General features: G+C 38.3%; 2 protein-coding genes across 10 annotated transcripts; one reads left to right on the forward strand and one right to left on the reverse strand.

Annotated features, from left to right (window-relative positions):
• Positions 1 to 5168: 5168 nt before the first annotated feature.
• On the reverse strand, positions 5169 to 66675 carry mospd2 (motile sperm domain containing 2). 4 transcript variants are annotated; one of them, XM_052013959.1, is made up of 16 exons: positions 66567 to 66583; positions 66415 to 66472; positions 64510 to 64558; positions 57974 to 58129; positions 55861 to 55947; positions 52685 to 52839; positions 51121 to 51181; positions 49301 to 49339; positions 49093 to 49217; positions 35209 to 35385; positions 33707 to 33795; positions 30602 to 30698; positions 30175 to 30271; positions 22063 to 22195; positions 16423 to 16525; positions 9566 to 11923 (listed from the first exon to the last, which is right to left on the reverse strand). In XM_052013959.1, the coding sequence occupies exons 4-16, from the start codon at positions 58017 to 58019 to the stop codon at positions 11774 to 11776; spliced, it is 1359 nt and encodes a 452-aa protein (XP_051869919.1). In that variant the 5' UTR covers positions 58020 to 58129; positions 64510 to 64558; positions 66415 to 66472; positions 66567 to 66583; the 3' UTR covers positions 9566 to 11773. The 4 variants fall into 4 exon arrangements, with proteins under 4 accessions (XP_051869917.1, XP_051869919.1, XP_051869916.1 ...); XM_052013957.1 differs by lacking the exons at positions 9566 to 11923; positions 64510 to 64558 and adding an exon at positions 5169 to 5846 and having other exon boundaries at positions 16419 to 16525; positions 66567 to 66675; XM_052013956.1 differs by lacking the exon at positions 64510 to 64558 and having other exon boundaries at positions 66567 to 66675.
• fancb (FA complementation group B) lies at positions 66593 to 111647 on the forward strand. 6 transcript variants are annotated; one of them, XM_052013949.1, is made up of 9 exons: positions 66593 to 66713; positions 68135 to 69575; positions 71481 to 71636; positions 73337 to 73435; positions 83656 to 83784; positions 84123 to 84289; positions 85985 to 86442; positions 93532 to 93760; positions 94995 to 98075. In XM_052013949.1, exons 2-9 carry the CDS (start codon positions 68643 to 68645, stop codon positions 95431 to 95433), a joined length of 2610 nt encoding a protein of 869 aa, XP_051869909.1. In that variant the 5' UTR covers positions 66593 to 66713; positions 68135 to 68642; the 3' UTR covers positions 95434 to 98075. The 6 variants fall into 6 exon arrangements, with proteins under 6 accessions (XP_051869909.1, XP_051869915.1, XP_051869913.1 ...); XM_052013955.1 differs by lacking the exon at positions 94995 to 98075 and adding an exon at positions 111618 to 111647 and having other exon boundaries at positions 66650 to 66713; XM_052013953.1 differs by lacking the exon at positions 94995 to 98075 and adding an exon at positions 94794 to 94887 and having other exon boundaries at positions 66650 to 66713.
• Positions 111648 to 122236: the final 10589 nt, after the last annotated feature.

Consider the following 122236-nt stretch of genomic DNA (forward strand, 5'->3'; position numbering starts at 1 on the left):
ACCAGCCCTAGCTTTTCTGGACCATGAGATAAGATATCTTTATTAGTGACACGTACATTGCAACACACAGTGAAAGGTATCTCTTACGTAGAATGTTCTGGGGGCAGCCCGCAAGTGTCGCCACGCTTCTGGCGCCAACACCCTAACCCATATGTCTTTGGAATGTGGGAGGAAACTGGAGCACCTGGAGGAAACCGGAGCACCTGGAGGAAACCCACGCAGGGGGCAGGCTCCCACAGTATTACCCATAGCTCAGCCATTGCACATGAAACATGACCAGACCTGGGTGGTGGGGGAGAAGACGGAAGGATGTAATGGATGAGCGAGGTGGACTCTCTGTACCTGGCTCAGATGCTGGTTCCAGTCAGTGGGCCAAGTCCAGCATGGTCAGGCCTTGTGTGTTTGGTAGCATCATTACCCACCAATGCACAATAGCTCTATCACAGGTTGTTCCAGCTAAAGCCCTCAGAATATTTAAAATTCCATGTCTCAACCTCAGCTGCCCATATCCTAACACATGCGATCCCATTGAACATCAACACATCCTCAGCTATAATGGCTTCCGCAATCCTGGATTTTTAAATTTTCAATTATTGTTTTCAAACTCTTCCATGGTCTCTTCTTCTCTGTAGTCTTCTCCAGCCTTGCAACCCTCCAGGAATGTGCTCCAATTTTAGCCTCTTGCTCCCCCATGAATTTAATGAAAACCCTGCCTCCAGCTGGTAAGGTCCTAAGCTTTGGAATTCCCTCCCAACAGGTCAGTGCTTCTTTCTTCACCACTCCTGTATGGATGGAGAAGTCGAGATTGGAGCGAAGGACGTTGAAAGGAGGTGTATAAAGTTATGACAGGTTTGGATACAAAGAGGTGCTGGTGGTGCAGGGACTAGGGGACACAGATATAAGATCTTGGCAAGAGATATGGGGAGTGGAGGGTGGTTGAGAGAGAACTTTTACAAGCAGCAGATGGTAACAACTTGAAACTCCCAGTTTATGAGAGTGGTGGAAGCAAAAGCAAACAATCATTTCAAAAGGAAATTGGATGAGCAGTTAGGGTAAGTAATCTTACAAGGCTACAGGACACAATAGGAGAATGGGACTGGCTAGATTGCTCTACAAACAGCCATCGTGGACTCTGTGGGCTGGATAGTCTCCTTCTGTGCTGTGACATCTCAAGGTTCTATATGGCCTCTTACTGAGTCATAATGACCCTATCACTCCTTAAAACCTTCTTTAACCAAGCCTTTGGCTATCTGTCCTAGTATCTCTATATGCGATTCTGATTTTCTGCTTGATAACACTGCCATGAAGGCCCATGTCGTACTTTAAAGGTGCTATATAAATGTTTTTATAATTGGATTGGTGACACCAAGTATCTAACTTGCCAGTTCAGAATTATCAGTCTATTTAAAACAATTGCAATCAGATATTGAAGCCAAATCTAGCACTTGCTTCCCCAGAAGCTGTTGAGGCTGAAGGTTAACTAAAGTTTTCAAAACTAATTCTGACATGAACAGCGCTATCTATTAATGGTGGCAGACAGCTCAATTTCAAATGTAGATTGGCTATGGTCAAATTGAATGGCTGAACAAGTATAAGGAGTTTAGCACCTTTCCACTGTTTCAGCTTCAAATCTGTAGACACTGAAGTGCAAAACTGAATCTCCTTCTGCTTAACTGAAATGAGCCATGTGTTCTGAGCTAATGGACTCTGAAATTCGGAAGCATTGGTGCTCCCCAGCAGAGGGAAATAGATTGGGGGGGGGGGGGGGGGTGGGGGGTTGGTTGATGACTACCAAGATAAAGAGGACTGACTACTTTACAAATTCACGACTCCCTGCTGGTTATTCTGATGTCATCTAAACTGGCTTGAATCTGACCATGAAGGTATGAAAGGAAAAGAAAACAGCAACCGATTTAAAATTAACTTTCTCAACAGGTGTTTGAAACAAACACAAAGGGAGTAGTGGAGCTGAACAAGATTAAATCTAATTTCAAGACAAAGGCTTCTCCTGCAAGGATACAGCATCACCAGTTTGTGCTGCATATCTGCAATGTTCAAAATGTCACCAAAATAGCTCAACAGAAAAAGGACATTCCCTTTAAAAACATTCTCCATATTCAAACTATTTCAGATTTCATTACCCAGGGTAGTTCCACTATTGTGTTTTGCTAATGCCAGTGAGAAAAACTAAAGCTTATAACGGAGGTTCAACCTCTGAAGGACTGGTGTCTTCCCCTGCCTACCTACATTTACAATAGACTGGTAATTGGATTACTACCAGCTAAGGAAAGTCCCTGACTAGAGATCTTCAGTAAATGACAAAAAAAATCCCAGAATTTCTTATTCTGTAGTGAAATATCTTTACACAACATTGAGAGTTTCCAGCAATGTTAATATAACATTTGACACTAGGATACCCCTCCTTTGCATTTCCTAATGCTATGAGCTGGACCTTGCATACACTCACATCTGTCCTCACACCAATGTACTGTTGATCCAACAAAAAAATGCCTACAGAGCTCGTTAGACTGTGGATTGAATGCAAGTTGATGCATGCTTTGCTTCCCATCAATGCAATTTTGTTATCTAACAGCAATCATATTAAATCATTTCACACACTGAGTATAGATGGGAATTATAGTTTGCACTTTGTCTTTTAACTGGTCTTAACGTTGTCTTAATTGGTTTAATTCCATTGCAATTCAAATTGTTGGAACTTTTTTTAATGAAAGGTTACCAGCACTCTCTGTTACAACAGATTAAATCTGGCATCCACACCCATGCAGTTAATCAAACTTCCTTACTAGACTGAGTGAGTAGCAGAATGGTCCACAGCACCATAGAGGGGACAGTTTGTTAAGTGGCTCAGAAGGCAAAACCAACATTTTGGGGTACATCCAAAGATCCCCAGAAGTGACAGCACAGGTGGATAAAGTGGTGAAAAAGGCAATCAAGATACTTGCTTTCATTGGTCAGGGCATAGAATATAAGAGCTGGGACATCATGTTACAACTTTATAAAACATTGGTTAGACCACACCTAGAGTATTGTGTGCAGTTCTGATCGCCACATATATAAAGATTGCAGTGGAGCATTACAGTCATAAGAAGAAAGTGGATAGGCTGGGTTCGTTTTCACTAGAGCGGAAGAGACTGAAGAGTAACCTGATCGAGGTATATAAAATTATGAGAGGCAGATAGTAAAAATCCTTTCTCCCCCATGGTGGGGGTGTTTAAGACGGAGGTATAGGTTTAAGGAGAAAGGCAAGGGGTTTAGAGGGGATCTCAGGGGGAGTTTTATTTCCCCACAGAGGGTGATTGGAGTCTGGAAAGTGCTACCCAAAGCAGTGGTGGAGGAAGATACTCTCACAACATTTAAGCAGCATCTAGACAAGTACTTGAATGGCCAAGGCATAGAAAGTTACAGACCTAATGCAGGTAAATGGGACTTAGTGTAGATAAGTACATCAGGTGGCATGGACATGGTGGGCTGAAGGGCCTGCTTATATGCTGTAAGACTTTGACTCTATTTCATGCCTGCCCCCGATTTCTCCTGAGAAGGTGGTGGTAAGTTGCCTTCTTGAGTCACTGCAGAGTGAGATGAAGGTGTTCCCACACTGCTGGTGGGCAGGAGTGCTAGGATTTGGACCCAGTGATAATGAAGGTACAGCAATATTATGGCACTATAGTATGTGACTTGGAGGGAAATTTGCAGGTGACGGCATTCCTATGCACCTATACCCCTTTACCTTCTGGCTGGATTCATTAGTAATGGTTACAAACTTACCATACAAGATCAGAGCATTCACTGAATTACACATTTTGAGTTGGAAGGGTTTCCCGGCCAAGACTTGTGGAATTACAACATTCACCTTTTCATGCTTTCCTCTCACTGACTTTCAAAAAAAACAGGCACTGGATGTTCAAGGATGTAAAACAAAAGCTGCACATGCTAGACATCTCAAATAAAACAGAAAATGCTGGAGATACTCAATAGTCAGATACCATCTGTGGAGAATTTCAGTTTCTGATGGAAGGTCATCGACCTGAACCCCATCGGTTTTTCTCTCTCCACACATTCTGCCTTACCTACCAAGAACTTCCAACATTCTACTTTTATACTTGCCCAAGAATGCAACTCTGTGAAATTTAATTAACCCCTAATATACGGCAGTCAAACTTCACTTGCTGGAAGGCTACACTCGTGACTCTCTCTGCTTGGCACGGTAGCGTAGTGGTTAGCGCGACGCTATTACAGCGCCAGCGATCGGGGTTCGATTCCCGCTGTCTGTAAGGAGTTTGTATGTTCTCCCGTGTCTGCGTGGGTTTCCTCTGGGTGCTCTGGTTTCCTCCCACATTCTAAAGACATATGGGTAGGTTAATTTGGGGTTTAAAATGGGCGGCACAGACTTGTTGGGCCGGAAGGGCCACTGTAAATAAATTTAAAAGAAAATGCCAAAATTCCACCCAATTCCTTGATTTTTTACAGAAAGGTTTTACAGCCATCACCAACATTTTCAGATCAGTTGTAATTACTTTGCCAAATTTCTGATTTCAATTCAAGTCATTCCTTTTAGAACCTGCATTCTGGCCAGTTGATGATGTAGTACAAAGCATTACAATCACCAGCTGGCCAGAGTGCAGGTCCTAAAAGGAATGACTCCCCAAGTCTTCATCTTGACTGAATTGTCGATCAACCCTCAGAGCTGGAGAACAAATGCTCCCTTCAGTAGTCTTTGGAGATCTTACTGTACAATTTGTGGCTTCACCTCATGAACTATAATCTTGTCTGATTGGAATCCATATTACCAAATGAATGCTGGTGACAGAAACACCCCCCAATTAATTACTATTTCCTGCAAAACCAATCTCTTTCCTTATCTGCAGTGCTGTTTGACCTTCTGAGTGCTTCCAATGTCTTTTATCATTCCAGCAGCTCTGGGGTTTTACACATTACAAATCCACAGATATTGGCTGAAGACAAGCCTGAACATATCTTGTCAGTGGCTAGTGTTGAGAACTACAGATGGTGGTGATAAGTGAAAACAGAAAATAAAGGAACAACTCAATTATAAAACAGGTCAGGCAGCATCTATAGAAAGAGAAACAGAGTTAATATTTCCAGAATCTGCCATTCTTTTTATTTTCAATTTAATTGTTTACATGCAAATACAGTGTTAATACCAAAGGCCAATTAATATCTATTTTTGATTATTGGATCCTTTTGAGACTCACAGACCAATTATTATTCCATGGCAACTACTTAATTGTCTGTCAACGTCAATGTTCAATCAATACAAGGGACTAATTGCATTGAATCTAAGTAGATTTGGACCTGCAGTGTAAATAGATGGTTTTTTTAAATTCATTTCTCAAAACTGCACTCAAGAAATATTAGACCATGAGAAAAACAGCAGGGCTAGATGATTTTGAAAAATTTCTTCAAAAGAGATTTCTACTAGGAATTGTTCTGAGCGAGTGTTTTAAACATTCTCTGAATAAGCTCAGCTGGAGAAAAACAGCTTGATGAGTGAGTGAATGCTTAAAATGACAGGGAATTCTAGTATCAATTATTTTATTGCAGCATCATTTATTCAGTTAAATTTGTTAGTGGATAAAAACAAATCACAATCTATATAGCAAAAAGGTACCATGTCACACAGAGTGATTTCATTCCAAAAAGATAAAGTAATAAATGCAACAGAGAGGGGGAAATAACATCAAGCTTGAAATAACCCACTTGACATAGATTGCAGCTGGGGCACAAAAGTTTTGTTGCACCTGCTTGCCAGCAGATTGCTTTTCCGAATTAGATCCTCGGGGTCCAATCATCATCAAATGGTATAACTTGAAGGATTGAAAGAAAAAAAAGTTACGTTGGCTTTTGTTCTGGCAGAGTAGCACAGTAGGCAGAACTACTGCCTCACAGCTCCAGCAGCCTAGGTTCAATGCTCACTTAGGGTGCTGTGTGGAATCCGCATGTTCTCCTTGTGACTGCATGCTTGTTTCCTCCTACATCCCAAAGGAATCGTAGGTTAATTGGCCACTGTAAATTGCTCCTAGTGCATGGGTGAGTGATACAACTGCACAGTGTGCGTGTGGGGGGTGTAGGAAAGAGATGGGAACTTGAGAGGAATGTGGGGAGAGTCAAATGGGATTAGTGTAAATGGGTGTTTGATGGTTGGCATGAACAAGGTGGGCCATAGGTCCTGCATGACTTTATCAGCAATGATGTTAAACTTATGGGTGTTAAAATAACTCAATACAACCATTACTAGAACATCATTTAAATAAGTGGACTTTCCAAGACCCTTTAACTGACAGCATGTGAAAATAATCTTTGGATCAACTGATCTGTCACTGTTAATAAAGAATAAAGCTCCATGTGACTTTCCTCACAGATATGGTCAGGGATGGGAATCTAGCAGGAATATTAAACCCAATTCCTATTTTTCTTGTGAAGCTGTGGGGTTAGACTGCCTAAATTGTGATGATTACCCAACTTACCAAAAGGTTCCATTTCAAACAGTGTTAACCATAATTAGCACAGGCTTTTGGTTCATGGGGAAACTACCAACATCTGAAGTACTTTTGGAAGGGTTATGAGACTGCGATTATGATGAATAGTTTGGGAAGGAGTGGTGAAAGAAGAACTCGACCAAAGTAAGGGGTAGGACCTTGCTTTCTTCATGCCTTTTTTGGGACAGCAGACTTTTTTTTTTAAAAAAAGAGATAAAACGCTTTTGGGGATGCAAAAGTACAAAAGGAAATGAGGCAGTGGGCTACTTGGCCCTTTGTCCCTGCTCTGTCATTCAATAAGATAGCAGCCAATCTTCTACTTCACAACCACATTCCCGTGTTAACGTCACATCCCTTGATTGCTTAATAACTACAGTGTATTCAATCTGTTTGCATCTTCAATAATTCTTACTATGGAAAGATTTGAATTAGTTCCTTTAAAATATTTAAACAGCAAAAGACAGATTTGACTTAAAGTCTCAGCCAGCAAACCAGTAGATTACATTCAATAATTCATTGGTTCCCCTACTGATTACCCCAAATCTAATTTCAAGTTGGTCTGATGACCCTGGCCCTTCTAATTTTATTTTTTTTTTATTTGCATTTTCACCTATTAAGTACCCAACTGCAAATTTAAATAATATTTAAATTCTCTGTGCCACGTATTTGGATTTTTATTTTAAACATTGTTTTAGTTTGATGAGGTGTGTGCTTATTAAAGTGAAGAACGGCACAGTGCAAGGATTGATCTTCACTCTGGCTTAATAATGAGAAATGGTCCATGGATTCATAAAGTTATACAGCATGGAAATAGGCCATTCCAGCCCAACTTGTTCATGGCAGCCAAGATGCCTATGCCAATCCCATTTGTCTGCGCTTGGCTAACATTCCTTGAAACCTTTCCTATCCATGGTGCCGGTCCAAACGTCTTTCACTGTAATTGCACCTGCCTCTACCACCTCATTCCATATACCCACCACTCTGTGGAAAAATTTGCCCATCAGATTCCCTTCTCCCTCTCATCTTCAACCTATTCCCTTTAGGTTTTAGACTCCCCTAAACTGGGAAAAAGACTGAATATCTGTATCTCTCGTAATTTTATAAACCTCTAAGGTCAACCCTCAGCTTCCTTCACCCCAGGGAAAACAGTTCCAACCTATTAAATTTCTTACAAGTCAAGCCCTCCAGTCCAGGCAATATTTCTGTGAATCTTTTGAGCACACGCTCCCGCTTAAGTATATCCTTCTTTTATCATGGTGACCAGAATTGCACCTCACAATCCACCAAGTGGGAAGAGAACTTTATTATTAAAGTTTCATAGTGTGGACAGAGGAAAAGTGTTCCTGCCGACTGGGGTGACCAGATTTCAGGATCATAATATTTTGTCATTAAAGAATTCAGGAGAAATTTATTTAACAGAATGGTGAGAATATAGAATATAGAGTGTTTGAGACAAATGGCATATATGAATTTAAATAAATTAGAGGGGAATAAAAGAATAGTAGAGTACCCAGACAGGCTTTGAAGAAATAGGTAAGAGGCTTGTGTGTCTAGTTCAACTGAACAGTCTCTTTCTCCATTGTACATTCCACGTAATTAAAAATCTTTAGTCCACATAAAGCATCAGGCATTTTCAGAGAGAAACAGTTAGGTCGCTCAGGGAGAGAGGTGGATAAAGTATTCACCCTCTGCAGTTTGGCCAGTGCAGAGATCAAACTGAAAAAGGTTTATAGGGCTAAGCAACAAATCTAATGTCAATAATCAGATCAACATAATCTTGTTTTAAAAAAAGTTTACAAAGCCATCAAATGTTTATTCAATTCTGATTAATGGAATTGGCTTCATGAACTAATTATCTGCATGAAAGAAATGCTTTATAAATCAAAAGCATTCACATTTGAACATTACAGCAACAATCTAAAACTGAATTGACTTCCATGTTTCAATGCTGGCATTAATAAATGCATTGGAAGTAGATTAATAGAGAAACCTTTGGGAAATTCACTGTGATAATTTTCAATAGCTCTCCAAAATTGTTATTAATTATTTATCTTCAATTTTACAGAAGTCTAAGGTTATGTTAAGTGTTTAAAGGACCATTTAAAATAGTATTTTGAAAATTATCTAAGTATTTGCCAATGAGCTAGTCAGTAAATTCCACTGTTTTTATTACTGATCATTGTACAGCAAACCTTGCAGGAAATAGTGTATAAATATTGGGTACAAACAAGAAGGGGTTATTCAAGAGTGGCACAGCTTTCTCCTCTGCTAATCTACATAACATTGTTTTTAAACCTCAGATTAAAACAACTGGATTTGGAAAGTTCCACACAATTGAAATGTATTCCCCCCCACCCCCCAGTTCATCCCACGGTTCTAGGATACAGGGAGGCTTTACATCATTGTCAGTCGCCCAACAATTATCTCACTTATTTCTGTAAACTTCAGCAGTAAACATTACCCATCTGATTTTACAGTACATGCATGATACACAAGCCCAATTCAGAAATTTGCTGCTGTAGCAAAAACTAGCAACTGTTGTTCTCCCAACTGTTTGCAGACTGGAGATTAAAAGGAATTATTTTTGCTTTGTTTGGATTTGAAACATAGCCTGGAATTAGCATGGTGGTGTGGGCCATGGACTCCAGATAAACATGGATAACTTCTGAAGCTTTATAATTTTCTTAAACAATGTAGAGCATATAAATTCCTTTTCCTGATAAGCTTGTAGTAGTAAAAAAAGAAAGCAAAAATAATGTAAACATTGAAACTGTTCCTCAGGCCAGCAGGAATATTGGCTTCAGAGATAAATAGTTTAAAATAGTTTAAAAGCAGATTAAGGGAGAGACAAAATACTGAAGGAAGATTTTGACACAAAAGGTGCAAGGTAATCAACATCAATACAACACAATTAATGGAGTAAAGGTAATTATTGTTGTAGATGTTGCTCACAGATTTTTTTTTGAAGAGCAGCAATCACATGATGTTCTTCATTTGATCTTGCATTACAAAGGCCATATTTTTAGATTCAGATAGATACAGCATGGAAACAGGCCCTTTGGCCTATCCAGTCTGCGCCAACTATCAAGCAACATTTATACACTAATCCTACCATAATCATTGTGCTCTTATGTTAAAAACTAATTAGCCTCTAATATGGTAAGCAATTAAGAATAATACATGACTTTTGCAATTCATCCATGCATTTTTAATTTCTAAATTTTATTCACAATGCAATTCTGTAATAAGTTTATAATAAATATGCATGTTCTTGAAATCTGGTTATAAACAAAATGTTTATTTTCAAATAATATAAAACACTTGCAAACAATCTTTTTGCAGTGTTAAGACATGATCCACAATTTTATTATACCATAAAGTGCATTTTAATTTAGATTTCTAGCTCTGCAGTGATAATCAGTACACTAATGTATAATGCATTATAGCACAACTCTTAAATTAGGTACAACTTTGTAAATGATTCATCTTTTATATTTTTTGCTTCAAATATGAAGTCCCAAATAACTGAAATGCTTTCAGCTTCAATGATATACAACTATATTAGTTTTTAAACAAAAAGATTAGGAAAAAAAATACTACATAATGCAATCATCACAATCCAGCAAGTCTCTTGTACACTCACAGAAGTGATTTAACTTCATATTTTCTGCTTCTGTTACCATCAGATCTGCATTTTTGCTTGAAACTTATTTTCTGATGCTATTCTTTAACATTTTAATGAATCAAATTCAATAAGCATGCCAGTGACAATTTGGGTGCTGCTTCTATAAAGTCAGTAGATTTCCTAATCAAATGCTTGCAGTTTATGCATATTGATGTACAAGTATCATTTGCACTTGGCACTACATTACTTAATCTTTTCTCTTTAAAAAAATCTCTTGACATTATTTACCAGTCTCCACTGAATGCAAGAGAACCTATGGGGCAAAACTTTGCACAGAGTGAGTAAGTAGATTGCAGATAATAATTATAGACAGAATTAAGCTTCCTCAAGATGGGGTGCTTGTTTCTCCTTAAATGTCATAGGTCTTTGGGTAATTATAGTGTTCTCAGGAGTTGAGGGTTAATTTTCATTAAATCGATCCTTCGTTCTTGTTTTTGAAGTGAAGTTGGAACTAATCTAGGTGAGGCAGCAGCACTGACAAACTGGAGTTTGAGAAATATCATCAAAAATTCTAAAAGGCAAATAACTTTACACACAAGCAAGCACGAATTACTTTGAGATTTAAATGCAACACTGCCATTGCTCACTGGCATTGGTTTCCATCACTGTGCTTTTGTTCTTGTGCTAAGAAGTGGATTGGTGCTATTTAGAATTTGGGTACAGGATTTTCAGTTTTTTTAAAAAACAGTTAAATATAAAGCAAGATGAAAATTTAGATCAAAAGGAAAATTATCTTCCAAAATGGAACTGAAAACAAACCAAGATTATTTACAGCAATTCAAGTCATCTAGCATATTAGATCTCAATCAGTTTAAAAAAAATCAACGTCCATGTACTAAGCTAACTATAGTTAACATGATTTACCCAAAACACTCAGTGTAAACCCAGTAATCTTCATTACTTTTTATAACTACATTTACATTGATCAAACTCATTAGAAAGAAAATAATTTCAACATCATTTGTCTGGTAAATGACGTTATTTTCCAACCTTCTCTTTCTGATTATAAAAAAAGGTACATTCAATAGTCATCGCTATAGCACTTAAAAAGAATTATGAATGGCTAGTGATTTCCCCAGAACCCTCTTGCTAGATGATTCAACATGTTCTAGGAACCTCAGGACTGAGTTGATTAATTAAGGGACTATTAGAAACAAATCAGATATAGATTTTGCTTTGCTACATTTGACAAGCAGAGAGAGATCAAAGTGAATTATTACCTGTTTTTATTCATCTTATAGGCTTCAGGATTATACCCCAATAATCCTGGGGAGAGCAGTAGTTTAATCATTTTTGCTTCATGTTGTTCATAGCACCAAGATATATTACAGATTGACTGCCAAATCACAGTCATGATTCATTACAACTAGACAGCTTGTTTAAAACATGAAAGTCAATTTCTTATATTACAAATCTTATCAAAGAGTTTCAAAAAATGGCAGAATACAAAACAAAATTGGTCATCCTGTAGCCTTCAACCTACAGCATATTATTGGCAACTTTAAGGGGAACTGAAAAAATATCACAACTTTGGTAGTATGATCTTGTGTGGATCAAAAAGTTGGCTCAGTTACTGCATGGCATTATCTGAGGATTGCAAATGCAAGGTTAGAACGCGAATGACCAGCAATGCAACCATGACAGTTAGTAATTGCAGAAAAATTAGACAACGATCAATCCGCTCCTCCAGTCGTCTATTGGACACCAATAATCTATTTATCTGTAAAACAAAATGCAATATGAAAGAAAATCTAACGATTCATCAATTTGCAATACTGTATTCTATACAACATCAATAATGTACAATGCATAAGCACACATGTTGAAAAAGTTGGCTAAAGATTTGATTTTAAATACAAACAGCTATAAAATTGAAATTACACAACTAACATCCTGCTTCAACCAGCAAAAAACCACTTAACATTTTAAAAACAACTGCAGTAAACTGGAAACTACCACCTCACCACAAGTTTGCGACCTAGTGAAGTAGATGAAGCTAGTTTGGGAAGCCTAAACCCAATTCCTAATGACTCAAGGCCACTGCACTAGGCAATTTATTTTGGTCACAACAGACATGCTCATTCAGTGTTATTGCGAAATGTAGAAAGCTGCAGTGAAGATGGCTGATGTATTCCTGAAGTTGGAATGAATACATTTCTTTGGGGCAAATATGTTGCCAGCAACTTTGCAACATCTGCATCAACATTTATGAAGAAGTTGAAATGCAAACCACTATCTTAAGATACTCAACAAAAAGGGCATAAAACCACACTAAACAAAAAGGGGAAATTGAGGCATGAATGAATGTCAGTGATAGGACTTGGCCAAAAACATACAAGCAGGATCAGGTGTTTAATAAACAAATGCCTATTATGACTATGCAGAATATATTGACTTTAAAATTCTTGTCTTCATTTTGAAATCCCCCTGTGGATTTCCACCTGCCTTACAATGCTCCAATCACTGAGCTTTTGCACATCACTAATTTCTCAATGGTGGTCATGCTTTCAACAGCCTAGGAACCAAACTCTAGTATTTCCTCCATATGTTTCTCAACCTCTCTCACTCCCATTAAAATCTTTCCTCTTGAATAGGGTTTTGCTCAACTGCCCTAATGTATATTTGTAAAAAATATTTTTTTCAAATTTCCAGAATATGCAAAAAATGCTGGGAAGATTCAGGAGGTCAGGCAGTATCTTTGGAAAGAGAAATAAGAGTTTAAAGTTTAACAGAGTCAAAGACCCTTTGTCAGAACTGAGAAGGAGATAAAATAAGTTAGTTTTACATTGCAGGGAGGGTAGGGAGGGATAGATAGGACAAATTATACATCTTTGTGCCACAGCGTCACATTTTTGTTTGATAATGGTCTTGATTGGTGCCTTGGGAAGATTTTTGTCAAGAAATTCTCATACAACCATTAAGGTGCAGTGAGATGGTACAATAGCAAGGTGGCAACAACCGCTTTGAACACAGTAGACTAGCTGATGCACAGCTTTGGAGCTGAAATGTACCACACAACTGGCTCGAGAAATCAGTATGGGGAGGTGGTGCAACAAAGATCTATGTATGGGGAGGTGGTGCAACAAAGCCCAGTATGGTGGCAGGGGACGGGGAGTGAAAGTGAAAATTGTGTTTGGTTTGAGAGGGGCAGCAGGAAATTTGAAGGAGGAAGCAAACTCTGCAGGCTCAAGGGAGAAGACACCAAAACTCAGGGTGGAATGGAGAGGCAGGTGATTGTTGGAAGATACCAGGCAAGTGATTTACTGACCTTGCAGATGTCCCAATTTAGTTCTCTGCAAGACTATGTTGCCTAGGATTGTTCTACAATGGGAAGTCATGGGACAATCTGGTCCAATTTTTCTTGTGAAATGGTTCTATGCTAGTTAAATTGAAAATAAAGCCTTCTGACAAAATATATAGTTTTACTTGGTCTTGGCTTGAAAATAGTTCCTTTAATTTTGGTCCCATGACATGAATTTAAATTCTAAAGCCAGGAAGGGAAAACAGAAATTGTCTGGGTGGACAATAAAATAGTTTCTGTCTCCTTTATGGCCATCCCTGTAAGGCACACTAAAAAGGGAACTGCACCATTTTCATTTTAGATACTTAGAGCCAAAATCATGCTATTTTATAAAAACAAATCTCATCTCTGCTGTTACACTTTACTTAAATCATCAGGACAATGCAACTTCTGTGCAAAATTAAATCAAGATTCTTAGACTGAACAGTACCTATGCATTATGCCCCATGCTGTGCATTTTCTGTAAAGAAATCTGTAATCTCTGTAAATGAAGTTTCAGTATATTTGGATATGTACTCCATGAATCTATTTGCACAATTCATTTACTTGTAAGCACTGCTTATATTGTAACACAATTATGATACACAAACCCTGTATCACTTTTCTCACTCCATGGTTGCAAATGTAGTCATGGTAATTCTCCAGGGATTGAAAAAAATACTAAGTTCCCCATCAATTAATGAATCATCTAAAATATGTATTTCAATATTTAATTGCTTTGCCCAGTGTTGTATACTCAGTGGATTTTTTTTGGACTGAGTATGACAACCAATGAATTATAAAAGGGTACAATGTTGACAATGATATCATAAGAAATCAGCTTGTGATTTACAATTTTAATTTCCAAGGGAATGCCAGCTGAGTTAGTACACTTCAATCATAGTGTAGTGACAAACAGTGTTATATATTAATTCATATTCTCTATTCAAATGTGGCAGAAGAGATTTGGTTTTAGTTCAATCCCAGAACCAAATATGGAGAGTATAGGATATATCCTTTAAGAGGATAATAAGTAGAAACAAAAGGCATCTTTAAGCACAGGAGTCATGTAGTTTTAGTTTAAAATCAAAAGGATCTGACAATGTAGATTGGAGATCTCCAAATCTTGAAACAATTCTACAAACACACTACCTACTCTTTTAACAGTGAAGGACATTATGACAACTCTTTGGCCTGTGGCACTGTGCAAACTAAATCAAGTGTAGTGTTATAATTGAACAGAAAAAAATCCAGATGCTGGTAATCTGGAATCACTTGGGTCAGTCAGCATCTGTGAGAAGAGGCAAGTCATGTTTTGTGTACCTCCCAATTCTGTTGAGCAGAAAAACTTGTCAACCTCACGGATGCAGATTGATTTGCTGCATCCAGCATATTCCACTTATTTTTGAACATTACATTACTCATTCACTGTAAACAGCAGAAATTTAAATGCAAAAAATATTCAAGGCAGAGACAGGAATTATATTTGAATAAAAAAAATCTGTTAATATAGATGGTTTAAGTCAAACAATGAACTGTTGCACATCATAAAAATCAGCTCATCATAAACGAAATAGGAATGCTGGGGGATAAATATTTGAACTTCACAATGAGGCACACCTCATTTGTTTCAGGAATTTGTTTTTCCTTCTCCAATTATTCAAGTCCTTGACATTTGAGACTGCTCTTTTCTTGTGATAAGATAGACCAAATTGAATTCCAGTCACAGGCACTTCTGCAGATCATTAAAAGAACCTCAAAAACCAAGTTCCTCTAGCACAGACATACAGTTTCTTTTAAATCCCATGGAAAACAAGTTGATTGCATGCAAGCAAACCAAAGAATGGAATTTGCATGTTCTCCCTGCAACCACACGGATTTCTTCCACGTCCTCCAGTTTCTTCCCACGTCCCAAAAACATGGGGGGGGGGGGGGGGGGGGAGGAAGAGGGAGGAGTGGGGCTGGTAGGTTAACTGGCCACTCTAAGTTGGCCCTGGATGTGTAGGTGGTTTTTAAATTCATCTCCCTCAAATGCATTAAAATATTTAAATTCTTTCAAAAATTTTATATCTGGAATGGGACAGTCTGCAGGCAGGGCCTTGGGATCAGCCTTCTGAAAGCTGGTCACAACGGCACGGTAGCATAGCGGTTACCGTGACACTATTACAGTGCCAGTGATTGGGGTTCGATTCCCATCACTGTCTGTAAGGAGTTTGTACGTTGTCGCGTGTCTGTGTGGGTTTCCTCCCACATTCTAAAGACGTATGGCTAGGTTAATGTGGGGGTTTAAAATGGGCAGCACGGACTCGTTGGGCCAGAAGGGCCTGTTACCACGCTGTAAGTAAAAAAAAACTCACAGACCACTCCCTTTTGTGGCATGAGATGACTGCAAGGTCTCGCGCTTGCCACAGAAAGCAGGCGTGATCAAAGTAATAGTGTGCTCCAACCGTTTCAAACGTTATAGTTCATATATAGAACTCTACCACGCAAATGCAGTTACTCTGAAACAAATTTATGGTTCTGGGTTTGGGCCTGACCATACTCAGAACTTCACCCTGCTCAGAACCTCACCCTATTTGCCTTTCCGCCATCAAGAATCATCTTATTTTGGCAACAAAGAGGACAAGTAAGAATGGAAAGTTTATTCCTTAAGCAGTGCATTCTTACAACAATACAACATTTTTCACAATAATTTCATCTGGTACTGGCCCACATATCAGAAGTAATGGATTTTAAAGTTATTCAGAGTACCATGACTGCCAGACTACTGTAACTTGCTTGTCAATAAAGTGCATAGAGGCATGGTAAATTATGGGTACTAATTATACGTTACCAAGGTTTAGGTTTCAAAATCTAAATTAGATCAGAATTAGATTACCATTTTATTCTGCATAATGCAGTGCTATATAAATAATAGTTTGAAGTGTTTGCTTACCTACCTTTGAATGCAAATCTTCTTGGCTGGAAAGTCCTGTATGCCCTTTAATGAGATTCTCTTTGGCAATAGTAGTAGCCTTACTTTCAATAACATGGCATCTTAATCTGCAGAGTACAATAATTGAAAATAACTTCAAAATTAAGTTATTGTGCAAAATGTTATTCACAAAACACACCTCACAAGTAATCTACTAGCTACACTTTGCAATTTAGAGAAATATAACACTGCTTATTTCAAATTAAGCAAAACATTATTTTAAGTCAGTACTGGACCTGATGTTATGGAACTTTGCTCGAGTGTCAATGGGAGAGCATTTTGAAGATGGTGACTATAATTCCAAGTTCAATGAAAGGGCAAGGATAGACTGGAAATTAAGATCCCAAATTGGAGGAAGGCCAATTTCACTATCATAAGATTGGAACTGGCAAAAGTAGACCAAGAACAGCTGCCTGCAGCTAAGTGGACATCTGACAGGTGGGAGTCATACAAAAGTGAAATGGTGGTAGTTCAGGAGCAATGTGTTCCAATAAGGTTGAAGAACAAGAACAACAACTCCAAGGAACTCTATTTCAAGGGTTGGATAAGGGGGGTGATGCCTTTTGGGAGGACCAATAAAGGCTAGACAAAATGAATGATTGGGACCTAGGGAGAACTGAGGAACGGAGAGATCTTGGTTCACAATTCCATGGAATCCCAAGGGTAACAGCAAGATAGTGAAGGCAGCTTGCAGGATACTCATTAGCTAGGGCACAGAACATGAGAGCAGGGAGGTTATGATAAGCTATACAAACTACTGGTTAGGTCACAGCTAGAGTACTGCATTCATTTCTGGCCACCACATTACAGAAAGGATATCACTTTGCTGTGTTTCAGTTTAGAGGAGAGACAGGATAAGCTGGGTTTGTCTTCCAGGGAGAGGAGGGTGAAGCAGTGGGTTAAAGTGAGCCTGACTGAGGAATGAAAAATTATGAAAGGCATAGACAGGACAGAAAGCAAGAAACTCTTCCCCATAGCAGAGATGTATAAAACCAGAGTAAAGGTTTAAGGGGTAGGAAGGTTAGAGAGGATCCAAGGAGGCAAATTTTTCACCCACTGGGTGTTGAAATCCAGAATACACCACCTGAGGGGAAGGTGGTGGCAGAGACCAACAACATTTTAGTATCTAAATGAGCACTTGAATCTCCAAGACATGGAAGGCCACTGTGTTGGAAATGGGATAAGTATAAATAGGCACTGTTTGATTCTATGACAATGATTCGATATGGCTAAATAATTCAAAATTCTGCAGATGACATCATCTTTCTCTACTAGATTATTCCCCTCAACTGACTTTTAATTTCCATATTAAGAAAGTAGAACATGTTAAGAGCTGGTTGATAGAAATTACACACAGTTTTAGTCTCAAATAACATCACAGAAAATCTGGTAATTTTCTTACTGCTTTTTGTTAGAATTTGTGGTGTTGAAACTGACTGCTAAAATTCCATACTCATGTCAGTGACCACACCTCAAAAGTAATCCACTGGCTACAAATTGCTATAGGACAGATTGAGATTGCAAAATAAGTTTTTTTCCTTTCATGAACATGTAGTATTTCAGATGAAGCGCAAGGGCACCAACAGATGAAGGAAGGATAAAGTACCTGTATTATAACATGGTCAGAACAAACCAGAAATCTAACAATAATATCAAAAACAAATTGCTATGGATAGATGTGCATAATATATTGTTTAAATTCAAATACTGCTTATTTTCATCCCTCAAAAAGTTTCTGATAACATTAAAATAATCATATTCCTCTGGTTTTGAAGGCATTCTTCAAGCTACTTAAGCCATGAATACATCCAGTCTTCTCTATGTACAGTATATCATGGCTTTGATATTTCTATTCCTTGCTCCTAATGTGAATGTAGACCTTTCAGTGTTTCTTAAATAAAAATAAAATGTACCTGCTAATTGAACACACTGTACATAATATTGATCCAATGAAAAATTACATCATTGTTCAGAACCTACCTCAGTTGTTCAGTACCTACAAGTCTTAAAATGTTCAGGTCATTAGAACAAGAGTACTGAATAAACCAGTTTTACAAAATTGCATTAGGAAATATTAAATCCCACATAGCTAAATAATATTCCAAGCTTCACTGAAAAGAATTGCACAATTACTTCTACAGTTCAAGTGCAGTTGGACCAGCGAAGAACATCAATGCATTAAGCCACAACATGTTTCAGGATATGATAAAAACAGGCTAGTGTACAACAGAAATTAAAGAGCTGGTAGACATCAGCAAGTTGCTGCAAAGAGTTCAATGACATGAATCAACAATGCAGGCACACGTCTTCTCAATCAAATTGGAGGATTATTTATGAGCCACTGTCTCCCTGCATCAAGAAGTTGAAGGAAGAAAACTAAATTCAATGTCAAATCAGGATAAGAACCAGACAAGGAGACAGAATGAAAGAATGGATTGAAGGGAAAAAGTACAGATCATATTTTAAATTTGCAAACAATTAAAATATGAAAGAATGAGCCACTGTACTTTCTATTATTATCTTTATAGGGTTAGAGTGTTTGTTAGTAAGTAACAACTATCATATTAAAAACTGTCAAACTAAAACAGGCAAGTCTTGACAATGGGGAATGTTTAGTTAGTATCTTTATAGCACAGGAACTTTGGACCATTCACATTTAAATAAGGAGGCGAATAGTAAGATACCAATTCTGCAGCATTTGAGGTGTGCTGCAATTTGGACTATAATTTTCAGATCTTCATGATTAAACACATGATGCATGACTAGGATTTTGAACACATCACCTGATAAAATTCAATGACAGCCTTTTGTGGGGTTTTCTGAGGGGCGAAACAGGATAAATACCTTAAAGTATGGAACAATATGCCCTAGATCTTCAAGTCTTCAAAAGAGCCAAAAATTTGGTGGACTCAACATTTCCCTTTTATGTTGTGCTATTCTGTGAAAAGCTACGTATAAGTGGACACCATTGCTTCATTTTTTTAATTAAAATAACAGGAGTAAATTCTGATGCAATGATTTTAAAACATGAATAATCCAAACTGTTTCAATCCAACAGATTGTGCCATCCCAACACTACTGAAATTCATCACTATTTAGCTATTACACCTTCATTTTTAATTACACTTAATATAGTTTTTCATTCAAGCATATTCCTTACTTAATATGCCATTCACTTCAACAGTCTCAAGTACTCATCCTCTCATGATAATTTAAAGTGGCCTTTTGTTCTAAAGGGTGAAGTTGATCAAAAATCTGAATTGTGACATAAATAACAAGTGATTCTAGTGTCTAAAATCAGAGTTACCAAATAATTTAAATTAAGAGCAGGCTGAACTTACTCGAGTAATAGACACTAAGGAACCTCAGAGTTGAGAGCATCATAAATAGTTCATGATAGCTTAGCAACCACAGTTAGCACTTAATTAAATTTTAAAATTTAAATTTTAAAACAACTTAAAGTTGTTTAATTAATGGAATTCCAAATATACAGTTGCCAAACCAGTCAGGATCTCAGATCAATATCCATTTCTGGCTTTACCACTATGTTAATATATTGCTCTTTCAAGCCTGTTAATGTAACTGACTACAAGAATAACCCATTAGCCAGTTTCCTCTGCAGGTTTATTGTCAGCTGGATAAGCACCGAGACCAGAGGGTATCTGGCAATTAAAATGAATGGTGTGACATTCCTTTGGATATCCCACTGTATTAGTAGCAAAGTTACAATTTGTTTCGAGAATGCAGAATGCATCATCTTGGCGATATACCACATCTATTGACTACATGATAAACCATGCGTATCAGAGATACATCACCAGACAGCAAAATAAAAGTGTTGCCTTAAGTTTTTGGGCTCTGCCACAGGACCAAGGGGATACTTTTTAAAAATATACAAATATTGTTGAGAACTAGGGCATAGCAAGATGGTGAATACAATATAATAAAGTGATAGTCATGACTCAATACCTATTTGGATATACTCCATTCAAGATTCAAAATCATTTGCCATTTAATACAGGATCAGCAAAACTGGTTGGCTAGGGAAACAGAAAAATATAGACCTTTTTATATTTCCATTTTCAAGTAATTCCTTTGCCCAATATCCTTTACAGAGATCAAACAAAAAATATAGTTTACATCCAATCAGAGTGGCTTGCATTTGTACACTCCAGCATTCTCAGTTTAGTTACTCAAGAAAAATGAGTTATCAGTTCCTCTCACTGAAATGGACTACTCACATTCAGAATTGCATTGCACCTCACTATTAACCATGTGCTTCTGCTACCCAATGGAGATTAGCCATTGCAAATATTGTAACAGAAACATACATAGGACCAGACAAAGAAGAACCTGAGTTTCATGTTAGGGATGTGCCTGACTAAGTTAATGTACCATTCATAACACAGAAATAGTTCTGAACTGATGAGCATCCAGAAAGCAGCCAACCTTCCTGTGCATCCTCAGATGCATTTAAACAATCTGCTGGAAATCCAATGTTCACATGAAATACAAGTCATTTTTTTTTAAATCATTGCTATTTTTGATTAAATATTGGACCAAATGTTCTATTTCAAAAGAAATAATCAATCCCTGAATGACTTGGCAACCAAAGTAGACAAAAAGCCTGCAGTCAGCTTGTTCACTCAAGTGGATAGTCACAAATGAGCATGACCACACATGGATGAAGAGTAGTGAAGTATGATCCAGCTACCCATTTATTTGATTTGATGAAATTCCTAAATAAATTCAATGGGTAAAGTAAACCTCTGAACATCATTATTGATGCAGTCACATGAAACCACCCTATCAAACAATTTGCTGGGAGGATTTTGTAATTAGGATTTTAAAGGACTCACTGATTACAATCAACGTCCTTTGTAATACCATATACAAATAAGACATTTCAGGTTTCAAATAAACAGTACTGATCCAAACTTTATACAGCAAAACAATTCTTTTTTAAATCTTCAAATCCTAGCCAAGAAATGTCCAGTGCATACTGCACAACAGTGTGAGGAATTGGATTTTTACCTTGCCACTGTGCTGCAAATTGCTGGAAGAGTAACATGGTGATGAGCTCAGGAGATAGATTCCTAACATTGGCCAATGAGATTTACAAATGGGAAAGCACAGTGACCAATTTGAGAATTGTTAAGAATATTAAAAAATAAATCCTTAAAGAATAACTTGGGTCAAAGTCGAATGACATGTCAGGACTAAAAAGGCACTTCATTGATAGGATCCTTAGAACATGAATTACCAGTGCCAAATGGTATCAGTGCTATTCAAACGTATTACAGTTGCAAATCCAGTAAACTCATAGCACTAAACATCGGCAACGTACACACTGTCTGGCTGAAGGCAAAATGGTAAGCATCTCTTTTTGGCATTACCTATGAAGTAGATCAAACGTTCAACATACAGTAATGAATCAGAACTCGCTGCACATTTGTTATTCACCATAAATTCACCATTTAGAATACTACCATAGGATATTTTTCTTGCACACAAAAAATATACCAACTTCCATTTAATTAAAGTCACGCACAAGTGTTAAAACAAATGAAAGTGCATTATTCAGGCAAAAAAAATTCTTCACCACCTGTGCTCCATCACTTGGTCTCTAGCTACTTCCTTCCAGAACTGACTCAGATCAGGAGGGACTGCTGCTCCTGCTGCTTGGTTCATCTCAGCCGCCATCACTAAGAACCTGTCCTGTGGGGAGGCTTCAATACCTAGGAAAACAAAAGCAGTTTTACAGTTTGACAGTCTAAAATGATAAAAGTACACTTCATCACTGACCAACAGTATAAAATATTACATAATCTACAGATGGATTGCAGATATGCATTTGTATCATTTTAAATTTTGATTAAGTATTCTAATACCAGGATAACTCTGAAATAAACTTAAAAATTGTATTTGAAACAGTAAATCAAGTTTTCTACTGCAATTTAGCTCAATGTGTGAAATAAGCTTCTTGGACTAGAGAAGATGAGAATCAGAATTGCAACTGCAATCCCCATGCATGTGCAATTTAACACAGCAATCCTGAACTTATTATCAATGATTTAGTATTCTTCCATAGGCTACGAGGCCGCTCTCTTCACTGTAATCAAGGGAAGTGAGTAACTTGATAAAAGTTTCAAATAGTCACAAACAGCTCACCACAAAGCACCCTGAAGTGTTATGCACTGTTGCGCAAGTTTTTGGTTTCCTAAGCCACAATAACTGCTCAAAAAAAAAAGTAGCCCTAAAAAGATCTAACGTAGTCTGCTCCTCCCTCCAAACAATTCCATGAGGGAGACAGAACTGGTGTTGTTGTTTAGTATATTAAAAATGTCATTAGTCATAACCACGATCAAAAGCCATTTGCCCATGGCTTGTTATTCATTGCCTTGGGTATTTCAGAACATAATGCATTTTTCACATTTAAAAATAATCAAATATAACTTGCACGCTCCAAACTCTAAAAATGTTTATTACTAAAATGTTTTTTCATGCCTGGTTTGCAATGCAAGAATTCTTCAGTGTGATTGGCTTTTCAGCCAACTTGATGACATTACTATTGTTGGATACCACGAACAGAACTTTGAATTGATACTAAATCATTGTTGTTGAAAAGAGGCAGTCCAAGACGCAAGACCTTTGTGGGCAGCTTTCTATTAAAATAAAGGTCAGCAACAAGTCAGATACTTTGTTGCTGAACGTAGATCAGGGCTGGATTGTGCTAGCCTGATCCCCTATAATCATCACCTCAGACTCTTCACATGTATTTACCTGGTTTGGGGGCTCTCCCTTGCTAGCTCAAACACATCCTGGACATCAGTTATTACTCTGCATGACAAATGGGCCTCTGGAAGCACGTTGAATAATCTACACTTGAAAACTCGCCTCAAAGCTGTGACAGGCAGAAAAGCTCTACCCACTATTTTCTCAACTGTAACAGTTTTCAAAATGGATCTGAGTGCACCTCTCATTCTAATTGTGGTGCAGGCGGCCACATCATCCTGGCTTGTCCTCAAACAGTTGAGGCTTGTTCAGGTTTCCTTGCAAGTTTATAATTTGACATTACATTCCTGGAATCAACTTCCAGTTTGCCATTGCTGTTGTCTGCAGTCAACTAAAAAGTGTGCCATGAAGAGGTGGGGCTGTCATTAGTTTCTAGATGGAATACAGCTACAGAAGTTAATTACACGTATCATTTTAAATTTGGATTAAATATTCTACCAGGTTAACACTTAAACATGGCATTTGAAACAGCAAATCAAATTTCTGACTGGATTTTAGCTCAATGATCTATTAGGGGCTGAGGGCATATCCTACAGTTTGTAAGTTTTACATTCCTTTGTCTGTGTTCTCACTCACTAATGGCCTTCATTTCATAACTTCTGTGCTCCTTTGTTCAATCCATCTCCATTAAACCATTGAAGGGGTGAGTTTGTTTACAACCTACCCCATGGCATTCCAAGTATCACCCTATCAGAGATATTCCCTTTATCCTATCCATCACTCTTCAACCTGCTCTGCAACTTAAAACCAACTTTATTTCCCTCACTTTTCCATTTCTAACAAAGTGATAGTTAACATTTTAGATCACTGTTTCTCCTTCCACGAATACTGCCTGACCTGCTCAGTACTTCCAACATTTTTATTTCAGATTTCCAGTATCTGTGTTTTTTTATTTTTGACGACTGACCAGAAATTAGGCACAGTTGAATAATTGACAATCTGCACACAAAGACCACTCTACTGATGCATACTGAAAGTCCATGACTAAAGCTCCAAAGAATAGATATGCATTTCTAAAATACAGGTGAAGACATTATTTGAGCTCACAGAGAAATATCTGGTGCACTATTATGTAATTTAAACGTGAATGGCAGCAAAATATTTTTATTGAACTGGCATAATGAGCAGAAAGTATTTCTTATGAATTTGAAGTTTTGAGCAGTATATTAATACAATACATTTAAAGCCTTATGCCTATTCTAAAAGCATCAGAATAACACTGACAAATAAGTTCTCGAAGCTAGAATTTAAAAAAAAATTCCAAAATGATGCATTGTCATATTTTGATATTTAACTCTAAGATACTGCAAGGCTATCATCGGACCAAATATCTCTCGAGTCCATTTGTTCTTGTTATTAACTTAGGCATCAAAATTTTTAAGTAGTTAGGTGCACGTTTTGTCTGATGCAAGAGAGAAATGTGATAAAGTATCAAAAATTGCAAGTTAATTTCAATGATTTTCTAAAGCAAAGGCCCAGTGCTTTAAAAGCAAGGTATTTCACATGGCAAATATCAGTTCTGATAGGCATTACAGGATATCACTATGTTTCAGATAGTTTTGATGGAAATAATCCTTAGAACAGTTTCATAGAGTTGCAGTTCACAAATTACAATGGTTCTCAAATGCTTCATGAACAGAAGCTTTGATGGGAGCACTCAAAATGTAAACATCCTACAGGAGGATATGAAACAGAAATTAGAAGCTACTGTGAAGAAAGCAATTGCTTCTGAAGAAAAAAACTCCTAGTTGTTATTTGTCACAGAACCTGATAGCACACATCCTGGACACTAACAGAAAAATATTTGAGGCTTTGGGTCTAAACTTTCACTGCTGCTCAGATATGCAAAACAAAGTATACAGACTGGGTAGTATCCAATGTAAATATCTTTGCTCAAAAAGAGAAACTGATTTGCTATAATCCCATGTCATTTTTGGGAAAATTTAAGGTAATGGGAGTAAAAAGATGAAAGATGTCAAAAGAAATTCATAAAGCCTAACTGTTAAAGCAAGGGAGCAGGCTGACAAATTCACTAATAGTAAGATTTAATGGTGGCACAAAACTAATCAAAATGACTGATGATTTTGTAAAGGAAAACCTTAGACCTATCAGAATACAGTATTCAGCTGCTCATTTGCATGACAGTAAAGGCAATGAGCCAAAAAGAGCATTCAACACTGGTCTACTAGGACAATCAAGAATGGGAAATTGTATGTGGGTTAATTCCACGAGAGACAATTAAAAGGAGAAACAGAGTTTCTTAAAGCAACACATTCTCTGGTCTTCTTTAAAACCCATTTTTGAAGCAATGGAAAATGCAGAGCTTCAATGAGATGGTTAGTCAGTGTTACTGCTGGAACACTGCATAAACAAAGAGCCAGCACAGAAACAACTGGCAAAAGACTTTGTCATTGCAAGCTATGGTCCTTGCTACACAAGAGCCATTTTCTATATTCCACTAGAGTAAACAGTTATCAGAAGATGTACTTTATTCCACCTACACTGTGGGATTGAATACATTATACAAATTATTCCTTGCATAAAGGTGCTGTACGTACGAGGACAGACAGATTTGATCATCCATTATCTTTCCTACTAAAGACAGAGGATGGAGTTGAACTCAAGTGTGCTGTCAAGTACATCATTTTACAACAAGTACTGCAAGAGGAGAAAAAACAGAATTCACCATGACAGTAACAAATACTTCAGATTTTCAATAAACATACTATTCAGGAGATTGACCAATTATGAATTGTTCTTTATTTTATAAACTGGAATCTACACAATTACTTGGATTATTTATCTCCCCACCATTTTTCAGCCACAGACTATCCTTCTGCAGTCTCCCCAATAAATCTGTCCTGACAATTTCACAGAAGTAGTTCTGAAAGTATCCTTTCACTTTATGCCTGGTCATTAATTTCCTTGATAGGACTGTTCATTTTTGAGATATCACTGCTTACAATGAGAGGGACATGGGCAAATGAAGAAGGCATTCAGCTTCTTCAATTTATTTCACTACTCAACTGGCTCATGGATGCTCTTCTGTATCTGGAGTAGATATAATACTGTTTGTTCTCCCCTTTCTCATCATAACCGTATACCTGGCTTTCCACACAAAACAATGCAAACTTTCCCAAGTCTAATTTACCTTAAGCATTGTACAACAATAATTTTATGAACTTTGAATTTTAGCCAACACAGTCCAGAGCTGTTATACAAGTTTTAAGATAAATTCTAACTGCCACATATCTAAACATTCCCTGTAGGTCATCTGACCCATATTTGTTTTCCATGGGGTATATTTTATTCATAGTTTACTTCCTTGGTCTTTGGGTACTGTTAAGGAGGTAGTATAAATTATTACTGGATGGTGACAAGTAACATGGGGAGAAGATAGCATAGTGGTTAGTGTAACGCTATTACAGTGCCAGAGATCGGGGTTCACTTCCCACTGCTGTCTGTAAGGAGTTTGTACATTCTTCCCCTGACTGCGTGGGTTTCCTCCCACGTTCCAAAGGCATACAGGTTAGTAGGTTAACATGGATGTAATTGGGTGGCGCGGGCTCATTTGGCTGGAAGGGCCTGTTACCATGCTGTATAAATAAAGTTCTAAAGTTTTTTTTACAAATGTTTAAGGTGGAAGCACAGGTGCAGAGGTTAGTAGGTGAAGGATGGAGCAAAATGAGAAGGGCATGACAGGCAGATGGAACTAGTTGGGAGGGATGAACAAAGGAAGAGGAAAAATTAGGTGGATGTGTGCATGTGTGGAGAGTACTGGGTCTGTGGTTGTAAGCTATCCAAGTGGAAAGGGAGATGTTGTTCTTTCAATTTGCATTTGGCCTCTCCAGAGAAATGGAGAAGGCAGAGGACAGACACATCAGTGTGGTAGTCAGAAGGAGAGTTAACACAGGACGCACCCAGAAGCTTGAGATGGATGTTGCTGACAGAGCACAGTTGCTCTGCAAAATGGTTTTCTGGTCTACATTTGGTTTCACCAATGTAGAGGAGGCCACATCGTGAGCACTGAATGCAGTAGACCAGGTTGGAAGTAGTACCGGAGAACCTCTGGAAGAAGCGTTTAGGTCCCTGGGGAGGTGACGGAACAGGTGTTATATATCCTTCAGCAGCAGGGAAAGTACCAGGGAATGGGGAGAGATGAGAGGACTAGGGAGTCCCGTAAAGCAGAAGGTTGGGGGTGGTGGTGGGTGCAAAATGAGTAGCAAATGGTGGAATGCCAATTACAGCTGAGAGGATCATGTGATGGATGCAGAGGGGTGAAAGACAAGGACCATGCAAACTCTGTTGCTGTTCTGCTTCCCTGTTCCCTTTCAGTCCTAATGCATGGTCTAGACCCAAAACAGACTTTTGCCCCCACAAATGCTGCTTGAACCAATGAGGTCTTCCATTTTCTTTTTAAATTCTAGATTCCAGCACCTGCAGTCTGTCTGGTTTCTTTCCAGTTGATCTGTGTACAATTTTCTGCATAGCTGACTTGCTTGCCATCATGTGTTCTTACAAAAAGTACTGGCAAGTGAACTGAAAAACTATCCCCAGTCATGGAAGCAACATCATTTTTTCATTTCAGAAGCCAAGTATGGAAAGCAGAGGATAATTTTGTTTACTACTAACTTTTAAAACCCACGAGTCCAAATGTCAACACTAAATACATTTTATTATCTACTGTGTAATGCTTCAGAGTTTAGGCAACTTTCTCTTCACACTCATTTCTGCTATTCAGTAAAAACAGCCTAGCAATAGGCATTTACATAGACTTTGATCATTTTTCTTGGAAAATTAACTAAGTTGCTGCTCCCAGACTACTGATGATATGTTTTTCTTGAGGACAACAGAGATGAGAGCTGAGATGCACAAATAGCTGTATAAAAAATTGCAATCAACATTTAACATTCTGTAGCAATTCAGTAAAACATTCCTTCTTTTCACGATAAACTTTCACTACGTGATCCAAGCAAAATGTTATTTTAAAACTAACTGGACCAGAATTAGCTTCCAAAGAAACCCATACTGGATGTGCCTCATGATTGATATAATGCAATCAAAATGTAAGATTTCGTATAATGACTGCCTAGTAGTAAAACCTAAAGTTGGGTAAGGCAAAGCTTCCATTATTTTTAGCTTTCTGAAAATGAACTTTATCTAGGATGTTTATTTTTCCATATGTAAGAAGATATAATTGAATCAAGGGAATCAAACAAACTTAGGAATAAAAACAGGTAAGGCCTGAAATAGATACATAAATTTAGGTAAAATATTCATTTTAATAGAATTAATGCAGCCAATCAACAATATAGAGAGGGGTGACCAATTTGATAAGACCCTTTTCACATAATTCAATAAAGTAAATTTTCTATTATCTCTTTGCTTGGCTCTTCACTTCCTTTATCATTAAGTAAATTAACTGATAATTTGGTAGTTAAACATGCTTTGAGGATTTGGTTACAATTTAGAAAATATTATGGTTTATTGAGATTTTCTTTGTCTAGTCCCACTTTTGCTAATTGTTTTTTTAAACTTTCCATGACTGACATAGTTTTTAAAGAATGGGATAGATTGAGTATTATTTGTTTTCAGGATCTATTTGTTGGAGGAAATTTCGCAACGTTTGAACAATTGTCAATTAAATATAATTTACCAAAAACTCATTTTCAATATTTGCAAATCAGAAACTTTCTCTGATCTCAGGTACATACGTTCCCTATAAGTCCTGATAAGAACTTACAAGATGCAATTTTTAATTTGAAGCCTTTTTATGATGGTTCAATATCTAAGATTTATGGTAAGTTATAAGGAACGAATAAGGTTCCTTTAGACAAAATTAAAAATGCTTGGGAACATGATTTGCAGATTTCAATTTCTCAGGAAACTTGGAATCAGATTTTTAAATTGGTTAATACTTCATCATTATGTGCACATCATTCCCTCCTTCAATTTAAAGTGGTCCATAGAGTTCACCTGTCCAAGGACAAGTTATCGCGTTTTTATTCGGATATATCTCCTTATTGTGATAAATGCAATAATGGAGAGGCTTCTTTAATTCACATGTTTTGGTCATGTCCGAGTCTGAAAAAATACTGGATAGAGGTATTTCAAACCTTTTCTGTGCTTTTAAGCCAAATCCTTTAACTGCATTATTTGGGATTGTTGGAGAAAGATATCATTCTGGAGACTTCCGACTTACACATATTGACCTTTATTTCTCTTATAGCCAGGAGGGCTGTGCTGCTTAAATGGAAGGAAATTACTCCCCACTCATGTTCAATGGCTACGGGATGTTATGTCATATCTAACTTAGAGAAGATCCGTTGTTCTATTTCTGGATCTAATCTGAACTTTCAAATATTATGGGGACCTTTCTGAACTACTTTCAAAACCATTGATTTGGTGCTTAAAGTACCGATACTGGCTAATACTATTATGTCTTCAGGGCTTTTTTTTTCATCTTTTTTCTTACCAAACAGCTTCGGTTTTGGTAGTGGGTTTAGATTTTTTTTATATAATAAAACTATTCCAATCTATTAATATTAATTAGTTGTCATTTCTGTTTATCAATGAGGTATTGTGATTTCAAGTGTGATTCAATACAATGTATTTGGTAACATTGTGTCTTTTCTTTTGTTTTATGTACTTCGTATTTTCTATTTGGAATTAATAAAAATATTGAAGAAAGAAAGAAAAGTAACTGGACCAAGCATAACATATACATCTCCAATTAGTTAGGAATGATGAGAAAAGTATGAAAGCTTTAGCCAGATGACTTAATGATTACAAAATATATTGCTTAAATTCCTTGCATTACTAATTGTATTTTTTTTTAACATTTAGCAACGTGCTTGACAGAGCATGGTTAAGACCATTATTTAATAATGGCATTTAAATAGTAAGACCAGAGCTTTTATACCTCCATGAAGTGATACCAAAATATCCATTGAAGTACCAGGTTCAAAGCTGCCATTACTGGGTTTCACCCTGTATTTATCAGGGGCTGTTGTTCGAACCTGTATCAGAAAAAATAAATAAAAGAGGATTTCAAATATTACCCGTTTTGATCCATTTTGGAAATCATAATAGATATCACAATCCTATCTAAAAACAATTTAAAGAATATTAAAAAGAACATTCAATACTTTAGGAGGTAAAAAAACATTGAAGTTTCTAGCAATTACCAGAATTATTAATCATGGAAGGACTATAGAAAAAGAACATAAACCAAATTCATATTTCTTCTGAAATAATACAAGAACCTTTGCTCTAATTACTGCTAACTTCCATAACTGTACAATTCATTATTCCACGATTGCAAACTGAACAGTTACTAAAGAACTTACCTTAAAAGCAACAGGGTTCTTTGTCACATTGGTCAGAACTATCAAACATTTTGTTTCTCCACTTTCTTTAGAGCCAAAATGAATATCTTCAGCAGGACTGTTTATCAAATAAAAAGAACTATTTAACACATGATTTGTTGAAAAGAAAATACATAAGTTGTGTGGACACAAAAAATTGGTTACATGAGCCAACATTTGTAACGTTGAGCACAAAACTATTTATCAGGAAATGAACTTTTGGAAAGGAAATGTGTGCCACCCTTATCCTGTCCAACCTGTGTGACTCCAGATCCACAGAAAATGTGGTTATAAGTTAAATACCTTGAGATGTGCTAAGGGAATCATATTTCAGACTTCAAGACCTTTTGCCCTACCTGGAGGTGGCAGCACATTTGTACAGGTGAGTTGGGATTGCACTGGGAATCTTCGATATTGATTGATTGAAGGCTCATCGCATTATGTCAAACATGCATAAAGAAACATTCTGATTACAACCCATTGCTCTCTCTCAGCTGATGAACCTGCATTGCTCAACCTTGAAAGCAAGTTTTGAAAACACGTGAGAGTAGCAAAAAGGACAGAACGTACTTTCAGTTGTAGAGATCTGATGTTCATCATCAATATAACTTGGCCAAGACCTTAAGGATGTAACTGCCACCCAAAACACCATGAGAGAACAATATGAAGGAAAAACCTCATCTCACTAATCTCTGTTGCAGATGTAACTGCCCATGACAGCAATAGTTGGTGTGACCACCGTAAAGTCCTGACCTCAAACAGAATTCACCCTCTAACTTGTTTAATTGCCGAGCTCTGAATTCCAACAGATACAAATTCAGAGTGATAAAGAGAAAGGATGAAGCAATGATGCAGGACAGCAAAAAGATAACAGGAATTTGTTAGGATGGGACAGTACACACAAGCATAGGAGTACACCTCCAAGTCAAGTTAGAGGAGCAAAAAAGGTACCAAAAATAAAACCATTGAAGGCTCTTTATCTGAATGCACATAACATTCATAAAAATGGCAATGTCTATTGCGTACCCTGTAACATTAACTCCACTTTTCTTTCTCCACAGATGTTGCACAACCTGCTGGGTAATTTTAGTATTCTCCTTTAGTTTAGACTTCTAGTAACAGCAGCATTTCATATCTCTGCCATGACCTCTGAATGGTGGAGCAGGGGAGAGGTTAAATGGCCTATTCCTATTCTAGAAAAAAGATGCAAAAATGGAAAAGGAATCACAGCAGCTTCGATAACAAAGGATGAGATAAAAGGCAGGAAAGAGGAATTTCTTAGCTCAAAAAATTAAGTAGTATAATCAGTTTGAATGAAGCTAAGAAACAGGAAAAGTGCCATCTAAACATAATTCAAAACGTAAAAGATATGGGGGGGGGGGAAATAGCACAGAAATGGCAGCAGTGGCTATCAACTTAAAGGTCACATTACACCAAAGAAAAAAAAGCCACGTGACTGCATGGGTCCCAAAGATGTGTGGATTGGTACGTAAGTTGGCCACTAAGTTGTCCCAGCTTAGGTGAAATGCAGAATCTGGGTGGAGCGGGTGGGGGTAGAAAGGAGGAAAGGGAAAGGAAAGGAGGGTTAATTGATGGGAGCATGGGGAGAATAAAATATTAGTGTAATAAGGTGCTTGGTAGTCAGCATTGACTCTGTGAGCCAAAGGGGGCATTTCAGTGTTGTGTGACTATTACATAGTTAAAAAAAAGCAGTAAATTTGAGGAAATGAGAACATTTTAGTCTTCAGCAAAGGAAGACCAATGCATTGAAAAAGGGAAAGGAAAGTAGAATATGAGAGAAGCAAGCAAAAAACAAAAAGCAAATTGCAAGTGCTTCTATACAGTAGAAAAAGATCAGAAGTTAGTTTAGATCCCTTTAGAGAGCAGGAGGAGAAATTATACTAGGGAATTGGGAAATAGCAGAGAAATTAAACAAGTATTTTGCGTCTGTCTTCAAAGACACAGATAACTTCCTGGAAACAGTGGAGAACTGCAGGTCTAGAGTAAATCAAGCACTCGAGAAGTTAGCTTCAGTGAAATAGCAGTTTTAGAGAAGTTAATGGGAAGAATCACAATAAATCATCAGGACATGAATTCTAGGATTTTGAAGGCAGTAATTTTAGAGACCGTGGATATACTGTGTGTAATTTTACAAGATTCCTTAGGTTCTATGATGGTTCCCACAGATTAGAAGATAGCAAACACAACTCTACTATTGAAGAAAGCAGGGCATAATGAACCAATCAGCATGACATGCGTGGTAGGGAATGTGCTAAAATCTACTATTATAGAAGTGGTAACAGAAAATAATAATAAGAGATTAAACAGATTGGGACTTGTTTAGAAGAATGAGAAGTCTCATCAAAAGCCCTTAAAAATTTTGTAAGTTAACAGGTTGTATGTGGGAATGATGTTTTCTATGCCTTGTGTATATAACCAGGGTCAGTCTCAAAGCAGTAGTTCACCTATTCAGGGGAATTCCTGGATTTTTTTTTAAATAGGCAAAAGGGTTATGTAAGCAGAATATATTCAAGACAGATTGAACAAATTTATATTTTAAAGAAATCAAGGGATGGGGACCTAGTGCAGGGAAATAGGATTGGGGTAAAAGATAAGTCATGATTTGATTCAATGGCAGAGCAGTCACGAGAGACCAAATGACCTACCACTGCTTCTATTTCTTATGCCCTTATGTTCTTGCATCACTTTATATTTCCAACAAACCATATTATCTCCCTGCTCCACACCCAAAGGACATCCTCCCTACTGTTAAAAAAAATCATCAAACCATCCCTTCCTCAGTGCTTTTTGGTCACTGCTTATAATTACAGACTGCATCATTTTCTCTGACATTTTCCTTTCTTAATTAAGTTTTGAATGGTACTTAAACATAAGCAGTTAAGGATGCAGATACTCAATTGATATTAAACCACTGACACAACCAAATTCAAAGCAGAAATACAATTAATCAAGTAATTGAAAGACAGTTATAATGATCTAATTACTATAAATTATTGCCTTGATTGCACGCTACTTAATTTAATATAAAGTACCGTGACAAGTGATCTGTGAATGTAACCAATATACCTTATATGCAGCAATGATCCTCTAAACATTGTTTGTGGTTTCTTAACTGATTTAGTCTTGAAATCTGGCCGCTCATTGTCAAAGGAAACCTGCACATATATATATATACACAAAAAAAAATCCTTAACTGAAGAGAATGTTATTTATCATGTTCAATTCTGCTCTATTTCCATATGAAAACAAACAAATAGACATGCAGAATTCTGGATTTTAAAGTGAAATCCAAAGAGGGAAGGTACCCTTAGTGAAAAGAATACGACATCTGCAGCTATTAACATCAGCGATATCCATACATGCTGATTGTTTTGGGAATGTTAAAGTATGCAACATTACAAGCTTATGTACTCAGATTATATAACTGGAAAGAAAGTCATCCTTGAGGTACTTCATTTGTAATGTATAACTGCCTTATTTCTAATATTAAATATATTTCTTATTAAAGTAATGCATAGAAAGACACTCAAGGGCAGTTTTAAAAGCATATATATTGCAAATACATTAGTTGGTGTCATAGAACTACCGAGCACAAGAGCAGGCAGGTATTGCCCAGCTGGTCCGAGCTGAGTAACTGATTGCACACAGGATTTCTATTGGCTTTGTAGCATCATTACCCTATAGCATATCATGAAAATTAATTATTAATGAAAATGCAGTATTGTGCACTGGTCTGCAACAGTGTGGATTTTGTAAGAACATAGACAATCTTTTGAAGTCTTCAGGAACGTGGATACGTAGGTCAAGAGTTTGAAAAGGGGTGGATACAGCGTCTATAGGCTGATCTTATGCAATTCCTAGCAGTTCTGCTGGGTGATGAACACCAAATGACATGGTCCAGGAAGATTAAGAAAATGGAGAAAGATATGTAAAAAGACTCAGAAAAACAAAAGTATACATGGTAACCTATAAGTTAGTGTAATGCTTTACAGCGCCAGTGACCCAGGTTCAAATCCAGCCACTGCCTGTAAGGAGTTCGTACGTTCTCCCTGTGTCTGCATGATTTTCCTTCGGGTGCTCTGCTTTCCTCCCACATTCCAAAGACATACAGGTTAGGAAGTTGTGGGCATGCTATGTTGGTGCCGGACATGTGGCAACACTTGCGGGCTGCCCCCAGAACACTATGCAAAAAGATGTATTTCACTGTGTTTCGACGTACATGTGACTAATAAAGATATCTTGTAAAATTAATAGATCAATGATGTGCAAGTATAATAATTTGTGGAGACTGAGGTTCCACAATCCAATGCTGCTGAGTGCCGATGACCTTTATCTACCCATTTCTCCCCATGTTTGTACTTGTTTTCAACTAGGTTTCCTAACCATCTAGCTGTAACCTGTTATCAATACATTAAGCCAATGACATGCATGGCAAAAATGTACAAAATGATGCAATAAAACAAAATGTTTAAGATTTTTAGGAAAAAGAACTCAAGTCCTGAAAACTCAATGATCACTGCAGATTTTAAGTTATCTGGTTTAATGAGACAACTTATGTAAAATCCTACCTTTTTAGGTTTCTGCAAAGACTCTTCATTGTGGTTGGTATCAACAGTGTCTTTGCAATCTCCGTCTCCTTTTTCTTTATCATCCAGTTCATCTTCACCAGGGATTGGGCCATTTTCACATATTGGTGTTTGAAAATCATCATCTGGCAATGGTGGGTAGCTATATTTAAAAGGATCCTAAAAGAGGAATGGTTACATTAAGATAGAGTTTTAGATGAAAACAATCAAAATGCACCTACTCATACATCACATCTTTTGGACACACCATTTGTCCATTGAATGTATTCCAAGTCTGAGCAATTCTATCAATACCATTCCTCTCACTAATTTCCCTGTAATCTATACTGTAAGAAGCCCATCTCCAATTCATCTGCTGCCCTACTAAACTATGGGTGATTTACAGCAGCCAGTTAACCCAACAACCGGCACACCTTTGGGAAGCAAGAGGAAACGTGAGCGCATGGTGGAAACTCATGTGGACACAAGAAGATGTGCAGGTGTCACATAGAAAGAACCAGAGGTTAGGATCAAACCTGGGTCGCTGGAGCTAAGAGACAGCAGCACTACCTGCTATATCACTAAACAGCCTGTTGCACGGGAAATAATTTTGATAAAAGAAAGCACCTTCCCTGTGAATTAAGCACTCAAAGAAAATTGTATTTCTGCATAAACCCACTTACAATAGTAATACATATTGCAATAAAGAATCAAGGCCCTGGAGAATGTTTTTATGGTTCAACTTCCAGGTTAAAATATGTGGATAGAAAACAAATTCATTTATCAGTTAGATGCAAAAGTTTCAGAAGTTACACCCTTAAAAATCATGATCTGGCAATGGTGGGTAGCTGTATTTAAAAGGATCCTAAAAGAGGAATGGTTACATGACATTCCTATGAACCAGAGGTCACGGTACATGTTAATACCAATGACATAAGCAGGAAAAGTGACGAGGTCTTGCAAAGTGAATTCGGGGAGTCAGGTGTCAAGTTAAAAGACAGGACCTCCAGGGTGGTGATCTCAGGATTGCTACGTGCTACTGAGGCAAGAAATAGGAAGACAGTGCAGCTTAACACATGGCTCCGCAGATGGTGCAGGAGGGAGGGCTTCAGATTTTTAGATCATTTTAGATCTCTTTCAGGGCTGGTGGGATTTGTACAAACGGGGCAGTTTGGACCCGAACTGGAGGGGGAACCAATATCCTTGCAGGAAGGTTTGCTAGTGCGGCTTGGGGGTGGGGAGGTTTAAATTAGAGTTGTGGGGGGGGGGGGGGGGGGGGGGTGTGAACCAGAGTGGCAGGACAGCAAGTGGAGCAGCTGTTGGAAAAGTACATGTTAAGACTACAAGCAAAGATGGAAACTGAAAGGTTGAGCGTGGTGGGACTAATGTTCTGAGTTGCATCTATTTCAACGCAAGGAGTATTGTAGGTAAGGCAGATGAACTTAGAGTGTGGAATTATGATGTTGTAGCCATTTATGAGACTGGTTGCAGGTGGTGCAGGACTGGCAGCTTAATGCTCTGGGGTTCTGTTGTTTTGGAGATGATAAAGGGGAAGGTATTAAAGGGGGAGGAGTGGCATTACTCATCAGGGAAAATGTCACAGCAGTGCTCCGAGAGGACATACAGGAGGGCTCGACCATCGAGGCAATTTGGGTGGAGCTGAGGAGTAAAACAAAAGGGATGACCACATTAATGGGACTATATTAGAGACCTAATAGTCAGCAGGATTTAGAGGAGCAAATTTGTAGACAGATAGCAGACAGTTGCAGGAAATAAAGCTGTGATAGTAGGTAATTTTAAACTTACCACATATTGACTGGGACTCCCATACTATAAAAGGGCTGGATGGGATCAAGTTTGTCAAATGTGTTCAGGAAAGTTTCCTTAATCAATATGTAGAGGTCCCAACTAGAGAGAATGTGATACTGGATCTCCTCTTAGGGAATGAGACAGGGCAGGTAACAGAAGGGAGTGTAGGGGAACACTTTGGATCTAGTGATCATAATTCCATTAGTTTCAAGATAATTATGGAAAACGATAGGACTGGACCTAGGGTTAAGATTCTAAACTAGAGGAAGGCCAATTTTAATGGCATCAGAAGGGTTCTGGCAGGAGTGGATTGGGATAGGTCGTTTTCTGGCAAAGAGATGATTGATAAGTGGAAGACCTTCAAGGGTGAAATATTAAGTACACAGAATCTCTATGTTCCTGTAAAGATCAAAGGCAAGGCTAACAGGTTTAGGGAACCTTGGTTATCGAGGGATATTGAGGCTCTGGTAAAGAAAAAGGAGGTGGATATCAGGAATAGGTAGTTCGAATCAAATGAGGCGCTTGAGGAGTACAAGAAATGCAAAAGAACACTTGACAGAAACCAGGAGGGCTAAAAGAGGACATGAGGTTGCTCTGGCAGACAAGACTAAAGAGAATCCAAAGGGTTTCTACAGCTATATTAAGAACAAAAGGATAGCAAGGGACAAAATTGGTCCTCTTGAAGATCAGCATGGTCATCTATGCATGGACCCGAAAGAGAGGGGGGAGATTTTAAATTGAATTTTTGCATATGTGTTTACTTGGGAGACAGACACAGAGTTTATAGAATTGAAGAATAAAGAATAGTGAGGTCATGGACCGTATCCGGAATATGGAACAGGAGGTGCTCGTAGTCTTGAGGCGAATTAGGGTGGATAAATCCCCAGGGCCTAACAAGGTGTTCCCTCGGACCTTGTGGGAGGCTAGTGCAGAAATTGCAGGGGCTCTGGCAGAGATATTTAAAATGCCTTTAGCCACGGACAAGGTGCCAGAGGACTGAAGGATAGCTAATGTTGTTCCATTGTTTAAGAAAGGCTCTAAAAATAAGCCAGGAAATTATAGGCTGGTGAGCCTGATGTCAGTTGTGGGTAAATTATTGGAAGGTATTCTGAGGGACAGAATACAAGTATTTGGATAGACAGGGCCTGATTAGGGATAGTCAACATGGCTGGACAGAATACAAGTATTTGGATAGACGGGGCCTGATTAGGGATAGTTAACATGGCTGTATGTGTGTGGCAAGTCATGTCTAACCAATGTAATAAGAGTTTTTCTAGGTTACTAGGAAGGTTGATAAAGGGAAGGCAGTTGACGTTGTCTACATGGACTTTAGCAAGGCCTTTGACGAAGACCCACATGGGAGGCTGTTCCAGAAGGTTAAGTCACTTGGCATTCAGGATGAAGTCGTCAACTGGATTCAATGCCGGCTTAGCGGGAGAAGCCAAAGAGTGGTAGATGGTTGTCTCTCTGATTGGAGGCCTGTGACTAGTAGAATACTGCAGGGAGCGGTGCTGGGTCTGTTGTTGTTAATTATCTATATTAAATTATTTAGATGATAATGTGGTAAACTGGATCAGCAAATTTGCAGATGACACCAAGATTAGGGGTGTAGTGGACTGCGAGGAAAGCTGTTAAAGCTTGCAAAGTGATCTGGACAAGCTGGGAAAATGGGCTGAAAAATGGCAGATGGAATTTAATGCAGACAAGTGTGAGGTGATGCACTTTGGGAGGATAAACCAAGGTAAGACTTGTACAGTGAATGGTAGGGCACTGGGGTGCGCAGTAGAACAAACGGACCTGGAAATATAGATCCATAATTCCTTGAAAGTGGCATCGCAAGTAGATAGGGTCATAAAGAGCTATCTTTTGGCACATTGACCTTCATAAATCAGGGCATTGAGTACAGGAGTTGGGATGTTATGTTGAAATTGTACAAGACATTGGTGAGGCTGATTTTGGAGTATTGTGTGCAGTTCTGGTCATCTACCTACAGGAAAGATATCACTAAGCTTGAAAGAGTGCAGAGAAAATTTACATGGACATTGCTGGGACTTGAGGACCTGAGTTACAGGTATAGGTTAGGACTTCATTCCCTGAAGCGCAGGAGAATGAAGAGAGGTCTTACAGAAGTATACAAAATTATGAGGGATATAGATTGGGTGAATGCATGCAGGCTTTTTCCCCTCAGATTGGATGAGACTAGAACTAGGAGCACATAGGGTCAGGGTGACAGGTGAAATATTTAAGGGGAATCTGAGGGGGAACTACTTCACTCAGAGGGTGGTGCAAGTGTGGAATGAGCTGTCAGCAGAAGTGGTGGATGCAGGTTCAATTGTAACATGTAAGAGAAGTTTGGATAGTTACGTGAATGCGAGATGTATTGAGGGCTCTGGTCCGGGTGCAGATAGGTGGGACTAGGCAGAAAACCAGGCCAGCATGGACTAGATGGGCCGAAGGGCCTGTTTCACTGCTGTAGTGCTCTATGAGCAGTGGTAGTTTTGGCAAGAGAGAATAACTAACAAGTTTTATGGAACTAACAGATGCCTCAAGGAAGTGCAACATCCAAAAGTATTGGCAGGTACTGCCAGCGGCAGCTCAGAGGCAAGGTCATACATCAGGTCCATGAGCACTATAAATCTCACCAAGGCAGGCTGAGAGGGAATGCAGCAAGAAATAAAACAAAACTCTGAAGGAGATGGGAAACATACCGCTTCTTACCATTTGAAAGGAGAAAAGATGGATCAGTCAAACTGAAATTGTCATACCTGAAACAATTCTGAAGTAAAAGCAGAAAATGCTGGAAATATACATCTTTTCAGATGCACTTTTTTAAAAAAAATCTGCTTTATCCAAGAAATATTAATGTAGTAGATATTGTTGGAATAAAATTTATTGCACTTTTCCTTTCAGTCTGATCAAACTATCTAACAAAAATTGATTTAACAATCATTTGAGCATGAGGAGACAAGAATCACACAATCCAAAAAAGGGACAAAAATATACAACCTTGTTAAAAAATTAGAATATTTTGCAGTAATTTCTACTGCAGCAAAGTTTTCACTACCCACACTGCCATCTACAAAATTGCAGATTGATGGTGTACAAAATTCCAGGAAAAGCATAACCAAGGTCTCATCACCACTGCAGAAACATTAAATGTACAGCCAGCAAGAATAACTACGGCAAATAAAAGATACTTAAATATTTAATTACTCATTCCACTTTCCTAAATTTAAAGTCACTGAGTACAATCATAATCTTAATTAGGCAGCTAAGGAATATAAAATTTAATCAAGAAAGGTCCTGCTAACAAGTGATGATGAAAGCACTAATCAAATCAGGGCATTGTCATGGAGAACCATGGTATACATGTCAATTTTAGCTCAGTGGTCGTCTCTTCCTGCAAGTCAGGAGGTGGTCAGTTTCATCACCATGACACAGCTAGGAGAACTAGGCCAGCCAGTCCCTTGTGCCTGTTCAGCATCACTTTCTTCACCACACATCTTTTGATTCCCCAAATATCTACCAATCTCTGACTCAAATATACTCTGAACCTCCACAACCCTCTGAGTAGAGAGATGCAACCATTCACCCCCTCTGGATGAAGAAATTTCTCATCTCAGTACTAAATGGTTGGCCCCTTGTTCTGAGACTCTAACCTCTGGTTTTGGACACCCCAGCCAGAGAAAGCAGCACCCTGCATCTACTGTGTCAAGCCCATTAAGGACTTTGTGCATTACAGTGAGATCACCTCTTACTCTAACTCTGTGGAGTACAAGGCCAGTCTGTTTAATCTCTCCTCATATGACAAAGTTAAGATCCCGAAAATCAATCAGCTGAACCTTCACTGCAGAGGAAGTCCAGTGAAGGTTTCACAGATTGATTTCTGGGATCTTAAGAGATGATAGAAGATCGTAAATGTATCCTACTTGGGTAGGGAAAACAAACCTGTGCACAATGTTCCAGGTGTGGTCGTGCCAGGGGCCTATATAATTGGAGGACACATTTCTACTTTTGTATTCAAATCATTTTGTAATAATGGCCAGCACTCCATTTCCAAATTGCTTGCTGTAATTGCATGATTTGTCTACAAGGGCACCCAAGTCCCTCTGAACACCAACATCTTTCAATCCGTTGTAATCCACATTGGATGGGGACACATTTCCCCACACTACATTCCATCTGCCAGGTCCTCATCCACATCTCCTGAAGCCTCCTTGTATCCTCTTCACAGCCTGCAATACCACTCAGTTTTAGAAATTTGGTAAACCTGGATATATCACATTTGATCCCCTCACCCAAACCACTAATATAAATAGTGAACAACATGGCCCAACTGATCACACCCTCCTAATCTAAAAATTATTTGTACTGTTTTCTGCCCATTAACCTGTCCTCACCATTCCTCAAAGACTTGTACATTATTCAGATAACACTTCAGGGGACTACCGATGATTGCCCCATTATCACAAAAGTAACTTTCAAATGAGGCATTAAACTAATATCCGTACATGCATCTCTTTTCCTTTATATTCCACTTTGGTATCTTAAGTTAAGCTACACGGAAACAATTGTACAAAGAAAAAAGGTACACTGTAGGTACCAAAAGGAAGAGCAATGTCCTACTGTGAGATTGAACACCAACAAAAAAAAAAATTGGAATTTTATTATAGCCATAATATCACAGAATAATTGGCAAGAGATGTGCGTTTAGAGCCACGTATGATTGAAACTTTTTTCCATCAAGAATGTTCTTAACCTTAATTAGCCATATCACACAAAAGTTTGAATACAAAATTGGAAATATTAGTGCACAATAGCAGTTCAGGTCAAGATGGGCAGTAATAAAGGCAAGAAATCACTTGTGGGAGCAATGATCAGAGTTGGTTATAGCAACAACATTGTACAGCAGTGAGGAAAAAAATAATGGGAACGATGATAATCACGGGGAACTTTACATACAGATTGCAGGGAAAAATGGGCAAAGGTGGCCTTGACAAAAGTTCATAAATTGTTCTGAAAACAATTTCTTAAAACATGTTCTGGAACTAACCTGAGGGCAACCTATACTAGACCTGTTATTGTGCAATGAGATGGGATTAATTAATAATCTCATTGTGAAGGCACCCCAAGGTAGCAGCTATCATAATACGATTGCATTTGTATTCATTTTGAGGGACAAGAGTAATTTATACTCCAGGATGTTTCAAAATAGTTACATTCCAATGAGAAAGAAAAAATCCAAGGAGAAGACTTACCATCCATGGATAACAGGTTAAAAATAACATCAAACTTGAAGAAGATATGCAACCATAGAAAGATTCAAGGTAGGTTAGAAGATTGGACAGCATATAATAAAATCAGAAATGACTAAAAATTTCATAAGAAAGGGAAAAAAAAAAGATAAAGCTAGCCAGTAGTACAAATAAAATTTATGGCTATTTAAAGAAAGTTAGCAAAATGAGAATTGGTCCTATAGAAATCCAGTTTGGGGAATTAATAATGGAAAACCAGGATACGGCAAATGAATTTAAATAGGTACTTTGCAACAGTCTTCACACCAGTCTTCACACAGAGGATACAAGTAACATTGGAGAAATACCAGTAAATTGGGAAATGGAAGGGAAAGAGAATTCAGGGAAAATTAAAGTCACCAGGGCAGTGGTACCAAGCATATTTTTGTATCTGGGGCAGACAAGACTCTTGGTCCTGATGGCCTTCATGCTAGAGTCTTAGATGCGGATAGCGAGAGGGATGATATGGTGGTTATAATATTCCAAAATCCTCTTGATTTGGGAAAGGTTCTATTTGATTAGAGAAAAGCAAATGTAACTTCTTTATTCAAAAATAGAGGAAGGCAGAATCCATCATCCTTCACCCTCAGTCCACCTCTCACCTTCCAGCCCCTCTCACACCTTCCCTTTTCCTCTTCATATTGGCTACCTTCCCTCTCCACTCAGTCCTGATGCAGATTCTCGACCCAAAACATCAACAATTCCTTTCCTTCCACAGCTGCTGTTTGACCCGAGTTCCGTCAGCAGTTTGTTTTTTGCTCCAGATTCTAGCATCTGCAGTCTCATGCCTGCAGACAGACCTGGGTGTCCTAGTGCATCATTCATAGAACACCAGAATGCAATGCAATTAGGGAAGTCACCAGCATACTTTTGTTTATTACAAATGGGAACTGAATACAAAAGTACAGAGATTATATTTCAGTTATACAGGACAATAGTGAGAGCACATCTAGAGTACCATGTACTGCTCTGGTCTCATTTTTGAGGAAGGATGTTAATGCAGTTAATACAGGGGGAAAATAAAAAAAAGTTCCAGGATGCAGACATAGCATTGAAGGATACATTTCCAAAGCAGGATTGCATATGCATTGGGGGAGAACCTGTAGGACATGGTATTCCCATTCATCTGCTACCCTTGTTCTTCTTGGCAGTAGAGGTCACAGCTTGGGAGGTGCTGTCAGAGTAACCTGGACAAGTAACAATAGTGTATATTTTTTTTTGAAAAGAAGTACAAACTACAGCCAATAGTGGAGGGGATGAATGTTTGGGGCGATTCTTGGTGTCAATTAAACAGGCTGCTTTGTCATAGATATTTTTGAGCATTTATCCAGGCATGTGGACTGTGTCCCGTCACATTCTTCTTCTACCTTGCAGATAGTGGAAAGGTCTTTTTTTATGGGGGGGGGGGGGGGGGGGCAGGGGGGCAGGGGGGCAGTGTCGGAAGGCAAGACAATCACCATTGAATACCAGAGTCTGACATGCTCTTGTAGCCATGGTATTTAGACGTTTGAACCAGATGAATTTCTGGTTAATGGCAACACCCAGGATATTGACGGTGAGGCAAATCGGTGATCATAACACCATTGAATATCAAGAGTTGGTCATTAAACTCAGTCGTGGGAGATGGTCAATGCCTGGCACTTATGGCATGAAATGTTAATTGCCACTTATCAGCCCATACCTGAATATTATTGATCCATTGTTGTAAAATCAGAGCTCTTCAATCCTACCACATACAATCCTAAATGACATGATAAAAAGATAGAGATAGGAGAGCCCTCTTGTCCCAAGACTAACAGGACTTTAACAACTCTACCATATTTTCTGTAAATTACTGTACAACTAATAAATATGCATTGTCAGCAAATGAAACTTGGGCATTTTCTCATGTCACAGAATGTACAGCACAGAAACAGGCCACCCTGCCCATTTTGTCCATTCAATCAGCACTTGCATTCCACAAGAGCTTTCTACACCCCTCGTCATTTCAGTCTATCAACGTGTCCTTTCACTCCTTACATGTACTAACTCTCTTGTGTACTTATCTAGTTTACCTATGAAAGCAACTACGTTGCAAGTACCCTCTGTTCTCTCTACAACTTTGAAACATCCAGTTTTCTTTTTCCCAGTTTTGAAAGGTCATTGGTCTTGCATATTGACTTTCAGTCTTGTATTTTCCCCATATTTCCAGCATCTGCAATCTTTTGCTCCAAATATGTTTATATTCATTGTCACTTCTGCTCTTCTCTCCAAAAGAATTTCCTTCCATCTCCTTTATCTTGTTCACCCACAAGTGTTTTTGTACTCTCCTAATCTTTGATAAAGTATTGACCAAAACAGTCACATCTTTCCTTAATAAGAGTTTCCAGCTCCAACCTATTCCTCATGGGTTCCAACTGAAATTCCACACAGACAACTCAGATTCACCCAATGTCATATGAATGTACAAAATATCCAGTGCTTCTGTAATCACTTGTCACATCCAGAGATCCACATTTAGTACCATGCATCAACACATGCATATTCTTGACCTCTCACTGCAACAGCACCAATTAGCTATTTCAAAGCTATCTTGGTCTGCAGGTCCACTTTATTCTTTGCTATATTTGGTGCTTCAACAACAAAAAAACTTTTTTCCATTTGAGACTTCAAAGATTGCAAACTTCAAAAGTTCTTGAATTCTAATACTCCTCTGGATCCTTCTCTCTCTTCACTTTCCTCCAAGCCCACTTCTCACCCCAGTCCAACCCCCTGCCAGGTCTTCACTTTCCCTTCTGATCATCCCTCTTTGATTCCGAAAGATCAGTCCTCAGCAGAGGCCCCAGCTTCATCTCCCCACATCCCATCTTAATGGATTTGGAGCCCAACATGACGTTGAGCGCTTTTTATTTTGCTGCCTTCACATCAGTGCCCTTTTCTGCAGGAGTGCTCACCCCAGACCCTTCCCATCCACCCGTCTCCAAAATTCCCCCAGTTGAACTAGACAATTCCTTCTGACTTGTTACCCCTCAAAATCTATCAGTAGTTAACTGCCAACACAACATTGACAGTAAATTTTTCCATCAGCTTTACTCAGCCCACCCTCTGAATTTACACTTGGCTAAAGGAGGACCAATCCCGACATCATCATCAAACTTATTGATATGGTTATTTGCTTCAATTACTATTACTACTGAGTTCTACATTGTTCAAAAATGTCACAGCCTTTCGATCAACATTCTTACTGCAGTGTTCACTACAGCATTTACAAAGGAAAGATGATCTAAAACTGTTTTCTGGATTTGTCTTTGGTAGAAGGTCACAACAGCAATTGGCAGACTTCCAATTACAAGTAGAACTATTTATTGTGCCAATGGTTAGTTGCTGCTGTTGAAATCTCTAAAGTTAGTAGGAATCATGTCATTGTGAGTTTATCCATTGTATTCACAGATATCAATTGCCAAGAGTAAACAGTAATACTGTCAGCCATTATTAAAATTTCAATGAACCTTAGTGCAGCTTAAATCAAAAAAACATAAATTAGCCTCTGGTGCTCATCTTTTGAAAGTCCCTATGTACAAGTTCCAACCAGATTTGATCACTGGAAAAAAAAATCTAGCTCACAATTGGTGTAGGAAAGGAAATGCACTCCATGAACAAGCTTCTCATCAAATGACATCAAATTTCTACTAAATAGGCCAATGACACCCAGAGCGCCTGCCAAATCAATAATTAAGAAATCGCATTTTAATTCTAGCAATTTCAGTTTTTGTTTCACACTACGTTTACTTAGGCTCATGGTTCATAGATTTCACTGACAGCTTGTTACCCCAGGTCCAGCTACAATGATCATGAATTTCATGCTACAAAAAGCTTCAAGGGAAATCCCAAATTTAGCCTACAGCTATTAAGTTTCACAGTGCAAAATTGGGAAACAATCTGACATTCTTAAATGCAAGCAGCACAAGATAATGCAGCATCATACATGCAGGTTTTACCATTTGTGAATCAGACTGGAAAATTAAATTGTAGAAATTTTCCTCAGCAGATTTTTTGAAAATAACCCTGCAGGCAGGCTTGCACTAATTATTACCAGCTTTTTGTTAAAACCCAAATTTGTAAATTAACTCTCAGACATTGGCACCAAATGCTCAAGTGCAGAGATTCAAAAACGGTGGAAAGTGAGGTAGCACTGGATTATTACAACTTTTAAAAACAACTCTGCTTTGAATCACTGAGGCTCAGTTAGACACACTTGGCTATATTGTGGAAAAGGAAAAATATTCAGATAATTTACTCCGGAACCAGGTGGAGCAGAACCTGGTCCAAGTACTACATGCTATCTATGAGGTATAGTTTGACACTTTGGAAAGGACAACCGTAGTGTTAAGGAATGGACCAGGGAACAGATCAGAACAGCTGAAGTTATGCAAGGGCATCATCTCCAATCAGGATTCAGATTCCTGAGAGGCACGTTGCCAGGTTAAAAGGAGACCTCTAAGCAACCTGGTCCAACCATGTAGCTGTCATGGCCAAGAAAGCTCACCAGTGCCTCTACTACCTCAGGAGGCTAAAGAAATTTGTCGTGTCCCATTGACCCTCAGCAACTTTTAAATCGATGCACCAAAATCTCAGATGGTGACAAGGAGGTGTACAGGAGTGAGACAGATCGGTCGGTTCAGTGGTGCCGCAACAACCACCCCACACTTAATATCAGCAAGACAAAGGAATTGATTGTGGACTTCAGGAAAGGAAAGTCGGGAGAAAGCACACCAGTCGTCATTGAGGGGTCAGCAGTGGAAAGGATGAGTAGCTTCAAGTTGCTGGGCGTCAACATCTCAGAGAGTCTATCTTGGGCCAACACATTGATGCAATCACGAAGAAGGCACACCAGTAGCTCTACTTCGTTAGGAGTTTGAGGAGATTTGGTATGTCACCAAAGACTCTCGCAAATTTCTGCAGATGTACAGTGGAGAGCATTCTGATGGGTTGCATCACCACCTGGTATGAAGGCTCCAATGCAGAGGGTCAAAAGAGGCTGCAGAGGGTTGTTGATTCAGCTAGATTCATCAAGGGCACAACCCTCCCCACCATCAAGGACATCTTCAAGAAGTGGTGCCTCAAGAAGGCGGCATCCATTATTAAGGACCCTCAGCATCTGGGACATGCCCTCTTCACATCACTACCATCAGGGAGGAGGTACAGGAGCCTGAAGACCCACACTCGAAGTTTTAGGAACAGCTTCTTCCCCTCCACCATCACATTTCTGAACGGTCCATGAACACTACCTCATTGTTCCTGTTTCTCAATATTTACTTTTGTAACTTATAGTAATTTTTGTGTCTTGCACTATACTGTGGCTGCAAAACAACAAATTTCACGACATATGTCAGTGATAATAAACCTGATTCTGAAGATGTCTAGACAAAATCAAAAGATACACCTGGATAGATTGTCCATATAATTATCTATAATTTCCATCAAGTAGAATCTTTTGAAATGTGAAAAAACAACCATTTCCACATGTTTAAAAGAACCTAGGTAAAATGTGGCAAATGTGGTCATTTGCAATATATGTTACATTAATGAGCAAAAAAAAGGTAAAAAAAAAAGTCAAGTAGCACATTTCCCACATCATGGATACTTTCTGGATTGCTGAGTATTTTCAGCAACTTCTGCTTTTATTTTCCAGCATTCACAATGTTTTGTTTTTATGAATTAAGATGTAACCAAAATCGTAGATCAGGAACGTCTATGGATGTTACCAGTATAGGCAACAAAACTGCAAGGTACAAAAGCTTATGGCATTGAAAGTAAAATCATCTATTCAAAGACAGAGAGGAAGAATATTTGGTAGGTTCTCCAAATGGTGGAATATGATATTTAAACTTCATAAGGATCAGTGTGGGGGCTTCAACTATTTACTATAATTATTACTGCTAAGATGATGTCATAGAGAGACATTTCAAATTTTGTAGGACACAAATTTAAGCTACCTTATAAGCATATATTTGGAAGAATAAAATATTAAAAATATAGATTAATAGATGAATTAGAGAGACACACAAGAGACTGCAGATGCTGGAAATCTGCAGCAACACGCAAAAGGGACTGGAGGCACACAGCGGATCAGGCAGCATCTATGGAGGGAAATGGACAGTCAACGTTTAGGGTCGAGATCCTGCATCTGGAGTCCATGAAGGGTTTTGACCCAAGATGTTGATTGTACACTTCCCTTCATAGATGCTGCCTGACCCACTGATTTCCTCCAAGTCCCTTTGTGTGTTGCTGTAATAGATGAATTAACTAGGCAAGGTTCTGAAAAAGGGAATGCAATGCAGGCAAATGTGAAGTCAACCAATGTGCAGACCTAAAGGACAGAGCTACATTTTTTTTTAAATGATGAAAAGCCAGAGACAGTTGGTGTCCAGAGAGGTTCAGAGGCCCCACATTATTTGCATGATGTTTAATAATCCAAAAGACTAATGTAATGTAAGATCTAGGGATAAAGACATGAACGTCACACTAATGCTAGCCTAAACTCCAGTTGACAACAACTGGAATACACTCAAATCTGGGCACCGTACCTTAGGAAGAACATGGCTGCCTTATAATTCAGATCCACTTCAGATGAAGTCAACAGCTCCATCAAATTCTCTGAGATTTTTTAAAATAAAATCCTCAAATTGCCTTTACACATTGAAATTCTAGAGAATATTGTCTCATTATCAAACATAAACAGGGTAAGTGTTAATTTATAACCAACATATTGACAGGCATTTGTAATCAGAGTGGTACAACTTACAGTTCCTCCCATGTGTGCCGGCAAATATTCAATATTTATATACTCCTGCACTTCAGCTTTGCTGGCAAATTTCAGCAGGCTTAAGGCATCTGGTCCTAACCATGTTTTCACAATCTTCCAGGCAGCTGCAGAAAAAGAATCCTCTTTATGCAATGATCAACATTCATCTATACAAAGTTAATAATATAATTTGCATTAAAATTCTTACCATTCATAATCCATGGCATTTCATATATGATCATTTTGGCTGCAAGAAAATAAATTAAAATTTTAAAAGCATACCTCAATATAATCCCTTTGAGTAATCTAATCAATGAGCTAACTGTAAACTCTTCCTAATTTAAGCTGCCAAATCAGTTACAGTTAAAACACTGCTTCCAGCTTGTCAAAACATTAATTTAATGCAGATTAATTAGAAGCTTTTCACATTATCAATTGCATCTAAATCTATAATGTAGATGGGTAACAAAGAATGCACAGCAATTAGATCTGTACTAGCAAAACATTTCATGTCTTGTGCCTTCATTATAGATATGGATTCAGAGACAAATCACAATTATTGCCAAGAGTAATGAAACCTTGCTTTTAAATTAATGTTTTAAAAGTTTTAACAGCATGCTTTCAAGCACAATGTCAGTACAAAGCCCAATATGATGCTGCCTGCCAGTTCCATTAATTTGGAAAATGGATGAGCAGTTGTATGATAATAATAAAGATAGTAAAAACATTTTGATTTTTTTTTTCCTTGTAGGTTTTTAAAGAGGAATTTTAATCTGAATCCTGCCAGACCCTCTGAACAACTGATGGCATAACTCACGTTTTTATTTTTGTGAACACTGAAACACTACATGTAGGTTACTGTCACACACACAGCAGAAGATGATTGCCCCAGATTAGTTCCCATTATAGTTGTCTCAAGGATCCTGAAATTGACCTTAACCACATGGCTGCTGACCCTGTGCCCCATTGTACTTCTTCAGATCTGTAGTTGGCACTATCTTCATCAGTAAGTCATAACAGAAAATTACTAACACAGGACCGAGAGGCACAAATTCTACAAATCCTAAGCAGTAAAAATTGGTGAATTTTTAATATAGGACGTCTTCCAGATTTTGTAAAAGTGCAACAATATAACATCTAATAAAATACACAAGCAACTTTTCCCAAGAGGATAAATATTTGAAAATTAAAAGAAAACTTTAAAAGAGAACAAATTAGGTAACTTTTTATGAGCACCAGTGCTGGTTCAATAAGCTAATAGTGGCAGCAAAATTCCAAACAGTGTGAATTTCAGTTCGAGGAAGTCAGTATTATTCCATTATCATTAAGCATCTCCTTATTCTTCTTTTCATCTGAATATTGCAGTTTATTCCATTGCAATTATCATTCAACTCCTACCAAATTTCCTCTACTACAGTTCACTTCAGCCATTGAGACTGCTGAACATTGCCGCTTATTACACTGTAACAAATTTTAATAGAAACACGTTGCTGGGTGAGATGAGTTATTGAGATTGTGGCCTTTTCCTGAGCAACAAGAACATTTTTGCTGAAGTAATACCCAAACAGCATTATAATTCTTATTGCATGATCACAGTGTGACACCAACTGAAAATAACGAAGTTCCAAAAATGGACGTATGCATCAGAAGCTTCAGTGTTAGTTTAAACAAAAAAAGACTGATATCATCGTATCTTCTGAGCTAGGATATTCTCTTCCCCTTTCACTTTTTCTAAATATAGAGCCTTCTAACTTTGTTATCAATGCTGAAGTTCACTGGCACATCATCACTATTCTCTAATTACATGAGGCATTTAGGGGCCAGTTTGAAGACTGAAGCAGATTGAATGATTCAGACGAGTACACAAATTATTTTTAACATCTTATCACGTGTTCTTCTGATAATAGTAGGTCCCTTACCAGCCACCCACCGTCACCATGAAATGAAAACCTCCAATTAAGAGAAAAATCATAAAAATAATGAATATTTGAAGCAAAAAAAACTGGTAAAATGTGACCAAGTACTTACAAAGGTACTTAGGATAATATATCTTAAAACAGTTGATGATAAAACGCACAAAGTCCATATCCTAGAAATCAAAACAAAATATGTTACTTGAGAAATCATTTTTTTTTGGAAAATCCCATCCTAGAAATCAACAAACTTTCAACTGTTTATACATCTGTAAAACAAGCAGATTCATAATTAATAGCTACTAAACAAAAAAAAAAATCAGAATTAGTGACTTCTATCAAAATGATTTTATCTTGGTATTTTGCTTACTGCTGGGAAGTGCAAAGAGCTTCAACAAAATAGTGATTTCTCCAGGCTGATTACTTCCTAATAAATTCAATATTGAAACCCACACATGCAACTCCTAAAAGAGGGAATTTAAGCTTATGCTTTTCCAAATCAAAAAATTATCCAATTCTTTACTTAAAAACCAAAACCTGGAATCTAAAAGCATTTTGTTAACAACTATACCAGTTGAAAAAGTTTCCAGCTCAAAACATGCTGAAATGCAATAGAGTGGGATTTATAACAGGAAAGCAAGGCCACTTTTCTCCCTTTTACTGTAGTGCACTTTATTATTCAGATTGACAGTTAAGGGATCCAATTGAAAGAGGTTTCACAGACCTCTGAATGATTTTGGGCTTAGTTCTTCAACTAGTCTGTAGTGGTAATTAAGACCCCGAAAGCAAGATTGCACTCTGAAATTTTCTTTTGTTTACAAACAACAAAATTTGCCAACACTGAATTTATAGAACCAAAAGGTCAATTATGGGAGTAGTAATAATACATTCTTAGAAGTTTTATCTGTTATGTGAATACCAACTTCCCCCAATTAACATTAAGCCATGACCAGATAAAACTTTCAGTGACATTGACTGACAGAAACATTCACTGGGACACTGCAAGAGCTCCCCTGCTCTTCTTCAAATAGTGCATGAGGATCTCTTACGTCCACCAGAGAAAGGAGAGGAGGCTTTAGATTAATGCCCGATCTGAAAGGCTGCTCTTCAGACACACCCACAATACTGTTGAGGTACACTTTGCGCTTAAATTTTAAGAGTGGAAATGACTTTCTATAGAAAATGTGCTACCACTCAGTGAAGGCTGACAGCTTATTGCCAGGCATAGTAAATTAACAGAGCTGCTCTTTGTAAAAGTATTGATTTCTACTCAGCTAGATGTCCATACACAGCTAAAAGATTAGGCAATAGGCCTACCATGTTACTGCAATTGTGCCCTGGAAATAAACACTGCAAATCTTCTCACTGCCTACAAAAGGGCAAGCGCCTTTATTTGCTCACTGTGAACAGTCTACGACATAGAAGAAGTAAATTCAGTATGGTGACACTTCAAAATACTACTCTATGATCCATGTTAGATATTCATTTTGAATTTGCAATAAATTATAGAAGCAAAATCATTGTATGTGGATAAAAAAAATGATGTAACAGATTTAATAGATAGTTAGGAAGATGAAACCGAAGTAGCCCCCACCCCACCAGTATCCCACCCTCCAGCCAAAAGCAATTAGTAAGAAAACTTGCATGCAAGTCAAACAAAATGTTGTTGTGGCACTTACTACATTGCTTATTCCAGTTTCAGTCAGGTCGAATACTGCTGTAAGAGGTTTTCCTTGTTCTCTTTTGGAATAGCGTTCTAACCAGAAGGCAACATACTTCTTTCTTTCCAAAGCTGTCTTTGTATCTTTGTTGTGCAGTTTCACTCTAAACCAAACTGGCAATAACAATGTGTCAACAAAGTTTAATCAATTGTTAGGGACAATAATATAGGTGAATGAAGACATTGCAAGTGTTGCTCTCTACTACATTGTTAAATTAGTTTGGAAATAATGATCACTTTTATGGAATTTCCACAACTATTGACAACAGCGAGTCTTTTTTTTTGCCTTTGCACTGAAAAATGCAAACATTATCAGAAATTTCTGAAAGGTCAATAATATCAGAGAAATGACTGTCAGCATAAAACAGGTCATTGGAATAGGCATTGGTTGTTATACCATTTCAGCTGAAATGAATCAAGTTCTTTTGAGCTATTGAACCTTGGAAGTCAGTTTTCATCATCACTGAAATTGACAAAATTAAACAGAAAGACACTGGCCCAGATTTTGTGGCAGAATAACTGAAGATGTCAGGATTTACCATTAATAGGAAGTAAATCGAACCTCAGTTTTTGATGTCCACACATGCATGGTTAAACAGACAACCAGAATCAGTTGTCCGATGTGGCCTGCTCCTCACAAGCAATCACTACATTGGTATTACATTGAGAAATTTGGCATTAAGGTTGAGAAATTATGCTATTAACCTACTAAACACATCAGAAAATGTTGGGGTTAATGCATTCTGTTATAAATTAATCTAATGGCATAACAATTTCTAGTGCTGCCAAAAAGCCTTTCATGCAACAGTAATTCATTTTTTTTTGTTAAAATGAAGTCTTATTCCTTCATCTTTCAGTAATTGCTCAAGATTTGTCTCTGATGTCTCTTAATGCATGTTTTGCTTTCTATATTAAATAGAGTTGAATTGAATTATCTGTACTTCTTTGTTTTGGCTTTGCCGATAAGTTTTTTTTACCCCCCCAATCTGTTTGGTTGCTTAGTTTGTTCAGAAAAGCCACAGGAGCAAAAACAAAACTGAAGATGCTAGAAATCTGAAACAAAACAGAATATGCTAAATGCTTCCAGCAAGTCAAGCAGAATATCCAGGGAGAGAAAAAGTCAATGTCAGAAATAAAGTAGTAATAAAAAAAAAGCATGCTTTAAGTTGCAGGGAAGCAGTGGAGAAACAGACAGAATGTCTATGATAGGGTGCAGACCAAAGGTAAGGGTGAACCAATTGATGTAGGGTATTTTGACTTGTGGAAGGACTTCAATAAGGTGTCACATGGGATTAAAGAAAATTATTGATTAATGGGTCGAAAACAGCAAGTGGGTCATTTGAGTTGGGAGACTGTGACCATAGGTGCTGCAGGGATCCATGCTGGGTCCACAACTGATCACAATCTATTTCAAATGATATGGATGAGCGGATCAAGTGTAATATATTCAAGTATGCTGATGATACAAAGCCAGGTGGCAGTGCAAGCTATGAAGACAATGAAGAGAGGCTTCAGAGGATATCAAGAATTATGTAAATAGATGAGAAAATAGCAGATGGAATATAATATAGAAAAATACTGGGTGAACTGTTTTAGTAGGGAAAAATAAAGATGGAGAATTTTTAAGTGGCAAAGAATTAAACGGTGGCAGTGTTCAGAGGGACTCAAGTGTCCTTGTATACAAATTATTTAGGTTAACATGCAGGTTCAACAAGTAATACAGAGACTAAATGGTGCCTTGGCTTTTTGTTGCAGGAGGATTTGAGCATAAAAGTACAGATGCTTTACTCCAATTACATATGTCCCTGGTGAGAATGCATCTGAAATGCTATGTATAGATCTGGTCTTCCTACCTAAAAGAAAGGATATGTTTGTGATAGAGTCCAGCTGGGGTTCATCAGATTGATTCCTAGGATAGCAGGTTTGTTGTACTTGGAGTGATTGAGCAGACTATGCCTGTGCACTTCAGCTTAGTTGAATGAGCAGCGACTTTATTAAAAGAAACAAAATTTGTATATGCAGAATTCATGCTTCTTTTGCCTGGATGCCCAAAACCAGGGGGGTCACCTCTCAGAATAAAGGTCTGGTCATTCAGGATAGAGATAAGAAATTTCTTCAGAGAGCAGCGTATCTTTGAACTTCACTACCCCAAGAGGACTGTGAAGGCTCAGTCACAATATTCAAGACCGGGATTCATAGATTATTTTTTAAATCTGTTGGGGGGGGGGGGGGGGGGGGAAGTGGTGGTGGTGGTTGGGAGAAGAGGGAAATAAAATCAGGGACATATGAGCATTACTACAGGAAAGTGGTGCTGAGGTAGAAGATCAACCATGATCTTACTGAATGGTGCAACAGGGACAAGACCTACTCTCACTTCTAATACTCTTAGGTTCCTCCTTATGATTTGTCTACATCAAAAACTTTTGGTCTTCAGACACGAGCAATTGATCCTCTGATTTAAATAGGAACAGTAAATTGTTTGAAAACAGTTCATAACATGGCCCAAAGCCCAAGAGCACATGGACAAATTCAAAAACCTTTAATGAATGCAAGTCATTATATTATTTTAGAATGCTCACAGTTTCATCAGACCAAGAATAAGACTCATGCCAGAGTAAAGAGTGGCAAAACAGAAAGCAAAACAAAACAAATAAAAAAAACCATCAGTCATACCTCTAGATATTTTGCCAAAATCTAAAATATTATCTTATTAATTTGTCACAATGCAATTTTTGACTGATGGTATACATTTCCAAAATGTGTCTTTCCTAACATGAAAGGTCAGGGAAAATAATAAGCAATTTTAAAAACCCTCATGGTGAAAACAAATGCCTATACCCAAATATATCAATGGATGATTGTCTGTGTGTTTGATGTGGCATTTTTAAACTAGCTTTATTTAACCAAGCAATAACTCATGACACTTCATTGCAGCCAATTATACTAAAAAAAAATTCTAGAGGGAAATGTAATCCCAAGAATGCAGAAACATTGTGCTTTCAGTTAAAAGAAAGCAAAACCAGTAGCTCCTCAAACCTATTTCACCAGTCAATTAGATTATGGATGATCTGTGTTTAACTTCATTTAACCACCTAATCTGCCAATTATACAGCAAACAAACAAGTTGAAACTCACATATTTTGTTGCCTTCTTTATCATATCCATGAAGGTAAACAGCTCCAGTTTCAAAGGTCCATTTAGGAAGACTGGACTCGCTTAAATCTATAAGTATATACAATAAAAATTAATTTGTATTCCCATTGTCTCTACAGGTCAGCATGTTCTTAAACTGAAGATTGCTGGGAATGACTTTTCAAGAATATGATTCACAAACTGCATACAGCTTTGCACCCCCATGCTGAAATTATTGGTCTCTTATACACAGTTATTAAGGCACTGTAAACTGCCTTAACACCCCTTGTAAAATGGAGGCCAAAAAAATTACAGTCAGGCATTCCCATTGTGAACTCTACTGAAATACACAAGGTTTTGAAATTTAAGAGGTTAACAGATATGGACCAAAAGAAGATTATGCCTACAGAGATCCAGTGCCTGTATTTCCTGCTATTAATAAAAGAACCCTCAGCTGGGGCCAACTGCATGCACCTAATCTTAAGAAGTTAACAGGCCAATTTTAGATTTAGAGATGCAATGCTTTCAGATGTCAACAACATCAAAATATTTGCATAAAACATGGGTTGTCAATACCTGTTGAATCAGACTTCAGGAAGGCACATGAAAAAACTATATTCTTTTAAACAACTAGCATAATTTGAACTCATCATTCCTTAATGATTTTAAAATACCAAATACATATCTTTTGCAAATTACATATTAGACAAAGAACTCAGTTTTAATGTACTTGTTTAAATATTTAATAGCACATCATCTATTAATTCTGCAATTAGTTTTCACACTTCCAATACCAAAAGTGGCATAACTTCATTCATTCTGTGATAGATTAAGGAACTGTGAAAATGAAAGATTCACTGAAGTTACTTCTTCTTACTAAATGACAAAATGAAACTAGCACAAGATGATGCTTAAGAAAAGTGTACATGAGAATTGTAGGGTAAAACTATAATGTATAATCTGAAAAATTGATTGCCTGGATTGATTTTATCCAGCTGCTGAACTTGAAGATTAAAAGACCAGCTTCAGAAATATGTGGTCAAGCAATTTCAAAAGTGATCAGATTAGTAATATTTAATTGACGCAATTACTACATTCATCTTTTTCCAAGTTTGTTGTAAAACATTTGTTGGCCACAGGAACATGCCTCCTTTAAATTCATATTCGAAATCACTACACTTATGCTAGCTAATAAATAAATTCCTGGTTAAAAACCCTGTTGAAACTTTAAAAACTACAAATCAAATTGCAGCACCAAGTCAGCTCAACACACTCACTTCAGTTACTGTGGAAAAGACAACCAATGTCCAATTGTCAATATCCAAAATAGATTTTAAGAACTTTTAATCTTCAAGTTCAATAGCTGGATAAAAATCAATCCAGGCAATCAATTGTAGTAGCTAGCTACACACTACGAAATGAAGACACAGAATCGCTGGTTTCAAAATCAGAGGTCAAATGCCGACAGGGGCGCGGTGTACCTTTAATATTCGAAAACTTCCCACGCTACAGTTCCCGCGATGACGGCACGCGCGGGTCACCTGACCTTGCCGCGCGCGGGCTTTCCTAGCCCAATGCTGGGGAAGGAGGAGGGCCCAGCGTCATCTTGGATCGGGGCCTCCGACGACATCGCAATGTCGGGAGTCGGTTTGATGCCGGTGCGGTGAGTTGCTACACAATTTTGCAATTATACATTATAGTTTTACCCTACAATTCTCATGTACACTTTTCTTAAGCATCATCTTTTTGCTTACCGCTACATACTATAATTGGGCAACATGTAGCTTTCCCTACCCAGCACACCACCAAGTACAGATCCAATAAAGGTCACTGAAAGCAAGTTAACTGATTATTTGTCCACTATGCAAACTTACCATGTACAGAACAGACATCACCACACTATAATAAAAACTGATCATAGTGGAATTCTTTAAGATGCCACCAAGATGTACATTATTTCAATGAGTTGCCATAAAAGAATTGCAAGTCTTTATATAAGTTTTTCAGTCATAGGTTGAAACACAGATGTCAACACAAAGGTGTTTTTAGAACCTGGTTTAAAAGGTATGCTGTGAAAATTTGAGGTAATCATATTTTTGTGTTGCCAACAACTCACCATGAACAGAAAATTCTTTTCTCCATTGAAAACTCTCATCAATCATTTTCAAAGTATCATCCACATTGTAATGTCTCCATTGCAAATAGCTCTCAACCCACACATTATCTTGCTTTAGTCTTTCAACATCTCGAGAATCATATTTCTCAGCCTTATCTACAGAAAAAGAAAATCATATCAGTAATCTGAAGAAATCTTTCTTAAACACAATTAAAATTGGATATCAAGTCATAAGGCTCTGTATTTTTAACCAAATGCGTCTTCTCAAACATTAAAGCCAAAGTTCACTGCCTTTCTTTCAGGTCAAATCTTGTGGGTCATGGTCCCTGCCAAATGAATCTCAAAATCTCTATAAACTCATCCATTCTTCAAATTCTACCTCTGCTTACATTGGCAAATTCCTCTGCAATCTGTGATAACATATGCTTCAGTGTCAAACACAGGTAACTACCCATGTAAAAGCAAATTTCAAATTAGGACTATTTGCATTAAAAAAAATACTTAGGTTAAATGGTAGCTGTCAAAATAATCTGGGTTCCAAACATGACTGCAGCACACATAAATCACACTGGACACTACTGTCAGAGTTCTGACATAGGATGTAGCATAAGGTAAATACAACATGGCAAATAAGAATTAGACATTATAAAAATGAGCAACTATGATTTTGATGCTTAACTTTGAATTTTAGTCATTGAACAGCAATTTCATCCATACAAAGACCTCAAACAAAAGTGAATATTTTTAGACACCAAACCTAAAAGCGATTGATGACATTTTACGATTACTCGGGAACTTGTGCTTAATCTAATTTCCCATTAAAAAAGGCTTCATTTACAATCCATTATATAAAAGTCATTAAAAATTGTTGGAGTAGCATTAAGGAGCAAGATAATATTTGAGAAGTTTTGAATATTGATATTGTGTTGGAACTTTTGGATTAATTTCTGTACCCATCCTTCTCTACTTCAGTAATCTTTGCAAACAAACCCCAAATATCAGACTCTCACCACTTCCAGCCTTCACCATTTTTAAAAAGTTGCAAGATGGTACTAGCTTAGATGGGAATCTTGGTCAGCATGGACAAGTTGGGCCAAGGGCCTGTTTCCATGCTGTATGACTCTATGACCTCTATGATGAGCTAAAATTGTCCACACCACATTCAATTTGCCACAACTTTGCCCAATCATTTAACCTCATATTCGTAAGTTCATAGTTTCATCTACACTGCTTCAAATGCTCTTTGGGTTGTAAGGACACTCCCTTTAACATTTAAGCTATTAGCAATGAATAGTCAAGGCCCAAACAAATGTTCTTTGAGAACATCACAATTCACATCAGTCCAATCCAAGAACATGACAATCATTGCTCCCACTCCAATGAATTTCCTAGCCAAGTCAATAATTTGACTGCCTTTCCACAAGCTTCAGTTTTTGTGAGCAGTCTTTTAACAAATGTGGATAGTTAACCATCAAAAGGGAGATATTCTCTATTGTTTCTAAGTGAATATTAGCAAAATAGGTTCAAATATAAGAAAATTATGAATTATTCTTACACTTGCATTTAATCAAACTTAAAAGCTTAGATGAAGCCAAATTATACTACCGTCTGGCAAACTTAACTCCACATTTGAACTTTTCTGTTGACTGCTACTGAAGGGTCACACATCAACATGTTAAAATAAAAATGGAAGATGCTGGAAACACTCAGCAGGTCAAGCAGCATCCACAGAAAGAGAAACTGAGTTAACTTTTCAAATACAAGACGCTTTGCCAGAACTGGGAAAGAGAAAAGCTAGTGAGTTGCAGAGAAGATGGGGGAGAAATTGATAGAACAAGGGAAATATCTGTAACGGGACGAAACCAGGGTTGCTGCAGGTCTAAATAGTGGTAGATGGCTTAATAGTGGCAGTTAGAGGGGGGTAATACATAAAAAAGGACCATAAAATATTACAAAATGCAGGGCTGCCAGACATGCCCAGCAGGTACAGCTGTTCTAATGGAAACAGAAAAACTGAGCCAAATATCAGAAGGATGACTTCCAGCAGAAGTGACCAATTCAGATGCCAGAACTTGTAGAATTTAATAAAGTCCAAAAGGTTGCAACATGTCAAAATGGAAGATGAGGTGCTTTTGCACAAATTTGGGTTGGACCTTGTTGTAAAAGTTCACAAGGCCACAGACAAAGAAGTCAAAATGGAAGAGAGATTATATTTCTCTCTCCAATGAAACAAAAAGGCAAAGTAACATTTCTAAGCATATTATTAGAAAAGGAACTAGCACATTATAATGAGGCTTCTAAGCTTCCCCAAAAGCTAAGGAAAATTTACAAGCCAAATATTAATAGTTCAGTCCTTCCCCACTACAAAAATCACCAATAATACACCCCTCCCCCACCCCAAAGCTTGCATTTAATTGTTCAAGGTGCAGTATGTGAAAACCAATGGCCCTTCACATTCCACAGTCCAGCAGCGTGGTCAGAACAATGACTGGCCCTCTGAAAGCATTGAGCAAGCTGTGTCTCCAAAAGCCTTTGCCACTCAGAAAAGCTATGGTTGGGATATTATCACCTCTGAACACTGCAATTTATTTTTAATAGTTTCTAAAATGTCTCCAATAGCGGCATTTATTTTTTTCCTTTTTAAAATGTTACTAAAGACTGAGTTAAATATTTCACTTCAATGTTTTATTGAAAAAGGTAACATCCTCCCTTAAGCCTCAATCTTTTACCTTATAATCCCTAATGAAATAAAGTGGTTTTATATCCTTTGGCATTTCTAATGTAGCACAGAATCCAAGAGGCTATTCCCCAGCATAATACTAGGTAATCCCAGTGAGGCAGAGCAAACCAAATGAATTAGCTTTCCAAACTCTAAATCCCAAGATTTTCTAGTTTGACAAGTTGTGATCCTGTCCAATTTCTTTATTCATTAGATCAGACTATCCCAAAAATCCAGGTGCAAAAGTAGATGAAGCCCTGCACATTGAGCTTTCATCTTCAGTACTTCAGTTATTGGCCGATCTCAAAGGAAAGACATTGCTTTCGTTAACTACTTCTCCCTCCAAACCAAATGCAGAGCTATATGCCACTGGAGACAAAGGTAACCAGTGCAGCCAAAGTACTCCTGCCACATCACCACATTCTCACAAACCCACACAGATCTTTCCCAAAAAACAGTGGCAGCAAATAAGTTAGAAGTATCAACTTAAAAACAACGCGTGCATAGTTGTTAAACAGTACTCCCAACAGGACACAGATTGCAATCACAATGGAGGCATTTCACAACTCCTGCAGCAGGAAATACCATCTTGACAGATATTAAACAATATTGAGTAAAACGCCAATGGCAAAGAAATGGCAGCAACTGATTAGAATGATAAAAATCACAAATATAACCACACATTTTCAACATAAGAATTGTTGACCTTTGGTGTAAATGACTATGTGTAAGACCAATAAAAATACAAATCCCATTGCTCATTTTCCCCAATTCTTCCATTATTACCCTCTGCACCAAATAGAGTCAGGTTCTTCCCTAAAAATGTACAATTGCTTTTTGCCTCCTTGTGGCAAAATATTCCAAGAATCAGGATTTATAAGACCGGTTCCAGTTTCTCAGTCCTAGCCTCACAACATATGTAGTCTCATTTTCACCTACCCGAATTTCACTAGCTCCCTAACAGCCCATCCAAGGCAATTTACCAGGTAAAACGATTGCTTCAATCTTGCAGTACTTAGATACTCAATACAGATTATTTTATTCCTTGACAAGATGGTGGGCAACACTGACGAGACCAGTATTTATTGGCTGTCTCCAAGTACCACTAAGATGATGCTGGTGAGCCATCATATAAAACGCCTGCAATCTAAAATGATGAAGTCAGGATCATGGTGCTGTTTGGGAGTCTTGGACATAGACCCAGCAGTAATGATAGAACAGCAATACATTTCCCATTCATAATGGTGAACATATAGGAGGGAACACCACAACTGGCAAGTTCCCATGAGCTGCTGCCTTAAAGGACGTAGGGGATAAACTGTCAGAAACCTTGGTATGTAGACTGAGTGCACTGAAGCATAGTAGCCTGATGGATTAGTGAATGAATGCTTAATATGGGGCTTGAGGTACCAAGCAGTCAAGCTGCTTTGTCCTGCATAGAATTAAACTTGAGTGTTCCTCAAGTTGCAATCAGAGGCAAAGGGAGAACATGTTATTACACTCTTGATGTGCCTTGCAAATAGTTGTAAAGCTCTGCAAGTCAGAAATTGAACTTTCTTTTGGATGGCCAGAACAACCAAGAGCAGAAAAGGTACACACTAAAGTTGTATGTTGAGGTTTGATGGCTAGTGCATGATATCCAGGTTGCTTCAGGCCCTCTATGATAAGCAAGATCAAGGCAAGAGTATGCAATATGGCTCAATGACTGCAGCTAACCTTATACGCAGTTCATCAAGTCCACAATGCTCCCACATGTTCAAGCACAACAGAAAGTGTGGGTTTTGTCCATTTAAGTTAGGGAGCAGGAGATGAAACATGAGTACAGCAGTGCAGGAATAATACCAACAGCTCAAGTTCAAATCCCACCTTGGCAAATTAGCTCATTAATTCAAAACTTCCACAAATTCACGAACCCTTTGAGCACCATTTGCAGTTCAGCAGATCTGAGGATTTTTTTTGGACTGTTACAAGTCAAGCAATTGCACTCACAGGATCAACTTGTATACAATGTTTTTAGTGTGGGCATTATAATTTTATATTATCACATAACCAATAGGGGTAGAGTAGTGTAGTGGTTAGGTTATTGCACCAGAGGCCAAGATCAATAAATCCAAAGAATTTAAGCGAAAAGAATTTGAATTCAGTTGAAACTAATTCATGAAAAATAATTATAAATTGATGAAGTTTGGCAAAATATGTTCATCAACCTCAATGCAAGAAAACAAATTGTCATGACTCAGTCTGACTTTGTTCCAGTTAACTGTCCTCTGATTCGTTGGCCACCTTTTAGTTGCGAAAACCACCACATATCCTACGTGAAGATGATGCAACACCAATTGTGGGGTACTAGTACAAACAATAAATACAGGCAGTTCTACTATAATGCGATTGTTGCTTTCTTAATAAACCTGACATTATATAAACAACTGTGTCAATGGGAAGAAGGGGCTTAGGAGCTAGAAAGTTTCAGACTCACAAAAGAGTTTTTCCTCCCCCACAGGATTTTCAAACAAACAAAAGGTGTTTTTAATAGCTATGTTTGTTACTGCAAGCTAAAAATACTAAAAGCTCCATGTTACACTGTTTAATAAAATATCTTGCACAAGCATCAATAGAAGCAATTACTTGCCAATTTTCAATGGCGTCTGGCAGCGAAACTAGCAGTGAAACCATCTTAAGGGACAATGGTATGTGATTACTGCGAGGAGGTTGCATGTAAACCAGTTTTTTGCCCTCAAGACTTTTCCCCTCGCAAGGCAGCCTTTTTTCTGTTTGTCAATTTCCAAAGTAACTCTAAATTGGTTCTCTACTTCCTGATCAAAATTGCGTTATAACCAATTCAGCCCACACAATGCAAACAGCGTCCCCCAATTCATCAATTGCATTATATCCAATTCACATTATGGAAAAACGTGTTATAGCAGAACTCTCTGTACCAGCCTAACCACCAATGTCTGCATCAAAGGACTGGACATTTAAAGCAACAGAGAATCCAATGTTCCCCATGAACCACACAAGTGCATTCTACGAAAAACTTGCTACCAAGTCAATTACAGTTAAACTTGTCTACTAATTCTGACTGAAGCTGTGGAAATATAGTCATCATAGTCTTGATGTTCATCAATATCACTATAGGATAAACACTTTCAAGTTAGTTTTCAATACAAGACTGCCCTTAACTATTATATAAAACACAATTTCATTTAAATCTGAAATGATTAACTATTGTTAATGAATTATGAAGTGATTTATGACATTATTTAAACACCCATTATAAGCTGTAGCCTTATTGTTCATTCCCAACAAGCCAAACATGATGCAGTTTTAATTCCACAATCTTGTCATCAAATTAAACTTAATTCCAAGTTCAACTATTTACACAGCCAAACTGTGATTCTGATTACATTTAGAGGTGACCTTTTCTAAATTGCTGCAAGTATTCTGCAAGGTTATAATTTATTTATTTAAACACTCCAACTTTGCCACATCTGACCTTGAACAAATCCTTGCTGAGGAGAATCACTTTATAGTTTGATAACAGAAATAAGGGTTAAACATTGCAAAAACTTGGCTTGTATCCTCAAAATTGGAAGGTTAAGGATGATCTAGTGAAAGTCAAAGAAATGATAAGGTGATTTCAAGTCAGGTTAATACAGAGAAACTGTATCTATGGAACAGGTTTGGGACAAGGTGGAAGTTGGGATGGTTTTCTAGCTGGCACACACAAGATGGGCTGAATGGCCTCTTTTGTTGTTAATTCTCTATGATTTTATGATTACGTGGCATGTGATTAGGAGAGAAACATGCAGATACACACCTGCTGCCCCTGTTCTTCTTGGTGCCAGACATCATGGATTTGGGAGGTGCTGTTGGAAGTCGCATGGATAAGTGACTACAGAGCATTTTGTACACATATTCACACTACAGCCACAGTGTGGTGGAGGTAGTGGAGCGAAATGAATGTTTAGTGCAATTGATGAGGTGCCAATCAAACACTCTGCTTTTTCTTGCATTAAGCTTCTTGAGGGATGTTTGCACTGCACCCATCCAGGCAAGTGAAAAGTATTCCATCACACTGTTGACTTGTGCCTTGTAGATGGGGGCAAAAGCTTTGGGCTGTCAGGTGGTGAGTCACGGAAGGATACCCAGTTTCTGAACTCCTTTTGTAGCTATGGCATTTATGTGGCTGATCCATGCAATTTTCTAGTCAATGGTGACCCCAAGGATGTTGAAAGTGAAGGATTCAACACCGGTGATACTATTGAATATTAGGGGCTGGATTCTCGTGTTAGAGATCATTATTGCCTAGCAATGAAGAATGCTACTTGCAGCTTATCAGCTCGCATCCATTGTTGTCCAGATTTTACTGTACGCAGGCATGGACTACTTCATTTCCCAAGGAGTTGCAAATAGAATGGAACATAGTGCAATCAGCATACATTACCCACTTCTGATCTTAAGAAGAAAGAAAGATCATTGTTAAAGCAGCTGAAGATGCTTGGGTCCAGGACACAGTCCTGAGGGATTCCTGCAGCTCAGATGATTGACCCCCCCACAACTATAAGTTTCTTCCTTTATGCAAAGTATGACCCCACCCAAAGACATTTGTCTTGAAGCCCAATAATTTCAGTTTCATCAGGGATCTGGATGCCACACTAATGCTACTTTGATTTACAGCCAGTCACTTTTACCTCATCTCTGAAACTGAGTTGGCTGTGATAAAGCCAAGCCAAATTGACCTGGTGAAATGAGAACAAGGCAGTGATGAACTACTCCGAAGTACCATCAGCCGTACCTTCCATTACTTCATTGACAATTGAGAAAAGACTAATTTTTACTTGAATCTCAACCATCCCAAAGTGCATCTCAGAATGCCAATGCAAAAGTCAAACCTGGATCTGTGAAAATTATGAATTTAGGATTAAATAGGGCACTAAGGTCACAACCTGCCACTAATCTAGCACAAACAGCAGCACTAGAGTTTAACCTCATATATATAGTTTGCAGTTGACCCACAGATACAGGAGTAGTATCCACCACGACAGTCAAACAGAGATAGAGGTTCCTGACAGCATACCTGGGACAGCAAAATATTAATCGACATATCTAAATATTGTTAGAGATGTGCAAACGCTTAACGATCTTTCAAGTCATAATAAAAAAAGTGAATAAATTTTCAAAACAAGTTACAGCTGACGAGCTTGTCACACTAAGGCATTAGCAGAAATTGAAGAAAACATTTCTTGGTTTATTGCTATCAGTTTTAATAATTTTACTCAGTCGGATGACATATTGGGGAATTGCCCTGGAATTTATTTGTAAAGGATGTGGATTTGTACATGTTCATCTGGAAAGTGGCAGTTAGAGAAGTGATATCAATACTTTTGCAGTTGCCACCAGATAGCCGGCTGAAGAAAGGCAGCTAAAAACAGAGTGAACTGATAACCCCAGGACACTTACAGCTACGCACTTACACCAAGAGAAAGCAACTCTCACCCAACCCACCCAAACAACTCTCACCTTCTCCATCTCGCAACACCAAGCACACTACGACGAATTTAAGGCGGGGGAGGGGGAAAGAGGAAATAAAAACACGAATGCGCCGAGTGCAGGGGACATCCCGGCAAATATTTGGGAGCGGGAGCAGGAGCCACAGGGATCCGCTGGGACAGGAGCTCGGGATCATCATCAGTCCTCCCCGTGGAAGTAACCCACACAATACCTTGTAAATGCTCGCTCGTAAAGCGCTGCCTTGTTTCGTTTACTAACTTCTCTTTGTCCTGGAAAAGACAGGTAATAAGAGCGGTTACTGAGAGAACAGCTACCACCGCTACCACCCCCCACCAAGTCCCCGACCCCCGACACCGCTCTTACCGGCAGCCGATCGGCAGCCATCTCAGCGCGCTCCAGCTGCAGTCATGTGACCGGTCTGACCTCTCACCTCGGATCCTGCACTGCTCCCAGTCGGGAAAGTACGGCGCCGTCTCCGCGCCAACTTTTACCCGAAAGCAGGAAGGAGAGGTAATTTTGTAACCGCTTTCATTTATGGACGGTCTCTTAGCCCGCGCCCCACCCCCTCGCTCCTCCGGCCCCATGGGGGGGGGGGGGGTGCGCGAGCCCGACCGTTCGCTTTGAATGAGCGGCGCGTGCGGCCGAGAGGGTTCCGGTAAAGGCGGGAGGGAGCGGGCACCGGGTGCAGGGGGGGAGGTCTAGGGGCAGGGGGGTTCATCGGGTGCGGGGGGGGGGTCCACCAGCTGCAGGGGGGTCCGGGGCAGCAGGGTTCATCGGGTGCAGGGGAGTCACGGGGGGGGGGGGGGTCCAGGGGCAGCGGTCACCGGGTGCAGGGGGGTCTCACCGGTTGCAGGGGGGTCATGGGGGTTCCAGGAGCAGGGGTCATTTGGTGTGGGGGGGGGCGTCCAGGGGCAGTGGGGGGGGTCACTGTGTGCAAGGGGGGGTCCAGGGGCAGGCGGGTTCACCGGGTCCAGGGACAACGGGGTCACAGGGTGCAGGGGAAAGGGGCATGAGGGATTACCAGGTACAGGGTCAGGGGCAGGCAGGATCACTGGGTACAGGGTCAGGGGGCAGGCAGGTCAGGGGGTACAGGGGCAGGAGGGAGCTCTGGGTACAGGAGGAATCACCAGGTCAGGAGGCAGATGGGTCAACGGGTACAGGGTCAGGTGAGCAGGTCACTGGTACAGGGGCAAGGAGCAGTTGGGTTACCGGGTATAGGGTCAGGGGCTGCTGGGATCCACCAGATATAGGGTCGGGGCAGCTGGGATCCACCGGATATAGGGTCAGGGGCAGCCAGGATCTGTCAGGTACAGGGTCAGGGGCAGGCAGGATCACTGGGTACAGGATCAGGGGGCAGGCAGGTCAGTGGGTACGGGGTTAGGGGGCAGGAAGGATCCGGCAGGTACAGGGGCAGGAGGCAGGTGCAGTCCTGCGGTACAGGGTCAAGGGGCAGTCGAGTTGCCAGGTACAAGGTCAGGGGCAGTCAGGATCACTGGGTACTGGACCCCTGGCAGCCAGGATCTGCCTGGTTCAGGGTCGGGGCAGGGGGGATGTGCCAGGTACAGGCTTGGGGCAGGCAGGATCTGGCAGGTACAGGCTTAGGGGGCAGGTGGGTCACCAGGTACAGGGTCAGGTATCAGGGGGGCGGGGGGGTCATCGGGTACAGGGTCAGGGTACTAGTGGAGTTCATTGGGTACAGGAATAGGGTGTGGGTGGGATCTGCCGGGTGCAGGATCAAGGAGCAAGTGGGATTTGATGGGTGTGTGGCCAAGGGATAGGAGGAGGGAGCAGCTGGGGGCACCAGGTACAAAGAAAGGGACAAAAAGGGAAGTTTAGGGGATGTGGAGGAAGGTTGGTTGTTATAGGTAGCTGACCATATTATGCGGTACATTTGGTGGTGTTTGATTTAGTTATATCTCCATCCATTGCAGGTGATGTACATGTACTGAAGTGTCACTTCCAGTTTGGAAATAACGTTCTAAAATGACTACCCTGCTTGTATCTCATGTCTCTGAAGTGAAGTTCCCCGTGGTTCAGAGACGGTGTGCTATACCTGCTGAAAAAGATCCTAAGATATTGATGGTGCATATCTGAGTCTGCTGAATTGAGGTCTGCAATATCCAGGATGGAATACCATAACATCCATTGAAGAGCAGTTCCAATGTCATAAATGTGGTGTTGTTCCCTGCCCGCCAAGGAAGTCACCACATACTTGTGGTGATGATGCATGTTGTTTCTACTAAAGAAGTATTGAGAATGATGTGCTATCAAAGCTGAGCTTGTTGTACAAGACACATTTAAAACATTTCAGAATGAACTTGAAATTAAATCGTGCTGTAACACCATCATTTAAGGACCTGTTTTTGTCATTGCAGTATGAAATTTTCACCTTCAACTCAAGATCTGGTTAAGTTTTAAACAAAAAAAGTCATATTTACAATGGAGCTGGAATCCATTAAAAAGAATGTGAATGTAACAGCTTTAAATGGAGAGGTGATCTCTTTTATTTTGTCCAAGGAAAAACATCCCAGTGGGAAAAATGTTGCCGTGGTGCAGTTCAGAAGGATGGTATTTGATTCAGAATCAGGGAAATTCATGAAGAAATTTGCAGGGAAATACGTCACAAATCAAAAAAGTTCCTATTCGCAAATTATTGCCTGTAGTTGCACTATTGATTCAAGAACAGGACAGAATTTCCCTTGTATCCTGCTGAAGAAGCATAAAAAAGGTTCTAAATATGGATATATTTTACTATTGCTGCAGAATTCAAATAAAATTGAGCATCATTTGGACTTTGAACTGGACTATGAAATGAAAGAGAATCTGACCCTGTTGACTGGGCCTAGTGTTTACTGGAGTTGTGGCAATCAAGTTTTACATATATCTCTTCAAACAAATGGTATTTTAAGCATTCCAATTTCATTTACTGCAGTTACATGGATTGGAGAGATTTCTGATGGAGATGTTATTCTACTGTGTGCAAGGAAAATGGCTGGACGTGCAAAAATTGATGAAGCTGCACTTTCTAAAGCTGATAAACAGATCTGGGGTAGTGAATTTATTACGTATTCCATAAAAAAGAAAACTTTGTGCAACCACCATTTCATCCCAAATGCTTACAGCACAGTAGTTACACATATACTAATTTGCCCTTTTGATGACACAGACAATCAGTTAAAGACCACAATTACAGCAATCACATGCAGAAATCAACTGGTTATGTTTGAAAATTGTGTCCCTAAGAACGTCTGCCAGCTTCCTTTTGAAGATGCCTGCGAAATAAAAATGGCCACAACTGGCAGAGAGAATCATCTTTTCCTTGTATCTTCGAGAAGTGGAAGTGTTTGTGCTGTCACAAAGGAAAGTTGGGAGGTACAATTGCAATGACCATGTTTGTTTTTAGTCTCTGACAGGTCCAACACCCCAATTCTTTTATAGACTGGCTTAAGCAAGTGCTATAAGAACTTTTGCTATTGAAAGTTTTTATTTTTCAAAAAGATTTTAGAAATTAAAATTGCTTTAACAGGTGTGAAAGTGAAGTATCATGAGTTTCTGCTGAATTAAGCTGTTCAAAACAACATCTATTATATCATTAATGTGGTAAAATAGCCAAAGGGATTCAGAGAAGCATTAATAAACAAAAAGTGACATTTTTTGCTTTGATAATGGGGCAAAAGGAGCGATTAAAGGGAAAAATAGCAGTGAGTTTTAGGGAGGGAATTCCAGAAGTTGGGTCATTGGCAGCCTTAACTTCAGGATTTTCAAACTTACCTTTAATGAGGTTGCTCAGGAGGCCACTGTTAACTTAGAAGGTTATAGATCTTGGAAAAGAAAGGTGTGGATGGATTTGAAAACAAGGATGAGATTTTAAAATAAACACCTTGCATAACTGAGCATCAAAGATAAGTAACAAAGTTTCGATGGATGCATTAAACTTAATGTGAGTTACGACATGAGCTGTAGGATTTTGGATGTTCATTGGAATAATCAAGGGGAGAGGTAACAGGCAAGGATTAGTGTTTCTGGCAGAGTCGGGCAATTTTACTAAAGCAGAAATAAGGAGTCTTGGTCATGGTAGAGCAATGAAATCTGATGTTCATCTTCTAAGCTCTAGACAGATTGAGAAGAATGAGGCACAGTAGTTTACCAGTGCTACAGGCACAAGATGTTATTTCTGACATGGATAAATGCTGCTTTGTTATCATGTCGAGTAGAAATCTTACGAAATTAAGATAATGTAAATAGGCCATATTTTACACTTTCTCATCTCTTATTCAACTGTTTTTGTAGATCACAGCAATTTTAAAATAGCTTTAATATTATTTCTATCAAACTCAAAGGAAATAAATCATTCCTGTGTGTCAAATTTCTTCTATGTGTACACATTCTTTCCTGATTTTAATTTGATTGAAACCAATTAGAGGAAAAAAATTCTGATATCTTTTTTACATGCAGGAGAAGCTAAAGAGAAAACGATGCCTGTTAAATTAACAATTCCTTGATTTTTGTCTTCATTATACAATATAGAATCCTAGCCATTTCTACATGAAATATCCAATGGGTTCATAGGAAATGTGTGGGCAGGAGCCATGTTGTTGTAAAGGCCAAATATTCTTGGGAGCTCAGTGCTCCTGTGGTCTTTAATGGTAATTGCTTCTTCCAAGCTTTGTAATCTACATAGTGTTACTTCTTAAAAAATTATTTAGTCTAAATGACAAAAAGGATGTTTTTGTTGTTTTATTGAAATTTCTAATTTCATAAATGTGACATGAATAATAAACAATTTACAAATTTGTAACTTAATATTTTATTATTAGCATTAAAATTTAGATTATGCTGTGTTCAAATGACATTTTAATAATGGCATGGGTAACACTTCTTACACATGGTTCCAATGAAATGTTTTCACTTTAACAATATAAACTGTACGATTCTTTCATTTTGTTTTAAGTACACAGCAGTACTTTAAAATCATAAGTTAGTCTGTTGTGCTTAAATCACACCACAGATTAAACTGAAACCTAAGATCAAAATTCTACTTGCAGTAGGTGTTTGTCATTTTGCCTTGCCCAGAGGGATTTTGTATTTTCATTTTGGCAGTTGGGCAAAAGGAGTCTTCAGTTGCATTATTAAAGGTTTGTTTGTCGTCATTTCCACATGAGGAAAGAAGCTAAAGCACAAGATGGGTGGTATGGTAGTCAAAGTGTAAGAAATATTCACAAAAATGATTTAGCAACCTGGCATTTACTTATATTAATTATCTTTATTTTACTGTAGGTTGTTGCTGTTTGGCAAGACATATGGTCACTACAGGTGGATGATTTCTTAGGTGTAGGGACAGAGCAAATTTTATTGTTCTCTAGGGGAGCTTCCACTATTGAAGACTGTCTGAAAGATTTTATACTGACTGATCTTGGCGAATTTAGCTACAGAGTAAGTTATGACCTTTTATTTTAGAATTATGTTTCTATTTTCTGTTAAACTTCCTCAATCTTCCGATCTCTCTTCACCTCCTCTTCATTCTTACACTATTTCCAAGTTAAAGATTTGACATTTGACCTTATGCCTGGATGATGTTCAGTATTTTTTATTAGAGGAGGAGATTAAATCTCAATTTATCATCAACATGCTGCAAAAAATAAGTTATTCGTTTATGTAGAAGTTCCAGCAAACACAGATATGCTGTTAATATAAAAATCTGGACATTTCTGTTAGTGATGCCATGGACCATTCATTCACTGCTCGTAGTCAAATCTTGCCCCAATATATTCTGAAAGTTCTAAATGTAGAAGTTCAAGGAACTAAGCCTGTGTTCCAAAAAGTGGTACATTTGCATATCAACTCCATGGCATGATGATGGCAACCCAAATTAGAAACTATTATGAGTGACACTTCTAAAATTATTTTCCTTCAAGAATTTAATAAGTTATGCCAGACTTAAGACCTGGTCTGTTGTTGAACATTATGACATAGTATATCAGGGAAGTTGGAAATGGGACGAAAGCATCTGTCATATTTTTCAAAATTGCTTATGACATAGAAGGTGGCCGTTTCAGCCATGGAGTCTAGGCTGGCTCAAAGAGTAATCCAGTCCCCATTAACTTTTAACCTTTTCTCCATACAATCCACTCAATTCCTCCCCAGATTCTACCACTCACCTACATACTATGAGCAATGTACTGTACCAATTAGTCTACCCAACATGCCCATCTTTGGGATGTGGGAGGAAATCAGAGTACAGGGAACACTTATGCGATCATGGAGAACATGCAGACTCCACAAAAACATGACCGGAGATCAAGGTTGACTCTAGATCACTGGAGCTGTTGGGTAGCAGCTCTACTGGATGCGTTACCATGCCGTCCACTGGCTCAATGTCCCACAAAGAGTTCTAAATGATATGTCAGTAATTGGGCTTTCAGTAGCACCTGCACTGCATCTGCTGCAAGGCAACCAGTGTTAGGGGTCTCACACTGATTTGCTGTTGAGTTTATGTTACTGCAACAATTTATTCATCTTCACTTGACCTTTAGATATTACCTGAGCTCCTATACAATATACCTTTTGCAGGAGCATTGTCAAAGCAGCAGTAAAAGATTAGATGTCTGAGAGTAGAACCTGATTGCTTCATTTTGATACTGATTGCTTAATTCAGTGCCCTAGTACGATAAGATGGACTCTTGACCTCACAATCTATCTTATTATGGTCTTGCACCATATTGTCTGCCTGCACTGCACGTTCTCTGTAGTCTGTAACACTTTATTCTGCATTCTGTTATTGTTTTCCCTTATACTACCTCAATGCACTGTTGTAATGATATGATCTGTATGGATGGCATACAAAACAAAGTTTTTCACTATACCTCAGTACAATTTACCAATTTACCAAATACTCTTGCACAATGCTGTCTCACCATTTGGCATAGATGTGGGTTAAGATTAATGCCTTAGTAGATGTCTTCACAATAAAATTGCAGACAGAACCGAATGAAGAAAAGTAACTCCTTTTAGTAAATTTGCATGTGTAGCAGGTTCACGGAAATAGCAAATGAGGTATTTCTGGTGCAGTTTTGACTTAACATTTCCACTTTCACAATCTTTTACTATTTTTAAAAAATATTTTTATGATCTAGGTTAACTCTGGGCTTGCTGAAGACAAAGGAATACAGATTAATAACACAGCACATGTGAATTACCACCACACGGTTCAAGCCCTGGAGGCAAGACTGCAGGTTTGAAAAATTTTGTAAAATATTTGTGCTTGAATATTTTTTCAGTATTCCAGGATGCTTGTTTGGATTGTACCAAATAACAAAGAAAGCTGGTGAGTTAACATTTGCAATACATTAATGCTTACCAGTAATATATTAGTGGAGGATCACAGACTAATGTAATTTGCACACTCTACCCAGCATTGCCTTGTGTTTTTGCCCATAATAAAGTACATTACAAAGGCAGTGAAAATAATTTTGATTTACCTCTGAATTAGCAGTACTGTACTGTTTGCTTTCATTCAAATGCCTTTCAAGTCAAATTTCAAATCTTTAACTGCATATAATATTTATTGGGGTAAAAATAAGCTTATTTTAAATAGCTTCATCAAATATATCAGGAATATCTCATAAAATAGTTCATATATTAGAAATGACTTTGAAGTGCCATTTTATTACTTTTTTCCATTATTATATATTTTTGCTTTGAATTCTTATGTGTAACTCTCCCAGTGGCTCAGTTTTTATGTGAATGGTTTAGTACCTTGGTTTGATGACTGATCTGTTCTATATTAGTAATCTGAGTTGTGAGTAGCATTTGGACTGTTGCTATTCCATTTATTGTTACCAGGTTACAACAACAACAATCAATTTGCCCTCCTAATCCAGTTTGCTATGTGGTGATAGTTGCTTGAAAAGGCAGGTGTGTGGATGTTCATTGGGAACTTGATAAACCATGGTTATAGGAGCTTAGCAGAGCCCAATTTTTGGTCACTACAAATGCCATTCTTCCTTTTTCAATCTTTTTATTAGTTTTCAAATTAATACAGATTGATATATAGCATCAATATTTATACATGTAATACAAAGAGATCAGGATAACAATCATAGCCTAGATAATCATAAAGAACAATAAAATATTTAAAAAAACTGTAGATTCAACGATCTCTTAGTAAATGAATATAATATAAAAGGAAAGAAAAAGATTTATTATATAAATTTTAAAAAACGCCAAATCAATAAGAAAAATTGTAAACAATATAAACTAAACAAAAAAAATTTCAAAAAAAAACAAACAAAAAAAAGAAAAAAAAACTGGGCTAAAATTTCTCAGTAGAAACAGAGCAATATTATATCGTCAACTCCATTCCTCCAAGTTGGAAAGTTATTGAAAGGGGATCTACATCATGTGAAAATATTGAATAAATGGACTCCAAATATCTTCAAATTTAAGCGAAGCATCGACAGTACCACTCCTAATTTTTTCCAAGTTTAAACATGATATAGTTTGAGAAAACTATTGAAAAGTAAGTAGGGGGTATTGGATCCTTCCATTTAAGCAAAATGGATCGTTTGGCCATTAGTGTAACAAAAGCAATCATATGGTTAGCAGAAGCAGATAAATGGCCAGACTCTATCCTTGGTAATCCAAAAATTGCAGTGATAGGGTGAGGTTGTAAATCAATCTTCAATACGTTTGAAATAATGTTAAAAATGTCTTTCCAATATTTTTCCAAAAGAGGACAGGACCAAAACATATGTGTCAAAGAAGCCACATTCAATTTACATCTATCACATATAGGATTTATATGGTTATAAAAACGAGCTAACTTATCTTTGGACATATGGGTCCTGTGGACTACCTTAAACTGTATCAACGAGTGTCTGGCACACATTGAAGATGTATTAACTAAATGAAGAATTTTCTTCCAAGTCTCTATAGGTATAGATGTCTGGAGTTCACTTTCCCATTCATTCTTAATTTTGTCTAATGATTCTAGACATATTTTCATAATTAAATCATAAATTATTGCTATCAAGCCCTTCTGATAAGGATTAACCATAGAACCATACAGCACAAAACAGGCCCTTCGGCCCACCATGTTGTGCCGTCCATCAAACCACCCTCACACTATCTAACCCTTTCCTCCCGCATATCCCTCTATCTCACATTCCTCCATATGCCTATCCAACAAACTCTTGAACCTATCCAATGTATCTGCCTCCACCACCACCCCAGGCAGTGCATTCCATGCACCAACCACTCTCTGGGTGAAAAACCTCCCCCTGACATCTCCCCTGAACCTCCCACCCATAACCTTAAAGCCATGCCCTCTTGTCTTGAGCATTGGTGCCCTGGGAAGGAGGTGCTGACTGTCTACTCTATCTATTCCTCTCAATATTTTATATACCTCTATCATGTCTCTTCTCATCCTCCTCCTTTCCAGTGAATAAAGCCCTAGCACCTTAAGCCTCTCCTCATATTCCATATGCTCTAATCCAGGCAGCATCCTGGTAAATCTCCTCTGCACCCTCTCCAACGCCTTCACATCCTTCCTATAATGTGGCGACCAGAACTGAACACAGTACTCTAAGTGTGGTCTAACTAGAGTTTTGTAAAGCTGCATCATCACTTCGCGGCTCTTAAACTCAATCCCACGATTTATGAAAGCCAACATCCCATAGGCCTTCTTAACTGCTGTATCCACCTGTGAGGCAACTTTCAGTGAACTGTGAATATGAACCCCCAGATCCCTCTGCTCCTCTACACTGCCAAATACCTTGCCATTTACCCTGTACTCTGCCCTGGAGTTTGTCCTTCCAAAGTGTACCACCTCACACTTCTCCGGATTGAACTCCATCTGCCACTTGTCAGCCCAGCTCTGCATCCTATCAATATCCCTCTGTAAGCTCTGACAGCCCTCCACACTATCCACAACACTGCTGATCTTAGTGTCGTCTGCAAACTTACTAACCCAGCCTTCCACCCCCTCATCTAAGTCATCTATAAATATCACAAAAAGTAGAGGTCCCAGACCCGATCCCTGCAGGACACCACTAGTCGCTGCCCTCCAATCCGAGGGCACTTCCTCCACCATAACCCTCTGCTTTCTACAGGCAAGCCAATTTCTAATCCACACAGCCAAGCTTCCCTGGATCCCTTGGCCTCTGACCTTCTGAAGAAGCCTACCATGAGGAACCTTATCAAATGCCTTACTAAAATCCATATAGACCACATCCACCGCACTACCCTCATCAGTCTTCCTCGTCACCTCCTCAAAGAACTCTTATCAGGCTTGTGAGGCAAGATCTTCCCTTCACAAAGCCATGCTGGCTGTCCCTAATCAGTCCATGATTCTCTAGGTGTTCATAGATCCTATCCCTTAGAATCCTTTCTAACAGCTTACCCACCACAGACGTGAGACTCACCGGTCTGTAATTCCCTGGACTATCCCTACTACCTTTTTTGAACAAGGGGACAACATTCGCCACCCTCCAATCCTCCGGCACCATCCCCGTGGACAACGAGGACTCAAAGATCCTTACCAGCAGTTCAACAATCTCCTCCCTCGCCTCTCGAAGCAGCCTGGGGAAAATCCCGTCAGGCCCCGGAGATCTATCTAAAATTTTTTCTGTAATTTCAATTTTGTAAGGTGTCAGAAAAGAGGGTATAGTAGTTTTTAAAAAATTTCTAATCTGCAAATATCGAAAAAAGTGTGATCTAGGCAAATTATATTTATTAAACAATTGTTCAAAAGATGAAAAACAGTTATCAATGAATAGATCACGAAAACATACTGTTCCCTTTTTCCATATGGAAAAAGCTGAGTCAGCTCTGGATGGATGAAAGAAAAAAATTAGATTGAATGGGACTTGACAAATTAAATTTATTCAATCCAAAAAATTTACGAAATTGAAACCATATTCGTATTGTATGTTTAACAATTGGGTTAGCCATATGTTTACTTAATTTGGTAAGTGCAAAAGGGAGTGAAGCACCTAAAATAGAAACTAATGAAAATTCAAGAACTGATTGGTGCTCAAGGCATACCCATTTGGGGCATTGAATTACATCAAAATCTTGTATCCAAAAAATTAAATATCTGATATTAATTGCCCAATAATATAATCTAAAGTTAGGCAAGGCCAAACCACCATCCTTTTTTAGTTTTTGTAAATATTTCTTACTTAAACTTGGGTTTTTATTCTGCCAAATATATGAAAGAATTTTAGAATCAATAGTGTCAAAAAAAGATTTCAGGCCAAAAGTTGGAATCGCTTGAAATAAATATAAAAATGTTGGTAAAATATTCATCTTAATCGCATTAATTCGGCCTACCAATGATAACGACAGTGGAGACCACTTAGTAAATAATTGTTTAACATGGTGAATTAAAGGCAATAGATTAGCTTCAAATAAGTCCTTATGTTTCTTGGTAATTTTAACACCTAAATACATAAAATAGTCAGTTACCAATCTAAAAGGTAATTGGCTATAAATTGGAGTTTGCATATTCAATGGAAAAAGTTCGCTCTTATTAAGATTTAATCTATAGCCAGAAAAAACACTAAACTGATCTAGTAGTGATAGTACTACGGGGATAGATTCATCTGGATTAGAAATATGAAGTAACAGGTCATCTGCGTAGAGAGATATCTTATGAATCATCTGTCCGCGAGTAATGCCACAACATTTGAAGAGTCCCGAAGTGCAATAGCCAAGGGTTCTAAAGCAATATCAAATAATAAAGGGCTTAATGGGCAACCTTGTCTAGTACCTCGAAAAAGCCTAAACAAAGGAGATCTTTGATTATTAGTAAGTATTGAAGCCATAGGTGTATAATAAATCATTTTAATCGCAGATATAAATTTAGGGCTAAAATTAAATTTTTGAAGTGTAATGAATAGATATTCCCATTTGACTCTGTCAAACGCCTTTTCAGCATCTAGTGAAACAACACATTCTGGAATTTGGGATGAAGGGGTATATATAATATTCATTAATCTCCTGATATTAAAATGTAAATAACGATTCTGAATAAATCCTATCTGGTCTTCAGAGATAATTTGTGGGAGAACCTTTTCCAGTCTAAAGGCCAATATTTTGGAAAATATTCTTGAATCTCCATTTAATAAAGAAATAGGTCTATAAGATGCACAATCAGTGGGATCTTTAACCTTTTTAAGAATTAAAGAAATAGTTGCTTCATAGAAAGATTGTGGTAGTTTACCCACTGATAGGGCATCTTTAAAAATTTTGGCTAACCAGGGAACAAGAATATCAGAAAAGGATTTAAAAAATTCAGCTGTATATCCGTCAGGGCCGGGTGCTTTACCCGAGTTCATTGAAAATATTACTTTCTTTATTTCTTCCTCCGAAATGGGAGCATCTAATGTAGAGCGTTCATTTAAAGATAGTTGAGGAATCTTCAGATCTCTTAAAAATTCATACATTAATGTAGGATCCTCAGGGGATTCTAATTGGTATAAAGAAGAATAAAATTCTTGAAAGGATTTGTTGATTTGAACAGGATCTATCGTGTAGGTATCATCTGATTTACGAATTTTATTAAGCTGACATTTAGATAAAGTAGCTTTCAGTTGGTTGGCCAATAATTTACCGGATTTGTCACCATGTATAAAAAATTGACTTTTGTTTTTAAGTAGTAGATTTTCAACTGAAGATGTTAATAATAAACTATGTTGTAATTGGAGTTCTGTTCTCTTTTTAAAAAGCTCCAGGTTCGGAGTATCAGAATATTTTTAATCGATTTCTTTAATCTTGTCAACCAATAAACATATTTCATTATTAGTTCGTTTTTTCAAACCAGCGGAATATGAAATAATTTGACCACGAATATATGCTTTAAAAGTATCCTATATTATCCCACTGGAAATTTTTTCAGTAAAGTTAGTTAAAAAGAAAAATGAAATCTGTTCTTTGATAAATTGGACAAAATCTGAGTCTTGTAATAGAGAAGGATTAAATCGCCATTGTCTGACATCAAAGGATACATCTGGTAATTTAATTGATAAAGTCAATGGTGCATGATCAGAAATGGCAATTGCATCGTATTTACAGTCCATAGTAAGTGGAGCTAATCTAGCATCAATAAAAAAAATATTCAATCCTCGACAAATGCCATTCTTGGCATACATGAACACTTCTGCACACCATCTTGGATTTTGAATTCCTATGCAGTTGGCATCCAAAGAAAGCATGCACAGCAGGTCAGTCATAATGTTAATCAGTACAATGCTGAGTTGGTGCAGCTGCTTCCATTTTGAAACTCCAGCCAGAGATTCTTGCACAACTGAAATTGCATTAATTAGCATACAGGATCCTTTCACCAGTGTTCTTATTAACCACTTACAGATTTATTACTGGTTTATTTCTTTTGGATGTTGCCACAACTCTACACACATTAGTATTTTCCACTGTTGTTTCAAAACTGTGCAGGGAATGGTGTAGAAGGTGCTGAAATACTTTTTGTTGACTTCAGCATTTCTCCACCAACTGGTTGTTTTCAGGCATGATGCACTGGTAAGCTTTCCTGAAATTGAGCGAGACTGAGAGAATGAGCAAGATCATAGAGAGCATGACAAGCTACTGGAAAAGAGAAGAAAGATAAAGGGGCTCTCAGTTTGAAGCCATATCACTTCCAGATATTCAGAAGCAATTCTCTTGACTGAACTACAGCACTGATCAATGTTTTATGTGTCTGTGCTTCACAAAGGAAGTCACCATTGAAATTTGTTAAATGCTGCAGCCATAACTCAAAACTCAGAGCTGAGTAAGCACCACATTGCCAGTGGGCTATGAAGGAGACTGTGGCTACTTACTTGCATGCACCTGGCTGTTTCTAGGCTGACGTTGGAGATATTAGGAAACATAGCTGTTCGATGTTGCAAAAGTGCACTGTGTCCCACCTCTTTTTACCTATATCTTAGAAGATAACATATTAGTATTTAAAATGGAGCTTATGAATGCAAAATAAGGTGATAGTGAATCTTCATTGTTAATCCCTTGGTAGTCTTCTATTGTCTGGGAGATTTGTATGTCTTGGATAACTGAAAGGGAAAAGGGGTAAGGATTATATTGTACTGAGATGAAAGAAAGCCGTTCAGTTGTCATGCTACAGTACTAGAATAAAAAGAATTGAGATGTTACAAGGAAGATTAACTATACTGATACCTTCAATAGATTCAGGCCCAGTCCTGATCATGATCACAACAATGGCATTCCCATTACAACCAGCAACATTCCTCCATGGAGGTTAGAACTTGCAGGTGCACCTCCCTCATCTGGTAGGTTCCTGCTGTCTCCAACTGTCTGCTTTCTAATGCAAAGAGGGGAAAATGTGCCAGTCCAGTAGTATGTTTGCGTGATGTGTTTGTCGTGGTTGAATAACTGCTGGGCTATGTAAGTTGTGAATATGAGGCTTGGAGCAGTACTAAGTGCTTGAAAATGGGTTGAACAAACTCAATGTAATGTACAATTCCTGATTGATAAGGAGCTCTGGTAGGTGAGCAATGGAACTTTAACAACTTGAACAGGAGTTGAAGCTCATTATACAATTTGTAGGAATATGGCCTTTGAAGATGCATTCACTGCCCTTGACAATTCATGAGGGCTTTACTTCAGCTATTGAGCTGTATACCTATCTATAGGTCCTCCCCAGTTTACAAATGCCTAACCTATGTACAGCCCATACCTACAAGTGAATGTTTGGGAGACCAGCAGGATGGATTTGCCAGCTGCTGTGAGGCTGCAAGCATCTTCTGTCATGTGGGAACTCGGTTTGTGGTTACATTTCTGACTTGCAAACTGTTCGGGTTACGAACAGTTCACAGGAACGGAACCCTGCCATAACCTGGGCAGGACCCATACTCATACTGCTTTCTAAGCTTGTATTTGGTGAGACTTCTGCCCTGTCTTCTGGATACTTGACGTATTCTCTTTTGCACCTCTGCCACCATGATTATCGCCACCTCTTCACTCCATGGTCAGTCGTTTTTCTTTGTTGCATGTCTCTATTCCAGCTAATTTCACCATCCCTACCAACCGTGATGCATGTCACCTTTAAGTGGCACACTGAGTTGAAGCAGTGAATGCTAGCTTTCAGTTTTGCTAGAAAAAATAATATTGGGTCCCCCATAATGAGTCTATCCAGTGAAAAGTGTGGTTGGCATTCATATGTTTAGCAATCATTAAAGGGTATGTAACATTGGGCATTTGTAATGTAATCACATGTTACAGTCCTCGCACCTTGCAAAAGCAATGGTTAGACCTTGGAAAAACATAACAAGGGCTATCTATTGCATTCAGTTCTGGTCACCCCATTATAGGATGGATGTCGAGACTTTGGAGAGGGTGCAGAAGAGATTTACCAAGATGCTGCCTGGATTAAAGTGCATGTGCTATGAGGATAGGTTGGACAAGCTTGTGTTTTCTCTCTGGAGCGGCGGAGGCTGAGGGGAGATCTGATAAAGGTTTATAAGATTATGAGAGGCATAGATAGAGTAGACAGCCAGTATCTTTTCCTCAGGGTTGAAATATCTAATACCAGAGGGCATGCATTTATGGTGATAGGGGGTAAGTTCAAGGGAGATGTGCGGGCCAAGTTTTTTACACAGAGAATGGTGAGTGCCCTGAATGCACTGCCTGGGGTGGTGGTGGAGGCAAATACAATAGGGGCGTTCAAGAAGCTCTTAGATAGGCACGTGAATGTGAGGGAAATGGTAGGATATGGACATCGTGTAGGCAGAAGGGATTAGTTTAGTCGGGCATTTTATTACTAATGTAATTGGTTCGGCACAACATTGTGGGCCGAAGGGTCTGTACCTGTGCTGTACTGTTCTATGTTCTAATGTAGTGCTGGTTATGCCGTTCCATGTTTGAATCATTGCTTTTGAGGAATGCTCATGAAGAGAGACTGCTTAAGCAGAATAATAAGGGTAGCTGACAACTGAGAAACCATTCCAAGGGATCAGCAAATGTAGAAAATATGGTGAAAATTGAATAGAATTAATTTACCAGATCACTCCAGATGATATCTTTTCCACATTTTAAACTTAAGATAATGGTTGTTTAATTTAGGTTAATGTATGAGACAGGGATGTCATAGCTATGTCAACTGAAATATTTGCAAATATCCAACTAACAGGGCTAAATATATAACCAGATTGTTCCAAATTCTACTTTCAATATTTTCCAATTATTTACTGTTGCAATCTAATACACTTAATAATATTGATGAAAATTATGCTGCTGATAGGGACTTGCGAAAATTACAGATTTCCCAATTGAAGAAGCAGCCACATCATAATGTAAATAGTTGCTTTTAATTTCATTCATGTTTAAAATGGTAGGCCTTTTTTAGAAGATCTTTTTATTTTAATTGGTGCATTAATTAATTGACTCTTCCCTAATTTACACATGATAGCCAGTTAGAGTTAGCTAAGGGCATTGCTGTTCTATAAATTTAACATTGGCAGTGAAACAACACAAGAATGAAAATTCTAGTGTTCGGTTTATCCAAATGGGCAATTCAAGCAACTAAACAAATGTGGCAAAAGATTAATTTCAGCAAATTCTAATCTTTTGAAGTATCCTTACAGGAGTTACTTGAAGGAATCCAATCAAAATCCACTCATGGTTCAAGAGAGGAATAGAAAAGATTGCATTTATTTAAAAATGAGAAATTACTCAAATGTGGTCAGATACGATTAAATTACATCTCTTATGGCTCCTGTTTAAAAAAAAAACAGATTAAACTTCTAAATCTTCTGGAGATGATGAATTTTCTTCCTATTATCTCAGGAAGATTATTATCTCATAATAATCTGTAATTATGTTTTTGTTTTGATGTTGCATCAAGTAAACAGAGTAAACAGGTTTCTGATTTAATCTGAGGATCCTGAATTAATGATATACTATACCTGTAATTTTACTCAATATAAACTAGGATCGTGTGTTACAAATATTGTGTTGTTCAAAATAACTCCAAAGAAACTTGACATAAATTTATAATCTTTACTGTATGATATTGACCTGTGATTCTCTTATGACAAGGATATTTTGTATGTTTTCTATCAGTTAGAAATGCATGATGTTATGTGTTTTGTGCATGCTTTCCAAACTAATGCATATATGAATAATAGTGGTGTTTGAGGAAAAGTTTTTTTTAACTTTCCAATGTTCTGCATCTATGCTTGTTCATTTATTCATATAACCATATTTTTATGTGTTACAGTGTATATTCCTTTCACATATCCTTACCAAAATGCATCTGAGCACTTAAACTTTAATTTGAGAATAGGGAAAATAGAGTTCTTGGGTAAATTTCAGAGTAATAGTTTTGAATTTTGGATATCTAATATTAAGTATCATCTTTGTGTGCAGAGCTGTTGTAATTTTGCCCTCTCAATTTTGCATGGTTTTTGTTCACTCCTTTCAGTCAGGCTTGGCATCTCTTAAGGAGCTGAAGCACCTGCTAAGAGCCAAAGAAAGAGTTTTACTTCAGTCTTCCAAGGCTTTAATAAATCTTATTGAGGGAAAGCAGTTCCCATTACCCAGTGCTGAAGAGGTAAGAGATTTACAGGTATTAACAACAAATAACGTATTAGCGAGGCCTTTAACAAGTGGGTGAAATTTTGTGCTGGTATCTTCTATCACTCCCTGAATCTTTCATTAAGAATCATAAATAAAAACTATGTATTAAGAATCACACTGTGACTGAATTTGGGAATCCCATTAATTCCATTTGCACAAATCAACAGTTGCCATATTTGTACTTTATCTGTAGATTCCTCAATTGCCAATTTATGGTGGTTTTGAAGTGTCATAATAATGAAGCTGTTTGTTTCAAGAAAATGGAATTAGATCTGATCATTATTAGCAATAAAAAGCTTTGTATCTCCATAGGAAGGCTTGGTTTCTCTTTGGCATGAGGAGGATTCTGACCTACAGCTCTCCACTGAAGAGACTTGCTCTGCCAATCAGGCATTAAATCATCCAGTACAGAAAATCTGGCAGCGTATAGTGGATGGCAGCTGGATAGTAGGAACACAAATATCTGAATCCACCACATTGTAAGTAAAGTTGGTGAAAGACAAAAGCTGATAGTCACCAATAGCCAATAAAATTAAACTCTCTGGGGGGTTAGAAAAGGATATCTGTAATCAGTGGAAATGGTTATATGATGCACATTTTCTGATTTAGATTATTATTTGTTTTATGACTTTAGAATGCATTGTAAACACCTTAACTATAAAATATTACTAAAATGTGTGTTGCACAACCAGTAGAGCTGCTATTTCACAGTTGCACCAACCCAATTCAATCATGACTTCCGGTGCTGTCTATGTGGAGTTTGCACATTCTCCTTATGATAGCATGGGGTTTCCCTGGATGCTCTGGTTTCCTCCTACATCTCGAAGACATGCAGATTGGTAGGTTAATTGGCCACTGTAAATTGTTACTAGTATGTAGGTTAGCGGTAGAATCTGGGGGGTAGTTGGTGAGAAATTGGGGAGAATTTAAAAATACTGGGTTAATGTAGGATTAGTTTAAATGGGTTGTTGATAATCTGCTTGATGGGCTGAAGGGCCTGTTTCTGTGCCGTATGACTCTATGACTACGTAGGTTCCTCCCATGTCCAAGAATGTGTTGGTTGATAAGTTAATCGGCCAATGTAAATAGCCACTAGTCTGTAGATGAGTAGAATCTGGGGGGAGTTGTTACGAATGTGTGGAGAATAAATTTGGTTAGGGTAGGATTAGTGTAACTGGTCGGCACGGACTTGGTGGGCCTTTCTCCGTGCTGTAACATCTCTATAACTCGAAGTGATGCTCTTAAACTTCAGAATTTTGTGAACTTTTTCCTAAACTGAGGTTTGTGATCAGTTCATTCTTCTTGGCTACTGATAGCAGAGGCATCAAAAGCACAAAGATTCTTAGTGGACATTTTAAAATTTGCCGCTAACTGTGCTACATTTAGTATGATCACTTAAGATTATAACTTTAGCAAGTGATATGATTTTTGAAAAATATATTGTCTGCATCTTTTTATATACAAAACAGTACATTGGATGCACAATCAATGGTTGTAGAACACACAAAGCAGACCTTTTGCCATTCTGTACAAAACCATTTTATATACAATGTGTAACTGGAATAGAAAATATAAAAATTGTGTATGCTGTAAAAGTTCGGTTGTCCAGTGATGTGCTGGACTTATAAGCTGCCGGATAATCAAGCACAAGGGTTATTCAAGAGTCAGCCTGGCTGCCCCCATCCCTCTCTGTGCCACCCCTAATTCAGACCAGCCACTCTCTCTGTTCCACCTTCTGTGTTGGCCTATCTGTTCCCTTGGTGCTGACCCTGCATCAGCCAAACCACTCCCTAAGCATTGCCCTGCATTGGCTTGGCCACCCCCTCTATGTTACCTTTGCAAGGGCTTGGTTGCTCCTTCTGTAAAATCAGTTACTGAAGTATGCTGGATTGTAAAATGCCAGTAAACAAAACTTCTGCTCTAATATATTGGGCAATAGAGATTGTACAATTGCTGTAATATCCCAAGAGTATTCCTTCCTTCCTTATAGTTATATGCTGATTTTTCAGTTTTTATTTATTTTTACACAACTCGCAACAATAAAGACATGAAATATCAATTTTGTAAAGGACTCCAGTGAGAATTCAAACTAAGGGTGTTATGTCGGACTTGTTTCTTGAACCATCTTTTAGTAGTCACAGATTAATTTGAACCTTGTGTCTGGTTATCTACAGAATATTTGACTCGGTGAGTTTGTCGCTAGTCATGGATCCTGACCCCCTAAATACTGCTCCACTGATTCACTCTGAAAGTAAAGTACTGAAGCTAAGCAAATCTGGAGTATCACCATCATTTCCTCAGTATCCAGTAGAGCCCCCATTAAAGAAATCAAGACTGGATTTGCAAGACATAAAAGATTTGAACAGCTGCCATAAAGAAGACCCATGTTTTCAGATTTACAAAGATCTTACACAGACTATCACAGTTGTCACAAACCTGTCTCCACTGCTGGTTTTCAATAAGGTTCACTGTTCTGTGTTACTGCATGGTATGATGATGGGTTCCAACCAGAAAACTGAATTAACAAAAATAGGAATGATCTCACCATGTGGGAAAGTATCTTTAAACCTGGAGGACATCTGGAATGAAAAATATACAACAGTTTTATTGCAGAATCCTTCACTATGCACAGGTAACTTTAAAGCTTTTTAAATTAATATTAGTTTCCGTAGAAATGAGGAAATTTTTGTTATTTATAGAGCTGCCTCAAATGAGTGAAATTAAAAGGTCTGTTTGTATCCGATGGAGAAGGTTCGAGTGGAGGAGAAATACTGGCATGGGCTGGTTGGGCTACAAGGTGCTGTACATTCAATGTAAATCATTAGTAATCTCAATCTGCCTTAATCTACCCATGTGCAGGTTAATGCATAATTTAAAGTTTCATTTCCAATTTACCTGCCAGACTTGACAACTCCACACAAATTTGTAAATCAATTCAGAAGCTATTTTAAAATTATTGTCAGATTTCTCAAGTCTTCGTTTCACACCCAGTTATGGATGCTGAGTTATCTTGGCCAGCAAAGTGTCTATAAACTACGATTGTCCAGAATACCCATTGTTTTGTGGACAACAGTCATCCAGGTTTCCCATTTCTGCCTGGTAGCTGATAAATATTTCTAAAAAATATATTTAAGCATACTTCTAAATACATATAAAGATCAATCTTGCAAACTTATTGTCCCCAGCATTCATAAAGGTTGTCATCAATGTGAGTCTATTCCCAATCTTCAGAAAAGGACACTGAAAAATCACTCACTGCCAAGGTTTCATTTTACCATGCGGCCACACTCATGCTTATTTAACTTGAACTCTCGAGTTTGTGCCCTGTCCTATTTAATAATAATAAAGAATGCACAAAGGTGATTTTTTTTCCCCTATGCATTAATTAGATCAGGTAAAACCTGTTTTCTCAGTCAAAGTAAACTGGACTTGATAGGTTTTCTTGATATTGTCGTTTTGCTTTTTTGTTTCTTTAAACCCCTAAATATAAATTTAAGCATTTGATGCAGCTATCGGTTGTTAAATTCTAAGGCTACAACAATTGGAGTATAATTAAAGCAGTATTGAACTATGTATTTATCATGTATTTTTATAAAGTTTCATCTCTAAATATTTCAGTTTCGTTATCAGTAGAACATCTCCCTATTTCTGCTGTTAGTTTGAAAGAAGTCAGTGAGCTAACTTGTAAAGCACTTGATCAACAGTTCATTGTTCTGAAATAACAGTGTTGTAGTACAGTGCTTACTCCAGATGGAATTTTTTTCAACAGATTGGCAGCTATTAAGTGGCTATGGTAATCTCTCTCTCTCTCCTAATTCTATTTAAATACAGCTTTTAAACTTAACTGGACTTCATTAACATCCACTGACTATGTTATCAGTTTGCAGCAGATTTAACCTTCTTGCAGCTTTGGCTGATTGCCGTATCTTTCATAATATGTATCTAGAAAAGACTGTGTTTCATAGAACTTGTATTTGCCTGAAGTAGACTTGAAAATGTTCCCTTCACTAAGCAATTATCTTTTATATTTCTTTTCCATTGTGTTAATATTGAACATATACCTTTTTTTCTAATAAAATAAATCCAATTTAATATCTTTGTACATAAAGGGTTTTAAATTATTTCATCATCTACCTCAGAATTGAAATCCCTTAGCTTTTAGATTTACTTTTAAAAACCTTTCACTGACCCTATAGTAGGAAAATTCAGAAATATGATTGTCTAGAGTTGTACTAATTGATGATTTCAATAATTTTGTAGAAGAGAAAACAATTAATAGAAACCATTTCTTCCAGTGAAATGTTGTGTTAATTTTGCTCATGACTCTAACCTTGTGTGGCTGCAGATGGAAGTTACAGTCAATATTCTGTTAAATGTTTTTGTTTGGTCATCTGAGAGTTAATTTAAGACTTTCTTCACTGTATTGGTCTTCCTTTGTTAAAAGTTTATGCACTCAAGGGAGCAGGAACTGTTTCTAATGTTCTGCCTGGAATGTCTTGTTAACTTTTTTCCCCAATAAATGCTTGTCACTTTTATTGTCTGTTAAACATAGTGCATTCTAAAACAGTGTGACATTCAACCATGACAATAGTCAAAGGAGATCTGCAAGCACACATTAAGTTATAGGTTTCTTTTCGAGAAATAACTACATTGGTTTTCCTTCACCATTTAAAAAATTAAAACAAGTTTCTGAACATCATTAACTCCCATCCTCCAAATTTATTCAGATATTTTCGTAAATAATTTATGCTTGTTAAGCTGCAGTCTTTGCATAGAGTTTTTAGTTAAAAACATTTTGGGAAAATGAAGTATTTTTGGATAGCACAGGAATCCTTCATCTTGTTATGGTATCTAATTCACACGACAAGGGAGCAGAAGTAGGCCATTCGGCCCATCGAATCTGCTCCAAAGAAAAGGGGAAAAAAAAGAAAAAGAATGAGAAATGCGGGGGGGGGGGGGGGCATGAAAAAAAACTATTCTAACCCCAATTTCTGGCCTTATCCCCCTATCCCTTGATACCTTGACTAATTATATATCTATCTATCTCTTCCTTAAACGCCTCCAATGATTTAGCCTCCACTGCTGTACGTGGCAAGGAATTCCATAAATTCACTACCCTCTGGCTAAAGAAATTTCTCCTAATCTCTGTTTTAAACCTGTACCCTCTAATTCTAAGATTGTGCCCTCTGGTCCCGGACTCACCCACCAAGGGAAACAGCTTGGCCACATCTACTCTGTCCAGTCCTTTCAACATTTTAAATGTTTCTATAAGGTCCCCTCTCATTCTTCTGTACTCTAGTGAGTACAGTCCAAGAGCCGACAAATGCTCATCATATGTAAGCCCTTTCATTCTGGGAATCATCCTCGTAAATCTCCTCTGAACCCTCTCCAACATCAGCACATCCTTCCTAAGATATGGGGCCCAAAACTGTACAAAGTATTCCAAATGAGGCCTCACTAGTGCCCTGTAAAGCCTCATCAACACTTCCTTACTTTTATACACTATACCTCTCGAAATGAATGCCAACATAGCATTCGCTTTCTTTACCACCGATCCGACCTGGTGGTTAACCTTTAGGGTATCCTGCACGAGTACCCCCAAGTCCCTTTGTACTTCTGTACTTTGAATTTTCTCCCCTTCTAGATAATAATCTGCCCGTTTATTTCTGTTTCCAAAGTGTACAACTGCACATTTCTCAACATTGAATCCCATCTGCCATTTCCTTGCCCATTCTCCTAAACTATCTAGGTATCTCTGCAACCTACCTGTCTCCTCAATACTCTCTACTCCTCTACCTATCTTGGTGTCATCCGCAAACTTAGCCACAAAACCATTTACTCCATCATTCAAATTGTTAATCTACAGGGTAAAAAGAAGCGGCCCCAACACCGACCCCTGCGGAACACCACTAGTAACCGGTAGCCAACCAGAACAAGATTCTTTTATTCCCCCCCTTTGCTTTCTGCCAACCAGCCAATGCTCCACCCATTCTGTTATCCTACCTGTAATTCCATGACCTCTCATCTTATCAGTTTCTTGTGCGTCTAAATACACAACATCTACCGCCTCTTGTTTATCCACCCTAACTGAGATTTCTTCAAAAAACTCCAATAGGTTGGTCAGGCAGGATCTTCCCCTCACGAAACCATGTTGGCTTGGACCCATCTTGCCTTGCACTTCTAGGTATTCCATAACCTTATCCTTGAGGATCAATTCTAATAACTTTCCCACCACTGACGTCAGACTAATAGGTCTGTAATTTCCTTTATGCTGCCTCCCACCTTTCTTATACAGCGGAACTACATTTGCGACCTCCCGTCCTCCGGAACCATGCCAGAGTCTATCGATTCCTGGAAAATTATCACCAATGCCTCCGCTATCTCTAAAGCCACCTCCTTCAGAACCTGGGAGCTTCTGAAGGAGGTGGCTTTATTTTCTACTGGAAATATTTGCAATCGTCCCTGATTTGACAGGATTTCAAATAGTTGTCACTACATTCCTTTTTATATGGGGTTTGTCAAGGACCCTGGTCAATGTGTCAGTAATGGCTTTGTTGAAAGCACTCTTGTCTCATAATGGGTTGTGAGTTCAAATGAAAGCCTCTTTCAGTAGGCTATCCCACACCAGAGATGTGTACATCACCAATAGCTTGTCCTGGTCCAACCATGTGGACACTATGGCCAAGACAGCACCTCTAGTTCCTCAGAAGGCACCGATTTTTATCGAAGCACCATAGAAAGCATCCTGCCTGGATGCATCACTGCTTGGTATGGCAAATGCTCTGCCCAAGACGGTAAGAAATCATGGAGAGTTGTGGACACAGCTCAGTCCATCACATAAACAAGCCTCCCATCCATGGACTTTTCTGAGGCAGTGGGAAGTGTAGAAAAGCAGCCAACATAATTAAAGACCTCTCCCACCTCAGACATTCTCTCTTCTCCCCCCCTTCTGTTGGGCAGAAGATACAAAAGCTTGAAAACATGCACAACCAGGCTCAAGGACAATTTCTTTCCTGCTGTTATAAGACTATTGAACTTTCCTCTTGTATGATAAAGAACTCTTGACCTCACAGTCTACCTCATCATGGCCTTTGCACCTTATTGTCTACCTGCACTGCACTTTAACCGTAACACTATACATTTCGTTATCGCTTTTCTCATGTACTACATCAATGAACTTATGTTTTGAAATGATCTGTATGGATGGCATGCAAAATAAAGTTTTTCACTGTATCTCAGTACATGTGACAATAATATACCAAATACCAGGATTTGAACATGAAATCAAAGCTTATATTTTAGTTGAATTCCTGTCTTTTAAACAAAACATAAATCCATGGCACTTTCAATCAGTTTGGATGGATATAAAAGGTCCCTTGAAACTGGAGTTGTCCATAGTGTCCTGACTAATACAGTACCTATCAACTGACATAACTAAAGCCCAGATTATCTTTATCAAGTTTGGGTGTGTTATAAGCATGACTGCCCTTAAAAATATCAGATTGACTGCAAAGATGCAGAGATAGTGAACAGGTCTATAATAATGCAAGCTCTTTTTTTTCAAAGACAGGAGATAAAATGTACTCCACTTGTATTTTTAAATTCCAGCAAAAACAAAGATCCAACCCATGACCCTTTAAGCCAAGACTTTTTTTCTTTTCTTTTTCAATCTTTTTATTAGTTTTCAAATTAATACAGATTAATATATCAATGTTTATACATGTAATACAAAGAGATCAGGAGAACAATCATGACATGGATAATCATAAAGAACAATAAAGTATAAAAAAAACTGTAGATCCAATGATCTTTTAGTGAATGAATATAATATAAAAGAAAAAGATTTATTATAAAATATAAAAGAAAGAAAAAAAACCCCAAAACAGTAAGAAAAATTATAAACAATATATCAAACCAAACTAAGCGAAAGAAAAAAAAAATTCAAGAAAAAACTGGACTAAAATTTCTCAATAGAAACAGAGCAATATTATGTCGTCAACTCCCTTCCTCTAAATTGAAAGGTTATTATAAGGGGATCTATATCATGTGAAAATATTGAATAAATGGACTCCAAACTTCCTCAAATTTAAGCAAAGGATCAACAGTACCACTCCTAATTTTTTCCAAGTTTAAACATGATATAGTTTGAGAGAACCATTGAAAAGTAGTAGGTGGTATTGGATCCTTCCATTTAAGCAAAATGGATCGTTTGGCCATTAATGTAACAAAGGCAATCATACAGTTAGCGGAGGTAGATAGATGGCCAGATTCTATCCTTGGTAAACCAAAAATTGCAGTGATAGGATGAGGTTGTAAATCAATCTTCAATACATTTGAAATAATGTTAAAAATATCTTTCCAATATTTTTCCAAAAGAGGACAGGACCAAAACATATGTGTCAAAGAAGCCACATTCGATTTACATCTATCACATATAGGATTTATATGTTGATAAAGCCAAGACTTTTTTGAAGGTGTTAAAATAACAAAACATTACCATGAACAAGCTTCTGTACTGTCTCTGGACCATTATTTTTGCAAGTATTTAACAATAATCTGCTAATTTAGATGCTGAAATGAAGAGGTGAGGACAACAGATGGAAAGCTTGAAATTAAAAATGCATACAGCATGGCATTCAGCTTCCAAAGGGAGAGCACATAAACTGACATTTGGGTTTCTGCTGATCTTCAGCTTCTACTTTTCAGAAAGAAGCCCTGTGTTGCAGGAAGGAAGCCATCTCTAATTAATTTCTTCAGAGCCTTGCCTGCACATGGAAACTACATGTCATTCCAATCTATCAATTTATATTGTCCACTCCTGATTAAGTGAAGTAAATGAAGCAGTAAATGATAAAAGCATGAAATAAAAGAAAATAAGATTATTGTAAATGAAATTAAAAATCTAGCACCATAGTATAGCCTGTTAATGCACAGTAATTTTCATGATTAATCAAGAAAACAAAATAGATTGACACAGATTCATTTGTTACATTCATTCAAAAGTACAATGTGCATCATTTTCTGATTGGAAAATGAATCTCTTTCTTCAGTTGAGGATTATTCTAGGACCATTTGGCATAGTGGATAAATCTTGATTCACTGTGTTTAAACTGTTTAAGGTGCATTACCTGTTTCAACAGCTTCAGATATTGTAATTAATGTAATTATTTTTTTACTTTACCTTTTTGTAAACTTTGTTTGTTTCTACCCAACCAGATGAGCCAAAACAGAATTTTCAAATGAAATTAAAAAATGAGGTTTATTCTAATAAGAAACAAATTATCAGGTCCAATTTTAAAGTAATCCTTGGGTTTGGCTATGATTTAAGTCTTATAAAACTTCACTTTTAAATTAGCTGCGATACTGCTTCCATTATTTTTCTCATAAAGATTTCTCCTAGAAAAACCCAATTTGCCTACCGTGGTAGGTTTTTCATGCTACCGTAAATTTTAAATAAGCTGTGATCCCAGCAGTGTTGTTTTCTAATGCTTTAATACTATGCACAGATTAACTAACCTGGCAGACTGATGTTAAAAATTCTACTATCTGATTAAACATTTTGGTCAAGTTTTCTTACAGTTTACAGAATTTGGAATGCCACATTTTCAGGTTAAGCTTTCATGTAATAATAATAACTGAAACATTCTGATAAAATATTAATCATACATTTATATGTCTATCCTACAGATTGCTTATTTCAGTTCTCTTTTTATTTCCATAGATCAGGCAGTAGAAGATTTTTATGCCATTGTAGCTACCTCCCAAAGATCATACTTCAGAATATTCTCCCGCGATTATACACTGGCTCCAGTGAAAGATTGGCTTTTGGGTCCAATGCAATGTGAGCCTCTGAAAATCTACCCAGAATATTGGCACTGCTTCAAAATGGGTTTGCTCCTTAACTGGCATCTACAAAATCCCTTTAAAGGAATTTTAACAGTGCTTTGGAGGTAAGGTCCATGCAAGTCTTTTTTCTAACAGTAGTACTTAATAAGATTTCTTCTTTACTTGCCTCTTATTCTCAAAGCAGCAAATTTGTCTGTGTAAACATGTTACCATGCCATTGAAGTATTCAGAGTATTTTATTTATACACCAGCAATATTGAAACTTGCAGAAATAAATTATTGCCATTCCATCATTGCAGATCTTTTTTACATAGTAACAAGTTAAGTTTTTTATTTGTCATGAGTCACCTACCTTAAAACTATTTTTTTTAAAAACTCAATAGGTTGTATCAAATGTGATTATATAGAATGAAAATGCTGATATTATGAATGATTTTAAGGAATTAATGTCATTGTAGGGTAAAAGCTCATCTGAAAACAGCATTCTTTTATAATGTCGGATTTCCTCAGTATTGAAATAGATGTTGAATCATCTTGGAGAGTGGGGCTGAATTACAATATTTTGGCAAGCAAAAGAAGGCACAAGGGGTGCTGGTACAAGACTGAAATAAGCTTTCCATATTTGATCCTTTGTTTTTACGTCACCCATATCTGTTAATAAAATGAATAATCCGTGGAAAAAATATTACTCAAATAACTGATCTTTAACTCCATTAGAATTTCCTTAAAATGATAGAGCTGTATCACACGAAACGGTTTTTGTATCAACTATTTTATTTTGCGGTCATCATTGAAAAAAATTGACAATCCTTATTACTGATGTAAGAGTTTCAGTCTTGTACCAGCAATCCTTGTGCCGTCTTTCACTTGTTGAAAGATTGTAATTCAGCCCCACTCTCCAAGATGATTCAACATCCATTTCAATACTGAGGGAGTCCTACATTATAAGAGAATGCTGTTTTCAGATGAGCTTTTAAACTGCGTTTATTTGCTCATTCAGGTACATGTATAAAAAATAATCCCATGATACCTTGAAGAGGAACAAGGCATTCTCCTGGGGTCCTAACCAATATTAATCCCTCAACCACTGCCAACAAAACATTTATCTCATTTGCTGCTTGTGGGATTTGGTTGCAGATTAGATGATGTAAAACAACTGTGACTGCACTTTGATAGAAAGTGCATTGCATTGGCTGAATAACACTTTGGAATCTCAAGAGATCATAGAACAAGTTACATAAAGCAAGCTTTCTTTCTCTACTTGTTTCAACAATAGTTTTTTTTTCAACCTCAGTCCGTACATCTCAATTCACAATTTTCTAATTATATTTTCTTTAGGAATCAATCAATTTTGCTGATGTTCCTTCGTGGTCTTATTGGAATCCTTTCACAGGGTTCTGAAATAACACACTTGAGTGCTGGAACTGAAGACCAAATAACAGACATTTTGGGACGTACTCTTGAACAAGAGACGCTTGCCTTCAGAAACTGCATTACTTCTGCTATTGTAGAAGCTGAGAATGAATTCACAATGAGAGCCAAAGCAGAGAAAAAACAGAACATTTTTCTTAGCACTCCCCTATTAGACAGTGAGGCAAAGTTACAGGAGTACAGAGAGAAGTTTCAAATCGAACAAGAGCAAAGTATTTTGAGAACGAATCTGTCAATCACGGTTCCTCAGTACAGAGAAATAACAAAGAAGTTGACTGACATGCAGCTGAACACTGATAGCTCTGCATGGAGGCTCAGTAGATTCCATGCTTCATTTTCTGTTTAATAATTAATTTCCATGACTTCATCAGAGAAGATAATTTGGTTGGACACAAAATGCCTATTTCTTTGATCTTTTCTGCTTTTTTCATCCCTTGAACTGCTACTGTGAAAGGTCTTTGTCCTGGCTCTAAAACAGTCTTTATGCTCATGTAGAACTGTGCATGTTGTGGCCAATACAACAAGCTTCTCTATTTAGTTGCTGTTTTGGAAGTGGGGAGATTGTATGGGAGGTTGGCAGTTAGGGAAAACAGTAGGGGAAGCCTAATTGTTAATAGGTGTTAAAATACTTTATCTTTAAAATTGTATTTCCAAGTTAGTATATTTTGTAGTTCTGTTGGTATTATTTGCATCAAAGGTACAAATGCTATATCAAAATTAAACTTCAATTTTGTTTAAGCTTTTTTATTCTCAAACATTATCAAGTGTACGATTTACAGTATTGGGTCAGGTTGTGCTGATCCGGGCATATGCCTTGCAGTCACCATCAGCTTTAACTCCACAAACACATGTATTTGCAGCTACACAGTTTCCAATGTACTGCTAGTGTCACCACTGTGGTCCTTCCATGAGGTACAGTAGGCTGCAAATGGTAACTGTGCTTCAGACAGAATGAACTCAGGTCTTGCCAATGGATTGCCTTGACAGGCTTCTGTCAGAAGGCATCTTCACTCTCTCCAAGGTAAATAAACTGTGGAAAAGCAAAATAAGTAAAAAGCTTACCTAAAATTACCTCTTAATTGAAGGTTAGCAATCCCTTTAAAATGGGTTCAGTACAGAAGTCCAAAATGCAGTGCCACGTGCTGCAGCAAGTCAGTAGTTGTGGAATTGTATGTTCTGGCACTTTGTGTCAATATTGCCCTCACCTTTTCTCCCACAAACACTTCGCAGGTACCAACTGGGAACACCTCAGGAGATTAAAACTTTGTTGATTAACTTTCCAATGATGTATATACAGCCCATGACATACCATTTCAATAGGAACCAGGAGCTGTGAAGGCAGCAATGATTTTCTCCAAACTCGTGTTGTCTAAATGACTGCCATTCTATCAAGGAAGTCTGATTGCCTGCATTAATTGGATTGTTATATTAAAAAAACCCTCGATGTTTCATAGGCTAACTACAGTCAGGCTTCTGATAACTCTTTGTGTGTAATGTTTGTCATTCACCTTGTGGGAGAATATGTTTCAACTGGATCAAAAGGGGAAGAAAAAGCTCTATAAGTGAATCTAGGCAATGCATAGCCTCAGGAAGCCCCAGGTTAAGTGCTGAGCTAATTGTTCCCAGAAGAGACAATTGTAGGGAAATGTAATGCTCTTCTGTGCTTCTGGGACAGCAGTGAGGAATTCTTAAAGATTAGGCAACAATACACCTTGCTGGAAGTTGATGTGTGAGCAGTGGGTGAGAGTAATATTGGGTGGAACTCTTAACAACTTCGATTTGAAAAGCAGCCCATTGAAGATGCTATTTGTACAAAGTATTAATGGTTCAGCACAACTGTAGCATTGAGGTATTGATGGTTTCTGGAAAGGTTAGTGATAGAGAAGTTCGATGCTTGTGCACGTCACTAGGTGTGGCTTTGTATAAACGTATTCTGGCAAGGCTAGATTTTTATCTACAGCTTTGGTAAATGTGAAATAATTGGCCATCATACCCCTAGATGCTGAACCAAAGGGAACAAGGAGACCAATAGTTGTTGTGCTTTGAGGAATACCTACATAAGCTGGGAATTTTGTGCCTCTTCTTTTCCCCTCACATGCTACTTCATAAATATGTGTAAATAAAATAAACCAGGAATACTCTTACATATCCAGATAATAATTTAAATGTGAAAGGTTTGAAATACACTGAGTAAATTTGGTATAGATTGGATAATCCTGCAGAGAGCGATCAATAGGAAGAATAAATGTCCTGAAACAATGTTTGGGATGTAGAATATTTAAGGATCAGCTGGATGCTGTACTCAGAACTGTAAGGTTAATTGGTAGGATGAAACTAAATGGGCCAATGTTCCTTAGTGAACAGAATCTATCAATGCTGCTGCTGAGAGTTTCTATTCTAAAGCCTTCATGTTGGCAATCAGATGATTCGTGCCAGTTGCTGCCACTCCTCCTATGGCTGGGCATGTGAGAATATTATTGGTGTTGCGTATTCAATGGCAATGCAATGGATACAATTGTTATCCTGGGAAATTAAATGTGTAGAAAATGTCAGTGTGTACAGAATGCTTGACTCTTCCAAATACACCAGACCCTACTCTGTTGTCAAATTCAATGAAACAATTATCTCAATAAGGTGATGAATTCCACCAGACACTTCCTGAAAGGAAAACCACCTAAGTCTATATTGCCTTGCAAAACAAAATGGAGCAGAGTTGATCTGTAGTAGCTGGCTGGTCAACAGCCACCATCACCCTAATCCTTCCTCATAGTATACTCTGTTCTTTCTCATTCTCTGCTGTATCTATAATGTAATGTAGAATGCTGAACTCTCCTGGGTACAGATACAGGGCTCAGTTGTATAATGTACTTTAGAAGCGGCTGGGTTCCCCATACTTGGTGAAAAGAGCAGGTAGTTGATCCAGAAACTGGAAGTCCCCTGAAATGGAGGAACAAGATTCCAATATTTTTTTAAAAAAGCTTTCTCAGAGGTGCTTCATAAAACATATAATAAAATAGAGAAAATAAGCCGAGAATTTGTATTTTTTCTGAGTACTGCACTGCCATCACAAGTACTATCATGCCTTTATATTGCAATCATTGATGTCTTAATGTCTGTAAATCATAGAAGACATGATAAATATGACAGTTCTAACATAGTTGACTATTCAAGTTACTGTTACATTCTGAATGTCATCTTAAATCATGATTGTACCTTCTTGTGATATTAGGTCCCAGGTCCATCAAGTTGCATCTTGTACTATAATTTTACTTCTGATACTTTGCAGTCTTGCTAATGTTTCTGCATATTACCATAACATATTTTATTTATATATTTTACACCTGTAACTTTACCGTATTTAGATTGTCCAAATATAACTTGTTATCCTTTGTTACTGTAATATTCCTGCCCTATATTTAGGTCTCTGAGTTACATACTTTATCTTAAATCTCTGTTGCAGTCTTCATATCACAGGCAGCAATGATGCTAACAAATTGTAGTGCATTCTCCTTTGGATGCTGGGACTGTAGACATCTTTGTCCAAAACACGTCTGTGTCATTCTAATGGTGGACTTGTTTCATATGCACTTGTGATGAAAGTGTCACAAGCATGCTATTTGCCAGCTTTTATTTTACGTATACAGCTGTTCCTGTTTACTCCATAACGATTTGGGTACTTATATGTGCATCACATTGAATTGGCCAATTTCTAATAGTTTGCATAACTGAGGAGACCAGTTTCTGTGTACTGCTGCAGCTACAGGAGTACTCAAACAATTAAAGGTGAAAATAAATTGACACAGTATTATGCTGGGTGGACAGCCGATGAACAAGTGCCACCAGAGGTGGATATTGCAAACAGAATGAATTGTGAAAGCAGCCAAATGGTCTGTAAATGGATAGTACAAATGTCACCTGGTCAGTTTGCCACATGTTTATTAATTGGCCCATGCAAAATCCTAAGTATCCTTTGTAGTTCTTATTTACAGTACATTATCAATGCTCAAAAAGTCTATACATTAAACCAACAATTCACAACTCAAAATTTTACCATGCTGTACCTTCAAAGAAATTTTCATTATAAATTAATATGACACAACCCAGAGGCAATATTCATTGACTCAAGATGCAGTCATTTACAAGATGGAAACTAGGTAACATGAGTATGATCTTGAACTTTCAATGCTTCAATATTATTTCTTTACACCCAGGTCAATTTGTTTCCTAACAGAATAGGGACAATTGTAGGCTACATTTTAACATATGCTCATTTGTTTTTGAGGATCTGGAAAAAATGCCCCAGCATCAATGCCGGTGAAATAAAATAAGCAATGGCAATAGTATCATGGACCCTTGACTTCCTGACCAAACAACTATTTCAGCAGTAATAGCATTTTGGTCAAGGCTTTACTCAGAGTTTGAATGCTCTTCTTTCTCCTCTTCCTTTATTAAGTCTCTTTGTACACAAAAACATGCAGTAGGTCTTGAGAGATAGGTATCTGAAGCAATGTTTCACATATTTGTTAAATGCTAAGAGACTGAGTAGTGTTGATGTCCAAAGGGATCTAGGTGTGCTTGTACACAAGTCTCTAAAGGCCAACATGCAGATTCAGTGATTAAGAGGGTAAATGGTACGCTAGCTTTATTGTGGAAGGATTTGAATGCAGGGATAAGGAAGTGTTATTGCATTTCCATCCTTCCTCTTTGGCAGTCCCTCGGGATCAAGGATGACTTACAGTACTTCTACTTTGTTTTTGTGGGTTCTGAGGAGCTGATAAAGTCAATATGGAAACTAGGTCTTCCACACATGGAGCAGGAGGTGGTTGAAGAGATGGGCAAGAGATTGTGATGTAGTAAGCCTCTTCTGCTGCTTACACAGGGCTTCGGTATTTCAGCCTTGAGCTGAACAGAATGCTAAGGTTGCATAGCAACCTCATTAACATGGGATCAAGCAGTCTTTCCTAATATCTAACAGCAGAGATCACTGACCACATATTCATGATTTTGATGGTCCAGAAGTTTATTGGCATGGCGAAAGCATTTGAAATAGCTCTATATGGTGAACTAACTATTAACTTGGTCATGGGTCTGCCATAGCAAATTTCAGTAGTGCCCAATGTCCAAGGTGATAGTCCAAGGTGACTGGGTAACCCTTGCACATATCCCATTGCATGTAGCGACATTATGAAATGCACAAACTATCAGGTATATTGGAGGTCAGAGCAATTATCTACATCAACATTGCTGAGGTCGAGACGGTTGAGAGCTTCAAGTTCCTAGGAGTGAACATCGCCAATAGCCTGTTCTGGTCTAACCACATAGACACGATGGCCAAGAAAGCTCACCAGCGCCTCTGCTTCCTCAGGAGACTAAAGAAATTTGGCATGTTCCCCTTGACACACCAACTTTTATTGATGCACCATAGAAAGCATCCCATCTGGATGCATCACGGCTTGGTATGGCAACGGCTCTGCCTGGGACTGCAAGAAACTGCAGAGAGTTATAGACACAGCTCTGCACATCACGGAAACCAGCCTCCCCTCTATGGACTCTGTCTATACTTCTCGCTGCCTTGGTAATCAAAGACCCCACCCACCCAGGACATTCTCTCTTCTTCCCTCTCCCATCGGGCAGAAGATTAAAAATCCTGAAAGCATGTACCAGCAGGCTCAAGGATAGCTTCTATACTGCTGTTATAAGACTATTGAATGGTTCTCTAGTACAATAAGATGAACTCTTGACCTCACAATCTACCTCGTTATGACCTTGCACCTTATGCCTACCTGCACTGCACTTTCTCTGTAGCTGTGACACTCTATTCTGCATTGTTTTACCTTGTACTACCTCGATTCACTGTGTAATGAATTGATCTGTATGAACGGTATGCAAGACAAGTTTTTCACTGTACCTCGGTACAAGTGACATTGTGAGGCAATCAGAAAATCTAGGGGAAATTGGGAAGGCATGCAGATTGAGATCAGTAGGTGCACAGGTTGGTTGTCGCAGTCAACATTGGGTAGAGCGCCAGGGATATCAGGCTTGGAACTTTAGCAAAAATGTAGCAAAGCTGAATCACATTGGAATGAAAGGAAATGGGGAATAGAACAGGAGGGACCCTAAGAGAGGTTGAAAAAATAAGTGATGTATTACAGAGTCGAGCAGAAGCCAAATATGAATAAACCAGATTTCAGGTTGTGCTGTACTGACAGCGATTAATAGAGATTTTTATTACAATTAATTTTATGTAGTATTTAACCATATTAAATGACACCGGACAAGAGGTCAAATGCAGAGGAAGTGATTAGAAAAATTCCTTACACCCTGATTTGTATAGGATATTGAAAATATGCAACTGACGTTCAGAGAAATTAATTAATTTAGGGTCAAAGCCTGCTGGAAAAGATTATAGATTACATTCTTAACACTACTTGGTTTTTCTCTTTGTCAAACAGTTAGTGATCTTTCTATTTTGGATCAAATGATAGCAGGATCAATAGGGAAAGCAGAGATCCATGTACAAATAATTATACATAGACTCTAGACAGAATGGGCTAGGAGAGACAAAAAACCTTTACTGTTGCAGCTTGTACATGTCCTTGTATTACACACTGGGAATTTTTTTTTGTCAATAAGCCATTGAGGAGTCTCAGTGTTGTTTTAATTCATGTGTAGAATCAGTTACAGGATTGGATTACTGGTTACCTAATTCAAGGTACAACTTTATACTTTGCTACTATTTGTTGCCAAGCACATTCGCAACTAGCACTCTATTGTACATTTGAACAAGTATAATTATAGCTTTAACAACTGGCAATAATGAAAATATATTTTGACTTCACTTGGATTTAGTTTACAGCTAAAATTAGAACTAAATTGTTTCTCATTTATATGAAAGATAAATTTTCTCAACCAAAGTGAAGTTCAAATAAAGGACATTATCTTCTTGCCTTGACAGTGAAAAACTGTAATATTGTGGCAATTAATTAAATAGATTTACATCACAATGATTCATTAACAATACATTCAGGAGTCCTAGTAAGCTGCTGACGTAATTTTTTTTCTGCCATTGTCTTTTCTTTGCAATACAGTAAGATTAGTATCAGTCTATAATTATAATTGGATGTGACAATACAATAAAAGGCAGCAAGAAAACGTATTTATTTTGTTCAATTTAATTCAGTCAAGCTTAAAGAAAAAAAATGAGTAGTTAGTTGTATCATACTGCATGGTATGTTTTTAATCAGTGATTTTTTTTTGCCTTACAATACGCCTCCGTATCCAAAAGACAAAACAAAATGTGTTAATGTAAAATTTTCCCTCCGTTTATAGTTATAGAGCATGGCGACTGCTTTTGTATGAAGCCAGATTTCTTTTCATTGTATGTTGTATGGGCATAGAAGAGAACAGAGGATTGGCAATATCACAGTGGTCAAGGTATATGCCTTTGGTAGTTGCCCAACTGGTGGCATTCTCTTGAATGATGTAGCAACACATTTAAAATTTGTTCAAAACTGGTCCTGTTTTGACAATCACAAATAATGTGGCCAAGCCTCTTATTTTCATATGAAATGTACTTCTATTAGGGAACTTGCAACAATTCTCTTAACTAGTAAAAAAAAGACAAGAGGGTAAAACATAAGAAGCCCCTGGTTTCTGCAGAATGTGCACAATTTAACTTACACAGAATTTGCTATAGTCCCTCTGGAAGACATGTTTTGCACGTAAGAACACCTTTCCATCCCAATCCCACCCTGACCCCAAACCTGCAACCGCATCCTCCCCAAAATGGCACCCACACACCCCTGCCCATCCTAACTATAAACTCTGCAACATCCAGTTCTAAAATAGGGTCTAGACTGGAAAAAAATCCGATTCTGAGAAGCTGATCAAAATAAGAATGTTACAATGATGGTGCAAACAGCATTATAGAACAATTAGAGGAAACAATTAAGACAGTGTTTGACTCATTGCAACAAAACACAGGAAAAAGTTAAATAATAGTGAATGAATGAAAACATTTGTGGAAAAAATGAAAATACAGAAAAAGGTATATATTAAGTGCATGGCCATCAAGGGAGTGTGTATCAAGGGAGAATTTAAAAAAGATTAGGAGAAGTCAAAGAAGCAATTTAGAAATTAAATTATTAAATAACATAAAATTAAATAATAAAAATTCTACAGTTGCATAATTCTTTAAGAAAAAGAAATTGGACTGGGAATAGAGTCAGTGGGAGATAGGGTAAGATAAAATTATAATCAGCAATAGTGAAATTGCAGAAATATTAAATAATTACTTTAGTATTTACCAAGAAGACAGACCAGATGGGCATACATTGGAAGATATACTAAACTGTATAACTGCTTTTAAAATGAAAAAAAGTAATACTATATAAACAACCTGCAAAAGATTAAAATCTCTGGTCTGAATAGATTGTATTTGTGTATTTTAAAAGATTCTAGACAAGTAAAAGCAGAGGTAGTTTTAAGATTAAGATTAGGATTAAGATTAAGATTTCTTTATTAGCCACATGTACATCGAAACACACAGTGAAATGCATCTTTTGCGTAGAGTGTTCTGAGGGCAGCCCGCAAGTGTCGCCACTCTTCTGGCGCCAACATAGCATGCCCACAACTTCCTAAACCGTCCGTCTTTGGAATGTGAATGTGTTTACTAATTTGAAGAAATATAACGGTGGAAATCTTCTGCCGAGATCTACAATAGTTCTGTTGGTGGATTTGGGCTATTTCTGAGAGAAGTTATAGTGCAGATTTCCCTCAGCAAGTGTCAGCTGTAGTGCACTGTTGGAGTCCAACAGGGCTGGATGAATTTTGGCAGATTTCCTAGTTCTTAGGAAATCTGCCAGTGTGTCCATTCCAATGAATGGGAGAAAGCAGCTGCTCAGAAAAAAGACTTGTAAGAGTTTCTCATTATGTTTAATTTTATTTAAGTGTTTATAAGAGTGTGTGTGTGTGTGTGTGTGTGTAAGAGAGAGGATGTGTGGGAGAGCATGTGAGCTTGTGAGTGTAAGAGAGAGAGTACATATGAACTTCTGTGTCAAAGATAGAGAAGGAGTGTGTGTGTATGAGAGAAAGAGTCCATGTGAAATTGTGTGTATGTGTGAGCAAGGGAAAGAGTGTGTGTGAGACAGAGAGAGAGAGAGAGAGAGAGAGAGAGAAAGAATATGTGTGTGTGAGAGAAAGAGGAGGGAAAGTATGTATGTGTATGTGAGGGGGAATGTGTGTGCAAGAGAGAGAGAATGTTTGTGTGTATGTGTGTGTGAGAGAGCAAGAGAGTGTGCATGTGAACTTGTGTGTGTTTGTGTGAGAAAGAGAGTGTGTACATGTACGTTTTGTCCTTTAAGTTTTAATTTTTTTTAATATTTCTATAATTCTGCCTGGACAGCAGAAAGTTATTGAGGCCTAGCAACTCCACACTGACCATCAAGCACCCAGTTACACTAATCCCATTTTATCCTTCCCATATTATATGACTCACCTATGCACAGGGGTAATTTACGGTGGTCAATGAATTTACCAACCTACAGGAAAGCAGATCAGCCAAGGAAATCTCACAGGGTCACAGGGAGAATGTCCAAATTCCACACAGACAGCACCGGAGGTCAGGATTGAATCCAGGTCATTGGAGCTTTGAGACAACAGGTCTACCAGCTGCACCTCTGTGCCGTCCCACAGTGCCTGAGCAGTACTGAATAACTAACATAATGCCAATTATTAAAAAGGAACAAATGGAAGAAAAATAAATGAATCGCTACAAAGCATAAAATTAAAAAAACATCTAAAATCCAAAGACGTAATAATGAGCAGTGTTCATAGACTTCAAAAGGTGAAGTTTTATATAACCAAACTCATTAAATTCTTTGAAGAGGCGACAGAGAGGTTGTGTAGTGTAATGCAGTTGATTAAACTTATCCGGATTTCCAAGAGGCCTTTGATGAGGTGCTACTTAATAGATTAAGGAATAAGATCAGAGAATAAGATCTGGACAAGTGGATATCTGGATTTCTAACTAGCTTCAAAAAAGAAGAGTAGAGAATCAGGATAAAGGCTAGCTTTTCACTCTGGCAGATGATGGAAAGTGAGATTCCACAAGTATTAGTGAAGGGACCACTGTCATACACAATTTATACTCCCAATTTAAACTTTAGAATCAAAAAGACAAGTTATAAATCAGTGGATGACACCAAATTAAGAGGAAGAATGCAACAAATTGCAAGACCACATTAATAAACTTGCAAAATTGGCATCTAATATTTGGCAAATGAATTTGCACAGAAATGGGTGTGAGATATTACATTTTTGTGAGAAAAATGAAGGAAGTCCATATTACTTGGAAAACATAAGTTCATAGAGGCAAGTGGAACAAAGGATCTGAGAGTAAAAAAAATATACACAAATTAATAAAAGCAGCTTAATAAGGCCAGAGGAAAGCAAACCTCAGACTTGGGTTTATTTCTAGAGGGAGAGAACTGAAATGCAGCCAGCCTGTACTAAACCTATATTGAACCTTGTTTAGATCACACTTAAGATACTGCTTAAGGTTCTACTTGACACATTATGCAAAAGGAGGCCCTGATGAAGGAACAAGGTCAGGATTTATTCAGAAATGTGAGATTATACCTATCAGGAAAGGGTTAACAGGCTTGGTCTTATTCCTCTTGGAAATGGAAGGATGACATTATGGAAGTTTTTAAAATTATGAAAGGTTCTAATCGAATAGACAGGAATCAAATATCTTCATTTGCTGCAGACGGCTGCAGGACATGATTGCAGGAGCTCCTCAGAAAAAGTGTGATGAAATACTCTCCACTTCCCTGGGCTCCTTGACACCACACTCAGTCAAGTGTGGCCTTGAGGTGGTAGAAGCAGATACAAAAGCAATGGTTAAGAGGCATTTAGACAGACACTTGAACAGGCAGGAAATAAAAGCATACAGACCATGTGCAGCAGATCTGATTAGTTCTATGGCACTATGGTCGGCACAGATATGATGGGCTGAAGGGCCTGTTCCTGTGCTGCACTGTTCTATGTTCTAAATATCAAGGGAAATCACTCTCACATTTCCTCTGGAATTTAGTGCTTTGGTCCATGTTTGGCTTGTGGCTTCAAACAGCCACAATCAATATCACCTTCCATTTTACATGGTGTGACTTCCAAGGTTGAGAGTCTTTCCCTTTGATGTTTTCCTTTGTGACGTTCTCTAGAGGTTAGACACATAACTTTACACTAAGTGATTACCCATTTAGGAAGGAGACAAGAACGAATTTCTCTCAGAGGGTAGAAAATCTTTGTAATTCTCTGTAGATGTTAAGTTGTTCAATATATTCAAGACTGAGATAGATTGGACTGCAAGATAATGGGGATTGGTCTGGAAAGTGGAGTTGAATCCAGGAGGAAAAGTTGGTTGTTCAGCCATGTTATAGGAATGAGGGCAACTGAGTAAAAGATGCATTGCATGGACTAAATGAGGTCAGGGAGATCTTCCATGGTTTTTACAGATGGCTTTAAAAATAATTTTGGTCTATACTTGATCATTTCATTTTAGAACACGAACAGAAATGCTAGGAACACACAGCAGGTCAGGCAGCATCTGTGGAATGAGAAACAGTTGATGTTTCAGATTCAGGACCCTTCATCAGAATGGATTTTGACAAAGAGTTCCAGACCTAAAACGTCAAGTGTTTCTCATTCCACACATACTGCCTGACCTGCTGAGTGTTTCCAGCATTTTTAGATAAGATTAGATTAGGTTAGATTAGATTAGTTCATTGTCATATACACCAGGGTGCAATGAAATTCCTTGTTCACATGAAACTCACAGAGTAAACAGTATACATGGTAATAATAAATACAACAGTAAATACAGCGGCGAGCACAAAACAGCAAAATGGTGCAAAGATTGTTGCACAAATCTGAAATAGTGCAAAAAAAATACATTTCTGCTTTTATTTCAGATTTCCAGCATCTGCAATTTTTTTGATTTTCATTTCATTTTGGAGACTGATGATGGCTGTGATGTGTTCTGGAGCCAAGTGAAATCCAAATTGGGCAATGATGAGCATGCTATTGAGAGTTAGTGGCATATGATAGCATTGGCGATGATACCTGCCATTATTTTGCTGATGAATGAACACAGTAATTGTGTGCTAATTAGCTGGATGGGATTTGTTTCCACTTTTGGTGGACAATTTTCTGCATAATTGGGTTGATGTCAGCTTTGAAGTATAGGAACAGCTTGGGTAGCGGCTCAGAGTTTTAGAGCACATCTCAGGACGAAAGCCTAGCTTGGGGCCTGTAATCTCTGTAGCACCTGGTGCTCCTTGATATACCATGGAGTAAATGAAATTGACTGAACACTGGCTCCTGTGAAGGAGGAAGCTGAGGAGGAGGTACCTGAGGCAGACTAGAACATAGAACATAGAACAGTACAGCACAGGAATAGGCCCTTCAGCCCACAATATCTACGCAGAACATGATGCCAAATTAAACTAATTCTCTTCTGCCTGTACATGATCCCTATCCCTCCATCCCTGCATATTCATGTGTCTATCTAACACCCTCTTAAATGCCACTATCATATCTGCTTCCACCACTCCCCTTGGCAGCCTGTTCCAGGCACCTACCACTCTCTCTGCAAAAAATCTTGCCCTGCACATCTCCTTTAAACTTTCCCCTCACACCTTAAATGCATGTCTTCTTAGCGGGCGAAGTTTGCAGTCGTTTAAGTTTTGATTTTTTTTTCACTCGTGTGTTAAGCTCTTCCATCAAGGACGATAACATTTATGTAACCCTCTCCTCCCAGTTGTTGCTTAGTTCTGTTTTATTGATTGTAGGATTGCTTAGCTCCATTTATTTCCTGCTGCTTCCACCATAGCTATATGGATTTACCAGGTCGGCACCTCATCTCTCGGTTTGCCTGTTGCTACTCCTGCATACATTTCACATCAATTAATGTTGGCCGATAGCTAGGGGTATCCATCAGAATAAGGGGCATGCAGGTCTGTGAGGTTACAGATTGTGGTACAATACACTTCTGCCCACAATATCTCCTGGAGGCCCAGTTTTGTTTTGCCAGGTTTGTTTTGAGTGTATGCATTTAAGCACAGAATAATACTACATAAAAGACAGTGGGCACCTTCAGTGCGAAAGTGGGACTGCAATGAGGCTTGTGCAGTGGTTATTTCTACCTATAATATTGGGGAAAGATATATCTGCTGCAGCTAGGTTGGCTAGGACAAGGTTAAATAAGTTTCTCTCTTGTCTTAGTTTTCTCACCATCTGCTGAAGACCCTTGACATCCATTTCCTTCAGGATTTGGCCTGATCGCTCATGAGTATTGATGTGGAGGGACACTTGTGATGGGCATTGAAGTTCTCCGCCCAGAAATCATTCATTGTTCTTACCACACTTCTTCCAGTTGTAGTTCAATGTAGATGAAGACTACTACAGTGTCTGATTTCAGAAGTATGGGCTATAAAGTGTTTTGAAATGTTCTCAGATCATGAATAGCACTGTATAAATCCAAGCCTTTCCCTCCAGGGTTTATAACACCTGGGTTGGAAGCATTTCATGGTTTTGATTAGTGTTTATTACAGGCCATGTTTCTATCAATTGTTACAATGACTGATTTTGAACAATGTTTTAGCAATGCAATTATGACTTAGAGTTGAGTTTCTGGGTATGCACAGGTCAAGTATTGTCTGCGTATTGTGACATGATGATTGAAGCTGGGGTAATCTTGTTTTGGGATTGGAGGCAATGAACTATTTCACATCCATCCTGGATGATAGTTCTACTTCAACAGAGAGCCATTTGAAGGTGAGGTCCAGCATTGCACTGAGGAAGACTGTAATTAGAAGAATAGGCAAGGGTGAACCTAGGGATCTGGTGAGATTGAATTTTAAGATGGTCTTTAATAAGATGCCATGTAACAGACTATTAAACAAACTTAGAGCAACTGGTATTTGGAATAATATACTGGCATTGATTGAGGATTGATTAAAGGAGTGGAAATAGGGAATAGGAATAAACCAGCCATTTGCATGGGAAGGAATGTACATCAGATCCTTGCATGTTGGAAACTAGAGGATAAATCAGCACTGATGGTTGAGAGGGATGGATCAGAGCCAGCATTACGGAGGGGGATAGGGAGCCTGCCTTAAGGGAAGGAGTTCAGGGAGTTGCATTAGGGAGGAGAGTGAGAAACTGGCATTTTCAATGAGGTGGGGGAATTGTAGTTTTGGAAATGGCAGATCTGGAGTTGGGGGGGGGGGTCATTAAGAGACTGAGAAGGGTTGGGGACAATGGAGCAATCAGTGCAATGCAGATGAGGGGATGGTCAATGGAAGAGGGGTAGGTGTCCCACTCTGGCACTGAGAGAGCTCAGGAGTGCTCAGTCATTGTGGCTCCTGGGGCAACATATTCCAAGTTCTGCCAAATGCAGGAAAAGAATAAATGCACAAGACCAAGTGCCCCAGACATGGAAACCTCAGTGAGGACATGGACAAATGAACTTCCAGAGTGATCATTATCACATTTCATCAAGGGGCAAAAAAATCTCATTTTCAGTTGCAAAGCACTGCAAAAAAGTTAAGCAATTGAATGTTTAAACAATAATCCATTGCATTTTTAAACTTGTGTGAACTTTAAGTCATTGTTTTGTACATTGACTTAAAGTTCACACAAGTTTAAAAAAATTAAAAACTTTCTTCCTGAATATCATAAGTAAGAGTTTAATTCCAGAACAAAATTTATTGGATCAAACTTCCTAAAGCAGTTTATTTTTATTTATAGTTTGCACATTCAAAACAAAATATAAATAAAAATAAATAAATGTTTGTCTGAGAAATTAACCAAATGGGAATACTTCTCAGCATTACAAGATTAAAAAAAGTTTGATGGAAGATTAATTCAAGAAACATTTTAGCTGCTTTTCAATGCAGCGAAAACAGCCCTTCAATTTAGCACCTGATGTTCCACAACACAATGAACTATTTGCAGATAGCCTGAAGATCATTGCTAACGCAACAGAATCTTGTCCTGAAGGAACCATTAGCAATTCTAATCTATGAAAATTCATTTGGAACATATTTTAGCTAATTCTTGTGGTAGATTAAAAAAAAACAATGTTTTATTTTAATAAAGCTGGTATACAATATCAGTCATTATTTTCATTTAGGTTAAGTAATGTAATAAAATGGATTGCTAATTCACCTTACTGAGTTTACGACATAATCAATGCACATATTAGAGATGACCATATATTTGTGTCAAATAGGCAGGTCATTATTTCTTACTAAATGCTTGTTCATACTACATGGCCAGTGCTGCTGCTCTTCCTTCATAAGCGATGTGTACAAAGTGGACATGCATACTAGTAACCTGGTTCGAGATAGGGAATTCACCATCTGTGAAAGTGTTGGAATGAGGCACTGCATTCTGTCACTTCATGCTGAGGTAAGTGAAGTACAGGAGCTGAAGGAGGTGTTGTGGGAAGGCTTGACAATATTACAAAAGGCAATCTTCTGCCAGTCAATGGTCAAGAAAACTACAGACGAGAATTATTGACAATAAGGAATTTCTTGTGTGTAGAGGAGTCATGCCATAAGACATATAGTAAAGCTGGGATTCACCTTTATTCCAACTCAAATCTGGGTTGAATCCTGACACACCATAGAATGTGCCATTAGGTGAACAACTCTTTTTCTATAACTCAGACTGAATCAAAATAAAAGATTCAGCTATCTTTATGCATAGCTCAAAGCATATAATACAACGAGAAAGGCTAAGAATTCCCTTGACAACTTGACGAGACTAAGCAATCATGTAATTGCATTGAAAGTATAGGTGGTTGTGTCTCCCAGGACCTGAAGCCTAATTGTAATGTCCATCTTCACATCTTAGGATATCCACTAGGCATCCAAACTGGAATTATCTGTATTATTCACCTTCTTAAGCAATCTTCACATTAAGGTTGACTTATTTCAATGTGTTCTGAGGAGTGGAAGATGCCTGTGTGTTAATTCTTTTAATGTGAAATGGCTGTTGCACACCAGGTTGACGGTGTGTGGATATGATACATTGTAATGGGGCAGTATCACTCTATGGCTGCTGCCTCTGTAAATATTGCACCATGTATTACTGTCTGAACCATCACCTTCTTTATAGGGATCTGACATGCTGGGTCTTTACAGTATTATCTTTTATTTCAGATTTCCAGCATCTGCAATATTTTATACATCATTGAACTGGCACTGTTTTATTTCTTTCTCTCCATCTTCATTTAGCTCCTTCTATTGACACCACCTCCTGATGGATCATTTGTAGTTCACAAGCTTCCACCAGCCTCTCTCAGCCTGCACCACCGCCATGTCCATTCTCTTGGTCTCCAACCCCCGCCCCCCCACACCTCTCTGCAACTTAAAGCATGTCATTTTCTAACTTTTCCCAGTTCTGATCAAAGTTCATCAACCAGAAACCTTAACTTTTTTTTAATGTCTTCTCTCTCCATAGATGCTGCTTAGATTGAAAGAAGATGGAAACAGATCCTTCAGCCCCCAGAGTCCGCACCGACCATCAAGTGCCCGTTTACACCAGTCCTGCACGGATCCCATTTTATTCCCCCCACATTCTCATGAACTCCCCCCAGATTCTACCACTCACGTTCACATTAGAGGTAATTCAATTAACCTGCCAACATATACATCTTTGGGATGTGAGAACCAAAGCACACAGGGGAAACCTATGTGGTCTCAGAGAGAACATGCAAACTCCAGACAGCCAGCACCAGAGGTCAGGATTGAACTCGCATCGCAGGAGCTATGAGGTAGCAGCTCTTCTAGCTGTGTCACTCTGCCACCCTTACTTGACTTGCTGATTAGTTCCAGCATTTTCTGTTTTCATAACTCCTGGAAGATCACCATCTTCATGAAAAACACGCTTCGGTCTGGCGGAGACCGACTGATCCTTCAGTGCAAGGAGCTATCCACAAATGAACATGCAGGCTGGCTCATTCCCAGGTGAAGGACCGCATGCTAAGGGAAACACTGAAGCATGGCACCACCACCATAGTGGCTCTTTGGAGAAAGCCCAGAAGTTATGGCCTACCCACCACTGCATCCTAAGGGGCTGCAACCAGTACAAAAACTTCTCAGATATATCACTTATGCAATGTACGTGAAAGGAAAATGATGTGTTGATTAATGTAATTCTTGTGAGCAAATGGAATCAAGTATCATAGAATCATACAGCACAGAAATGGGACCTTTCAGCCCACCTGTTATCAAACTTTTGAACAGACCTCTCATGCGCTAAAGCTAAACTTTTGATCTCTCAATCTACCTCATCTTGGCCCATACAGTTTATTTGTCTGCCTGCACTGCACTTTCTCTGTAACTGTAACACTATATTTTGCATTCTGTTTTTTTTCCCCCTTTTGTACTACCTCCATGTACTTGTGTATGGAATGATCTGTCTGGATGGCATGCAAACAAAAGCCTTTCACTGTATCTTGGTACATGTGACAATAATAATCCAAGTAGCAATTACCTCATTCATGCAGACCATAATGCCTATCTATGCTAATCCCATTTGCCTGCATTAGGCCCGTATCCCTCTACACCTTTCTTATGCAAGTACAGGTGACAGCCTTTTGGGTTATGGAAATTCACCCTTGCAGAATTCACAAATCACTTGCCAAAAGTTTGAGACATGGAATAAAATTTGCTCTCACGGAATCTGTGTGAAAAAGAAGTAAATAAATCAACACAAAATTAATATTTTTTCAACTCACATTTCTTGATGCAGACGCAAATGATGTGGCTTTGTGTTATGGGAAGTCATAATATGGACTGCTTTCCAGGAATGCAACACCCCCCCCCACCCCATAACGCAGGATTCACCTACACCTGTTCAAACACTTTCAATTGCATCTGCCTCCACCACCTCCTCTGGCTGCTTTTTCCAGGTATTCACCACCCTCAGTGTTTAAAACTTACCCCTCAGATCTCCATTAAATTTCTCCCCTCTCACCTTAAACCTGTGCCCTCTAGTTCTAGACTCCCCTGCCCTTGGAAAGATTCTGACTATTTATTCTCTCTTATGTCTCTCAAAATTTTATAAACCTCTACAAGGTCACCTCTCAGCCTCCTGCATTGAAGTGAGAATGAACCCAGCCTATCCAATCTCTCCTTATAACTACAGTCCTGCATTCCAGGCAACGTCCTGGTGAATCTCTTCTGCACTCTCTCTCTATTGCTTTAACATCCTTCTTGTAGTGTGGCAACCAGAACTGTACACAATACTCCAAGTGCAGCCCGACCAACGTTTTGTACAGCTGCTTTTGTACAGCGGAGGAAGTTGCCTTGCACTGTGTATGACGACATATGAATGTACAGTTGTTGGGGGGGGGGAGGTGTTCACGGGTGTTTTTTGGGGAGGGTTTAGTAGTATGTTAGGGGTTTGGGTACTTGAGCCAGGAGAGGGGAACATGGATAGAAGTAAAAGACAGAAAAGTAGAAAGCAAAAGAGGAAGTCAGGAGAACAAAGGGCAAGAAACAAACAGAGCCTCAACAGAGGCAACAGATGAGGTTAATAGAGTCAGAGAGTTCTGCGGCACAGAAACAGACCCTTCGGCCCATTGAGTCTGCGCCAACTATCAAGCACACACTTACACTAATCCTTTTTTTATTATTCTCCCCATATTTCCATCAACTCCCCTCCCAGATTCTATCATTCACCTATGTACCAGGAGATATTTACAGTGGCCAATTAACTGAATAACCCACACGTGTTTTGGACATGGGAGGAAATCAGAACACACGGTCACAGTGAGAACGTGCAAACTCCACCCAGACAGCACCCGAGGTCAGAATTGAACCTGAGTCGCTGGAGCTGTGAGGCAGCAGCTCTGCTAACAAAGGTGGTAACAAGACAAAACTAAGAGATCAATATCTAAATCCATGTTGTATCTGATACAAAATCAATAAGCAGTACAAATAGAGATAAACAGAACTGATAGCCATTACAGGGAAATGGTCTCAAGGAGACCAAAGCTAGGAACTTAATACCTAGCTATATTTGAATTTCAGGAAGGTCAGGTGGGAGTAAAAAGATGGTGTGGTATCCCTGGTGACTAGTGATGGAACAAGTGAGAGGTGATACAGGCTCAGAAGATGTCGTGTGCATTTGGGTGGAGGTAAAACGTAGCGAGGGAAAGAAACTGGAAAGGTCTGGTTTATAGTCCCCCAAACAGTTGCCACATTGTAGGAAAAAGTGTAAATCAAAAAATAATAGGGGCATATAAAAAGAGCGGTGCATTAATCATGTTGACTTTATTCTTCATGTCGATTGAGTTAATCAACTTGGAAATGGTAGCCACAAGAATGAATTCATACAGAACATTTGGCATAGTTTCCTAGAACCTGCAGCCAATCAGCCAACAGAATATTTTTAATGGGGCAGCGAGTAACAAGATAGGTTTAATAATTGGTTTCAGTGTTAAAGATCAAATAGTGATCACAACATGATAGAATTTAAATTCGGCTTGGGAGTGAAAAATTTGAGTCTGAAGCAATTGCGTTATATTCAAATAAGAAGAATTACAAAGGAATGAGGAAGAGTTGGCTAAAGTTGACTGGGAGAATAGATTAGAAAGTAAGGGCAATAGTAGCAGGCATTAAAGGAGAAAGTTCATGACTCCCTGCGAAATATACCTCAGAGAAGAGGCAAGATTCTAAGGTAGTAAGAGTGGGGGTAAATTAACTGGCTGACAAATGAAGTTAAGGAGAGTATTGAGTTGCAAGAGGAAACATGTAAGATGGCAAAAGTTGGTGGTAGGCCCAAGAAGAAGGGAAAAGTTTAGAATCTTGAAAAGAACAACTAAAGATGAATCAAGAAGAGTAAATGAAGGCAAAGTAATGAGAAATATAAAAAATAAGAATCCCTTAAAGTACATAAAAAGGAAGAGAAAGGTCAAAGTGAACATAAGCCCCATGGAGAATAAGGCTGGGGAAATAGTTGTGGGGAACTAGGAAATGCCAGAGGAATGAAACAGATATTTTGCATCAATCTTTATGTAGAAGATACCACAAGGGCTCCATTAATACTAAAAATAACAAGGGGAGGAATTAAATACCATCACTATCACTAAAGAATTAGTATTAGACAAATTAATGAGGCTAAAGGTTGATAAGGCCCCTGGGCTAATGGTTTGCATCTTAGGATCCTAAAAGAAGTGGCTGCAGAGATAATGGATATAGTGGTTGTACAATCTTCCAAAAAATCCTTGGAATCTACTGATGTACAAAAGGATTGGAAAACTGCTGATGAAACTGCTTACTCAAAAACGGTGGAAGACAAATAACAGGTTGGCCTAACATCTATTATAGGAAAAGTGTTAGAATCAATTATTAAGGAGTGATATTGTGATAATGATTACTAATCATTATCTAGTTGAACACGGCCTTCATGAAGGTGAAATCATGTCTGACAAATGTATTGAAGTTCTTGACAAATGGAGTGGATAAAAGGGGAACGAGTAGGTGTAATATATTTGGATTTTCAAATGATGCTTGAGAAGATGCCACAGAAAAGGTTACTCTGCAAGATAATAGCTGATGGTGTTGGAGGCAATATATATATTGTTATGGATTCAGGAGTTATGGAATTATCTGAATATACTAGACATTAATTCAAACAAGAACTAGTTTTCAGTTCTTAATGAAAATTGCAAGCAGTGATCAGTTTGAAATTAAAAGGGCAGCTTTGTAAAGAAAACAGCACTGTCTACAGAACACACCATTACTGGCCCACAGCAGGTGGCTGGCTGTGCAAGAGATATGGTTTACAAACTGACATAGCCATGGGACATTCTTACATGCATCAGCCAAACGTAAGACAATGGAATTATGTTAATTGGCCAACATCAAACCAGCCGCCACTGGCTCAGTTATTTTTCACCATTGCAGCTGAGATTAAGGAAGGTTCCAGACCAGATTGACTTTATCACTTGGCAGATCAAACATGGTCATGGGCGTATATCCTCTATTAATAATTGGGATATTTATGTCCTCAGAGAGTCAGCCCTCAGAACACTAATTTTTGGTGTCTGGGTTCTCTGTCATCAGAAGCTTTTAGACCATCTATGTGAATTACTTTGTCCCAGCAAATGTGTTTGAACATTCAGAGGTGTCTTGTCAGTTACCATGTGCCCACATTGTAAATATGTAACTCAATGGAACCATTTGTCAGATGCAAAATATTGAAGTAAGCATTGTCATTGGAGCCATTGAAATTGCATTGAATCATCTGCTGTTACCTTTGTTCTTAAGAGTATAAAAACTTGATGTACTTTGAGTTTGGGAGACTTTACTGATAGGGTCTCCAAGAGAAAATCTGCTTGTCATGATCAATACAAACCTTTTATATAAACCAGCTCCAGGGTCTGTCTAGTGACTCAGCTCATAGTCACAACATGGATAGAGGCCTAGCTAACTCGCAGGAATCAGCAACTAGAAGTAAGGTGGTGATTTTCAGGTTGACAACCACTGAGTCTGTGCCAACCATCAAGTGCCCATTTACACTAATCCCATTTTATTCTCTTCATATTCTGATCAACTCCTTTCGGGTTCTACCACTCACCTACACAGTAGGGGCAATATACAGTCACCAATTAACCTACCAAACTGCACATCTTCGGAACATTGGAGGAAACTGGAGTCAAGAGGTGTGAGGGAGAATGGGAAGGTGGTGCTGACACCAAGTTTGGATCAGCTGTGACCTTATTGATATCAGAGCAGACTCAAAGGGGCAAAGAGGCCTACTTTTGCTCCTGTTTTTTTAAAATATACTTTTAGTTATTTCAGAGAAGGAAAAAAATGTGTTTCTTTCCAAAGAAGAATTTAGTCTTGAGTTGTACAACTAACTTCTGAAATGGGATAATGTAACTGACTTCTCCACATCTCCAACTCCAATAACAACTCAAAATGTGTACTTAGAACTAGTCATTGCTTACAAGTGATATAGCTGTTGATGGCAACTTGAATTGCACATGGGATTTGACAATGAGGAGATCAATTAAATAAGTTTTCCTAGCTGCTTTGTACTTTCAATCACTGATACAACACTAGTGAATATTCATCCTTGCTATGAATGATCTTGTAATTTTCAATTTCCTCCAAAGACCACCTTAAATAAATTTGAGTGTCTGGTGCCCAAGTACCACAAACTTGTCAAGAAACACAGTCGTGTTCACAGAATCAAATCCATCAGCCAACGCAGCAACAGCATCTCCAGATATACCTTGTCCTGAAAGTAGGGGGAGGAGAGGGTATAGGTGGTATCTAATCAGGTAATAGGGACCAGCTGGTATCAAAAGATAGGAGAGATACAAGAATGGAAATACACATGCAACATTGATTCCCAGCTCCCTGTGTGTGGCTGAATTGGATAACTCTAGAAAACAGGTGGAGTGAATGTGTGAATGAACAGTTGCCATCCTGCCAGCCTGCATTGCAATCAGCAATGAAGGAGCAATGGTCAAATCTGAATAATTAATGGTGGTCAGGGAATGAACAAAATTGCTGGTTTTGCTGTCATTATTCCAACCTGTTTTGTGTCTCTGCCAATGATTGTTTGCTTGTTGGTTTTTATTAAACTGACCTCTTGCTTATGCAAACCACTGGAACAAGAACACTGCAGTTGTAATGAGGCTATAATATATTAATACATGAATGAGTTGGCTCTACTCTGGATTGGGGACAGAAGGCTGTCAGCTGGCCATTATGATTAGCTTGTTATAGCCTCTCTTACAGACCATAGAATACAATAACCACAAGCAGATGGGTAGGCCTAACCCTTTTGAACATTTGGCTTTTGTTTGTTTTGCATGTCTGTTTCCAAATGTTGAGCATTTCATTATTATTCCTACTTGTTTCTTGGGGTGAATTAGAAATTATTGGCCTATTACAATGCGATATGCCATTGAGCAATTATTAATCATGATAATCAATTATTTCCAGATATGTTAAAAATGTGATCTGCAATACTTTCCCAAAATTATTCCTGTCATAGTTATCTATTTATTAATAAAATGATTGTTCATACCAATCCAATCAGTATTGGATATTCAGTAGGACTTATTGAAATCCAAAGGAATTTCACACTAAATGGCAAACTATTTTAGTCAAAGTCAACACTGAGTTTATTGTCATATGCAGAAGTACATGTACATACAGGTGCAATGAAAAACTTGCAACTTGAAGCAGTATCACAGGGACATAGCATCATATAAGCAGCATTCAGAAGAAGAACATAAATTAAATGCAGATTATACATTGTCGTCATGTGGAGGTGCTTAAATAAAATTGATAACTATGTATTTGCTCTCCCAACAGGTAGCTTTAACAATCTTTAGAACATAGCAATTAGGAGCAGTAGAAGGCTGTGTGGCCGCCTCCGGGCCTGTTCTGTCATTCAATTTGATCATTGCCAATCTTGTCTTGGCTTCAGTTCTATTTTCTTGCTTGATTCCGATAAATTTTGATTCCACTATGTTCAAAAACCTATCTCAGCCTTGAATATGTTTAGTAACTTGTCTAGGGAAGAGAATAGAATTCATTATCACCTGAGATTGGCCACATTTTATTCTGAAATAATAGCACCCTGAGTCGAGAGTGAGGGGAAACACTCTCAGTGTCTACCCCCTCAGAACCTTGTACATCAATGGGATCATCAAGGTAAATTCATGAATTCCACCATGAGTTATTGAGGTGGGACTTCTTACAAATTGTTCAAGAAGTTGAAATAAAGTGGCTAACTGTAACCTGGACTGTGTTTCTCTCTTGTACAGGGAACATAATGTAAATATGTGGTCAAGGAAGGAGGAGAAAGAAAGAAGCAAAAAGTATTTTGATGGGAATATTGAAAATACATGTTGGTTTGTGAATTGCAATACTTTGAGTTCAGGAGCAATTTGTGAATGGTTCAAACAGCACAGTCACACGTACCTTTGAGCTTAATCAAGCTGTCAGAGACTATTAAACTCCAAAAGTTCTTGTGTGCAGCTTCAGCCAACATGCTAAAAACCTCATAGAGCACCTATCACTGCCGAATTGCTTCTGACAGCCTTCATTCATCAAATAAATAGGTTGTGAGGTATTTCATTACTAAATAATGCATCCTGTGACACAAGATAGTAGTTATGCATTGTTCAAAAATGGCCTGGGTTAACCCATTTAATGCTATAACTGGAGGTTGTGGATCATGAATCTCACAATATTAGATACTTAATCATTAAAACACATGTTCCGAACAATTTGGGTAATGTAATAACAGGATCTAATCCCTGATAGCTGATTACTATTTCTATTAATAGAATTACCTGGTATATATTTCATCATTCAAATGATGATGGGAATGGAAATTAAGGAAAATTTGGCAGGGATAAGAAGGGAAAAGAAACCAAATATTGCGAAAGCAATAGATCAGTGAACAGCTGTGAAAAAGAAGGCAAATTTTTGATGTGTGTTCTTTAGAACTGAAAATAAAAATGCAAAAGATATAGAGGTAGAAAAGGAAGGGCAGAGTGGCTACTTCAATCACTGAAAGGGAGTAAGGGAGTTAATGCATTCAATATTTATCAATTTATTCAATTGATAAATAAAGATTGCAGAGAAAACTTGCATATGTGCACATTCGGAGGCTGAGTCCTAACTCATTGTCAACTCAGTTAATAAAGCATATGAGAAAATGGGGTGTATGCTTAACTTCTGCAAAACAACTTGCCCCCACTGTACACCAGTACTCCTCAGCAATAAAGGTCCACAACAAGAGCCTGGAAAAACCTGGGTGTTGTGAGAAATCCACATGGTTTCACGTGACAGTAACGACAATGACCCCCGCTGACTGGAGGACAGCATTGCTTCTCTGATCAGAAGTGATACTACTGTCAATCAAGGTGCGGCTCCACACACCCCTCAGGTGTGAGAGTACCTTTTGCCTCTGAACTTGCCTGAGCACTCTGAACTTGTCTGACCATTGGCTGTGGCAGGAACATTTGTCTTTGACTCCCACACCATTGGCTCATTTAAATCACAGCAGTGAGGCTCCACCCAGCCTCCTAGCACCATAAAAAGGGCTGCATCTCCTTGCCCTTCCTCTTTTGATGACCCCAGGAGTAGTGAGACAACGCTGCAGAGATCCTTGGTATGACTGCATCACCACATGGTCAGGGAGCGTTTCACTCAGACTCGGGGAGCATTAAGGGCCAATGCTATTGTGGACCAGGCATTGAAGTGTTATATCCTGAAGTTGTACATTGTTATTTTGTGCTTGTTTGTATATGTGTGTGTGTGTGTGTGTGTGTGTGTGTGTGTATTTTACCCCAGTTGCGCTTCCCCTCTCTTGTTCATGGTATCCTGTGCATGAGTGAGCATGTGTCTGTTCCCATTCATTCTGTCCCGCGTTTGCCTTTGTGATTAAACTAGTTTTGGTCTATAAAGCTCATGTCCAGAGTCCTTGATCCTTAAGATAGAAAGAATGATTTCACACAACAATGGGCCACTTCCAAATTTCCAGAGGCTCCTCTCAATGAGTGCTTGAAGATGAAATTCACCATTATCTTCAATATACCAGCACGGCCTTTGGGCATCTGAGGAAGAGAGTGTTTGAAGATCACCTCATACCAGATAGGAAGCTCATGGTCTACTGGGCAGCAGTCATCATTCCCCATTGTACACCTTGGAGTCATGGACTACCTGCAGCGGGCACCTCAAGGCACAGGAGAGATACCAACACTCTTCCACAAAATCCACAGGCAGGATAACCAAATCAATGTCATTGTCCTCTGCCAGGCTACTGGGAACCAAATTACATTCAGTTGATGGGCAGGCTGTATTGTTTGCACATCCAGCACCAGACTTGAAACAGACATTTTATGCCCATATCTGTCAAGGCAAGAGCTTACCAAGTGGAGAGAGGAAACAACAGAGCAAGTGATTCAAGGATATTCTCAAAGCCACTTTGAGAATATATAACATTCTCGCAACCTTGAGGAATTCTCCAACCTATGACTGCTCAAAATGGAGAAGGTGGTATTGATACCTTAAGTTTATTAATCAGGAGCAAATCATCTCTCAAAATACTTGCTCACTCTTAAAGTGCCTCCTGCCCCATCTCTGGCAGAAGCTACAGTTTCCCCACTGGTCCCATCAGCCACCTCAGGATCTACAGTGCTAGAGTTGGACACAAGCCATCCTTAATCCCAATGGACTGCCTAAAAGAAGAAGATTACCGAAATACAAGGGACAAATACAAAACTAGCAGTCACAGTGTCTCCAACCCAATCTCTTATGATGTGTTGGCTTTGGCACATTGCTTCAGCAACATACATTGAGTTGTGTTCTGTGTCTTGATGTACTATGTCTGACCTTAGGATTGCTTTGATCCTGATGCTGGATGTCTAAGATATGAAAAGATTTCCGTTTCCCATCAGTGCATTGACATTCATCACCTTGCCAAGTGCAAAAATAAATCAATGATGGTCAGTTGGCGTGCATAGGTTTCTTAATTAACCATTCATGTATCAAGTTACATCTTTACCTGCCCATTAAAAATGCCTCCAGCTGAAAATAAAACCCTGCCACATTTTTCACATTGGCTTACATAGGCAGTTCAGGCACAAACATTTGCTGAGAATGTAAATCAGCTAAAACGCAAAGAAGACTTCAGAAAAGGAAATGGAAATTCAGCAAATTGAACCTGACTTACAAACATGCATATTTAATTTACCAAGCAGTCCTTACCAGCGTTATTGATCATGATCCTGCTAAAAAATATAACCAGATAAATAATTCTGCTAAACTGCCACAGTCATTTTGGCAAGAGGTTGGCGTAATGGTCAAAATTACATCAGCTACAGCCACTTACATTCATAGTTACAATTCCAAGATGCAGAGCAGCATAAATTTGAGAAGCACAGTTTTCTGCTAAGGTTGTAAGGGAAGAGATGGGTGAAGTTTGGGTTGAGGGGAGAAAATGTGTGTCCAGCTGGGAATGAGCTGGAATAGTATGGAGCAGGAGGAACAGGGATGACGATATCAAAAGCAGATGAGCTGAAGCGAGGTGGGGTGGTG

This window comes from Pristis pectinata, chromosome 4 (assembly GCF_009764475.1).
Source record: "Pristis pectinata isolate sPriPec2 chromosome 4, sPriPec2.1.pri, whole genome shotgun sequence".
In the NCBI taxonomy this organism is placed as follows: domain Eukaryota; kingdom Metazoa; phylum Chordata; class Chondrichthyes; order Rhinopristiformes; family Pristidae; genus Pristis; species Pristis pectinata.

Bases quoted from the DNA above. Each gene is read 5' to 3' on its own strand.
- fancb (XM_052013949.1), top strand. From the start codon at position 68,643: ATGGAGCTGGAATCCATTAAAAAGAATGTGAATGTAACAGCTTTAAAT. The intron at 84,290-85,984 runs GTAAGTAAAGTT...GGTTATCTACAG, and splicing joins ATATCTGAATCCACCACATT to AATATTTGACTCGGTGAGTT. The intron at 93,761-94,994 runs GTAAGGTCCATG...TATTTTCTTTAG, and splicing joins ATTTTAACAGTGCTTTGGAG to GAATCAATCAATTTTGCTGA.
- mospd2 (XM_052013956.1), bottom strand. From the start codon at position 66,587: ATGGCTGCCGATCGGCTGCCG. The intron at 58,130-66,414 runs GTATTGTGTGGG...CTTTTTCTGTAG, and splicing joins TACGAGCGAGCATTTACAAG to ATAAGGCTGAGAAATATGAT. The intron at 30,699-33,706 runs GTATATTGGTTA...TTTGATAAACAG, and splicing joins GGATCATTGCTGCATATAAG to TCCTGCTGAAGATATTCATT.